This window comes from Mchenga conophoros, linkage group LG20, assembly GCF_057382185.1.
Source record: "Mchenga conophoros isolate Kocher_MC1m ecotype Shallow Benthic linkage group LG20, M_conophoros_male_GT1.1, whole genome shotgun sequence".
Taxonomy (NCBI): Eukaryota; Metazoa; Chordata; class Actinopteri; order Cichliformes; family Cichlidae; genus Mchenga; species Mchenga conophoros.
Window position 1 is genome coordinate 35,845,444 of NC_140545.1, and position 141,932 is coordinate 35,987,375.

Consider the following 141,932-nt stretch of genomic DNA (forward strand, 5'->3'; position numbering starts at 1 on the left):
ACTCCAGAGGAAAAGTAGTTTAATAAAGTTCAAGAGATTAGAGGTGAAAGATATGAAACATGATCTAAAGTTTCATCACATTAAAAAAATCCCTTATTTCTGTTTTTTGTTGTGGCTTTCAGACTCCGGTTCCTATTTTTAGATCGCTTTTCACAGTACTCGAAGGATTGCTCACCACAGCTTCATCTGCCAGGATGAAACAGACTGACACTCATGGCTCTTACATATAACTGAGAACTCAAAACCTGACTCAGCCTAAGGTACATGAGCTGAAGGAGCCAAGGACAGAACCAGGGTCCTTCCTTAGAATTAGATTAGATTCAAATGCAGGAATCATCCCATTGCTTTAAGCTTATATTCAGAAAAGTATATTGTTACAGTTTTGTGTTGAAGCAGATACAGTTGGTTAGCATTAGTATGTGTCTGTACACATCACCAGTACAGACCTGTGTTAGACTTAGTGAGATCTTGGACAGACTCTTTGTTGTTTATTAATAAGTATACCTTAAAATGTGTCATGACTTGCCTGGTTCAGCATGGCTTCCATCACATCAGGGTGGGTCAGATCAGGATTGGAGTTTATCAGATTCACTTTCACCACTTGCTTGTAAACAGGCGCTTTGCAATAACCAAGAAGAAAAATAGTTACATAGTTATTGCTGCGTAAGAAACAGGAACAACTGCTTACAATGAAACAAATCTGAGTGCAATTTCTGCAATGCAGGAAATGTCAAATAACGTATGACCCAAGAGTCTGTGTACAACAATGGTAGATCTTCCCTTTACAGAACGGGGCACAAAGCAAACCATCAGATTATGATTATCTGCTCATTGATTGGGTTAACAGAACTTTTAATTGTGTCAGATTACTAATCGTGTCATACATCTTAAGCTAAAAACGTCTTTGTTTATATGAATGCGTTTTGTAAATTTTGGCTGACAGCAGCAGGATCAGAGGCCAGACTTTCTGAAACATGGCTTACCAATGTAGCAAACAAATTCTTTCATGGAGTCACAGGTCCAGTCCTCCCATTTTGCATTTAGTAAAAAGTTTGCTGCCACACAAGACTCGTGTCCCATCAGATTGTTAGGTTCAATAATTGTCCAATATCCTAATGAGGAGTTACTTCCATTTGTCCACTTCCAGGAATCTCTGAAAAGGCCAATCCACACCTTCACCCCTGCAGGTACCAACTCATCTATCTTCTGGTTCTCTGGCATGTTCCTCACACTGGCCAGGTCTGTGTAATGAAGTCTGCAGTAGGTCTGGGCCTCCGTCCACGTCATGAGATCGTCAATGTAGACAAATGTCATAGTCGACCCTGAAAACAGACCATACTCGAGTGCTGTGTACAACCGTAAATGCATTTTTAAGTGTGAAGAGTCAGGCTGTTGTTGAAACGTCAATAAAAGTTCGTCAACAAAAATTAAAAATATGAGCTGCTTTGTTGAAAATCCTCACCTCTGTTATCAGAGCAGACGAATCTGTAGAAACTCTCACAAGGATAATCAAACCACAGTCCATCAAGCATCAGTACGCAGAATTCTTTACTCATTACGTTGTCTGGTTGCCAAGGTGACCAGTTTCTGAACTCAGCCTCACTGGTTTCTGACATCGACCACCTCCAGCCGTTGATGTCATCATACAGCCCGATCCAGGCTCGCTGAAAGCACCAGCGGGTTTGTTTCATTAGACATAATATCTATGAGTTAAGCTGTCAGATTGTCAGTAAGAAACTCGGTCTCAGGGCAGAACATCTCATTTTGGTATTTCATTACAAAATTGTGTAATTGAGTTTTTAAAAATTACTGAGCTTTTATCAGATTCACTAAAATAATTATTTGCTTGTAAATTTTAAATTCTTTGATGTGTACAAGCAAAAAAGATTTAAGCAGACGGATCCTAACCCTAACCCTGGATGGGATGCTACTGACCTAGCGGTTGTCAGCTATGTCTCCCTGCTTCTCTCCACAGCTGCCTGGTTCCACGTGAGTCTGGTCACCTTTGTCTGACCCACTCTCTCACACGTTCACTTAATATTCTGATTTTATCTGACTACACTTCATGATATATTTATCTTTCAATCACATTTACTGAACTGAATCATTTCTTCAACAGATTTGATTCAGCCATGAGGCAGTCTGCAACATCGGCTGCAGACTCACCCACCCCCACTGCTGCTGTTCCACCTCAGACACTTCACACCTCCTCTATTCACCCTGCTCACTCCTCCCCACCCCCAACAACAGCATCTAATACACACTCAACACAAGGCTCCAGCCTGTCTCTCTCAACCACCCAGGTTAGGAGGGAACTGAGGAGGATTAATGGCAAGAAGGCAGCGGGTCCAGATGGCATCAGCTCGAGGGTCGTCAGGTCCTGCGCGGACCAACTGTGTGGGGTGATGGAGCACCTCTTCAACCTGAGCCTGAGGTTGGGAAGAGTCCCACAGCTCTGGAAAACCTCCTGTGTTGTACCAGTGCCAAAGACTTCACGCCCCAAGGACCTCAACAGCTACAGGCCGGTGGCTCTGACATCCCACCTGATGAAGACCCTGGAGCGGTTGGTCCTGGCTCAGCTTCGGCGCCTAATAAGCTCATCACTGGACCCACTTCAGTTTGCCTACCAGCCCGGCATTGGAGCGGATGATGCCGTCATTCACCTCCTACATCGTTCCCTCGCTCACCTGGAGACCGCTGGAAGCACTGTGAGAATCATGTTCTTTGATTTCTCCAGTGCCTTCAACACTATTCTTCCCTCGGTTCTAAAGGACAAGCTGGTGAACTCTGGAGTGGACCATCACCTCACTACCTGGATTTTGGACTACCTCACCGACCGACCACAGTATGTGAGGACTCAGGGCTGTGTGTCGGACAGGGTCGTCTGCAGTACGGGGGCCCCACAGGGAACGGTTCTGGCTCCGTTCCTCTTCACCATCTACACTGCAGACTTCTCCCACAATTCCACCCAGTGCTTCCTGCAGAAGTTCTCTGATGACTCTGCAATAGTCGGCCTCATCACTGATGGGGACGACAAGGAGTACAGAGGTCTGACCCAAGACTTTGTGGACTGGTGCCAGCTGAACTACCTCCAGATCAACGCCAGTAAAACCAAGGAACTGGTGGTAGACTTCCGCAGGCACAAGCATTCTCCACTGCAACCACTGAACATCCAAGGTATGGACATTGAGGCTGTGGACAGCTACAGGTACCTTGGTGTTCATCTGAACAATAGACTGGACTGGACTCATAACTCAGACGCCCTCTACAGGAAAGGGCAGAGCAGGCTGTACCTGCTGCGGAGACTCAGGTCGTTTGGAGTGGAGGGCCCACTCCTGAAGACCTTCTATGACTCTGTGGTGGCTTCTGCTATCTTTTATGGTGTGGTCTGCTGGGGCGGCAGCATCTCTGCTGGGGACAGGAAGAGACTGAACAGGGTGATCCGAAGGGCCAGCTCTGTTCTAGGATGCCCTCTGGACCCAGTGGAGGTGGTGAGTGACAGGAGAACGGCGGCTAAGCTGTCATCCCTGATGGACAACATCTCCCACCCCATGCAGCAGACTGTGACAGCACTGAGCAGCTCCTTCAGTGGGAGACTGCGGCACCCACGGTGTGGGATGGAGAGATTTCGCAGGTCTTTCCTCCCCACTGCTGTCAGACTCCATAATAAAGACTTTAACTGATCAAGCACACACATGTGCAATAATACTAAGTGCAATAATCCTTTCTGTCATCGTTGTATTTTTACTCAGTTGTATATAGTATTTGTATTTGTATTCTATTTTTATCTTATTGTATATTTATTTTATTTTATTCTACTGTATATAGTATTTTATTTTATTCTATTCTGTACAGCTGTGTACTGTATTTATTCTTATTGTATCCTAATTTTTGCCTCATAACTTTTGCACTGTCCACTTCCTGCTGTGACAAAACAAATTTCCCACGTGTGGGACTAATAAAGGTTATCTTATCTTATCAGGCATTAACATTGATTTTTATGGAGTCAGAATTAAGTCTTCAGCAGTTCTGGGTGTAAGTGGTCACAACCTTTTTTCTTCTTTACACCACACATCCCAAATTCATTAATTGATAAATAAACCTGCATCCGATTGTTCAGACTCCTTCCTACCTCTGGGTGTGTGTGTGTGTGTGTGGTAGATGATTAAATCTTCATACTGTCCAAAAAACAACCATTTCCTGTCAGCACAAACACGCCACCATTGTTCCTACAGTGTTGTGATGGACCGAGCAGTGAAGGAAACTTAGGCACAGGTTAAAGTCCAAAAAATGATTTTTTTATTTAACCCAAAAAACATAATTGGTTAACTCATGCAAAAAGAATCAAAATCTTGGGCCCATAAAAGAGGTCAAACTAACAAAACTCTACTCAAAGTTAACAACACAACTGATAACTCAAACAAACTGACCTAACTTAATGAGACAAAGGGGAAACTTAAATAGTGGCTGATCAGCCCACAAAAACAGGAAAAGGGGTAAAACACACAAAACCTAACTAAACCAAACATAATGAACTCCAATTCCCCCCCATGGTCCTGAGTTATGGCGTGAACCAATTTGTAGCCTTCCTTTAAAGCTCGCTCCGCCCCTTTTCCACCTCTTGGCTCCTTAATCAAGGGACTGGAACAGCTGCAACTAAGGTAACTCAGAAAACAAAAGATTAATCATACATAACAGTGTAAACTAAAATGTGCGCACTTATTTTAGAATGCAGCGTTATGTGGATATGTGAATGAATTCTAAACCAAAACCAGTTATTTATTGTTCTGTAAATAAATTCCTATATTTAAAGAAAGAAATGTGAATGCAATATTACTTATAAGCCTCTACACTAACATGGTGATATTACCACTGTGTGGCTGTAAGTGCAGCCATCACACACTCCCCCTCTTCAGATCTCTCCCTGGGACAGCGAGAGAGACAGTCTGCAGTGCAGTTATCCTTGCCGGGGATGTGGTTGATGGTGAACCGGAATGGCTGGATTGCAAGGTACCATCGCGTGATCCTTCCATTTGTGTCCTTCATTCTCTCTATCCATTGAAGAGCCTTGTGGTCTGTTTCCAATATGAACTCCCGTCCGAGAAGATAATACCTAAAGGAGTCCAGGGCCCATTTGATGGCAAGTCCCTCCTTCTCGATGGTTGAGTATCGCACTTCCCTCGGAAACAGCTTTCGGCTGATGAAGGCCACTGGATGACGCTCTCCAGGCGGTCCCTGTAACAGAACAGCTCCCAATCCTCTCTCTGAGGCATCAGTCTGAAGAATGAAATTTCTCTCAAAATCAGGGCTGTGCAAGACTGGGCTCTTACTCAGAGATTGTCGTAGGTCCTGAAAAGCCATCTTAGCCTCCTCTGTCCAGGTGATCTTATTGGGACTTCGGGCACCAGTCAGATCCGTCAGAAGAGCTGCCCTGGCGGAGAAATGAGGGATAAACCGATGATAGAATCCTGCCATACCTAAAAATGATCTCAGCTGTTTTCTGGTCTCTGGCAAAGGACAGGATTCTATGGCGGTGACCTTATTGACTTGAGGTTTTATTACTCCATTTCCAATCACAAACCCAAGGTACTCAGTTTCAGCCTTGGCAATGGCACACTTAGCTGGATTAACAGTCAACCCTGCAGACTGAAGACGCCCCAATACCTTCTCCAGGTGTTTCAGGTGTTCTTCCCAGGTAGAACTAAAAATCACTATGTCATCAAGGTAGGCTGCAGCAAAATCAGACATGTCAGACAGTATCTGGTCCATCAGTCTCTGGAATGTTGCCGGGGCACCATGCAGTCCAAAGGGCATGACTTTAAACTGGAACAAGCCCCACGGGGTCCGGAAAGCAGTCAGCTCTTTTGAGCGCTTAGTCAGTGGTACCTGCCAATAACCCTTGCAGAGGTCTATTGTTGTCAGGTATCTGGCCTTCCCAAGACGCTCAACCATGTCATCAATGCGGGGAGTTGGATATGAATCAAATTGTGATATTGCATTCAGGTACCTGAAGTCTATGCAGAAACGGATACTGCCATCCTTCTTTGGCACCAGGACCACCGGGTGGCACCACTCGCTCTTCGAGGCTTCAATGATTCCTAGTGAGAACATCAGGTCGATCTCCTCTTTCAACGGGATCAGTAGACGCTCAGGTATCCTGTAACTCATTCTCCTCACAGAAGCTCCATCTTTCAACACAATGTCATGTTCCACAATGTCCGTTCTACCAGGATTTTCACTGAACACATCTAATTTACACAGGTTTCTCACCTGAGCCTGTCTTTCCTCAGGAAGATGGTTTAGATCCAGGTCCTGAGGAGTGGGTTTTGGCAGATACTGATCATCCACTTCCTCCTCCTCCGAAACCTCCCGGATCAGAAAGACATCTGCTTTTGGTCTCTCCACCCATTCCTTAAGCAGGTTAATGTGCAGTACTCTGCTGGAGCGGGGCTGATCTGGAATAGCGACCTTATAGGTTGTTTGTCCAAGTTTCTTTTGGACCTCATATGGCCCTTGCCACTTTGCTAACAGCTTACTGTCATCACTTGGAAGAAGCACCAGCACCTTCTCACCAGGACTGAAGGATCTTTGCCGAGCTGACTGGTCGTACCAGGCCTTCTGGTGCTGCTGTGCTTCCGCTTTGTGGGCTTGGGCCAGCTCCGTCATCTTCTCCAACCGTTCCCGCATCTGGACAACATAAGAGACAACATTGACAGCCTGTGATCTTTCTTGGTCACCCTCCCAAGTCTCCCTTAGAAGAGACAAGGGGCCTCGTACCTCATGGCCATACAATAGTTCGAAAGGTGAAAAACCTGTAGAAGCCTGGGGTACTTCTCTATATGCAAAGAGGAGGTAGGGCAGCCACTGATCCCAGTCTGTACCAGTTTCATTGACAAATTTGCGTAACATTTGTTTCAGAGTCTGATTGAAGCGCTCTGTTAGGCCATCTGTCTGAGGGTGGTATGGCGTTGTCCTCAGGCTCTTAATCCCAAGGAGCTGGTACACCTGCTTCAACAAAGTGGACATAAAGTTAGTGCCACGGTCAGTAAGAATCTCACGAGGAAAACCAACCCTTGAGAAGAACTGTATGAGACAGAGGGCGACTGCTTTGGCTTTTATTGATCTCAAAGGAAAGACCTCTGGATACTTTGTAGCGTAATCTGTCACAACCAGCATGTAACGGTTGCCTGCCTTGCTCCTTTCTAGAGGACCAACAATGTCCATTCCTAGCCGTTCAAATGGAGTGCTGATAATTGGTAGAGACTGGAGAGGAGCTCTGGAGGGGATTTTAAGAGAAGACTTCTGGCACTGAGGGCAGCTTTTACAGAACAGTGTTACATCCGAGCGCACACCAGGCCAATAAAAATATTTTCTAATGCGGGCCATGGTTTTGTGCTTTCCCAAGTGGCCAGCCCATGGAATGGAGTGTCCCAAGGAGAGCACCACCTTCTGGACTGCTCTAGGAACCACCAACTGCAATGCTGAACCCTGCTGACGATACAGAATGCCATCTTTCAGCAGAAACTCCCCCTTGCTGTTCAATTCTTGCTCAGTCCCTTGGCTCCTCTCTGCAGCTTTCTGGAACAGAGATGTTAGAGATGGATCGTCATGTTGCATTTCAATAATATTAACAAGGATTTTGAAACCCAAAGGTAACTCCGGCTCTGTGCTAGGAGCTTCTCGAACAGCAGTATGTAGAAACTTCTCTTGCCTTCTCTGTCCACGTGACTTACGAGACTTCCCGGGTGCAGTCTCTATGTCCGCATCATAGAAGGGCAAGGCACGGAGTGGGTGTAGGGACTCCTCTTTCTTCTTAGCTTGAGCTCTTGTTACTGCAACATTGCATGTATGACTAGGATTCAGCAAGTCAAACAACACAGGCAGATCTCGACCCAGCACTACTGGAAATGGCAGATTCTCTGCAACACCAATATTTAGAATATACGTTTGTCCTTGTACCTTGATGTACAGATCTGCTGTTGGATATGATCTCTCATCTCCATGAATGCAGCGAACAGGGATTGTCTCCACATTAACTTTATTTGCGGGTACAAAGTCTCGGTGCACAAGAGTCTGAGTACTTCCTGAGTCAACAAGGGCCTTTAATGGTTTCCCATCAACCTCAACTAAGGTCATTTTGAAACCATTCTCAAACTCCACTTTAGGCTCCACACTTTGTCGGGGCACAAAACACATCTGAGTTATTTTTGTAGAATCCTTTGGGCACATAGGTTTTGTGTGGCCCTCCATCCCACACAAATAACAAATCACAGTCTTGGGTGGAGGTCTTGACGGCATATTGACAGACTGGCTCTTTGGAGGTTTACTCACCCCTGCTTTCTGGTAGTGAGGGACAGATTTTGAACCACCTGTCATTTTCCATGCTGTGTGGCTCCATGGCTGTCCTTTTCTCCGTGCTGCCACAAACACATCAGCCAGCTCTGCAGCCGCTGCTGCAGAGTTTGGATTGCGTTCTTTAATCCATATCTGTAACTCAGGAGACAGCATTCTCAAGTATTGTTCTAAAATTAATATTTCACTAACCTCATGCACCGTTTTTCCTTTTGGCTTCACCCACTTCTCATATAACTCTTTCAATCTTGCATATAGTTCTTTTGGATTCTCATCAGGTTTTACCTCCAGTGAACGGAATCTCAGTCTATATGTCTCAGGATTAATGTCATATTTTTGAAGGATAGCTGCTTTAACTTTGTCATAGTCTAGAGAGTCATCCATATCCATATGAACATACGCACCTCTTGCTTTGCCAGTGAGTAAAGGAATCAGATGAAAAACCCAGTCCATTTTTTGCCACCGGCAAACTACAGCCATGCGTTCAAATGTTGTTAAAAAATGTTCAATATCATCCTCCTCTGTCAATTTTTCCAGCCTGGGTTCATAAAAGCGAGACTGACCTGACTGAGGATGTATTTGCTCATTACTGGAGCCAGCACAGGGAGGATCCTCCTCTTCAAAGGACTCTACCTCTGGTTGTTCAGGTTCCTCCATTTGAGGCTCAGAGACCTCCATTTGAGGCTCAGGGACCGGGGAGGTACGAGCTTGCACTTCTACCTGCAACAGCTGAAACTGATGTTGCAGTGCTCTAAAGCGCTGTTCCTGGCGGGTAAACTCCTCCCTTCTTCTTGCTTCCTGGGCCTCCTGCTGACCCATATGAGAACGAAGCATGGAAATCAGTTCTGACATTGTCGGCTCCTTACCTTGGCTCTCAGTACTATCCACCCCTCCAGAGGCTCCATTTTCCTCTCCTCCTTCTACTTGCTCTACAACTCCAACTGGCTGGTTTTGACAATCTCCTTTTGCTCCTCTGCCACTCCTTCCCATTCTGTGCATGGCTTGATGAGTGAAGAGGGGAAAAAAAGAGAAAGAAAAAAAATCCTGTGCCTTCAACTGCTGATCCCACTCCTGACACCACTTGTGATGGACCGAGCAGTGAAGGAAACTTAGGCACAGGTTAAAGTCCAAAAAATGATTTTTTTATTTAACCCAAAAAACATAATTGGTTAACTCATGCAAAAAGAATCAAAATCTTGGGCCCATAAAAGAGGTCAAACTAACAAAACTCTACTCAAAGTTAACAACACAACTGATAACTCAAACAAACTGACCTAACTTAATGAGACAAAGGGGAAACTTAAATAGTGGCTGATCAGCCCACAAAAACAGGAAAAGGGGTAAAACACACAAAACCTAACTAAACCAAACATAATGAACTCCAATTCCCCCCCATGGTCCTGAGTTATGGCGTGAACCAATTTGTAGCCTTCCTTTAAAGCTCGCTCCGCCCCTTTTCCACCTCTTGGCTCCTTAATCAAGGGACTGGAACAGCTGCAACTAAGGTAACTCAGAAAACAAAAGATTAATCATACATAACAGTGTAAACTAAAATGTGCGCACTTATTTTAGAATGCAGCGTTATGTGGATATGTGAATGAATTCTAAACCAAAACCAGTTATTTATTGTTCTGTAAATAAATTCCTATATTTAAAGAAAGAAATGTGAATGCAATATTACTTATAAGCCTCTACACTAACATGGTGATATTACCACTGTGTGGCTGTAAGTGCAGCCATCACAAGTGTGATGTAAGTTTGGGTCACTGAACCAGCTTTACGTATTAAAGTATTACTGCAAATATTCACACGTGACTTAATTTAAAATCAGTGTAAAGTCTGATTTCTTATTTTGTGTGTGTGTGTGTTTGACGTTTTCTCCAACAAGATCAAATTCAAAATGAATTTAATCATGAGTATAATCATAATAACATAAATGTATAAATTGTTTTTGTTTGTTTCCGTATACTGGACATGTAGCATTTTGCAACCTAGCACACATTATGCTTGATTTATTTAAATGTTCAGTGATCATAGAGGCAGCATTACCTAAACAACAATATGTATTGACCTGGATCAGGATCAGTTCTATAAGTGGATTTTTATTTTGTGTTTCTTCAGCCTCCACAGCACAACCAACTACACAGAGTGGGTTGCAAAGCAGCTTGTGGGTGTGAAGCATGTGCTGACATGGTAAAGCAACAAACACTGTGCATGCTTTATGAAATTTCCCATCTGGATGCACAGAGGTGAAATGGGATCAGGAAGTATTAACTTTCACAGCTTAAAGTCCACCTGACAGCGACACAGAGTCACAGTTTCACTCCAGGATTCTCCAAACCTGCATCCGATTGTTCAGACTCCTTCTCTGTGTGTGTGTGTGTGTGTGTGTGTGTGTGTGTGTGTGTGTGTGTGTGCATAAGTTCATGACCCCATCACTAAACAGTTTCACTATGAGTTTTTTGTGTCATTCACTAGTTTCGGTTCTTATTCTTATTCTTAGTCCCTGTGTCAGAGTTAAAGAGAGTTTGACCTCAGTCATCCTGCAGTGACACTCTGTAACCCTGCTGCTGAAGCAGAAGTAGTGTTCATTCAGTCAGTGTCCACAATCCAATGAAAACCATAGATCAAGCGATTTCCCCGTTTGCACATATGAATGTACCTGCTTGTATTAGTAGAAACGGTGGTGACAAAAAATGAAACTTGTGTAACTACAAGCCTACTCTGGCCTGTCCACGTTGGAAAAGAAATGCCTTAAACAGGTATAATGCTGTGTAATTCAGTGACATCGTTGCCCTCATGCAAAATATTTTCCTTGAGGGAAGTGGATGGAAGTCAAATAAAAACACGTCATGCATGTTTGACTGATTACTGTTCAACATCTTGAACACAAAATTTGCATCACAGGGGCATCAAAAGTATGTAAAACTGTGTCCTCAGATTCCCAGAACACAGGGTGAAAGCAACTTTAACACTTTGACTGGAAAAACTGAAGAAATGTGTATAAATACTAAATAGATATCCTTAGAATACATTTATTCTGAGTGTATTTTGACTTTATTTTGTTTAGGTTGAAGTTTTTCTTTTATTGTGTTTTTCTTTTTTGCTAGTTTATATTCTTAGATGTCTCGTCACCTTTTGCAAATAACTGAGATGCTCAAAACTACAAAAGTCAACTGGAACAACTGCATTAGGCCAGATCTTAGGGATATTGACACTGATGCTAAAATCCTCAAAGATCTTTTTGAGGAAGTGAATCTCCCTGAAGTCTCACTACAAGCTAAAAGGCCAGAAGAGACAGCTGCTGCAAGTCGTACAATACTAGGAATGGAGGAATGCAAAGCTAACACATTTGTTTGATAAGCTTAAAGAGTTTCCTTCCTGTTTTATGACAAAAATGAAAACTGGTATCAAAGGTCATCTATTGTGAAATAGAAAAGAAAAGACTACTGTGAATGAGCTGCTCTTCGTCCCAAATTCATTAGTTGATAAATAATAATTTTTTAGTAAACATCATGGAGTATGAGATGGTGGGGATTTATTTTAGCAGATTTATGTTACACAATTCTTAAAACAGCAGTGAATCTAGTGTCAATGACTGCAGACGGAGAGGATGTTACATGTAAAACATAACCACACTGAAACAGAAAGCAGTCAAAATCTAGTGAAATAAAAAAAAAATCAATATAGTTCAGTATGTTTAAAGTTAAATAATTAGTTGGCAAGTTTCCAGAAGAAAAAAAATTGAGTTTACATAGGCGTTCTCCATGATGCTCATTTTTCTCACGTCCACCATGTCGTTCAGCGTCTGCACATCCTGCATGTCGTCTACAGCAGCCAGGTCTGTGTATTTGTCCCTGCAGTAACTCAGCGCTTCAGTCCAGTTCTTCAGCTCATAAACAAACTGGTAGTGATGTTTGGAGGTGACGGCACACAGGCCTGTAAAAACAGCATATAAGCAAGTATTTGGATTAAATGTGGTCTTAACATTTTAGCTTCACTGTTACATTACATTTCTCAAGTGGCTTTATTATCATTTCAGCTGTGTGCAGTGGTACAGTACACAGTGAAACGAGACAACGTTCCTCCAAGACAATCACAGTCAACACAGGACCACATAAAGTGCAAAAAACAGTGCAACACCAGACAGAACACAACGATACAGACACAAGACAGTGTAACAATGACAGTGGGTTATGCAAAAAGTAAGTATAATAATAATAATGGAAAAATATTACATTTAATAGAAAATTCGAAGAATCAGACAACTTGCCTGTTGCGGCTATGATGAACAGGACTTTCTCCATCCCTGGATGTTTCGTGCTTTGTCCTTTAGTCTGTTGATATTCAGCAGCTGAAATGACTTTTTTATATTTGTCTCCATGCAAAATGAATATGCAAGGTATTTCCAAGAGCACTATGAATACATGAAAGCTATGAATGTATGAGTGTGTGCAGAGGTCAATTCAAAACAAGTCAAATCATTTTCATTTACATTCATTATTTTGCATGAGGGGGGAAACAAATCCGCCTCTAAACTTTTCAACTAGTTTCACTTTTATGACACTTCATCAAAATATGATGTTCATAGTCACTCTTACATGTACTGACATTTTATTTGACCACTCCACTCCACTACACACACACACATACACACACACACACTAAAAACTAATAACACTAAAAACACATCTTGAGCCTCAAAAATGTCTTCAAACTCGTGGGGACGGTCCCCACAGGTATAGTAGCATAGTAGCATCTTCACATACCTGCACTTTGAAACAGCTTCAGTCTTTCTACTTGTACATGATGTTGATTCATGGATAATATCCAAATCCATGCAGAGCCATAAATCAAGCTGTGTGAAGCACTAGCTAGAGCCAGTGAGTGGAACCAAAGGCAAAACCAGAAATGGGCCACACCCAAAAACATTGGTTTGCTGTAAGGTGAAAAGTAGTCATAGTTACAATAGCAAAACATGGCAGTGGTGAGGTAACATAACAACGAACTGACATCCATCATGACTGATTCAACAATCAGGCAAAGTGTGGCCTGCTGTTCTTTGGATGTTGTCCTGGCTTCTGTTGTGATCTACTTGAAGGTCAGGCCAGTCCTGGGAAGGTTCACCACTACTCCAAGTTTTCTCAATTTCTGGAAAATGTTTCATACTGTGGTTCACATTAAAAATGCAGTCTTTTCCAGACTGATAGATATCAGTGAGTTTGTTTCTCAAGTGTTTGCTTAGTGTCATAAACTGGCTGCACAGCAGGCACAAAAGGACCCACAAGCAGACTCACATGCAGGACTTTAACTCAAAAACACAGCTCTGTTGCTGGCATGCAGGTGATGAAATAAAACTTAAACTAAACTGGAATTCTGGAACCTAAATATACAGAGAAACACACAAGAAAATACACAGCCAAGAATGAGGGAGAACGTGACATTGGACTGAGGGAAACAGGGGCTTATACACAGTACAACGACGAGGGAACAGAAAACCCATGGGAACACAGCTGAGACAAATTATTGTATTTTCCACACTATAAGGCGCACTTACAATCCTTTAATTTTCTCAAAAAATGCGCTTTATGTATGAATTCTGGTTGTGCTCACTGACCTTGAATCGATTTTATGTGGTACACGGCGCGCAGAAATCTGTCAAAAAATCTTTTAGTACGACTTTGATAAGCTACAAAGCCGCACCGCTTGATGAGCACTACGGTCGTGTCCAAATTCATGGGCTGCATCCTCCTGAGGACCCGGGCTTCGTGGTCTACGTGGGCCGGGTCCTCAGAAGGTCGGGTAGGCCGGAAGTAAACAGTTGGGGAAATTGGACGGTCTAGCCTTCTGATTAGCGTCACCGCTGTCTCGGGGAGTTTAATAAACTCAGCCGTCTGCTCCTTGCTATCTAAATATAACAGGACACTGGCGTAAATTCTCGACCGTCTCATACTTCTGTTTAATCAGTTTTCTGTTTGATTAATAAAGTTTTATTTTATCTAATCTAATCTAATAACTTTAATCTCAGCCAAACCGATTTACTCACGAACAAATAAAACACAGAAAAAAGCCCAACAATAACATTTTTAGGTTGTCTAAGTGACTTATATATTACGTTTAACCCAAGTAGCGAAAGTCTGCGGTGATCTGAAAATGATGTGCCGGGAGTTGTGCCGTTCTCGGCAGCTTCAGTGACCCTCAAGCTCCCGGCTAGCTATCAGAGTAATTTTAAAACTTAGTAGCAGCCGCCATTGTTGGAAACTGGAGTATGGCTGGGCCGCGCTATGAATTCTGGGATATGGTGGGCCACGAAGGACACACCCGACCCATCCTTCAAATTCGGGGAAAAGGAGGACGCATTTGTCGGCTGCATTCGGAGGAGTCTACGAATTTGGACAGCCTTCGGCGCGTCGCTGTGACGTAATCGGTCTACAAATGCGGCCTCAGGAGGATGCAGCCCATGAATTTGGACACCACCTACAACTACCGTAGTCAACTACTTTTTTCCACTCTATAAAAGTTAACGTGAGGGTTCCCGATGGTTAGGGACAAATGCAATCACATGGCAGGATGCTGTAAACCAAACTTCAGTCAGGAGAACAACTGAGATAATCCATCCACAATACGAGGTTAGTCATTAATAGGGCTGGGCGATATGACCCAAAATTCATATCTCGATATTTTTTAGCTGGATGCCGATATAAGATATATATCTCGATATTTTTTTTAAGCCATAAAGTAAGAACAAAAAGAGAGTTCTTAGTCAAAGCTGTGTCCCAGATGTCACACAGGCACTTTTATTAACATACAGCGCAGATGTACATGAAAAATTACTCAAAATTAAATTATGAGCATTCATTGAATAATAATGCTCCATAAATAAAAGAAAACAATGTTGTTTTTGTGCTAAACAAAGAGCTCACAATTGTGCAGTCAAAATGTAAACTAAAAGACGCTGAGCGTAATAACAAAGACAGACAGATTTCACAGCTGCTCTGTTCCCAAGTTTTACTGTGTGACTGATAGCCTGGAGTTTGAAATCCGCTTCATAACCACGTCTCTTACAGGTGCCATTTATGGTCCTTATCCACACACAATACGGTAATATTACTTTGAAGCACAGTACGTATCACCCCGCGAAGCTCCTCGGTAGCCGTAATGCGCCGACAATCTATCAAGCGGTGCAGCTCCGTAACATACCAAAGTCGAACTAAAACATTTTTTGACAGATTGCTGAGCGCCGTGTTCCACATAAAATCAGTTCGCGGCCATCAAGCACAACCAGAATTCATACATAAGGCGCGCTATCAACTTTTGAGAGAATGAAAGGATTTTAGGGTTAGCGCAATTAGCTCATTAGCACGGTTAGCTCGTTAGCATGGTTAGCTCGTTAACACGTTGACGCCGTCCAGCCCCACGCACGGGGCGATGCGCAGTAACTCGTTAACGGAGATTTGCCGTGTCCATCTTGTCACTGCCTGCACGTGAAGCGATGGGGGAGGAGGGGGAGTTGTGTTCAGTGAAGGAGAGAGGCGAGGCCGAGTAACGTTGCGTAGAGACAAAAGTGGACGAAAGAGAGGCAAACTTGCGGCTCCACAACTATAATTATAACGTAACATAGACTATATCGATATAAAGGATATTGTCACATCTTATATCTCGTATAAAAATATATCGATATGTTTTAAAAACTCGATATATCGCCCAGCTCTAGTCATTAATATACTGCAACAACACGGGAATAGAGCAGCTGTGATAGAATTCAGCATTAATGAATCAATGGTACAGAAGTGGAGGAAGCAAGAAGAATGAGTTTAATAAAGTTTGACTTATCTGACTGTTTTGTTTGGCTTAATACACTTTATAATCCGGTGCGCTGACACATGAGTTTGACAGAGGAGTGGAGGAAAGGCAAGCGAGAGGGAGCTAGGGAACGAGGGAGAGAGAGGAGACATGACGGGCTGGGGAAACATGAACTGGAACACAAGAAGGGAAATGATGCGAGGGCTCATACAAGCACACAAACACAGACACACACAGAGAAACAGAGGGCAAAGACATAAGGGGAAACCAAATAATCCAAGAAATAAACAGGGACTATAAGAAACTCAAAATAGAATAACTGAGACTATAAATGAACCTGAATATAACTGAGAACCGTCACACTTATATTGCAAGATTATCTTTTGTTTTTGGACATATTCAGCCTACTTTACTTTTACTTTGTCAAACAGACTCTGTTTGAGTTACATTTTTTTCAACTGGCCTTACTTACAGTAATCAGTAAGTGAAGTGCCAGTCAGCAGATGGTTGCTGGTGTATTTTAAATTCGACTTTTGTATATTCAGCACTTGTATATTAACTGTCAGCATCTGAAACCGATTCAAAATTGTGAAACAACAAAAGTGAGCTTATTTTGTCCAGTGAGGTCCCTCCCTACTGTAATGTTAACTGGAAGAGGTTGTGGAAGTTCAATGAACTCCCAGGTAACTTCCTTTATTTTGTTTATGACTTGCAGTTTGTGTGTGTGTGTGTGTGTGTGTGTGTGTGTGTGTGTGTGTGTGTGTGTGTTTGTGCTTACCCCTGCACTCTTTGTTGGCGATTGTTGAAAACCACAAAAGTTTACATCAACGCAGAAAAACAATAAAAATCTTTTAAATACGCTTCAAACTTGTCGCTTGCTTTTATTCCTCTTGAATAAATTACACACAGATCATATGGATTTACTCATATGAGAGAATTGAAATGATTTTGTGTGTGTGTACCTAAAATGTGCAAATGCACACAGAACAGACAGAAAGAGGAAGTAAATGTTAAATTAAAGCAGCATCAGCTCCTGATTGATCAGACACAGGGACAAGCGACTGACAGGTTGAAGTTTGGATCACTTTGACAATGAAGCTCCTGCATGCTGTGATCTTCTTCTTATCAGGTGAGATCTGATGACCTTTGTATTGCTGTAGCTGTGTGTAGTTTTTCAATTAATCTTTTTATAATATTGATGCTAGCTTCTACACAGGGCGCAGAGATGCTTGGTTGTGTTCCGGATTTTTTTTGACTTGGCTGATATACTGTGGGATGCAAAAGTTTGGGCAACCTTGTTAATAGTCATTATTTTCCTGTATAAATCGTTGGTTGTTACAATAAAAAAGTCAGTTAAATATGTGATATAGGAGACACACACAGTGATATCTGAGAGGTGAAATGAAGTTTATTGGATTTACAGAAAGTGTGCAATAATTGTTTAAACAAAATCAGGCAGGTGCATAAATTTAGGCAACACAAATGGAATCAATATTTAGTAGATCCACCTTCTGCAGAAATGGCAGCCTCTAAACGCTTCCTGTAGGTTCCAATGAGAGTCTGGATTGTGGTTGAAGGTATTTTGGACCGTTCCTCTTTACAGAACATCTCTAGTTCATTCAGGTTTGATGGCGTCCGAGGATGGACAGCTCTCTTTAACTCACACCACAGATTTTCAATAATATGTCAGTCTGCCCCAGGGCAGCTGTGGCTACAACTGCAGCTTGCCTCCTCCAGTGTGTGAATGTGTGTGTGAATGGGTGGATGACTGGGTGTGTAAAGCGCTTTGGGGTCTCTAGGGGGGACTAGTAAAAGTGCTATACAAATACAGGCCATTTACCATTAAGGTCTGGGGACTGAGATGAGCGCTTTACTAGTCCCTAAGGACCCCAAAGCGCTTTTTACATTCAGTCATCCACCCATTCACACACACATTCACACACTGGTGATGGCAGCTACATTGTAGCCACAGCCACCCTGGGGCGCACTGACAGAGGCGAGGCTGCCGGACACTGGCGCCACCAGGCCCTCTGACCACCACCAGTAGGCAGTAGGTGAAGTGTCTTGCCCAAGGACACAACGACCGAGACTGTCCAAGCCGGGGCTCGAACCGGCAACCTTCCAATTACAAGGCGACTCTTGAGCCACAATCCAGCCCCGGCGCAGCTTCAGCTTTGTCACTGATTCCTGGACATTGGGCTCCAGAATCTGCTAATACTGAGCGAAATCCATGTGTCCCTCAACTTTGACAGGATTCCCAGTCCCTGCACTGGCCACACAGCCCCACAGCGTGATGGAACCACCACCATATTTCACTGTAGACAGCAGGTGTTTTTCTTGGAAGGCTGTGTTCTTTTTCCTCCGTGCACAACGCCCCTTGTTATGTCCAAATAACTCAGTTTTAGTTTCATCAGTCCACAGCAGCTTATTCCAGAATGAAGCTGGTTTGTCCAAATGTGCTTTAGCAAACCTCAAGCGGCTCTGTTTGTGCTGTGGGCGGAGAAAAGGCTTCCTCTGCATCACTCTCACATGCAGCATCTCCTTGTGTAAAGTGCGCCAAATGTTTGAACGATGCACAGCGACTCCATCTGCTGCAAGACGATGTTGTAGGTCTTTAGTGCTGGTCTGTGGGTCGACTCTGACTGTTCTCACCGTCGCTTCTGTCTATCTGAGATTTTTCTTGGTCTGCCACTTCGAGCCTTAACTTGAACTGAGCCTGTGGTCTTTCATTTTCTCAATATGTTCCTAACTGTGGAAACAGACGGCTTAAATCTCTGAGACAGCTTTCTGTATCCTTCCCCTAAACCATGATGGTCAACAATCTTTGTCTTCAGGTCATTTAAACAATGTCTTTTTATTAAGAGGTTTCCTTTTATACACATAAACATCAACATATATATTATACATATAAACAGAAAGAAAAGAGAAGGGTTACAGATGATCTGTACATTAAGGTTAAGTAGTACATTTAGGCTGTGAAATGAGTTCAGAATTGTATCTTCAGCTGTGAAATAAAAGGAAAAAAAAGAAAAAGGGAAAGAAAGAGAAAAAAGAAAGAAAAATATAAACATATGTATAATATATCCCAAATAACATAATCCCTGCCAAATAATCCCATTCATCCCCACCCAGGTCACTGCCCTAGACCTGCACACTGTATTTCCGCACCTGACTTAAGAGAGTTTGCTGAAAAATTCTTATAGATTTTGAAAGGCATCAAGGATGTTTTGAAATTTCCCAGTGGAGTTGTGAAGTGAGTGTCTTATCTTTTCCAGTTTTAGACAGGCCATGAGGTCATATAACCACTGTTTGTGAGTGGGAGGGGCAGCGTCCCACCACCTCAGTAGGATTGCCCTCCCGGCCAACAGGGAGCAGAATGATAGTGCCTGTTTTTTAGAGGCCGGTAGAAGCACCTCATTCCCACTGATGCCAAACAGAGCAAGAAGGGGGGCAGGGGCCAGCGTCACACTGAGAATCCTGGACAGGGTATGAAAAACCTCTGACCAGAACTGAATGGGCTCTATGCACCACTTTGAACTGGATTAAACAGTGGCGGGCACATAATGATGTTGTGTTGAGTGTTGTGTCTTGAGCTTGGATGAAGTTGTATGTGTCAAATTTAACATTTTATTGTAAAGCAAGGAAATCAGCCCTCTATTGGTTGGATTGAATTGTAGGATAGTTTCTAATAGTGTAGGCTCTGGTGGAGGCTTGAGCTCGAAGTCTGGGAAAAAATAAAGTGCCTGACTTGCAAGTATCTGAAAAAGTGTAATGATGGAAGAATATAACCTTCCAACTTAATCAGGTTTGTCACCGTGCACATAAAATTTGGATTTGTCATGTAAGAGTAAACGTTCAGTCGAGTACGTTGTGAGTAGGTCAAGTATTGTTTTAAGTTCTACACGCTTTTTAAATATTTCATGACTCTGTTTGAGAGCATACTGTTCATCGGTCTCCTTAATTTGTTGCATGAACTTATTTCTTTCATGGGTGGACTGTTTTGTAATTCTTGCTGAATAAGCAATAATCTGGCCTCTGATATACGCCTTAAAGGCATCCCATACGACAAGGCTGGAAGTCTCTGGGGAAGAGTTGGTGGCAAAGTAAATGCGTATCTCATCCTGGATAAACTTTACAAAATTTTCATCCAACAGGAGGGTCGAATTGAAACGCCATTGTGCAGCTTTAACAGGAGGATGTGGAAGAGACAGAAACAGAGTAAGAGAGGCGTGATCTGAAATAACTATGCTATGTTAGGCACAGGAGTGGACCTGCTGCAGACAATAGTGTCAATGATAAAGTAATCAATTCTTGAATATGTATGGTGCACATGTGAAAAATAGGAGTAATCTCTTTTATGAGGATTTAGAGTACGCCAAACATCACACATTCCATATTCTGATAGAAAGGCATGAATGACAGATGCAGATTTGCTTAAATCATTGCTCTTAGTGGATGAGTGATCCAGGGCTGGGTCTAACCAGCAGTTTAAATCACCCCCCAGAAAAAGAGAGTAGATATTTAAGTTGGGTAAAGAGGAGAATAGTTGTTTAAAGAAATTCTCGTCATCTGTATTAGGAGCATACACATTTACTAGAGCAACAAGACTGTTATACAGTTTCCCACTGACTATGACATATCTGCCATATTTGTCTGCTACGACATTGTGGGCCTCAAAGGGAGTGTTTTGCCTGACCAATATAGAGACCCCCCGTGCCCTAGCTTGCCCTCCCCACAACAAAAAATGGCTGCCAAAAAAAAGAACAAGAACAAGCAGCGAGCTCTTCAAACTTAACATACTTAGAGTGTTACTACTCCTGTCTATGATAGCAATAACCTAGGTGTTGAAGCAATCGAACCACTGCTCCAGTGGCCATAGCAAAGTAAGCTGAAACCCCTTATAATACTGTTAAGTTTTGAAACTGTACTGTAAGTCCAAATGTAATTGCTGGAGTGTTTCAAAGCAGAGTCCAAGTATGTAAACAAACAACCAAACACAAAAAAGATGATGTAGTTCAATAAGTACTACTGGTATAACTGAATTATTGAATGAGAACAGACAGAAGGCTACGAATAGATAACAAAACTCCCCGTCTCTGTGCAGCAGGTATTACATCATTAGCCAATGGGTAGAGGTCAATGAGGTTGCCTCCTTATTTATCAAAGAAAAAGAAAATTATTGTCATTTGAGAGTTGTTTTGAGACCCCCATGTTGCTACTCTTCAGAGAAAATTAAAACAGGAGGGAAACTTACAATTGACCCCCTTAAATACTCTTTCTCATTATTGGATTCACCTGTGTATGTAGGTCAGGGGTCACTGAGCTTACCGAGCCAATTTGAGTTCCAATAATTAGTTTTGAAGGTTTTTGAATCAATAAAATGACAACAGTGCCCAAATTTATGCATCGGCCTGATTTTTTTAATCAATTATTGCACACTGTCTGTAAATCCAATAAATTTCATTTCACTTCTCAAATATCACTGTGTGTGTCTCCTGACATTTTTTTATTGGAACAACCAACGATTTATACAGGAAAATAATGACTATTAACAAGGTTGCCCAAACTTTTGCATCCCACTGTAGGTGCTTCAGACCTGCACTAGTTAGCATGCTGTTAGTTTCCCCTGTCAAACCTACGGTCACAGACAGAGGGAGGCAGAGCTGTCTGTTAGGGCTAATTCACCGTTTAGCTGTCACAAGAAACGCACAGCTCGTGACTAGGGATGGGTACCGGTGTCCGGTGCCATGATGGCACCGGTTCTGACATAAACGGTAGTAACCAGACCGAAAAGCAGCGCACATTTCGGTGCTTTATTTCGGTGCTTTTTTTTCCTGAGCTGTGATACACTTCTAGCCAATCGTTTTACGTTTCCGAGAATAGTAGGCGGGGCCAGGTACATACGTTCTGTTAGCGCAGAGCTACAGATTAAAAATGCCCAAGGCGAAGCGGTCAAAGTCCTGCTGTACTTCACAGCAAAATATGCAAACTCAGCAGCAACAAGTGCTTTAAGCTGATACTGTGATACTGTCAAAGGAGGTAACACCTCGAATCCGATGAAACACCTGGCGACGCATAGCGTTTTTTTTAAAAGCCGAGAAATGCGCCGTATTTGATAGCTTGCTGCCAGACCTCACACCGAGCACATCTACTGCGGGTGTGGTGCCTGTTATCGGACCCGGAGTTAGCAACATCCCCCAAGAACCCGAAGAGGAGAGTCCTGGCCCCTAGCCCTGCCAGTGTAGCAGAAATGATGAGGATGATGATGCAGCAGCAGCCGTTCTTCTGTGCGTGAGGAGCTTAATGTTGTTCTTGTGTGATTTACGTTGAGTAGGCTAACCACGTTATTACATTAATGCATGTAAGGTGAACTAGCAAACATCATCATAGCTACATGCTGCTGTCTTCTTGTTTGATGGCAGATACTCCCTTCACCCTGGCCAAAAAGGCTAAAATGACCAAAGAAAAAGAGGAAAACAGTTAAACATGAGAGGTTTTTGGACAAAGTTTGTGTTTTTTCCATTGTTTAAGCACTGCTTCCAGCCAAGAGTGATACCATATATGCCCCATAGCTGCAGAAAAGGCTAACATTGTTATCTTTTTACAAAAACCCAGCTGAACATGAGAGGTTTTTGGACCAATTTTGTGTTCTCCATTCTTTAAGCACCGGTTTGAGCACCGTTTAAGCACCGGCACCGTTTCAAAAGTACCGATTTGGCACCGGTATCGGATAAAACCTAAACGATACCCATCCCTACTCATGACCATGGCGCAGACAAACAGATCACATTTTGTACCTGTTTAACATCTTGTATTGACACTGAGCTGAATCACCTGTTTTCACTGTTTCTCTGTCCAACAGGTACAACTGGGTTTGTCAAAGCCAGCATTTGGGTTGCACCTGAAGGAGGGAATTTAACACTTCATAGTTACCTCACTGTGTCTGGAAACACAAAGTTCTTTTGTAAGGAAAAATGTGAGCGAGCAGAGAACATTCTCATTAAAACAGATGGAACCACAGCTCAGAGCGGCAGATGGAAGGTTGAATACAAAAATGCATCTTCAGGAAGAGGAAAGCTGTCTTTCACCATCACACATATGATCAAGTCTGATTCAGGAATGTACCGGTTTGGTTTGGGTCAATCTTCAGCTCCAGATTCATACTTAGACATTGAGGTCAGAGTTTCCAACGGTGAGTTTCTATCAAACGTCATTGAATTCATAACTGTGGAACGCCAGGACTGCCAAAATGAATTAATTAAATACATCATTAACCTCTGAAGCCCCAAGCCTACCTGATCTCCTGCCTTTTGCCCCCGTACCGGGGGGGGGGGTTGGGGCTTAAGAGGTTAAATAATTAATTAAATGTGTGAATAATTAATTAATTCAATGTGTCGTAAATATTTTTTTAAATTAATTATTTCCAATTTGAATTAATTATTGCCACATTTCATTAATTATTTAATGGTGTATTTAATTAATTCATTATGGGTCTCCTCCATAATCCACCTGCTCTCATACCTGCATAAACTCTCAGGCTAAATACAGACCTATTTTAACTCAGACATTTTAACTAGTTATTATCTAATTCATAGATTACACTGACTTGAATTCACTGAATACACTGTATTAAAATGAGTTCAACTGATTTTAATTACACTCAAAGCAGACTAGATTATAACACACTTTGGGTAATAACACACTGAAGCTCTGCGTTAGACTAGCACAGGAAATGTTGTCACTAGAGTGTAACAGCTGACAGGAAGTACAGACAGTACTTAATGAGTTTTCATCTATTTTATAGAATTTAATAAAAGCTCTGGATTCTTCCGTGCGCAGACTGAGGGAGAAGAAATCTCATTCCCATGTTCCAATGCTGTCCATGGGCAGAGGAAGTTCCTTTGCAAGAATCCGTGTAAAAAAGAAGGAAATATTTTCATTGACACAACTAACGACAAAGCCGAGAATGGCAGGTACAGCATCAAATACACAAAAGGCTCTGCCTTTGGACTGTATGCAGCCATCAGACAGCTGACCAAGTCTGACACGGGACAGTACTGGTGTGGTTACGGCGACCCTTTGTCTCCGGACTCATACTACACTGACAATATTTTTGTCGTAGAGGGTAAGTTTCTTTACCAAATCATGACAAATTTCTTTGTGTATTTATAATTGAATGTGTTTCAGAATCTGTAATTAACCATTTTCACCAAAATCATTATGTTTCTAACACACACACACACACACACACACACACACACACACACACCATCAATCCTTGAAGAAGTTTCCTAGTTGGATGTCTACAAATGATATTCATCAGAACATTTTGTGTTAGATTTTACCAATAGGATTATTTAATGATTATATTTTCTTATTGTCATATTGGGTATTGATTTTGTATCTGATTGACTGTTTTGTTTATTGTTCACAGCTTCAAAACCTTCTGCCTCCACACCTTCATCGGGTCAAACTGAATCTGCGAGCAGCAGCTGGGGTCGAGGTGGGTTGCAAAGCAGTTGCAGCTTCACAGCATCTGTCGGGAGGTTAAATGAAAATTACATCCTATTGATCTTTATGGCCGTTCGGAGCAGACATGCTCCGTTTTGCGTAACTATTTTTTAAAGCCTGGTAGAACTGCAACCACATAAGCTAGCGTATTATTATTTTTGCATATAAACAGGAGAAAGTGTACTTACATCTTATACATTCAGCTTGTGCTAGTTCACGGTTTCCTTCCACATAAAGCTTTGCAAAAATTGCATGAAAAGCATTTGCAGCAACAAAAACATAATATTCCAGAAACACGCTTTGCCGATCTGACCGTCAGCACGATCTAGCTGATGCCCAAAACCGGAAGTGATGTCATTTTCACGGAAAATGTTTTTTCCTATAGGGCATTTACAGAGATATGCTGGTGTTTTTAAAATTCATGTTTGAGTTTAAGCCTTTCTGTGTAGTTTCTGGGATGCTTAGAATTCAGATTACACTGTAGGAAATAGCTGATTTTGATGCACATGCTGTTTATTTTGCAAATTTGCATTATAACTTGGCTCTATCTTAAAGGTTTAAAAGACATTTTCCAGTTGGTGAAGGTATGTGTGCTGGCACTGAGGTCAGCTGCCCTTTCAGGTTGTGACCAACTTTGACTAAAGTAATTAAGATAAACTAATGAGATACTTGGCTTAATTGATTATAGTATTGATTCTGTATTTTGTTTCTATTCAGTACTGTTAGCACAATTAACTTGCTGAATCGTACCAGCATTTTCTTTAATTGATTAACTACTTTGCGTTGATTGTTTGCAGCTTCAAACCCTCCTGACTCGACACAACAGACAACAACACAGAGTCACACTTTCACTGCAGGACTCTCCAAACCGTCATCAGACTGTCCAGGCTTCTTCCTGCCTCTGGTTGTGTGTCTGTCCTTGGTTGGAGCTTTACTGTTGTGTGTTGGTCTCCTGCTCTACTACATTAGTAAATTGAAGAGGAAAGCTGTATTAAACATCAGAAACAATGACTACACGGTCATGAAGGTGAGTTTCCTTAAATCATTTTGCTTTTTTAAAAGATTTATTATGATAATAACCAAAGAAAATAAAAATCTGTTTACTGCTTAAATTTTCTGATTGACACGTTTCACTACGTTTTCACCAACAGTGAGCAGTCTGAACAACATCTGCTTCAAATTCTGATCAGTGTCTGAGAGAATAAACATAATCTGTGTGGAAGCACAAGGACACACGGTCATTTGGATCAAACTGATTCAAGAATTTGAAATATGTTGTCGGCTGAAACTTGTTCTTTTATTTTCAGTTGTCTTCTATCAACGATGATTAGACTCCTTCCTCTGCACATGAAGACTCCAAAATGACCAGGAACAGAACTACCCTGCATTTATAAAGATGAACATGTAAAAGTAATGCTAATGTTGTGTAGCTTAAGAAGTTTAGTCAAAATTTAATTTTCGTGAAAACAAAACAAAAAATCTAATTGAAGTGTGTGCAGCATCTTTGTTTGTCAGTCAGAGCCACCACACTAGTAAAATGTCAACGTGATGTTGGCAAAAATGCCATAAAATCTTAAGGATTCAGTACATTAAATGTCAGCTGTGTTTCCAGAACCACTAAAAACTGCTGTAATCAAACCTATACTGAAAATGGACGATCTTGACAAGACACAAATGAACAACTACAGGCCGATCTCAAATCTCCCGTTTTTAAGTAAGATCATTGAAAAAGCAGTTTCTCAACAGCTCAGTTACTTCTTAAAACAGAATAATTGCTACGATGCCTTCCAGTCAGGTTTTAGACAGAACCACAGCACTGAAACCGCTCTGACCAAAGTGTTCAATGACATATGTCTGAATACAGACAGTGGAAAAATGTCAGTCTTAGTTTTACTGGATCTCAGTGCAGCATTCGATACAGTTGACCACAACATATTACTCAAACGACTGGAGAACTGGGCAGGTCTTTCAGGAACTGTACTAAACTGGTTCAAAACATACGTAGAAAACAGGAAATACTTTGTATCAATAGGTAACTTCACATCTGAGCAGACAAGTATCACATGTGGAGTTCCCCAAGGTTCCATCTTGGGACCCCTTCTGTTTAACATTTACATGCTCCCACTGGCACAGATTATAAAGAACAACAAAATAAACTATCACAGCTATGCAGATGACACACAAATATATATCACAATGTCATCAGGAGATCGAGGCCCTGTACAGGCTTGGAACAAACTCCCAGAAAGCCTCAGATCAGCTGAAACACTCAGTTTATTTAAATCCAGGTTGAAGACTCACCTGTTCTCAGCTGTATTTGAATAAAGCACCAAATCCACACTTTTAAGCTTAAATTTCAAAACTTATATTTTAACTACTGATTTTGGTTCTGATTTTATCTACTGTTCTGATTTTATCTACTTTTTGATCAATTTTAAATCATGCTTTTTATTGTTTTTGTTTTTTAATGTCTTTGTAAAGCACTTTGAATCACCTTGTTGTTAAATTGTGCTATACAAATAAACTTGCCTTGCCTTACATTACAAACCAGTGGCTGTTTACATTGTTGGTATGTTCATCTTTTACAAAGATCTGTGAGCACATCAACATATCATGGTTGAACTGCCTGTTGTGTATTTGTGATATTGACAAAAAAAGAAAATAGTCGGATTTCGAGCATTTAGTTCATAATTCACTCCTCAGCTACGGTCGCCATGAGTGCAGAGCTAAAAGCTAAAAGGTGACCTTGAGGGTCACCTTACATTAGCAGAACAAAAGGTGCCTATAAATAAAATTTATTATTATTATTATTATTATTATGCATTTTGCATTAAACTGTTAAATACAGTGAAACTGTATAAAATACATATTAAAAAGTTCAATATTACGGTAAAATACTGGCAGCTGTGGTTACCAGAATTTCACATGGAAAATATGGTGACAATGCAGAATACATAACGGTATACTTTGTTGAGAAATGTAAAATTCACAGTGAACTTTGGTTTCTGCACAATAATTACATTAAAATAAAAAACCAATATAATGTAAACCTGTTAGAATACAATTTTAAGAAGATAAGATAACCTTTATTAGTCCCACACGTGGGAAATTTGTTGAATTGAAGAAGCTTGATTACCGTCTTCTATTGACAAAGCACAGAAGAGCTGTTGTCAAGAGATGTACTCTAAGACACGTCTTCAGCTGAGAATCAGAGAGGAGAAACACACAGTTTTTACTGGCAGCAAGGGCAGCCACAGAGCACCCGCACGAGAGTGAGCGCTCAGGGACTTGCGCTCTGCCACTGCCCTGGTCTTTATTTATAGACATCAGTGGGTGTTTGTTCCTTACATTGGAATGTGGATGTTTATATGTGTGTGTGCGTGTGTGGGGTCAGAGTGTGACCCCATAAAGACTTCCCTAAACCTGCTGGTCTGGAAGTCCAGCAGTTCATCTAAACAAAAGGCACTTAGCCTAAAAGAGACATAGATACGTTTATCCTGCCACAAAACAGTAAGAGAAGGTACGACCTCTCCCCTGCTCCCAGGATGTGGGTGTGAATGCCAGAGCACTCTGGAATGCACACAAAGTCTTGTAGTGAACAACAGCCTAAGTCAACATGCAGCATTCTACCATATGCAAACTTATATTATTAAAAGATTATACTGACTACTAAGTACAATTTTCCATTGACAGCTGTATAATACAAAACATGTCTTTTTATTCAAAAGTTCAAATTAACAGTAAATTGTTGGCAGCTGTTTTAGCCAGAATGTCGTCTAAAAAATTAAGCTCCAACAAATGAGGCCATAAACATAACAGGGCTGATTGGTGTAAAATTTACATTCTATGACGTTTTGTTCTAATTTGCTAGAAACATTAATGAAAAAACAGTAGAGACAATGATTAAATTAAACAGTTAATATTCATCCATCCATCCATTTGCTTCCACTTATCCTTTCCAGGGTCGCTGGAGCTGTCATAGGACGAGAGGTGGGGTACACCCTGACCAGTCTGTTGCAGGGCTAACACACAGGGACAGACAACCATTCACACTCACATTCACTCACAGAGTCACACCTATGGGCAATTTAGATTAATCAATTAACCTATCCCCACTAACTGCATGTTTTTGGACTGTGGGAGGAAGCCGGAGTACCCGGGGAGAACATGCAAAGTCCACACAGAGAGACTCTGGCTTGATGGTGGAATTGAACTCAGGACCTTCTTGCGGCAACAGTGCTAACCACTGTGCCACCGTGCTGCCCTAAACAGTTAATATTAAATAATCAAATTAATGACTAAAAAGGCACTGATCTAATTAATATCAAACTTAATCCAACCAAAACAAATAAGTACATAATAAACAGTCAAAATTTAAAACACTTGATACTTGCAGACCTGATAGTAGAGGGCTTTCAAAAAAGGCTCTGATGGTGTCTGAGGAACTGGAACAGGTTTTGAAAACTGCAATTGAAATGAAATGCAAGTAGGGCTGGGTACCAAAACACAATATCTTTTTAGTACTGACTGAAAACATTCAGTAGGTATCCATACAGGAAAAAAAAAATTGGTGCAAAATTTCTGTACTTTTCTAATTCAATCTCTGTTATTGAGCCTCACGGGTCCTTTTCTTCTGCTGCCTTAAAAAGTTCCAGTCTGCATCTGCTGACTGTGACACATGTCATAAGTGCTGGTTTTGCTTGTATTGAAACAACACGTGTGTCATTTTTACTGAATATGATTTCAAATTTATTCATTTTAAAAGTGATAAAGTTCATGGAGCTGAATTTCTCTTTAGGGCCAGTGAAGGCTAATATAACGAAGAAAATAAGACAGTACACGAATCAAAACAAAAATAAAACATCATAACTTCCTAAACTAAATGAAAAAGGATAAGCATCCAAATTCCAAGAGACACAGTCAGAACCACAGACAGGAAACTGCACAGACTGAGGATGAATTCACAGCAGATTCATCCAGTCTGTGTACAAACTGTGTCTTTGAGGCACTGAAACAAACCCAGGTGTGAATCCAGAGAGTCTCATGTGTGATGTGTGAGTGTAGAGTAGGTCTGGTCCTGGTCCCTGCCGGCTGGATCGAGGCTCTGGTAGGTCGAGTCTTCACGTGTAGAACCTGGAGTAAAGTTCTCGTAGTGGACGTCCTGAAACAGAGACAAACTGTCTTCTTCACATAAAAAGAAGAGACTCTGACTTGGTTAAATCATTTGTGCTAGAAAGAAAGTCACCTCCATGTTTGTGCCCTCTGAGTTTCCTCTGGTCCTCAAACCTGTGGAACAAACAAAGGATGTTCCTCTGTTAGAGGGAACAATCATTCAAAGTGCACGTGAGGCTGAAGATCACTGCTGCCCCTCCTGTTCTTTCATCCTGCTTAGTTGGACTTTATTAGGCTTCATTTTAGAGTTTGCCTTCAGAATCAAAGACTCACATTTGCTCGAGTCTCCTCCTGTGTACTGAAGAAGTGATCCACAATAATTATACTATTTTACAGTTTTCATGGGTCGTGTAGTCAGAATATTTTTCCTGTTTTTACTTCACACGTCTGAAGCAGAGAACATCTGGATCTGATCCTGCTGACAGTGTCCAGAGTTCATGTGTGACACAGTTTAGGATTCAGTTACTTCCAGTGTTTAACATCATCTCTACAAGTCACTCCACTCTCCTCTTAGAGCCCAAAGTGGACAAGCAGGATGAAAAATTTTGATGTTTGACTGCAGCTGTTTGAACAGACTTCAAGTGAAGTGAAAAAAGAGTTTTTGGTTAGAAACGAGACGTTCTGTGTGTTTCTGTGTCTCTGTTGTCTTACCTCTGCTGCTCTTCCTCTTGATGCAGATTATTAGAACAGTCAGTGATGAGAGGATGATGATGATGAGAGCCAGAGTCAGACCCACAACCAGCAGCACATCTGCAGCTGATTGAGAAGAACAACAAGCTGAAGACATGCGTACAGTATATAGAGCTTTACAGTAAGAACTCATCACCTACAGACTGAAATAATATGAAATAGAGTTAGTGTTACTTTAGCATTTTACAGCTTCTAAAGAACATATTCACCTCAGATTGTTTGCTAATGTCACTTGTCAAACTAAATGAAAAGCATATAACAGGACACATTAAGGAGTAATTATGATAATAATTAAACCAGTTTTCACTCAGGTTATAAAGAATCTGTCAGTGTTTCTACTCTCAGACTCATAGATGGATGTACCTGCAGATGCTGCTCTTTCAGGCTGCTCAGTGCTTCCAGTCAAAGTTAATGAAGGTGTGCAGCTTCCTGTAGTTGTGGCTGATGGTCCAGCTGCTGAACAAGAGCAGAGAGGAAAGTTTGACTTATAAATGTTTGGAGCTGTGAAGAAGAAAAACACAAAGATTCAAAAATCAGCTGAGAAATCAAACGAGCCTTAAATGGATCCACTGACTGAGAAAAAAACAGTTTGGAAAATTTAGTGTTAGATTAAAAAAATGCACTAAAATAGTTTAACAATGAAATAAAATATGAATGTATGTTGAAATATCAGGTTCTTGGAAACAATAAAGACATTTAGGGACATTAATGGTCACCTGTTCATTTCCAGCTCCACACTCTGATTCCTGCTCTCCATCACAGTAACTTTACAAAGTTCACATTCTAAATAATCTTGTTTCTAAATAATTCTGTTTCTATGTTGAGATAAACTGAGTGCTGAGAGCAGCCTGAGCTGTTGGCTCACAGGGATCACTGTACAGACACTGAGCTCATTATTAGAAACTTTGCTCGTGTTCAACATGAACATCCACCACTGGAACAGCAGATATATGACAGGAAATAAGGAACAGCTGAACAGCTCCACTCTGACAACATTTGATTAATGTCAGTAAAAACTCACCGTCTGTGACAGTGACCTCAAAGTCTCTGGATGACCTGCTGGAAGATCCCCTCAGTGAACATCTGTACCGTCCTGAGTCAGACTTGGTCAGCTGTGTGATGCTCACATACAGAACTCCTGAAGCATATTCAATTTTGTATCTGCCGCTCTGAGCTCTGTTATCAAGTGTAAGAACAAGAATGTTTTCTCCTACACACTCTCCTCTGCAGAACAACACTCTGTTTCCAGGTTGTGTAAAGGAACATCCGACTGTGAGAGAGCTTCCAGTTTCTTTATCAAAGTGTTTCAGCTGATCATCGTTTCCATCCAGCAGTGCTGTTAAAGAGACAAACGATCAATAGTTACTATCAGTGCTGAAGATGATGCAGTCTGATCAGAGTAACTCCAGTTTGATCCACAGTTACACTGGGAGCTGCCCAGTTCAACCAGTCTGACAGAGGAACTGTTGGACTAAGTGAGATTTAAACGGCTTCATCATCAGACTGATTGGATTCATGAAAAACCAGCTTTTATGACAAGTATAGACTCTAAACTGTGAACCCTTCATGGTTTTAAGTACATTTAAAGTCTGGATGGACGTTTGTGTTGTGAATGTGATTGTCACACATTCATTGAGGAAGAATCCATTTTGCTGTGAGGGGAACTCTTGGAAAGATCAAACCGACGACACAGAAGCAAAAACTCATCAAAGAAAATCAAAGTTACATCAGGAAATCTTCTTTCATTCATCAGCGTCTGTTTCTGACATCAACATTTCATTCACATCATTATCAGCTGACACACTCACTAATATTCACACACACTCGTGTCCCAGCTGCAGTTCATCGGTTACTTAGAGGAGTCCAAATGTAACCAACAGTTGACAGAAGAACAAACTTCAGCTTCTTTAAACCGTCAGCAGCTGTCAGTGAAACTCAAACTTTGCTTCAGGAACAGAAACTAAACATTTCCACAGCTGAAACAGAAACTCACCTTCAGCAACAACGATCACAAACTGTCTGAGTGAAGCTGATGATGAAGATCCACCCAAACCACAGCTGTACTGTCCAGAGTCAGACTCAGTCAGCTTTGAGATGCTCACATATAAACCATGAGAACCAGTCCATTCATATTCAATGCTGTATCTGCCTGTTTGAGCTCTGACATCAGTTGTGTTAATGAGAATGTTTTCTCCTTCACATTCTTCTCTGCAGAACATCTTCCATGTTCCTGCAGAATTAAAGGAGAATCCAGCTTCCAAATCTCCTCCAATGACTCCATAGCGAAGAATCTGAGCATCGGTGACTTCAGGGTTTCCATCCTGCAGAGCTGTTGGAAACATGAACCATCAACAGTTACTGTTTGTACTTCCTGTAAGAAGCTGCAGTCTGATCACAACATTCACACACAGACACACTGAGACTAAAGTCTGAATAACAACAATGATTCATGTCAAATACATTTTATTGTCTAAAGTGGTGGAAAATCTTCTTCCAGTCGACTCAAAATATATCTGAACATGTTTCCTATGCATGTGTGGCACAATGTTAAAGACAGAGACATGAAAATATTAGCCCCCCCATTTTATTTGATGCTCAGAGACATTTTCTTTTAGTAAGGCCACTGCAATGTAAGTTTTACTGTTGTATAAGTTCCGCCAGCAGAGGGCGCTCGGTCCTGTACGCATCGGTAGCTGACGCTACACTAGAAGAAGTAGTGTCAGTGGTGAAGAGGCAGCGTACGGCCTGCGCGCCAAAGAGAACTGATTGTCTTATTTTTCTGTTTTTACAGGTAAGCTGGGTGGTTGATAATATAAACAGATGTTATAAAAGTGACAGACAGCAGTGGCGATTAATGGTAAATGTCTTGTTTGTGGCGAATGTTAAGCTAAAGAGCTAATTTCCAAGTTGGTCCAGTTGTTAGCCTGTGCCGATCCAAGTGTTAGACTGTACCGAAACTCTGAGCTCGGTGCAGGTATTTTTGGGTTAAAGCCACAAGATGTATATTTTGCACAATAAGAGAAAATGTGAATTGCTTTATGTTTAGTTCATGAAGAGTGAATGCTATAGAAATATGTTAAGAAAAACATTTATTTGAAAGAGATCTAGTTTATTAAATACAGTTAATGTCATGGTGAAATGGGATTAAAGGACTCAGGTGCGAGACTCCTTGCAGAATGACAGTGAATTTATTCACAGTGAAAAGGTGAGTCAATAGTTTGAGTCTGTAATCCAGAAAGAGCAGTGCAGTAATACGATGACCTCTCCCCGCAGTGACCGTGCTGTAATGATCCAAAACCGCTCCTTGTGCCGGCTCCTCCTCCGATCTCTGAATCCTGGGGGCAGATGAGAAAAGCACACGCACTGTAACACAACCGTTCTCTCTTTCACAAGCTGAGTATACTAGCCACGATTACGCTACCCGGTTTAGTTCAACGTTCCAGCGTTGGTTGTGACTCGACTGCACCGTTAAATAGGGCTGCTTCAGATTAGTTGTAGCCGGCGAAGTAATTACGCACAGGTGCGACGCTTCCAGCTCCGGACCCTCCCCTCGGGTCAGCTGCCATGCCGTGCCACGGCTTCCGGAGGTACATGTTTCCGCAGCAAAACACATGCACAAGATGGAGAGGAGAACACGACACAGTACACACAAACACCCCCAAAAAGTGGCAAGGTGATCGGTGGGGACCACCTAACCGTGACAGTGCCCCCCCATCAACGGGAGCCTCCCGGCGACCGACCAAACTTGTCAGGGTGCCGGCGGCGGAACTCTCTCACCATGGCGTCATCGAGAATCGCAGACCGCGGCACCCAGGAACGCTCTTCCGGACCATACCCGTCCCAATCCACCAAAAACTGAAAGCCCCTACCGCGGCGCCGGGCATCCATAATGCGGGTGATGGAATACGCCGGGGCGCCGTCGATAATCCGGGCGGGTGGCAGGGGCCCGGAAGGCGGGCACAAAGGGCTGGTCCGGACCGGTTTCACCTGGGAAACATGAAACACATTATGAATCCTCATGGCACGAGGAAGGGCCAAGCGAACAGTCACTGGGTTCAGAACAGCCTGGATCGAAAAGGGCCCAATGAAACGCGGGGCCAACTTCCTGGATTCAGTCCGCAAAGGAACATACCTGGAAGAGAGCCACACCTGCTGTCCAACACGATAGGCAGGGGCAGGGGTGCGGCGACGATCAGCCAGCCTCTTATTCTGTTCCGCCGTCCTCAACAGAGCCGCCCGGGTGGCGCGCCACGCTCGCTTGCAGCGTCTCATATGATGCTGAACGGAGGGGACGGCCAGCTCGCCTTCAGTGATGGTGAGTAGAGGCGGTTGGTACCCCAGTGACGCCTCAAACTGAGACACACCAGTGGCCGCCGACGTGCTGGAATTGTGAGCGTACTCGACCCAAGCCAATTGGCCACTCCAGGTGGATTGATTCGAGGAAACCACACAGCGCAACATAGACTCCAACTCCTGATTCGCCCGCTCCGCCTGACCGTTCGTCTGAGGATGAAAACCTGAAGACAAACTCACTCCGGCCCCCAGTTCCGAACAAAACGCCCTCCACACCCGAGAAGTAAACTGGGGACCCCGATCAGAAACAATGTCCTGTGGCAGTCCATGTAATCGAAAAACATGATCGGTGAGGAGCCGAGCAGTCTCCAAGGCCGTCGGGAGCTTAGGCAATGCCACAAAGTGCGCAGCCTTGGAAAAACGGTCTATAACAGTGAGTATGGTCGTGTTACCTGACGACGGCGGTAGACCGGTGACAAAATCCAAAGCGATGTGCGACCAGGGGCGCTTGGGGACGGCCAGAGGGTGCAAGAGACCAGCCTGGGGAGCACTGGGGGTCTTATTCCGAGCACAGGTAGGGCAGGCCACCACATAGTCCCGAACATCCCTGAGGAGAGAGGGCCACCAAAACAAACGTCGCAAAAAACTAATGGTGCGGTTCTTACCAGGGTGGCAGGAGAACTTTGCGGTGTGGGCCCAGTGTATAACTCTGCTCCGGACCGTTGTGGGGACGAACAACCGTCCATCAGGGCCCGTCCCTGGGTCTGGCTCCTGTTGCTGGGCCTCTCTGACCGTCCTCTCAATCTCCCATGTGATAGCCCCCACGATGCATGAGGCGGGCAGAACGGGTCTCTGCCTCTCTTCGTCGTCCGTGTGGGGCGCAAATTGGCGTGACAGAGCATCGGGCTTCGTGTTGCGTGATCCCGGTCTGTAGGTTATAGTGATATTGAAACGTGTAAAGAACAGGGCCCACCTGGCTTGACGAGCGTTGAGACGCTTAGCTGCCTGGATATACGCCAAGTTCTTATGGTCTGTCCAAATCACAACGGGGTGTTCTCCTCCCTCCAACCAGTGCCGCCATTCCTCCAGGGCCAGTTTGATGGCGAGGAGCTCCCGATCGCCCACGTCGTAATTTTGTTCCGCTGGAGTCAGCCGTCAAGCGAAAAAGGCACATGGGTGCAGCCTGCCCTCCACCCGCTGGGAGAGAACGGCCCCCACCCCTGAATCCGATGCGTCCACCTCCACCACGAATGGGCGGGTGAGGTCAGCCTGGATCAAAATGGGAGCAGAGGAAAACAGACGTTTCAAATGAGCAAACGCCCGCTGTGCTGAACTAGACCAGAGAAAAGGCTGCTTGGGAGAGGTGAGCCGTGTGAGAGGAGCAACCACCACACTAAAGTTCCTGATGAACTTCCTGTAAAAGTTGGCGAACCCGAGAAACCTTTGTAGTTCCCGACGTGTCCTGGGCTCGGGCCACTCTACCACTGCCCTCACTTTGGCAGGATCGGCCCGCAACTGCCCCTTCTCCACAATAAACCCCAAAAACGGCACAGACTGAACATGAAACTGGCACTTCTCACCCTTGACGAAAAGCCAATTCTCCATGATTACGCTACCCGGTTTAGTTCAACGTTCCAGCGTTGGTTGTGACTCGACTGCACCGTTAAATAGGGCTGCTTCAGATTAGTTGTAGCCGGCGAAGTAATTACGCACAGGTGCGACGCTTCCAGCTCCGGACCCTCCCCTCGGGTCAGCTGCCGTGCCGTGCCACGGCTTCCGGAGGTACATGTTTCCGCAGCAAAACAAATGCACAAGATGGAGAGGAGAACACGACACAGTACACACAAACACCCCCAAAAAGTGGCAAGGTGATCGGTGGGGACCACCTAACCGTGACAGTTAAGAAGACAGGTTCATAAATAGATTAAAACAGTAGTAAAAACAAGATAAAACTGTAATGAGTTCACTATGTTATTCATGTGTATAGTAAAATGTATTTGTGTGATTTAACCAGTTTACAAAGGTGGTGCATGTGAAACTGTATAAGTTACTTGTATAAAGTAATGTCAACTATACTAGAAGAAGTAGTGTCAGTGGTGAAGAGGCAGCGTACGGCCTGCGCGCCAAAGAGAACTGATTTTCTTATTTTTCTGTTTTTACAGAGAGAGAGAGAGAGTTTTCTGTAAAAATAAATATGTTGCACGGGAGATGAGTTGGCCCATCATTTCAGCAGTGTAACATATTTTGGCGAGCCAGCCAGGAGGTGGCGCTAGTGAGTCAACACCATCACCAACCACCTTCTTTCCCAAGAGACGAACCTTCAACCAAAAGAAATGGAATCTCTGCAACCTCTGCGTGACGAAGTGAGTGCAGCCTTGTGGCAGTTGGAGAGAGAGCATCTTGTGGATGTCTGCAGGCGACTGAAATGTTCCGGCCTGGACAGCGCAGAGTCTCACAGCAAGACCAAGAGGACACTCATCAGGTTGGCAGAGGGCATGTTTGATGATGTGGAGAAAAGTGAGGAAGAGGATCAAGTGAAACAGTTTTATAATATATATATGCTGTATACATCCAGAGACTAAGCAAAGGGGAGAGTCAGTCAGAAAGGGAACCCCAAGGCATAGAGTCTATGCAAAAGAAAGATCTTGAGAACACCGCATGTGCTACTCCAGTACATATTGCAGATTGCTCACCCAGAGCCCGACCAGAGGCAATGTGAACTCTTCAAGAGGTAACACTGAAGAGGGAGTTTAAAATCTGTGGGCAGATTGGAGAGCATGGGCAGAAGGACAAGCTATCCTATCTCAGCTTGATTCGCCAGATTGAGAATGGGAGTGAAAAAGGGCACTCGGAGACTGAAATTGTGGAAGCGGTAATTAGGGCCATTAGTCCAGGAACGCCCCTAAGAGACATGTTGGAGATTAAACGTGGGTTAACACTTAGCAAACTGCTCACCATATTAAAGGGACACTATAGGGTAGACAGCCCCACTGAGCTTTACCATCAGCTCCTCAATATCTCCCAAGAGCCCAAAGAAACTGCTTTAAACTTTGTATTTCGTGCCATTGAACTTAAAGAGAAGTTGTTATGGAAAGCGGCAAATGAGGAGACAGATGAACTGTACAGCAGAGCCACCATCCAGCGCAAATTCCTCCGCTCCATTGAAACTGGGCTGCTCAGTGACTCTATCAAGTATCAGCTTCTGCCCCCCCTAAACGACATAACCATAACAGATGAAGAACTGATTGAGAAAGTCAATGAAGCTTCAAAGGTAGAAAATGAAAGATTTGAGAAACGGAAAAGGTCCACTGCAGCCAAGATTCCCAAGGTCCAAGAGCTCCAAACAGAATGCCAAACAGCCCTGACATCTGCTCAGAGCCCCTCCAAACCCAGAGAATCCCCCGCTACAGTGGCCATGGCAACAGTGAAAAATAAAGAGACTAAGTCAGACACGCAGCAGATTATAGAAGAACTACGTAAAGAGATGAAACAAATGTTTATGGCTGCTATGGAAACCAGTCCCCGCCCCATGGCACCAAAGCAACGAGAAAAAGGCTGTAAAAAGTGCAAAGAGGAGGGGAAAGGAGAGAACTGCCTGCATTGTTTCAAATGTGGGCGAGAGGGCCACTACTCCCGTGGATGCCGAGCACCGAGACTGCCATCGGGAAACGGGGAGGGACTACTGAGATGGGACCAACAGTAGTCCAAAGCCCACGGTCCCATAATGAACAGTCAAGCCCACCAACATCCTCCAAAGAAACTGCAGCTGGTGTCCCATCAGCGATAACTGAGGTTCACTATCTACCCCCTCAACGGAAGTCACGGTTAGTAAGCCTGGTGGGAAACAGATGTACTGTGAACTGTTTTATGGACAATCACCCAGCTAAGGTGTTGTGGGATTCAGGGGCACAGTCCAGCATAGTAAATGAAAACTGGCAGCAAAACCACCTCCCTCACACGGTCGTCAGACCTGTTTCAGAACTGTTAGACAATGAGACGCTCACAGTGTTTGCTGCGAATGACACACCCATTCCCTACATTGGTTGGATAGAAGTCAGCTTCAGACTAGGCAGTGATTTGTCTCCAACCAGTGAGCTGCAAGTTCCAATATTGGTATCCAGTGACCTGGCTGTGGCCAGTGATCCCATCATTGGCTACAATGTCATTGAAGCTATCGTGAACCAAGAAGAAGTAAAAACCAAAGGAGGAAGAAAACAGCTAGCACACTATGTGAGTAAAGCATTTGAAGTAACTGTACGCACTGCACATAATGTTGTCAAGCTTGTGCAGAACAGCAGTGAAGGCCCAGAGACAGGTGTGGTAAGGACCGGTGTAAGAAGAGTGCCTTTGTCAGCGAACCAAGTCACTACAGTTTATGTACGGGCACACGTTAGTTCACATGCCCGGGGCCAAGACATGCTCTTTCTACCTGATGGAGCTGACCCACCACCAGAGGGCATAATATTCAGTGATGTACTGGTGAAAATCCCAGACAGAAAAGTACCATATGTGCCCATCCCTGTGACTAACACTACAGACCACACCATTTATCTGGAGAGCCGTAAAGTGATTGGATACCTTGAACCAGTAAAGACTGTATACACAGCTGGCATCCAGACTAAAGTAAACGAGCTGACACAAGAGAACAAAAATGGTACAGAGCTAAAGTCACACAACCCAAGTAACACTCAGACACGAGAGAACCAACAGAGACCAAAGTCATGGGACCCACCAGTGGATCTCCAGCATCTGGATGAAAATCAGCGAGCGGCTGCGAGGAAGATGTTGCAAGAGGAATGTGAGGCATTTGCATATGACAGTGACGATGTTGGCTGCATACCATCTCTGAGGATGCATATAAGCCTCCATGACACAAATCCTGTGAAAAAGACTTACATGTCCATCCCAAAACCCCTGCACAACGAAGTGAAAGAGTATTTGCAAGACCTGCTTAACAAAGGCTGGATCACACCATCACGGTCCCCCTACTCATCACCTGTGGTGTGTGTCCGCAAGAAAGACGGCACTCTCCGCCTTTGTTGTGACTTTAGGGAGCTCAACCGCAAGTCAGTTCCAGACCGCCATCCAATCCCAAGGATCCAAGACATGTTGGATGCTCTGGGCGGGAGCTCCTGGTTTTCTGTGTTAGACCAGGGTAAGGCGTACCACCAGGGTTTCTTGGATGAAGAAAGCCGCCCCTTAACCGCCTTCATCACACCCTGGGGGCTCTATCAGTGGGTACGCATTCCCTTTGGCCTGAGCTCCGCACCCGCTGAGTTCCAGAGAAGCATGGAGCACTGTATGGCAGGCCTCAGAGACACTATCTGCCTCCCATACCTGGACGACAACCTGGTGCACAGCAGCAGCTTTGATGAACACTTGGAACATATCCGCCTTGTCCTCCAGCGTTACAGAGAGCATGGTGTTAAGCTGACCCCAAAGAAATGTGAACTGTTCAGGCGAAGTGTCAAGTTTCTGGGAAAGCTGGTAACAGGTGAAGGCTACACAATGGACCTGGCAGAGTTGGCCCCGGTGATGGCATTAAAGGAAAAGACACCTGCAACCGTCGGAGAGGTACGTCAAATGCTTGGTTTCCTCTCTTATTACAGGCCTTTCATCCCCAACTTCTCCCGTGTAGCCCATCCACTCTACAGCCTGCTCAGCCCTCCATCTTCTGAGAACTCTGCTCCAGTCTCAGTCGACAAGTCCAAAAAGGAAGTGAAGAAAAGTAAAGGCCACTTACCATCACGGGCGCCCATTCAGTGGACGACCTCCCACCAAGAGACATTGAACCAGCTTGTAGATGCACTTACACGACCCCCCATTCTCGGGTACCCCGATTTCACAGAGCCTTTTGTGTTACATTGTGATGCATCACAGGTTGGGCTAGGTGCTGTTTTGTATCAGCGGCAGCAAGGCAAGATGAGAGTCATAGCATATGGCTCCCGCACCCTGAGTCCAGCAGAGAAAAAGTACCACCTGCACTCCGGCAAATTAGAGTTTTTGGCTATGAAGTGGGCGATTTGTGAACGTTTCCGGGATTATCTGTACCATGCCCCATCGTTCGTGGTGTACACTGATAATAACCCACTAACATATGTGCTCACTACTGCAAAGCTTAACGCCACAGGTCACAGATGGGTCGCAGAGCTGGCCAGCTACAACTTCAACATCCGCTACCGTCCAGGCAAGACCAACGCAGATGCTGATGGGTTGTCGCGAATGCCGCTGGACATTGACAGCTACATGAAGAGCTGTACAGCTGAAGTTGGACAGGAAGCCATAAGCGCATCAATGGAGTCTGTAACGGTGGAGGAGAGAGACCCTTGCCAAGGCGTTGGAGTTATCCAGGTGAGTGCTCTGAAATTAATCAACGATTCTGACACTACCCAGTCTTTTACACCAGACCAGATACGCAGAGTCCAGGAAGCAGATGAAGTTCTGGCAAGAGTGCTCTGGTATAAGTCGCTGGGTAGAAGACCAAGTAGAACTGAGGTGAAGTCAGAGCATCCTGCAGTAGCTGCACTACTCAAGCAGTGGTTGAAGCTTCACGTCGACCAGAATGGTGTCCTGCGTCGCCAAACATCACGCCGAGAGCAGCTACTGGTCCCTAAAGCCTATCGTCCCCTGGTTTTTAAAGAACTCCACCAAGACATGGGCCACTTAGGGGTGGAAAGAACGCTCGACCTGATTCGAGACAGGTTCTACTGGCCGCAGATGGCGAAAGAGGTTGAACACTTTGTTACAGAAGAATGTGAGTGTCTTAAGAAGAAGAAACCGAGTAAGCAGACCCGTGCACCTTTGTCCTCAATCCAGTCCACTTACCCATTCCAGCTGGTGTCCATAGACTTCCTTCACCTGGAAAGGTGTAAGCAGGGCTACGAGTATATACTTGTTATCATGGATCACTTCACGAGGTTTGCCCAAGCCTATGCAACGAAGAACAAAGCAGCTAAAACAGTCGCTGACAAGCTCTTCAATGACTTTGCACTCAAGTTTGGCTTCCCGACCAGACTACACCACGACATGGGCAAGGAGTTTGAAAACAAACTCATGGCAAGACTGAAAGAACTCTCTGGTATCCAGGGCTCCCACACGACACCCTATCACCCACAGGGTAATGGACAGGTGGAGAGATTCAACCGCACCCTGCTGTCCATGTTGCGGACCCTGGAGGACAAGGAGAAGGATGATTGGAAAGAGTCGCTAGCTAAAGTCGTCCACGCGTACAACTGTACGAAGAATGAGGCAACAGGCTACGCCCCATATTACCTCATCTTCGGACGTTCCCCACGCCTGCCCATCGACTTGCTCTTCAACCTGAAAAGGGATGAAGCTCATGTGGACTATGATGACTATGTTAGCTGCTGGAAAAAGAGAATGCAGGAGGCGTACACAGTGGCTTCTCAAACTGCTACCAAGGAAGCTGCTCGAGGCAAAGCGTACTACGACAAGAAAGTTAAAGGGAGAGATCTTCAGCCTGGGGATAGAGTGCTCCTCCGAAATCTCACTCCTCGAGGTGGACCCGCAAAGATCCAGTCCTTTTGGGAGAACCAAGTCTACAAAGTGAAGGAGAGGAAAGCAGATGACAGTCCAGTGTATGTGATCAGCCCTGCAAATGGCCAAGGCAGAGATAAAGTGGTGCACAGAAATCTCCTACTGCCCTGTGACTTCCTACCAAGTGAGAAGCCATCAACACAGACTGTTCAGCCCCAAAAAGACTCTCCGACTGTGACAAGGAAGAAGTTCAGACCTCCGCGTAGACAGCAGCAGCCAGGGAATGGCGACACATCGGATGATGACGACAGTGGCACCTTCCAGTGGTACCTCAGGCCGGTTCCAGGGAGACGACAGAGGCAGACTCCGCTTAACCCTTTGGCAGAGTCCTTCCAGCCTCATCTGAGTCTCCACTGTCAAGAAGAGGATTTGCCACTACAGAGCGAAGAGGATTTGCCACTACAGAGCGAAGAGGATTTGCCACTACAAACTGAAGACACTGGGCCTGGGCAGATCCAAGGCCCTGACCCTGACAATGACAGGCCACTGAGTGGTGATGCTATGACTGACATTCTAGCTGCAACTGGTGGTGAGACTGACTCTGTGAGGCAGCGACCTCAAAGACAAAGACAGCAACCAACGGTACTGAGCTATGACACTTTAGGTCAGCCAACTTTGGTTCAGAGGAACTGTACAGTGACTATGGCTCAGGTTATTGACTGTAATGGCTTCTGGAGACCATGGGCTGTGGGAGTGTGTTAAAGCTATGGTTGAATAGATTATGCACACAGAAATGTCAGGTGACATTTAATTTTGTGGGGGAGAGTGTGGCACAATGTTAAAGACAGAGACATGAAAATATTAGCCCCCCCATTTTATTTGATGCTCAGAGACATTTTCTTTTAGTAAGGCCACTGCAATGTAAGTTTTACTGTTGTATAAGTTCCGCCAGCAGAGGGCGCTCGGTCCTGTACGCATCGGTAGCTGACGCTACACTAGAAGAAGTAGTGTCAGTGGTGAAGAGGCAGCGTACGGCCTGCGCGCCAAAGAGAACTGATTGTCTTATTTTTCTGTTTTTACAGGTAAGCTGGGTGGTTGATAATATAAACAGATGTTATAAAAGTGACAGACAGCAGTGGCGATTAATGGTAAATGTCTTGTTTGTGGCGAATGTTAAGCTAAAGAGCTAATTTCCAAGTTGGTCCAGTTGTTAGCCTGTGCCGATCCAAGTGTTAGACTGTACCGAAACTCTGTGAGCTCGGTGCAGGTATTTTTGGGTTAAAGCCACAAGATGTATATTTTGCACAATAAGAGAAAATGTGAATTGCTTTATGTTTAGTTCATGAAGAGTGAATGCTATAGAAATATGTTAAGAAAAACATTTATTTGAAAGAGATCTAGTTTATTAAATACAGTTAAGAAGACAGGTTCATAAATAGATTAAAACAGTAGTAAAAACAAGATAAAACTGTAATGAGTTCACTATGTTATTCATGTGTATAGTAAAATGTATTTGTGTGATTTAACCAGTTTACAAAGGTGGTGCATGTGAAACTGTATAAGTTACTTGTATAAAGTAATGTCAACTATACTAGAAGAAGTAGTGTCAGTGGTGAAGAGGCAGCGTACGGCCTGCGCGCCAAAGAGAACTGATTGTCTTATTTTTCTGTTTTTACAGAGAGAGAGAGAGAGTTTTCTGTAAAAATAAATATGTTGCACGGGAGATGAGTTGGCCCATCATTTCAGCAGTGTAACACATGAATAAAATGACAATAAAAGATGAAGATAAACAAAACATGTAAATGACTCATAACTCCTCTGTGTGGTACTTGTAGTAATTATGTGTTGAGAGATTGAAGCAACAGCTCAACATGCAAGTTTTTCATGTGTTTCATCCACAGGAAGTGATGTCATCATTTAGTTTAAATGTACTGCTGGTGTCAAAGTTCATGAAGCGACAACAAAACCAGTGATGAAGTTTTTATTTGTTGTAACTTTGTTTTACTGAGGGTGATCGTGGCTCAGGAGTTGGGAGTTCACCTTGTAATCTGAAGGTTGCCGGTTCGAGCCCCGGCTTGGACAGTCTCAGTCGTTGTGTCCTTGGGCAAGACACTTCGTTTTTTTTTTTTTTTTTTTTGAGGAAGTAACAAATACTTGCAATGAACGACATGTTATTGAGTAATTTATGACTCTATTTCAAAGCTCTGAAGCCAAACTCAGCAGCTGATGTGAGTCAGTTACTTTATGTGAATGATTTCAGTTCATTCCAGCATTTAAACTCTGTGCAGTCGTATTTCTGTTCAGCTCCAACAGGACAAACAGGAAGAATTAGCAAATAACTTTTCACACAACTCTGGGTTTGAAGATGCTGACAGATTTCACTCACGTCACTCACAGGTTTATATTTGTCTGCAGGAAGTGATGTCATTTTGTCAAATCTATATGCACTGTGGGAGTGAACTGTGAATAGTCACAGTGAAGAAACATGAACATGTAACAGTAAAAGCAACAAAATGTGTTTTTGTCTTTCAAAGAAAAATTCATTGACTTGATCAACAAGTTTGTATTTTCAAATAATAACTGAAAGTATCAGGTGGAGTTTTTACTTTGATATTACAGGTTATTTTGAGGACGTAACAAACACTTGTAAGAAACCATCTTTGAAAGGACGAATCCTAAAGCCAAAGTGAGCAGCAACATGTCCATGAATGTCTCACTGTGATGGTTTCTTCTGTCCATACTGGCCACAAACACATCCATGAAATCATGAATAAAAGCAGTTTGAATGGAAGAAGCGTCCATGAAAGTGACTCATAGCTGACTCTGATCATCATGTTTAACAACAGAAACATGTTGAAGAAGGAGAGTGACAGAAAGAACAAGTGAATGTACTCACAAAGGAAGAAGCAGCAGATCAGAGTGTGACGGACTTTCATGATGAGGCTCTGATGGTTCACTGCTGCCTCTCTTCTTCTTCACTGGAAACCAGGAACTTGTGACGCCTCACTTCTCTGACTGAAGGAGTCCCTCCTCCAAACACCACAGCACCTCTACACTCCTCCCCTCTGCATCCGTCTGTGAGTCTGCTGCAGGGCCTCAGGCTTCCTCCTTATATTTATAGTATTATGTGCAAAGTGGAAATACAATGATGACACTTGACTCTGTTAAATTCAGCACAGTGACCAAAACCTCCAACAATGATCATCATTCATCATGAAATCATTTCTCTTACTGTATCTGAAGACAATGAACTTTAGTTTGGGATCATTTAGAAAAACAGTTTGGGTCAAATGTTAGAAAAGAGTCAGACTTTCTTTCTTCTCACAGTTTGTTTAACATGAGTTTCAAATCTTTGAACATTTAAATACATCTATGAACAGAATATGAAAGAACAACAGTTCTGATATTATATCAAACATTTCAATCACCTTGTGGTTCAAAGTGGTATTACATGGCAGCCTCATGTAATACCACTTTGAACCACAAGGTGACGCACGAGTCAGTGTAGCATCCAGTATGTCCTCAGTCCGACATGAGACATCCCAACATTATTCCAGTTAGCTCAATATTCCAGTTCCAGGAATGCAGGAATGTTATTGTCACACTCAGCCAACTGATCCTCCTGAGACCCAGAAAAAAAATCTTTTGACAGAGTAAAGTTTAATATTAAACAAATTAAATAAATAAATCAGCTGTAATCTGATATTTGTGACCTACCGGAGACTGAGAGAGAGCAACTTATGTGTTTGGAAACATTTGAAGTGTTGCTGAATTCCAGTGTAAGGCTGAGGGTTTATCCTCGTCAGTGTTCGCATTATGTTCCACGGTTGATGTACCTGATGTTTGTTCCAGATCCACGCCCACTGTTACACACTCTGAATGAGGCAATAAAGGGAATCATCTTCCTATTGCTGCCTGGCTTCATTCTGTTAAAGACTTTATTCTTTCCCCCTGAAAGGAGACCTCACTGTGATGGTTACTTTGATGGATTTTCTAATCTTATTGTTTATTCTTGTCTCATTTCCCCTCATGCATTGGTTTGTATTAATCCATCCGCTATAATAAACACTTTCAGTTAATATTAATATGTCTCCATGCTTTTTTGTCTGCATTCGGGTCCTCTATTCTCCACTCCACACAGTCTGCATCTGCTGACTGTGACACATGTCATAAGTGCTGGTTTTGCTTGTATTGAAACAACACGTGTGTCATTTTTACTGAATATGATTTCAAATTTATTCATTTTAAAAGTGATAAAGTTCATGGAGCTGAATTTCTCTTTAGGGTCAGTGAAGGCTAACATAACAAAGAAAATAAGACAGTACACGAATCAAACCAAAAATAAAACATCATAACTTCCTAAACTAAATGAAAAAGGATAAGCATCCAAATTCCAAGAGACACAGTCAGCACCACAGACAGGAAACTGCACAGACTGAGGATGAATTCACAGCAGATTCATCCAGTCTGTGTACAAACTGTGTCTTTGATGCACTGAAACAAACCCAGGTGTGAATCCAGAGAGTCTCATGTGTGGTGTGTGAGTGTAGAGTAGGTCTGGTCCTGGTCCCTGCCGGCTGGATCGAGGCTCTGGTAGATCGAGTCTTCACGTGTAGAACCTGGAGTACAGTTCTCGTAGTGGACGTCCTGAAACAGAGATAAACTGTCTTCTTCACATAAAAAGAAAAGACTCTGACTTGGTTAAATCATTTGTGCTAGAAAGAAAGTCACCTCCATGTTTGTGCCCTCTGAGTTTCCTCTGGTCCTCAAACCTGTGGAACAAACAAAGGATGTTCCTCTGTTAGAGGGAACAATCATTCAGTGCACGTGACAAAGAAATACGAGAGATCATTCATAATTATTATTTTTTTGGTTATGAGCAGTCTGCCATCTGGATTTTTATAAATCTATCAATTTATTTATTGTTCACTCTATCAGCTCAGTAGTAAAAAGCATAGACTGTATGTTAAAGATGGAATAATCTGCTGTAATGTCAGCTGTTGCTTTGTGCACTCCTGTTTTAAAAGGCTCAGTTCAGCATGTTGGCTGCAGCAGGAAAGAGTTTACTGAGGTCACAGTGAGCAGTCAGCTCATAGATACAAGCAGATATAACCAGGTCACTGTTTCAATCGGAGGCTCATTTAGTCGTCTGTGGTGAACGCCTGTGTTTTGTTCAATGAGCCTGAACGTCAGATCCTGTTTGTCTTCCTGTTTTCTCCTGATGTTTCTTTGACCTTGAAGTTTCCCAGATATGTACTGATACTTCTGATCCACTTCTTCACATCTCTGCTTTACTAAGACCTGAGTCAATATCTTATTTTAAACTCATGAAATCTGTGCACAGTCTCCTCTTCTACAGGAAAAGACGAATACCTGATGCATTCTTAAAGGGATTTTTCATTTTTGTATTTTTTGTGCTTACTTCAAGACATACGTAGAAAACAGGAAATACTTTGTATCAATAGGTAACTTCACATCTGAGCAGACATGTGGAGTTCCCCAAGGTTCCATCTTGGGACCCCTTCTGTTTAACATCTACATGCTCCCACTGGCACAGATTATAAAGAACAACAAAATAAACTATCACAGCTATGCAGATGACACACAAATATATATCACAATGTCACCAGGAGACCGAGGCCCTGTACAGGCTCTTGGTAAATGCATCGAGGAAATTAATGACTGGTTGTGCCACAATTTTCTCCAGCTAAACAAAAACAAACTGAAGTAATAGTCTTTGGTGCCAAAGAAAAACGATTACAGGTCACCAGAGAACTTCAATCTATACATCTAAAAACCACAAACCAGGAGAGACATTTGGGTGTAGTGATGGATGCAGACCTAAACTTAGAAAAACACATTAAGACAATAACAAAGTCAGCTTACTATCACCTCAAGAATATTTCAAGGATAAAAGATCTGATGTCTCAACAGGACCTGGAAAAACTAGTCCATGCATTCATCTTTAGCAGGCTTGATTACTGTAACAGCATCTTTACAGGTCTACCTAAAAAATCAGTCAGACAACTACAGCTCATTCAGAACTCTGCTGCTCGAGTCCTCACTAAGACCAAAAAAGTGGACCACATCAGTCCAGCTCTGAGGTCTTTACACTGGCTGCCTGTCCGTCAGAGGATAGACTTTAAAGTTCTGATGCTGGTCTATAAAGCTCTGAATGGTTTAGGACCAAAATACATCAGTGACCTCCTGACCCAGTATGAACCTTCCAGATCCCTCAGGTCATCTGGATCCGGTCTTTTATCAGTTCCCAGAGTCAGAACCAGACACGGAGAAGCTGCATTCAGCTTTTATGCTCCTTATATCTGGAACAAACTCCCAGAAAGCCTCAGATCAGCTGAAACACTCAGTTTATTTAAATCCAGGTTGAAGACTCACCTGTTCTCAGCTGCATTTGAATAAAGCACCAAATCCACACTTTAAGCTTAAATTTCAAAACTTACATTTTAACTACTGATTTTATCTACTTTTTAATCAATTTTAAATCATGCTTTGTGCTGTACATCAGTTCAGCAGATCTGCCTGAGAAATATTCTGCTCTCGTTTTTTCTCTCTCTTCCTCTGTCACCTGGGCGGAGTTCATCCTGGGCTCCCGCCGTTGACTCATATTACTGCTCTTGGCTGTACTGTTGCTTGACTTGTGCCAGTGAAGTCCTGGTGAGGAAACTACTAATCTAGTTGCCTTGGTTTTTGCTTCTTGTGTTAACGTCATTCCCCTGTGTACGGACACTCGGGGCCTGTCCTTGGTCCTTACAGAGATTCTGGTGTGAGTGAGAGTGTTCCCCTGCTTTTCCCTGTGGACTCCCTGGAGCCCTGATCCCCGCACTCTTGTATAGCACTTTGTCACTGTCGCACATTTCACCTGGTGTTGGTGATTCAAGCCTCTGTTCTTCCTTTGAGCAGAGGAGTCCTGCGTTTGAGTCCCTCCAGTTACCGTAACAATAAATATAAAAAAATAACAGAGTCAGTTACGCACTGAGTCAAAAGCCTGTTAATAAAAATGAGTTTTTAGCCTGGATTTAAAGACCAACACTGAAGCACACGGCATAGTAGCAGAGTACAGTTCAAAGCTTCGGGGCCACGATGGAGAACGCTCGGTCTCCTCTGAGAGCAACAGCTGAGCAGCTGACTGGAGCGAACGAGGAGAGAACGAGCAGATCTGACAAATATACAGGCACCAGACCATGTAAGGATTTAAAAACCAGTAAAGGGATTTAAAATTAGATCCTAAATTCAACTGGAAGCCAGTGTAAGGAGGCCAGAACCAGAGTAATATCCAGCTTAACTTTTACCAGATAAAAGCATACCACAGCATTTTGCACCAGTAAATGAAGGGCGGTCCCTTAATATTTCTTTGCATTTAAATCAATAATTTAACGAAGCAGTGAATCGTGTCCTTCCTCCTGAATGCTCCACCTCTCACTAAGCCAATCAGAGTACTGAGCAGTCAGAACGGAAACAGAGAAGGACTCAGTCCTCCTGAAATCGCCCTCAGTGCAGCCGAACGTCCATCAGTCTCTCCACTGTCCTCAAACCAAAGCGTGCAGACGAGTCACAAAGAACAAGTCAGGGAAAATATTTTTATGTTTCCCTGCAGCTTTGACAAGTGACGTAAAATTAGTTTCAGTGTTTGATCGTAAATGGAAAGTTCTGTTGTTGCTGTGTCTTTGTTGTCCTACCTCTGTCGCTCTTCCTCTTAATGCAGATTATTAGAACAGCCAGTGATGAGAGGACGACGACGACGATGATGAATGGAGTGATGATCACATGCAGCAGCACACCTGTGACAGCAGAAAAACGATGTTTCAGTCTGATTTGCTGATTGATGATTGGCTCCCTGTTTGCTTTGTGAATCACTGAATCATCCTAAACTAACAGACGAGTGTCTGCAACGAGCATCCAGCATTTCTCTGCATGTGGAAACATGAGTTCCAACTCGTGTTTACTGAAGGTAGAAAGAGGGGAAGTTGTTCCACTGATGACCATCAAAGGAAAAGCCTAGAATGTCACGAATAACCAGAAAAAAGAGCAGAAAAAAAAGGTTCTGCAGCAACAACAGTTCATAGAAAGTTAATGGAGTGAGTTCATCATATGTAAATATTTGACTACCAGAATAAATACTGTTCACTCTTTCTGGTCGTTACACCAGCTGTAGTTTGAGTTACTAAGTCTTTAGAGTAGATCATGTAAGATATTTTTGTAAAATATTTTGTAACAACATTTATGTTGTAATCTGCCTTTTCTTGTGTTTGTGATGGAGAACATCATGTGCATGTTTGACTGGATGGTGACATTCGTACAACAAACTCATAACTGTGCTCAGGGCTTAAAATATGAACTCTGATTATTCAAAAGTTCCATCTCTTGAACCAGTAGGCAGATGTACCTGCAGATGTTTCCTCAGACTGCTCAGTGGTGAGTGAAGGTGAGGAGGCTGATTGGACGACTGCTGAAGAAGGTCAGAGAGTGAAGTTTGATTTAGATGTGGTTGTGAAATGTTATTGTTTAAAACTTTGCTCATTTTCATACACAAGGTGTAAAATAATCCATAATCCACTGTGGCAAAGTAAGACATGTCTGAGTGGAATTAGAATATTTTGGAAAATTTTGAAAAAACCATCCTTCTGTTTCAAAACTGTATTTTCTTTTTCTTTTTTTCAGTGATCAATATCAAAATAACTATCAGTAGCTAAATATAACACGGCCTTTAGACAAAACATCATTGCTGTCAGTAAGAAATAGAAATCTTCGAGTCCACAAAGACGTAAAAAATGGAGTCATGTCACTAAAAACTCACCATCTGTGACGTTGATCTCAAAGTCTCTGAATGAACCTTGACCAGCAGCTGGATTCAGAGAACATCTGTACCGTCCTGAGTCAGACTCAGTCAGCTGTGTGATCGTCACATACAGAATTCCTCCTCCTCTATATTTCTCCTCTGACGTTCCTCTAAATCCAATTCTGTATCTGTCTTTGAAATCATCTTCACCATCTGTTTGAAGAAGAACCTCATGCTCTCCACATTCTCCTCTGCAGAGGTACTTTTGTCTTCCAGCCTGATTAAAGGAACATCCGACTGTGAGAGAACTTCCAGTTTCTTTATCAAAGTGTTTCAGCTGATCATCGTTTCCATCCAGCAGTGCTGTTAAAGAGACAAACGATCAGTAGTTACTATCTGTGCTGAAGATGATGCAGTCTGATCACAATAACTCCAGTTTGACCCACAGTTACACTGGGAGCTGCCCAGTTCAACCAGTCTGTGGCTGGAACAGTGAGTTCAACAGTGATTTGAAGTGAATTGTTCAGCTTCAGCCCGACCTCCTCGTGCCATCATCACAACATCATCATAAAACAGTGACACATGCAGACACTCTGCTAGTGTCACTCTGGAGGTTTTACTGTGTTTACTGTACAAAGCAGGATTTAATCTTGTCCACGTAACTTCAGGGTTAATCGTGTTTTTTAATATGAAGCTGGTTCACTTATTACCCGTTTACATCACTGTGCTAATATATATGCTAAGCTAATCTGCTCCAGAGCAGGTTATGTTCCAGATCACAGATCACCAGGAAACCACAACCTACTGTCCAATCAGATCGCTGGAACTGAGACCTCTGAGAGCAGATGGTGGTGTTTAATGTCTTTGCTTCTCCCTGTTGATGCCTGAAGGAATATTAATTATTAAATACAAATTTATTCCCTGATTCTTTTTTCTACTGCAGTTTTATTGTTTCATAATCAAAGTATCTGATCCTAAAACAAGCAGCTGTTCGATGACCTCACATCAGATTTGCACACAACTCGAACAAGAGGTGCATTTGAAAGAGTAAAAACTAAACCTTTCTTTTAAACATGACTTTAATGAAATGCTGATTATGATCCATCAGATTCTCTGTGTTTTAATGAGCTGAGACACTGATCACTTCAAAAACCTAAACTTTATTAATCCAGTAGCTCGTTCACAGTCTTACTGATGGCAGCGTTCATTCAGGCCTTTAACACAGTTTACTTTAGTCTGTATTACTGTGTGTGTTTAACCTCTTTATAGTTTTATCTTCCTTCTTAAAATCAGCTGCTCTGATGTCTCCATGTTTCTGATTGGTCAGATGTTGCTCCCGCCTCTTTCATGTGAACACACTGGCAACGAAGGGGTTAACTTAGCGAGCTGGTGAAAAGCTTCATGCTAATGCTGATGTCAGGTTCAGTGAGTCCACACAGGACTGTGGTTTAGGAAACTCAGGCTTTAACCCTGAATGCTTCAGTTCCTGTGCAGGTGATCAGAGGAATCAAAAACCCAACATCATCACTGGAACATGAACCAGGACTCACTGTGCCAACAGAGCAGAGCCTCAAATTTAATCCAGCAACATGAGAATAGTGTGAGGTTAAGAACGCCTCAGTGAATCCTGTGCAATACAAACATGGATCAAACAGATAAATTCTAATTTACACACAAACCTTTGATTTCCATTTTCAGACTCAGAAACTGAACACAGTTTAGTTCATGCTCATGACGTCCAGCTCAACCACAGAAAGCAGATCAGCTGATCACTTAGACGAGACCTCAGATATCATATTAGCCCATCTCATATAGAGCTGTTAGTGTCTCCTGCCCACAACCCTCCACCACAGCGTCTGATGAAATAAATGTGTCTGTCTGCTCTGTTCTGTGCAGCACGATTCACTCACATCATCCTGACATGATGGAGATTATGGCACGAATGTTCTTTTCCATAGTTTATATACATGACTAGAGTTAAAGAAACAGTTTAGTAAAGAGGAGTTTTGTTCAGAGAGTCACTGACTGTGAAAACTGATAAAAAGTTTAAGTAAAAAACTCAGTTTCACAAAACTTTTCTTCAGACTTTCAGAGACAAAGCAGAGAAATCAACATTTCCACAGTTTAGACTGAAACTCACCTTCAGCAACAACAACTTCAAACTGTTTGTATGAAACTGATGATGGAGATTCAGCCACAGCACAGCTGTACTGTCCAGCATCAGACATGATCAGCTGTGTGATGCTCACAGACAAAGCAGGAAAATATTCTACAATTATATATTCAGTGCTGTATCTGTGACGTTGATGCTTCTCATCTGTTGTATTAATAAGAATGTTTTCTCCTTCACATTCTCCTCTGCAGAACATTTTCCATGTTCCAGCAGTAAAGGAGAATTCAGCTGTAAGATTTCCTCCAACGACTCCAAATGAAATGTTTTTGTTGATGTTGACTTCAGGGTTTCCCTCCTGCAGAGCTGTTGGAAACATGAACCATCAACAGTTACTGTTTGTACTTCCTGTAAGAAGCTGCAGTCTGATCACAGCATCCACACACAGACACACTGAGACTAGAGTCTGAATGTGAAACACTGAGAGCTCAGAGTTTAAACATCATCTTCTGTTTCACTTTTCTCTCCTCATTGATCAGAACAAAGATCCACATTCAGTCCTGTTAGAGCTCTGACACTAAACTGTTTGTGATCAAGAGGAAACTAAAAGTTTAACATCACTGAGTTATTCACACTTTGGTTTTAGGCGATGACTCACAGTTTATATTTGGCTGCAGGATGTGAGGCAGTTTATTCTGTTTCACCTGAGTTATCAGGAACAAAGTGTTTGCAGGCAGATTGTCTTAGTTTAGTCAAATTAAAGTTCAGCCAAGTCGATAAACTCTGAAGGCAGCAGGCTGAGTTTGTTCCCTTTATTTGACTGACTGTCCAGTTTATTCTGAGGAAGTAACAAACACTTGTAATGAGCTGTGTTTGAAACGATGGTTTCACATGTTATCAAGTCCTGAAGTGAGCAGCAACATGTCCATGAATGTCTCACTGTGATGGTTTCTTCTGTCCATACTGGCCACAAACACATCCATGGAATCATGAATAAAAGCAGTTTGAATGGAAGAAGCGTCCATGAAAGTGACTCATAGCTGACTCTGATCATCATGTTTAACAACAGAAACATGTTGAAGAAGGAGAGTGACAGAAAGAACAAGTGAATGTACTCACAAAGGAAGAAGAAGCAGATCAGAGTGTGACGGACTTTCATGATGAGGCTCTGATGGTTCACTGCTGCCTCTCTTCTTCTTCTTCACTGGAAACCAGGAACTTGTGACGCCTCACTTCTCTGACTGAAGGAGTCCCTCCTCCAAACACCACAGCACCTCTACACTCCTCCCCTCTGCATCCGTCTGTGAGTCTGCTGCAGGGCTTCCTGCTCATTCATGCACCTTTACATTTACATTTATCCCTGAAACCAGAATTCACATCACTAATTTAAAATGTGATGATGTGTCCAGCTGATTCTTCCACCTCAGCTAAAATTCATTTAGTCTTCTTCTAATATTAAAACTCTTAAATGATCATAAGTGTCATTGTTATTTATACATATTGTTCTTGAGACTTCACAGCATTTCAGTACCTGCTGACTCTGAGGTTGTAAGTCTGTCCGACCTTCATTAAAGATCTTTGGAATCTTGTGTTCATATTTTTATTAGATAATTCCTTATTTAATTAACTTAGTTTCATTTTGACTGGACATAATAATGAGACTTAAATATTACATCATAACTAACATGACAGCCAGCACAAAGACCCAGGATAGAGGATCATTCTGGTCCATTTCAAAAAGTTGCATTGAGGCTGTTTTTTGTCTATAACAGCTGCAACAGCTCGACTTCCTGTTGATGCGTCTGAGGTCAGCTCGTGGCAGAAAAGGAAGCTGAACGTCAACACTGACCAAGTTTGACAAACTTATTGCTCCACAGCACTGAGGGGACAGTTAATATCTGTGCTGTTGTTACATGGAGAATTATTTTATTCTCACAATAACAAAGAGGAAACATCTCCACTGACCATGAACTGCTGAGACTTTGAAGACATTCAATTTTAGATTTTCAGGTTTCTTTGGTAAATATGAAGTTTAGTGTCTCGGGGTTGCTGTGGTTGCTCTCATTAATGCAGCTTTACTGTCCACTAATGTGCACCACAGGAAAAGAATTTGAATTTCTTTTAATACAACTTTGTCCTGTTAAATATTACTTTTAAACGGTGGAGTGACTCGTTTCACAATAAAATGAAGGAAACTTAACTTCGTAAACTGAGTTCTGCTAATTCACCCTGTGCAAAGCTGCGACGTCTGTAATGACGATGCACACTGAAAAGTTCCCCATTTTCTGTGCCTGTGCCACAAACTCTGAAGTTTAGGTAAGGTTTTTGGTAGTGTTTGCATATGTGCATGTCATTCTGTCTGTGAGCACGAGAGCTCACAAAGTTTTCAATGAATTCACATAAAAGTTTGTACAGTGGGGTCATGTTGAAAATCCATTGAAACTTCCACCGAGGTCTTCAAAGCCAACTTAATGATTTATCGGTTGAAAATTGACAAAACTTCTTATAAATGAGAAACCATGATGCTTCAAAGTGTGGTATGTAATGTCAGCATAATGCTCTATATGAAGGTCGCTGGTTTAGCTGAGCATGCGACCACATGCCGCACGGCTGAGGGCGGGGTTGGTTCAAATTGCCGCATGTCTCCTCTCTCTCCTGTGCTTTACTGTCACTTTTCACTGTAGCTTTTAAAATAAAGCTGTAAAGGGGCAAAAAAAAAGCTACATGAAGATTTAAAATATCATGTCACGTCTGACCTCTGACCTCTCCTTCAAGGTCAGGATTGGTATATTAATCTGAACGTCAGAATGACAGGAATGCTGTTTAAAAATAAGGTTCCTTAATGTCATTGGTTGCATTAACATGCAGTCATATAGTGAATGATATTAGGGGATTCTCAATATCACATTAGTTTTGACCTTTGACCTCTTTTTCAAGGTCAGACAAGTTTAAACTTTCATGAGATCAAAGTTTTATGAAACATCTTTTATCTTTAAACTGTTCTTTGAGATTTTCTGCTTTTTGTTTGTGTAAGCGAGTGAATATTGATAATAATGTTTCCCACTTTAGTAAAGCAAGCATCCATTTAAAGTGTGAAGAGAGTTTTTAAAAAGTTAGTTTGTTTGGATGTATGTTAAGACGATGTTATTGAGTCATTTAATTGTATTGTCCGTGCATTTTCTTTTGTTATCTGCATGTTGTGTGCACTTGAAGACGTTCATTTTATTGGTTTGTGTAGTTGCACAATGTGGTCAGCAGGGGGCAGTGTTTAACAGTTAACTGCAGTTTTCCCCTTAAAAGCATTTTGGCTCTTCCTGTTTTTCTTTTTGCTTCGATGAGACTGTCACGAAGACGTGATTGTTTTTTAAGCAGTGTTGGTCAAGTTACTTGAAAAAAGTAATTAGCAATTAATTACTGATTACTTCTTCAAAAAAGTAATCCCATTACTTTACTGAGTACTTATGTTCAAAGGTAATTAGTTACTTTTAAAAAACATGATACAACCTGAATACCTAATGAAGCAATAGACCTTTAGCCCAATTCTATTTTTTATACATAATCCATCATATAAAATGTCATCAATTAAAAAAAGTCTCTTTTAAAAATTGTTTTAATCGTTTAATTTCATTTACACTGCATTAATCAAAAATTAAATTATATACAACAGTCTTTAATTTAAACCTATTTTCTGCACATTCCTGCACATAAAATAAAATAGTTGTTTGTGTTTAAACTCACTCTTTCAAATAGATGCAAGTAAAACAGCAGAAAATGAATAAAATCAAAGACTCAGCGAGTCCTGTTGCTCTTAAATCTACTGTCGCCTGTTTAGCAGGAGTGGGGTGGGTGGAGGTTTGTCCGGGACTCCGGGGTTTCTCTGTGAGTTTCACATTCCTGTGGTAGCGCACTCGGTGCTTGCTCGGACGTTTGGGGGTTTTTTCGCTCTAAAAAGAAGTTTTCTTCCCACGCAGTGAACAGTGGACACTAATGTTTTTGTCACTTCTTATGGAATCAAAGTCAAAGTAAGGTCAGTACTTCCACGCTTTAAACGCTGCACGCTCATACTCTCTCCGCACTCGATATATGATCCACTGTTGATCTGCACACAGCTGTTGTCACTCGCGTACGTGATTGTGATGACACACTCTCGCAAACAAAATCACGGTTTAGTAACGGAGTAACGCAGCGTGCTTACGGGAAAGTAACAGTAATCTAATTATCTTTTTTGCAATAGTAATCCCTTACTTTACTTGAAAAAAGTAATCTGATTACACTGTTGGTAAGAAATCTGTAAATATGCACATAACTTGTTGAAACACGTTGGTGTATTGGAGTGGTAAAAAGTATTTTAACCAGATGATGTAAAGGACCTGCATGTGCAGCACAGAGTGGACATTTTCTGCGTGTAAGCTGCAACATCATCTGTCTGCTCCAATATCCTGAGTGAGATAGTGCTGTGGAAAGTACGTGTTTATAAAATAATACATGTAACACTTGCGCACCTTTTAAACGAGGCTTGTGTAATTTAGCTCTTTGTATTTTGTTCTGTACAGTCAGAGGCCACTGACGTATTTTGTACTTGTATTTTTTTTATTTCTTTACTCCCTCGTATTGCTCTGGTGCTTTTTTCCCCATTATCCTTTATTCTGTTAATTTGCCACATTTCCTCTCATGCTGTTAAAGTTCAGCATAAGTCCGTATGGTTGCTGTTGGGCAAAAGTAAAGAGGAAAAAAAGACATTTTTGTTCAGTCTGTCTTCACCAACAATAAGAGATGCACATTAAGAAGCCCAGTAATTCTGTCCTGTGCGGCTACATTTGATTTGACAACATTTATTAAACGATACTGTTACACATGGATTCCAACTATCACATCATAGTTTTCAAATATCATGTTTGAGCTCTGATCTCACTCAAAATTCATTAAACATGTAAAGCAATGTTGTCAGTTTTTATTTAATGCAAATGAACAGTTGTTATGCTGCCCTTATTTTTGACAAAGAACAAAGAAATGCAAATGAATATATAGAAAAATAAAACACTGTTCCCTGAAAAGGACATGCTTCCCTGAGCGTGAGCAGCCTTCCTGGAAGTTTAATCCAAAAGTTCAATGTTGCAGTGAAACAAGGATAAAAACGGATCAATAACCAAACTGGATACAGGCTGTTGGAAAGACAGGTAACATCATTTTGACTTGCTGTCACTTGGATCTGCAGCTGTGCTGTAAACAAACACTGACGCCCAGTTTCACCAGAATAAAATAATAAAGTACATCAGCTCCTGGGCTGGACGCTCGTGATGTCCCAGCAGACTCGTGGATCAGAAGGTTACAATGTTGTTGACGCTATTTAGAGAACAAATAAAAATAAGCAGACACTTTATAAGTCACATGATGTTCCTGCATCATCAGGACAGTCTGAACTGTATCTGAGTTAAATTGTGTTTTAAATGTGCATCACTGATGCATCTTCTTTCTGCTGCAGCAGTGAAAGTCTTACTGAGACTATTAATGACAAACAGCCTCTGTGTGAGACGCTGTGACATCATCAACACTGGACATAAACCTGTTTTTGTTCTGTCCTGTACTGTTGTCAATAGAAAGTTAGGAAATTGTACCATTTGAAAATTATTTCAGAAAATAACTCTACTAATAATAATATAGTTATTTTTAAGGGTTCTCTTGTGAAATTTGGGGGCGCTTGGTCTTCCCCAAAAAAGAACTCGCCTATAAAGAGACGCCAGAATAACACAAGCCAAACCGAGATTAACTCTAAACAAGAAACAGACACATGACATGAATATGAACGGCTCTGACATGTTTCCCTTCATTTATTTCAATTGATCATTTAATTTTCATTCATATGGCACAAACAACAGCAGTTTTTTATTGTAAGAAAAGCTCTATTGTAACAGGAAGGAGCATCAGGCAGACCCAACCCCTGATGGAATTTACCGGATCAAACATAAAAACTTCTAAACTTTTGATATGATGAGAGTCAGTCGAGGACCTGACATGTTAAACCGTCTTTGAATTAGCATTTAATAAACAATGTTGAAGGCAGCAGTGAGAAGCTCTAAAACTGAGACTCTCTGTGGTCACTGTGGATCTTCAGGTCACTGATGTCTTTAGGAAGAGCTGTTTCTGTGCTGTGATTGGTTTTGATCATTATTGCATTTACATAAAGAAGCAAATTCATTATGATAGAAATTATGTAATTCAGTAATTTTGAAAGGATTCTGTATTTTATCGATTCTCAGTTTTCAGCGTCTGTGAACAAACTTCAGCCTGAGGCTGGAAAATGATCAAATCCAGAGTCTCCTGTGATGTGAGTGCAGAGCAGGTTTGGTCCAAGTCTCTGCTGATTGGATCCATGTCCTGGTGGGTTGAGCCTTTACATTGCACATGTTGGAGTCCAGTTCTCATAGTGGACTTCCTGGAAAAAAGAGAAAAGAGTTCTCCACTGAAGGAGTACATCTTTCAGAAACAACACATCCCTACAATCCTTCCTCACCATCAGCCTTTGCGTCTGCCTCATGTTACCTGCTCAGGTACATAAAGTGTCTATTCATGCTGCTGACTGAAGCTACTTTTTCCCACCAGTTGCCCTTCCTGAAATTGGCGAGTAAGGCCTCAGTCACAAAGGCCTTACAGGAAGGAACGTGTCTGTAACAAAAACAATGGAGCCACTTTGCTGTGTTTTGTTGTCATTTATGGTTCTTTGTGTCTGTGTTCAGCTTCCTGTGTCGTAGAGTCACTCACAGGCCAGAGTGTTCATTAAAGATACACTATAGTACTCTGACTATAATCGGCTCTGACGCTCAGACTTTAATGTTCACCGTCACAACTACAGTCCATCAGATGTAGAGAGGCGGACTTTGCAAAGTGGAGTGAGAGTTAGACTTATTTAGAATCATTTAAAAATCACCCAATGAGATTTTTGTTTCCATCCATCCGGTGAAAATTAACAATAGACTTGACAAACTTAGAAACAGAGTGTTGAGAGCAGTCTGCAGTGTGAGCTGTTGGCTCACAGGGATCACTGTACAGACACTGAGCTCAAACTTTGCTTCAGGAACAGAAACTAAACATTTCCACAGCTGAAACAGAAACTCACCTTCAGCAACAACGATCGCAAACGGTGTGAATGAAGCTGATGATGAAGATCCACCCAAACCACAGCTGTACTGTCCAGAGTCAGACTCAGTCAGCTTTGAGATGCTCACAGATAAAACATGAGAACCAGTCCGTTCCTATTCAATGCTGTATCTGCCTGTTTGAGCTCTGACATCAGTTGTATTAATGAGAATGTTTTCTCCTTCACATTCTTCTCTGCAGAACATCTTCCATGTTCCTGGAGACTCAAAGGAGAATCCAGCTTCCAAATCTCCTCCAATGACTCCATAGTGAAGAAACTGAGCTTTGGTGACTTCAGGGTTTCCCTCCTGCAGAGCTGTTGGAAACATGAACCATCAACAGTTACTGTTTGTGCTTCCTGTAAGAAGCTGCAGTCTGATTGTTTGCAGACGAACCAAAAGTTACGAAAAATGTTTTTGTTTCATTTCAACAATTTACTGAAAATAGAAAACATAGAGGCGACTCTGATGAAGACTTTGCCTCGATACACATTGGCCCGCTTTGCTCGTTTAACTGCTTTAACCTTTGACAGAGTGCCTCAACAGTTTCACTTTTTCTTTAACGTTTTACACACACACACATCTATCTGCTCTCAGTAGAACTGATGTTAGTCAGTGTGTAGTTTCTGTAGCTACTGACTGAATATGAATGAGTTAACTGACCTCCCCACATCTTATGTGCTGCACAACAATGTTTAATATTTAGTATTTACTGTCATATTCCCATATATCATCGTGATGTTGTTTATTCTATTACTCTTGTTCTCTTCTGCTTGTTTTCTTTTTTCTTTCTCAACAGGTGACCCAGGTGATCGATAGATGTATTTGTTTTTTGTTTGTTTTTTGTCTGCTTATTTAGTTGGTTTTTGGTTTTTTTTTTGCCATTTATCCCCGTCCCTCTTCTCCACTGTTTTTTCCCCTCTTCCTTTCTCCCTTTTCTTTTCCTCATTCAAGTCTGTCCCGTATCTAGCAAGTGAAAATAAATAAATAAAATAAACAATAAAAGGTGAATCAAATAGACCATTAAGGCAAGGCTGGGATGGTCAATTTGGTAAAGTAAATCCGTTGGGCATCTTTCTTTGCCTTTAGACAACAATTCTGATGCAAAAGAGCCAAAAAAAAAAAAAAAACTGACCTCCCCACAGACACACACACACACATTCAGCCTCGTCCGTCACTGGTCGAGTGAGCCCTCAACTAGGAAGTTGTGGTTAAACCAGCAGCAGCTTGAATTTTGTTATTCCTCTATTGTTGGTATTATGGGATGGATGCTTAGCTATGAAAAATGCATTGGAAGAAATTTTACTGAAAAAAAATTAGAAGATGAAACCATTACTTTATTTACTCATAACACTTTGTTTTACGTATGACATAAGTAGTAAATCTCCACACTTCTCTACACGTTGTTAGAAAAATCTGACGTAAGGGCGATCAAATTAAAGAGAGAGAAACAGAGGAAGATTATAATGAAAAGTCCTAAATCTTCAAGGCTAAAGGCAATCACAAAACAGGCCAGTTTAAAAGCAGCGGTGCCTCCTGACGAGCACATAGAAACCATCATGTAGCTGATGAATACGACTTTAGTTTTTTCAGTTTTTTTGTCAGGGATCAGTTAAAGTCCCATGAGATGTCGGCATCTGCCCAGCTAAAGTTTCCCACTAAAATATTTTAGCTGTCGACTTAAGAAAGCAGACTAAATTTGGACCTGAACGAAGAAGAAAACAAACTAGAACTGGGAGGCTAAGCTTTAGTCTACAGGTCAATAAAAATCTAAACACAGGCAAGAACTCAAATAATTAAAAAATAACTGAAAACACTCAAAAATACTAGAATGAAGCTCAACCAAAAAAACCATAATAACCAAACAATAATTAAAAACAGTAGAATAACAATAAAAACCTAAATAGAAATCCAAATTCACACATTGAATAAAAATTAAACCTCAAACTTAACAAACTCTGAGGATTGGAGTAAAAGAAAGAAAAACAGTTTCTTTGTTGTTGGCAGCAGGAGGAGGTTTGTGTCCGTGTCACGGCGAGTGAGATGAGCCGTGTGGAAAATAAAGGAGGATCCAAACGCAGGCACTTGTAAAGGTGTGATGGTGGTTTATTAAACAAAATAAAAATGGACAAAAGGCGAACCGAACAAGGACTAAACTAGACTGGGAACAACTGACTACAGAACACGAACCCGAACATGAATGAAAGCGAGCAGAAACACTTGGCGGTTGACAGCAGGGAAACACACAGATGAAGCCGGGTGGAAGACACAGACGGACCAGCAACTACAAACACAGAAGACACGACTTAAATACACTCAGAGAATCACAGGGAGATTACACACAGGTGGGAGACACAGATGGGTGACGAGAGGTAAAACTGAACACACTCACATGAGACGCAGACCTTCACAATAAAACAGGAACAAGAAACCATCACACTAAGACGCAGACTCGACATTGAGAGACAGACAGAAAATGACACATGGAACTAGACATATACTAAGTAGACACAACCGAAGAACAAATCCTAAACACAAACAGAAACATGAAACTCTAATAATAAACATCATAATCATCATCATTAACACAACAAGAGAACAAGAAAACAATCCCTGATGTAAAATTAAACCAAAACATAATAAACTCAAAATACTGGGTGGAAACTGACCCAGAACCGTGACAGTCCGAGCAGTTTGCAACCAGAGTCAGAATGGAAGCGTCCATGAAAGTGACTCATAGCTGACTCTGATCATCATGTTTAACAACAGAAACATGTTGAAGAAGGAGAGTGACAGAAAGAACAAGTGAATGTACTCACAAAGGAAGAAGCAGCAGATCAGAGTGTGACGGACTTTCATGATGAGGCTCTGATGGTTCACTGCTGCCTCTCTTCTTCTTCACTGGAAACCAGGAACTTGTGACGCCTCACTTCTCTGACTGAAGGAGTCCCTCCTCCAAACACCACAGCACCTCTACACTCCTCCCCTCTGCATCACTCTTTTTTCTTTTCTTCCAGAGTACAATGTAACAAAGCACTTTATCAAGCAGCTTCGACTCCTCTCTCCTCATGTGTCTCCCTCACCTTATGGCTGATAGGAGGAAATAAGACCCAAAAGGAGGATGTGATTAAAAGTATCAACCATGTTGAAACTGAGAAATGAGAAAGCGGTTTGAGCAGCAGGACCTGAGGTCTAATGTAAATCCTGGTTTTCACAAAGTATCCTGTGTTTGGTAAAAACTCTGGGGAATTGTTTCTTTTGAGGTTTTTTTTTGTTTGTTTGTTTGTTTTGCAGAATAAGTCATTTTTTCATATGTCATAATGAATTTACCAACAGTGAGTGCGAGTTTAAGGAGGTATGCCATACCTCCTTAAAAGTCGTCGGCAGCTGCTGGTTGCCTTTGAGTGAAATTAGCTTCTTTTTTCTCAGTAAGGTTTTTCTTTGCAGTTTTTTCTGACCTGTAAGATTCACATTGTGTTACTTTGTTACTTTAAAAAAATTCTTACAGCTTTTAAACAGTCAGCAACAACATGCACAACTACACAAAAACCAACTACACACTGACAGTAGAAATGAACAGTAAACACACACACTCAAATTTGTGAGGACCGGCTTGTGTGTCCTCACAAGTGACTGTTGGTTCTCACAAGTATAGCAGAATGCAGATTTCGGTCCTCACAAAGATAGCTAGACAGGAATACACACACAGAAACACACACGCACACACACACACACACACACACACACACACACACAGAGCCCGTGTGTAAAGTATTAGCACACAGTTTCATGCTTTCAGGTGTTTGTTGTGTTCATCAGGGCTGCACAATTAATCAGATTTGATGCTCAGTGATTATCTTTCCACGATTAAATGAGCACGACTGAACGATACTGCAGCCTCCACCAATAAAAAAAAGAGCAAAACAAAATCAAGCGCTCCCCGACGTCATCGTCAACCAATGACATGCCTGCATGAGCCAGCTGTTCCTGGACTAGTCTCCATGAGTGACACTATGTTAAAGATGTAACATACAACAAAGAAGAGCGAGCACTGCTGAACAGCAGACTAAATGGTAAATGGACTGATTCTCATATGCAACATGCAGTGTAAAAAAGAAAATCCTAAAACAACAGTAATATTCCAGCTGGGGCGCCAAAATAATCCCATAAAATAACAGAAAAGAACTTTCTCGTAAAAATACAGTTATTTTCAGTAATGCCAATACAGTTTGTTGCCCTAATTTTACATGGGATTTTGCCTTTTCCAAGAGTTTTTAAACATTAAATTGGGAACATTTTAATGTGATTAAACAATGAAATTACCTGTAAACAAGGTCAATGAATGCGGCAATATGAATAATAATACTTAAATGTACAGAAATATAATATACAGTTAACAGTTGGTTTAAATAATAATGGATTGCATTCATATAGGGCTTTTTGTGACCCTCAAAGCGCTTTACAACTCCACTATTCATCCACTCTCACATTCACACACTGGTGGAGGCAGCTACAGTTGTAGCCACAGCTGCCCCGGGACAGACTGACAGAGGCGAGGCTGCCATATCGCACCATCGGCCCCTCTGGCCATCACCAGTAGGTAGTAGGTGAAGTGTGTTGCCCAAGGACACAACGACCGAGACTGTCCGAGCCGGGGCTCGAACCAGCAACCTTCCGATTACAAGACGAACGCCCAACTCTTGAGCCACGATGGCCCTAAATAACAATAATTATTATTATTATTTGGTGTAAAAAAAGTTTATAAGAATCATTTTATATATTTTTCCATAGCATTACATTTGAATTTAACAGTTCAATCTTTCAAATAACGGACAAATATTTGTGAAATTGTGATACATTTGTGAAAGTATTTGAACAATCTAAATATGCTCATGTACAGACAGATATATTTAAAAAACGAGAAAATTATGTTTTATTACATTTACAGCGAGTTTACATTAATTTACATTTGAAATATAAAATCACAGCCTATTTATGTAAATTTAATAATATTCTAGAAAAACAGTACAAAACTATAAAATACACAGTAAAATACTTTTATATTACAATTTTTTTTACAGTGTGCCACATTCACCTCACAAGCACCGTCTCTAAACTGAGTGCTTTTCTAATGACATTCACACTCTGATGCATCGGGGAGCAACTTGGGGTTTGCATCTTGTTCAAAGAAGAGGAGACGCTGCTCAGCGAGGAACACGGCCTGCGTCTGCCATCAAATTCAAAATGAGCTTAGTTTTCTTAAAATGGTTCATTTTCTCAGCGTGAACATTTTATATGTTTTCTGTTCTATTCTGAATAAAAATACAGAACCAAATAAATAAAATAGAATTATTGGATATAATGAATAAAATATGTGTTTATGACATTTGCAAATCATTAAATTCTGTTTTAATTCAGACTTTATAAATAAGACCGTCACCGCTCAATGGATCAGGATACTTTATTAATGCCTGAGGATTCTGTAAATATAACATGCTTACTATATGAAAGACAAAAGAAAAATGCAGACTCACATGGAAGCTGAAGGCTGGTTTCTCTTGTGTAACTACAATTTACACAACACTGTGGTTAAGAATCCCACCGTATTGAAGCCGAGTGTGGGTTTCAGATGAAATGAAAATAGCAGAACATCAAAGTTCCTTTTATACGATTATGAGGAAAAAACTGTTTCAGAGTTGCCCTCAGAGCAGGGAGCTCAAACACACAGATATTGACCTGATGAAATATAACACAGTTTGTCCCCTGAAGTGACTTTTTTGTTTGTTTTTGAGTGAAATGTTAAAATAAGTTCTATAAAAAGCCAAAAATGATTTAATATGAGCAGAGCACCAACACGCTGAGGCATCAGCTGTGTTAGTTCAGTGAGAGTCACAAACTCATGTGTACACTTTTTTACTTTGTTACATACGAACAAAATGACAGCAGAAGTGCAGCCACGTGTCTGGACAGACAGAGAGGAGCGATGTGTTTGTTTGGTAAGTGAAAGATTTCAGTTAAGAGTGAGAAACAAATGTGAAGTTTGCAGTTTTGTCTTGTTAAACAATATTTGCAATAAAAAAATAAATAAAAAACCAAATTTTCTGAAATATTTACGAGTGTTTTCTTCTTTGTTTGTTTTGTCCTACTTGAACTCTAACGTGGCCCTGCAATGAGAAGGGAGTGCCAGCAGTGACCAACAGCTCGTTTGAGGCCCCTCCCTCAGCAGCATCAGTCCCATCACAGCAACAGGGAAGCTCCACATGAAAATATTAGTGCTCTAGAAACAGGCAGATTAGTAACATAAAGCAGAATACAGATCTACAGACATGATTTCATTGTTGTATCATCATAATTATCATGTTGTGGCTAAACAACCTGGATAACATGATTTCCTTATTTGTCATGGTAAAGTGTCTCATTCAGACTAAAATCTCTTTGGCCAACAAATAAAAAAACAAGTGAAGAAACAAATTCAGCGACAAATGAACACAACGTCCAGATTCTACACAATAACATATCAAGAACGACAGCAAAAGCAGCCATGTTTCATGTTCCTGCTGTTAAACTCCTTCAGAGGAAACTGTTCCCACAGTGTCGGCTCCTTCTGGACATTATTCCAGGAAAGAGGGGGGAGCATATTCACAAGCCTTCATACTTCTGTTCCGACTCTGGAGACGAGTATTTGTAAATGACAGTTTATTGTTTTACAAACATAAGCTGAAAACTGCTTGTTTTGCTGATGTACAGTTGTTGACTTGGATATTTGTGAGTGGTTGAACGTTTGATTCATTTAATCTCGACACTCCTCCCTTCTAGATGTAGAAGGGAGGAGTCTTTTTATTAAGTAACTTAAGTTATTAAGTTCTAAAGTTGTTTCTAATCCTACTTGATGTTTAGTAAAAGGAGTTTTTCTGAAGATCAAACACACATAAAATGTATGATGTATGCACCACAATCTTCTCTGTGCTTTTAAAAAGATTTTGTTTTGACTGCTAATATGACAGATACATGAATTCTTCACAAATATGCAAAAACTAGCTTGGCCAGCTTTATGACTGGACGCTACTCTGACTCACTGCATCATCTTTTTTTGGCTTGGCTTTTAACCCAGACTAGAAATATTAATTTTATTTGATTTTTATTGTCTTTTCGATGTTCATGTTCAGCTCTGAGTCTGGAGAGTCTGGTCAGGGATTTTGAGTGTGGAGTAGATTTGGTCCTGGTCTCTGGTGGCTCCATTAAGGTTCTGGTAGTTTGAGGCTTTACATGTAGAAACTGGACTAAAGTCCTTAAAGTGCACTTTCTAAAAAACAGAAAAATATTCATTATTAATTATACAATCTGAATCTTTTCTAGAACATTTACACAGAGGCTGAAAGCAGCTTCATTTCATCCATTTAGAGAATCGTGGCAGCAACACTGAAGATGATCTGCAGTTAAGGACAGCAGATGATCTCTGGCATCCTACGTACTCGAGACACGGAGGAGACAACTTCATCGGTGTTACTACAGGAGGCGTTGCTGGGAGAGACACGGGCCTTGTTAAGAAAACTCAGTGCACTATGGGTGAGTTTGTTTGAGTCTGTCGCCTGAAAAGAGAGAAAAGAAGCCAATGAACAGAAGTCACTGTAGGAGAAATCTGCTCTCTTTCTAGTCCCTGTCAGGACTCTTGCTGCAGCATTTTGGATTAGCTGAAGGCTTTTCAGGGAGTTTTTAGGACTTCCTGATAATAATGAATTACAGTCGTCCAGCCTGGAAGTAATAAATGCAGAAGCCGAGAACAGCAGTGTGCTGTGTGAGAAACATGGATGAAAGTCTGCACCAGTGTCCAGAGCCTCCCACTACCACCACCAGCAGCTAGCAGCGGCCCAGTTGTAGGTGTTGTAGGTGCACTACAACCAGTCACGCAAGCCGCCCACCCAGGCTCCACACCCCCAGACCCCCATCAACTCTGGAGGTGAGAGACACGCACCCCAAAGCAGACGACCATGCACAGGGATAGGGCAGTGGGCCTGCAGGAAGGACCCCAGGACTGCACTACGCAGGGGGCAGATCAAGTAAAATAGAAGTGAAGAGAGCGAAGCCGGAAAGAGCCGGCAGGATCAGCCCACTCTCGCTCCTCTCCATGTCCAACTGCTCCACATATCCAGGGCCACTTCCACCCCACCCACAGCCAAGAGCCAACACATGACAGAGAAAAAAACAGCCCCCTGCATGACTGCCAAGGTATCCACCCCCAACTTAGCAAACCACCCCTCATACATACACCAAGGGCGACACCCAGGACCAACCCACTCCTCTGACAACCACTGTGGGCCAGACACCCCAAGTATGATACTGAGTGAATATCATCCATAGACCTTTTTCTTTTAACAAAAAAATATTTAATTGGATAAATAATTATACATTATATACAGTGGGGCAAAAAAGTATTTAGTCAGCCACCGATTGTGCAAGTTCCCCCACTTAAAATGATGACAGAGGTCAGTAATTTGCACCAGAGGTACACTTCAACTGTGAGAGACAGAATGTGAAAAAAAATCCATGAATTCACATGGTAGGATTTGTAAAGAATTTATTCGTAAATCAGGGTGGAAAATAAGTATTTGGTCACCTCAAACAAGGAAAATCTCTGGCTCTCACAGACCTGTAACGTCTTCTGTAAGAAGCTTTTCTGTCCCCCACTCGTTACCTGTATGAATGGCACCTGTTTGAACTCATCATCTGTATAAAAGACACCTGTCCACAGCCTCAAACAGTCAGACTCCAAACTCCGCCATGGCCAAGACCAAAGAGCTTTCGAAGGACACCAGGAAAAGTATTGTAGACCTGCACCAGACTGGGAAGAGTGAATCTACAATAGGCAAGCAGCTTGGTGTGAAAAAATCAACTGTGGGAGCAATCATCAGAAAATGGAAGACATACAAGACCACTGATAATCTCCCTCGATCTGGGGCTCCACGCAAGATCTCATCCCGTGGGGTCAAAATGATCATGAGAACGGTGAGCAAAGATCCCAGAACCACACGGGGGGACCTGGTGAATGACCTGCAGAGAGCTGGGACCAAAGTAACAAAGGTCACCATCAGTAACACACTACAACGGCAGGGAATCAAATCCCGCAGTGCCAGACGTGTTCCGCTGCTGAAGCCAGTGCATGTCCAGGCCCGTCTGAAGTTTGCCAGAGAGCACATGGATGATACAGCAGAGGATTGGGAGAATGTCATGTGGTCAGATGAAACCAAAGTAGAACTTTTTGGTATAAACTCAACTCGTCGTGTTTGGAGGAAGAAGAATACTGAGTTGCATCCGAAGAACACCATACCTACTGTGAAGCATGGGGGTGGAAACATCATGCTATGGGGCTGTTTTTCTGCCAAGGGGACAGGACGACTGATCCGTGTTAAGGACAGAATGAATGGGGCCATGTATCGTGAGATTTTGAGCCAAAACCTCCTTCCATCAGTGAGAACTTTGAAGATGAAACGAGGCTGGGTCTTCCAACATGACAATGATCCAAAACACACCGCCCGGGCAACAAAGGAGTGGCTCCGTAAGAAGCATTTGAAAGTCCTGGAGTGGCCTAGCCAGTCTCCAGACCTCAACCCCATAGAAAATCTGTGGCGGGAGTTGAAAGTCCGTGTTGCTCGGCGACAGCCCCAAAACATCACTGCTCTCGAGAAGATCTGCATGGAGGAATGGGCCAAAATACCAGCTACTGTGTGTGCAAACCTGGTAAAGACCTATAGTAAACGTTTGACCTCTGTTATTGCCAACAAAGGTTATGTTACAAAGTATTGAGTTGTATTTTTGTTATTGACCAAATACTTATTTTCCACCCTGATTTACCAATAAATTCTTTACAAATCCTACCATGTGGATTCATGGATTTTTTTTTCACATTCTGTCTCTCACAGTTGAAGTGTACCTCTGGTGCAAATTACTGACCTCTGTCATCATTTTAGGTGGGGGAACTTGCACAATCGGTGGCTGACTAAATACTTTTTTGCCCCACTGTATACAGACACCATGTAGATGTAAAGGAACGTTGGAGATTGGCCTATAATTAGCTAAGACTGCTGGGTCTAGAGATGCTTTTTGAGTAAAGGTTTAACTACAGCCAGCTTGAAGGCCTGTGGTACATAGCCGATCATTAGAGATAGGTTGATCATATTTAAGATTGAAGCATTAATTAATGGCAGGACTTCTTTGAGCAGTTTTGTAGGAATGGGGTCTAAAAGACACGTTGATGGTTTGGAGGAAGTAATTATTGAAGTTAACTCAGAAAGATCAATTGGAGAAAAAGAGTCTAACTTAACATCAATGGTACTAAGAGTAGCTGTAGATAATATTACATCTGTGGGATGATTATTGGTAATTTTTTCTTTAATGATTGAAATTTTATTTGTGAAGAAATTCGTGACGTTTAAACTTTTCTTGTTTTGACTTTTCTTCACTGGACTCTTGAACAGTTTAAAAGATTCAAAGTTCCCCAAACTCACCTCTGTGACATCAGCATACTGTGTTTCCACAGGAACATCTGAAAAAAGCACAAAGGTGAGTTTAAACTATTACAGGTGAAAGGTCAGGTGCAACTGGTCCCTGCAAATAAATCCTGATGTCTTGAAATGTTCATCTGTTCACAAAAACAGTGAGCAGCAGCATTTCGGACAGTCATCAAGAGGACAAACCACATATGTGCCAGAAAAGCTTGAAAATGAAAACACTTCAAGAATCCTGGTTGTTTAAATGCTTGAAGTTGCTGCTGGTGCTGCCAGTGTGGGATTATTCAATTCTATAACTTAACCTGAATTCAGTTTGGACCTTCAACAAGTAACTGTCAGACTCAGGGTCCCTGACAGTTATGAGCAGTTATGGACGTGTATTTCTGGTGTTGCTGTCTCTCGTCTTCCTGGTTTCTGGGTTTGTGTGTGTGTGTGGGGGGTGAGGGGGTGGGGGGGTGGCACTGGCCACACCTTAGGACCTCACACACCTGCTGCTGATCAGGCTCATCGGGGGAGCTACTTGAGAGAATGATGGAGCTCCCACCGGTGCAGGATTGTTGCATGAGACTCCACGTTAGTGTTGTTAGTGTCAAGTGCAGCGAGTGCATGCCTGCAGTATTTTAGTCTCCTGACAGCTGCCTCTAATGCTTCCTGCAGGAAGAGCGTGGAAAGCCAGAGAGCAGCGAGCACGGGGAGTGCAGACACATGGGGGTGGAGAGCACGAGGCACGGACTTATTGAGGAGGAAGACACAACATGGGAGTCAGGGGAATCAACGGGATTATTTATGTGAATATTTACTGCACTGCAAATAAGTCCAGCATTTGGGTCCTCCTTTCCCCACATCCCCACGGTCGGCCAGCGCTAACCGTGACGGAAACACACTGCATTTTCAAATCTTCTATGGGAAAATATTCTGAATACAAAAAATGTGTGTTTCCAAAACTTTATTTAACTGTAAAGAGACGCCAATGACTGAAATGTTCATTACTGTGAGAAATGGAAAGTGTCATCCGTGCTCCTGTTGTCTCACCTTTTCGTTTAGAGGATCTTTTCTTGTAGAATATCAGCACAGACACTGAGACCAGGATGACGCTGACCGTCAGAGTCAGGCCCACATACAGCCCATGCTGGTTCTGTCCAGTTAATGATGGGATGACTGGTGAAAAAGATCAGAGAGCTTTAGCTGTGGTTAGATACGTGATCAAAAATAAATAAAATAAATAAAAATCTAGACAGAAACCCCAGAGGAGAAAATAAAGGAAAAAAATGTGAACAACTTCATTTTCTTAATTTTCTTCACAAAGACTGTGAAAGTGATAAATTAAATAAATGTTATTTATCTTTTATATACAGATGCCTGAAACACTAACAACTGCAATGATCAATAAAAATATTATTTAGCTACCAGAGACGTTAAAGTGGACGTATTCTGCTCATACAGCTTCCATGTATTTTTATTCTTGGTCTGTACTACAGTAACTTTGTGTTTTTACAGTTGAGCCTCGTGTGTTGGAGCAGCCCATCAGATCATTCTCTGTCTGAAACAAGCTGTTTCATCACTTCTCAGCTTTACATCTTCTTTTGAGGCTGATCCTCAAAAACAGGAGATTTGAAAGCAGGTAGACGGGGCTTCTGTGACCACGGCAAAGTCTCCATAAGGCTTCTCCACTTTATTTTACATTGTACAGAGTAGAAAAACTCCAAAAGGTTGATTCTGTTCATCTGCATGTAACTTTTTCAGTGGGAGAAACAGTCTAACACTCAGAGCAGTCTGCAGCCTGAGCTGTTGGCTCACAGGGATCACTGTACAGACACTGAGCTCATTATTAGAAACTTTGCTCGTGTTCAACATGAACATCCACCACTGGAACAGCAGATATATGACAGGAAATAAGGAACAGCTGAACAGCTCCACTCTGACAACATTTGATTAATGTCAGTAAAAACTCACCGTCTGTGACAGTGACCTCAAACTCTCTGGATGAACCACCCAGGTAACATCTGTACCGTCCTGAGTCAGACTTGGTCAGCTGTGTGATGCTCACATACAGAACTCCTGGATCTGTATGTGAAGCATATCCAATGTTGTATCTGCCTCTCTGAGCTTTGACATTATCTGTTTGAACAAGAATGTTTTCTCCTACACACTCTCCCCTGCAGAAGAACCCTCTGTTTCCAGGTTGTTTAAAGGAACATCCGACTGTGAGAGAGCTTCCAGTTTCTTTATCAAAGTGTTTCAGCTGATCATCGTTTCCATCCAGCAGTGCTGTTAAAGAGACAAACAATCAATAGTTACTATCAGTGCTGCAGAAGCCACTGATGCTGCTTCATAATCTGCACATTATTAGATTTTAATAGATTAGATTACAGTCTTATTTATTACTGAATTATCAGCTTTAAGCACAGTGAGAAAAAAAATCCTTATTTGCGACCGATTTATTCCTTCAAAATATTTCAATACCAAAGTTTTCCAGATTTGAGATTTTTATAAAGAACAAACTTCAGCTTCTTTAAACCGTCAGCAGCTGTCAGTGAAAACTCAAACTTTGCTTCAGGAACAGAAACTAAACATTTCCACAGCTGAAACAGAAACTCACCTTCAGCAACAACGATCACGAACCGTTCGTATGAAGCTGATGATGAAGATCCAGCCAAACCACAGCTGTACTGTCCAGAGTCAGACTCAGTCAGCTTTGAGATGCTCACATATAAACCATAAACTGATTGTATTTCATATTCAATGCTGTATCTGCCTGTTTGAGCTCTGACATCAGTTGTATTAATGAGAATGTTTTCTCCTTCACATTCTTCTCTGCAGAACATCTTCCATGTTCCAGATGATTGAAAAACAAGAGGAACTGTAATATTTCCTCCAATGACTCCATAGTGAAGAATCTGAGCATCGGTGACTTCAGGGTTTCCATCCTGCAGAGCTGTTGGAAACATGAACCATCAACAGTTACTGTTTGTACTTCCTGTAAGAAGCTGCAGTCTGATCACAGCATTCACACACAGACACACTGAGAGCAGAGCTGACTCTTGGGCAAAGGCCATGTCAGCAGCCGCTTCAAGCGCCACCTGCTGTAACGGGCTCTGCTGCAAGTTTAAGAACAAAACAAACAAACAAACAAAATGAGAGCATCAGTGAGCAGAGAGAGGTGGAGTTATTTTATCAGCTGTTTCTAAACCATAATCTAAGGTGCCAAACAGCTGGACTGTGAAAAAGTTTTTATTAGAATATTAGTGTCTACAATGGAGGGGAACTTTTGTAAAAAAGATTTAAAATATCATATTTTATAATTAAAGTGACAAAATATTTTAAATGACCAGTCTATTAAGTCCGGAGTTCAATACAATTCAATTTTATTTATATAGCGCCAAGTCACAACAACAGTCGCCTCACAGTGCTTTATGTTGTACGCTTTATCCTAGGTACATAGAAAATCCCCAACAATCATATGACCCCCTATGAGCAGCACTTTGGTGACAGTGGGAAGGAAAAACTCCCTTTTAACAGGAAGAAACCTCCAGCAGAACCAGGCTCAGGGAGGGGCGGGGCCATCTGCTGTGATTGGTTGGGGTGAGAGAAGGAAGACAGGATAAAGACATGCTGTGGAAGAGAGACAGAGGATAATAACAGATATGATTCAATGCAGAGAGGTCTGTTAACACATAGTGAGTGAAGAAGAAACGCCCAATGCATCATGGGAATCCCCGGCAGCCTACATCTATTGCAGCATAACTAAGGGAGGATTCAGGGTCACCTGGTCCAGCCCTAACTATATACTACATATTTAAATACTATATATATGTAAAAAAAACACCCAGCACGCCCCTGCGGGCGGTTTATCCTTCAAGCTCGGGTCCTCTACCAGAGGCCTGGGAGCTTGAGGGTCCTGCGCAGTATCTTAGCTGTTCCCAGGACTGCGCTCTTCTGGACAGAGATCTCTGATGTTGTTCCCGGGATCTGCTGGAGCCACTCGCCTAGCTTGGGAGTCACCGCACCTAGTGCTCCGATTACCACGGGGACCACCGTTACCTTCACCCTCCACATCCTCTCGAGCTCTTCTCTGAGCCCTTGGTATTTCTCCAGCTTCTCGTGTTCCTTCTTCCTGATATTGCTGTCATTTGGAACCTGGAAGTCCCACAGGATCTTAGCTCGGTCATTCTCCACCACCCTTGGGGGCATCTCCCATTTTGACCTCGGGACTTCCAGGTTATACTCGGCACAGATGTTCCTGTACACTATGCCTGGATATCAGCCACCTCCTCTATCTGCCGGTGGTACATACCGTGCAGGGGCCTGTCCTTCCATGATGGTTCCTCGTTTCCCTCCTCTTTCTTGGGTTTCTGCTGCCTGAGGTATTCACTGAGCACTCGGTCAGTTGGGGCCATCTTCCCAATGTATTCTTGGATGTTCGTTGTCTCATCCTGGACTGTGGTGCTGACACTCACCAGTCCCCGGCCCCCTTCCTTCCGCTCAGCGTACAGCCTCAGGGTGCTGAACTTGGGGTGAAACCCTCCATGCATGGTAAGGAGCTTTCTTGTCTTTATGTCAGTGGCTTCTATCTCCTCCTTTGGCCAGCCTATTACCCCAGCAGGGTACCTGATCATGGGCAGGGCGTACGTGTTGATGGCCCGGATCTTGTTCTTACCATTCAGCTGACTCCTCAGGATTTGCCTGACCCTCTGCAGGTACTTGGTGGTTGCAGCTTTTCTAGCGGCCTCTTCATGGTTCCCATTTGCCTGCGGGATCCCCAAGTACCTGTAACTGTCCTCTATGTCTGCAATGTTGCCTTCTGGTAGTTCAATCCCCTCAGTTCTGACTACCTTCCCTCTCTTTGTTACCATCCGGCTACACTTCTCCAGTCCGAACGACATTCCAATGTCATTGCTGTATAGCCTGGTAGTGTGGATCAGTGAATCGATGTCTCGTTCACTCTTGGCATACAGCTTGATGTCATCCATGTACAGGAGGTGGCTGACAACTGCTCCGTTCCGTAGTCGGTATCCGTAGCCAGTCTTGTTAATGATCTCACTGAGGGGGTTCAGGCCTATGCAGAACAGCAGTGGGGACAGAGCATCTCCTTGGTAGATCCCGCACTTGATGGTGACTTGTGCTATGGGCTTGGAGTTGGCCTCTAGTGTTGTACGCCACATCCCCATTGAGTTCCTGATGAAGGCTCTTAGGGTCCCCTTGATGTTGTACAATTCTAGGCATTCCAGTATCCAGCTGTGGGGCATTGAGTCATAGGCCTTCTTGTAATCAATCCAGGCAGTGCACAGGTTGGTCAGTCTGGTCTTGCAGTCTCGGCTGATTGTTCTGTCTACCAGTAGCTGGTGTTTTGCGCCTCTGGTATTCTTGCCAATTCCTTTCTGTGTCCCGCTCATGTATTGACCCATGTGCCTGTTCATCTTAGCCGATATGATGCCTGACAGGAGCTTCCATGTAGTACTGAGGCAGGTTATTGGTCGGTAGTTGAAGGGGACCGGTCCCTTCTTGGGGTCCTTGGGGATCAGGACCGTCCGACCTTCGGTTAGCCATTCCGGGTGTCTCTCGTTAACTAGCAGCTGGTTCATTTGTGCTGCCAGGCACTCGTGGAGTGCAGTCAGCTTCTTCAGCCAGTAGGCGGGAACCATGTCGGGCCCTGGTGCTGTCCAACTCTTCATACTGGAGACCCTTTCTTGGATATCTGCCACTGTGATGGTTACTGGACCCTGTTCAGGGAGGTCGCTGTGGTCAGCCCTCAGATCCTCTAGCCACTGAGCATTGCCGTTATGGGTTGCATCCTTCTCCCATATGCTCTTCCAGTATTGCTCCGTCTCCAGCCTTGGTGGTGCTGTTCTCTTATTGTTCCCTTGCCACTGAGAGTACACCTTTGCTGGTTCTGTGGAGAACAGCTGGTTTATTCTCCTGCCTTCTATCTCTCTGGTGTACCTCCTCAAGCGGCTGGCCAAGGCTGTGAGTCTTTGCTTGGCAGTTTCCAAGGCCTCAGGTATGGACAGCTTGCTATACTTCTTAGGCACCTTATTTGTCGCACCTTTCTGCAACTCCGTTAGTTGGCTAACCTCCCTCCGTGCTACTTTGATCTTGCCCTCTAGCCTCCTTCTCCATGGAGGGTACTGCCCCTTGTCGCTGTTCAACTTGTAGCCAAGCATCTCACTGATCACTGCTGCCGTATTGTAGATCAGCTTGTTAGTGTCGGTAATCGTGGTTGTAGGTATTGCCCGTAGTGCTGCATTAACATCATCTAGCAGACCTTCTGAGGGTACTTCACGTAATCTTGGTAACCGGCTACGGGGGATCCAGGTTTCAAGCTTGGCCATGATCCTATATATATATATATATATATATATATATATATATATATATATATATATATATATATATATATATATATATATATATATATATATATATATATATATATATATATATATACATATATATATATATATACATATATTTATATATATATACATACATATATATATGTTAAGATTAACAATGGCTAACACTGAGCAGTGCTGATTTTCTAACACTGGAATATTTCTAACATTTTGAGTTATTTTCCAGACACTTCCAATTTGTCCATTTACATGCACAAACTGGAGTCTATTAGATAGATATGATACAAACCACTGCAGTGCAGTACCTGTAATACCTACAGCATGTTCTAATCGCTCTAATAGGATATTATGGTCGACAGTATCGAACGCTGCACTGAGGTCTAGCAGGACAAGCACAGAGATGAGTCCACTGTCAGAGGCCATAAGAAGATCATTTATAACCTTCACTAAAGCTGTTTCTGTGCTGCTCTGAAACACGCTCACACCACCTGACATTCACAGGCAGGCTCCCATCCAAGTCCTATCCAAGCCCAACCCTGCTTAGTTTTTGAGATCAGATAAGATCGGACATGCTCAGGGTGGTATGGCCATAAGCTGTTTATCTCCCAGTTCCCTCACTGGGCTGGTTACAGTCATTATGCAAATGTACTGTTTATAAGATTGGGGAGTCCTGCAGTCAGCTGAGACTGAAGAGGTCACCTGGATGAGTGACGAAATGTTTCTCCCACAAAACGCTACGTCCAGATGAACAGAATCAGCTGTTTGGGATTTCCTTACCTGGATGGTTGAGCATACATCAAGATATTTATTCACTAAATTAATTGGTAGGTTAATCACTGATTATGTTTTAATGCTACACCTATTTGCCATCAGTTGCATCCCTAAAATAAAGAAAGCTTTAAAAATCAGTGAAAAAGAAGCAGAACGATAACCACGGTGGCACAGAATGAGCTTTGTATCCCAGCAGTTACCAAGAAGGGAAGAAGCTGCCCATTAAAGCAACTCACAGCTGACTGAGATGACCATGTGTAACAATAAGAAAAGTAAGAAACATAAGTGCCACAAAAATATGCCAATATACTCACAAACGAAGAAGAAGTAGATCAAACTGTGAAGGGTGTTCATAACGAAGCTCTGATGGTTTACTGTTTCATTGGAGCTCTGTTAAAAATCTCTTGCTTTGACTCCTCTCTCTTTCCACTCCTCTGAACACATACGTGGTGGGAGGGACTATGAAGGACCCAAGAAGAGGATGTGAAGAAACAAACTGACGATGTAGAAACAGAAATGAGTCAGAGGTTTATGCATCTGGGCTTGAGGTTCACTGCTCATTCATGTACACTTTGCAATTACACTGTTATTGAAAGTGGATCGAAGGGTGTAAACTTCTGCAGTGACAACTTAAAGAGTGATCATGGGTCCAGCTTGTTCTGCTGTGCAGCACTGGTGTCATGTATAACCAATGCAAAAGCTACTGGAGAAGGTACCAAGGCCAGTATTCATAAAGCTGCCTGTAGTTAAACCAGCTCTCAAGGTTGAAAATCTTACAAAACTCTTAAAATTATCATGTTTTCCATGAATTTCAATTTAAAGTTTAGCCTCAATTCTGTAAAAAGTGGATTCTTGTCGATATTTGCACTTTGCACAATAAAGTTAATCAATCATTTTAGATTTCTAGAATCAATCAGAACTAATTTAATCATCAAGACTAATTGAATTGTTAACGCAGTCATATCAGTATTTATGGTTCTTAATGTTAAGTCTTTTATGTCTTTATGCATCCAGGTAAGTAAGACCCAAAAGGCTGCATTTGATTTGCAGTACCTGGCTCTTACTTATCCATTTAATTCCTGTGGTAATGGTGTAAGGTTTCATACAGCTGTATTTTGACTTTATTTTTCTCAGATAAGTAATGTAATATGTCATATTAACCTAACTTCAGATCAGCTAAAGAAAGTGAGCGTTGTCAGTTTGCAGTCAGGTGTCAGATGACTGATGTTTTCTCATGGACTATTTCATTTAAAATACAGGAGAAAAGGGAGGGTGGGGGTAACACCAGCAGCTGCATATGAATATCAGCATGTGAAACTGATTCATGGTTAGAACAAAGAGGAACGAAGCTTATTTTTCGCAGCAATGTTCTCATTTATGTTGTGGTTGTTCTTCTGAATTGTAACTTCTCTAGCAGAGGTTGCTGGCATTCATTGAATTTCCAGAATGTTACTTCCTTCATTTTTATTAGGTTTGTAACTTTTTATTTTCTTACATCTTTGAAACTGTTGGCTGTTTTTGAAAGCTACCAAACATTATATCAAGTGTGCAGAAAAATACAACTCCACACAAACAACAAAAACAGAAAGTAAATGCACAAATAACGTGTATCAGACCATAAGATTTTAATTTGTTCAGTGCTGCAGCACACACAGTTTTCAGGTGTTTGTTGTGTTGTCTCTGACATCAGGGCTTTGACTTCTACACCTCCTCCACCTCCTCCCTCTTCTGAAGGAGCAGCTGCTAACTCCACTGAGAAGCCCATGAAACTGGGGAGGCTACCCGAAGCCGGCCGGACATCGTCGCCCCTAGTGTCCTCTACATCCCACCCCTCAAACCCCTCTCATTTCCAGGTTGAGGTAACGTTTCACCTGAAACACCAACAGTTCTCCTCTTGAGGCTCTCCGAGACCATAGCCAGCTGAAAACTTCATCGACCAGAACTTAGCTGGTCTACTCCACGTCCAACTAAGCCTACCCCATTCAGTTCCAGACACAGCATGTCCATCAGGGACCACCAGGAGGAGATCCAGTTTCTTTTTTTCTCCACTTCCTCTCCTCTCATTCTGTGCTATCCCTGGCTCTGTTGACATGACTCCCATATCTCCTTGTCATTGTGTCAGATCTTGGGCCGGGGTCTCCAGTGTCTACATTGTTGCCTCTTTCCTAAGACCAGAATGGATTCCACAGAAGCTCCTCTTCCAGAGCCCATTGGCTGGACAAGATCCCTCAGGTCTATCACGATCTCTCCAAAGTCTTCAGTAAGAAGCGACCGTCTACCTTACCCCCGCATCATTCCTACGACATGGATATCAAGCTCCTCCCTGGAGCAGCGTGCGTCAGCTTCCGCTCACCTCAGGTGCTGCAAGTGTTTCTTCACTTTGTTCATTCTCTCATCTGTGATCAGTGCACGGGATGTTACTAAAGTAGCTGCGTTCCTCTTGCAACCCATTGTTAACCTTTGCCGCATGTGGCTCTAGCCAGCACGCTACACGGGCGTGCCAATTTATCAAAAACCATCCATGCGTTTTCCCCAGATCGTGACATTTATGTGCAATGAATAGAACTCGATTTTGTTTACTTAAAAACAATGATTTGTAATGAGTGACTTGATTAAAACTTAAGGAGCATTTTCACTGTTTAACATACAAACATGACAACACAAACCAGACTGGACCTTCCCTGATGGCCTCTGCATTGTGCTGGGATGTCTTCAACTCTCTGAACTCTTTATATTGAAACCCTGTGGAGGTGTCAGGTGGAATTAAAATATATTAAAGTTCCTTTAATAACCAATGAGAGAGAAAAGAAAAAAAAACTTGTTTTCTCTATAATAATAATGGATTGCATTTATATAGTGCTTTTCAGGGCCCTCAAAGCGCTTTACATCTCCACTATTCATTCACACACTGGTGGAGGAAGCTACAGGTGTAGCCACAGCTGCCCTGGGGCAGACTGACAGAGGCGAGGCTGCCATATCGCGCCATCGGCCCCTCTGGCCAACACCAGTAGGCGGGAGGGTGAAGTGTCTTGCCCAAGGACACAACGACTAAGACTGTCCGAGCTGGGGCTCGAACCGGCAACCTTCCGATTACAAGACAAACACCCAACTCTTGAGCCGCGATCGCCCGGTGTTTACAGTTTTTTCTGAATGCTTAAACCCAAACTGTGATTCCTGTAGCACAATCTCTAAAACTATTCAGACTTATAGCAAAACCACTCACTGAGTTTGCAAAACTAAAAGCACAAAAACTGCTTTGCACTCAGTTTGCAATTTTGTAACACACACTTTGCAAAACTGTAGGCACAATTCACTGCACAACACTCAATTACCAAATTTCCAACACACTCCTAGCAAAAGTATACACATGTATGGCTATCATTAACACTAACTTGCCAACTGTCTGGCACACTTTCACATGTGAAAACTTTTTTAGATAATTCGTTCACTTTGCAATCAGCCTAAGCACTATAATACAGGTAAGCTGTGTGTGCGGAGTACAATGGAGGGAGCAGGAAGAGTGAGAAGTAGAGGAGGCCGAGGAAGAGGACGTGGAGGTGAAGAAGTAGGATGAAGAGGACGACAAGGACAAGGAGGAGCAAGAGGAAGACGAGGAGGGGGGAGAGGAAGACGAGGAGGGGGGAGAGGAAGATGAGGAGGGGGGAGAGGAAGGGTAAGAAGAGTAAGAAATAGAAATGCTGATGACATCAGAGCTACAATAGTGGACCATGTAATCAACCGTGGAATGACCCTGAGGCCAAAATGTGAACATTGGCATCCTCGAAAGAGTGTCCTTTATCCTTAAGATGCAGATGGACTGCTGAGTCACAAGCACATGGCACAACACAGAAGAGCCACCTCCACAGGACAAGACTCAGCAGTCCATCTGCATCTTAAGGTCAAAGGTCACTCTTTCGAGGATGCCAATGTTCACATTTTGGACAGAGAGGACAGATGGTTTGAAAGAGGAGTGAAAGAAGCATCTATGTCCACTGTGAGCGACCATCTTTGAACAGAGGCGGGGCTTACGACACCAACTCTCTGCCATCTATAATCCAGTTTTGAGATCCTTCCCAGACGCCTTAACGCCCACTCACATCCTGGGCCATCTGACCTCAGGAATTCGCATGATAAGGTGGGGCCAGGTTTCACAATGAACACACCCGAAACTCTGGCTGATTGTGACCCACGCCCAGTTTCCCACCTTGGCTCAGGCGATTAGAGGATCATCAGGGGTCCTTTTGTCCCTCTGTGGGAGGTCACTCCCACTAGGTTTATATCTGGGACTCTCCACCATTTGACCTTAGAACTGAAGAAGCTTCTCGGATGAGAGGTGAAACGTCTTCAAGCAACTTAAAGAAGTCCAGACGCTTTTCTTTGCAAGCTCCTTTGACTGTCACCCAATAATCAAAACATTGTAGTTCTCTTGCAAAAGCAAACACAGCTAGATTAACTCTACACACCTTCGTAAAAATGGTGTTTCCGTATCAAACAGTACACACAAGCCATCATCTACTAAGCACACAATGCACAAGGTAGGCTATGTCAGTGTGAGCTCATACTTCTGTCATAGATCCATAAGCATAGAGGGATCCAAACTTCAAGTACTGGTGTTTATTCAAACACATCAAAACAAACACAAGTGTTTATTTCCAAGTATAGGATTATTTGCAGTCGCCATAATGACTATATGGGTTACTTGGTCTGCAGTGAACATGCTTCCTCTGCCCCAGCATCTGGTCATCTAGCAATTCTGTAAAGTAACAATTTCAGTATTTTTACATCAATGGTATTGGTGTGTTTCTCATTGGCATATGGCAGTGCTACAAATCTTAGTGCGAAGTGACTGTACTAACCGATTCTCATTTCAAGATGTCCTTATGGTGCTTGCTACAGTGTAGCGGCTCGAGTTAGGCTGGACCCGTTGGCCAGCTACCCTCAGGGTCATTCCACGGTTGATTACATGGTCCACTATTGTAGCTCTGATGTCATCAGCAATTCTATTTCTTACTCTTCCTACCCTTCCTCTCCCCCCTCCTCATCTTCCTCTCCCCCCTCCTCGTCTTCCTCTTGCTCCTCCTTGTCCTTGTCGTCCTCTTCATCCTACTTCTTCCCCTCCACGTCCTCTTCCTCGGCCTCCTCTACTTCTCACTCTTTCTGCTCCCTCCATTGTACTCCGCACACACAGCTTACCTGGATTATAGTGCTTAGGCTGATTGCAAAGTGAACGAATTATCTAAAAAAGTTTTCACATGTGAAAGTGTGCCAGACAGTTGGCAAATTAGTGTTAATGATAGCCATACATGTGTATACTTTTGCTAGGAGTGTGTTGGAAATTTGGTAATTGAGTGTTGTGCAGTGAATTGTGCCTACAGTTTTGCAAAGTGTGTGTTACAAAATTGCAAACTGAGTGCAAAGCAGTTTTTGTGCTTTTAGTTTTGCAAACTCAGTGAGTGGTTTTGCTATAAGTCTGAATAGTTTTAGAGATTGTGCTACAGGAATCACAGTTAGGGTTTAAGCATTCAGAAAAAACTGTAAAGTATTAAAGCACCCATCAGTAAGACTTTAACACCAGATTTAGTCTGAAAAGGTGTTTATTAAGGTGTCCTGATGCATGCTCGATCATCCATGTAAGGATCTTCCAGAAAGTTGATTGTGTTCTTTGGGCTGTTGTGTTCTCAGTGGGGGAAACATGTTGTCACTCAAAGTCTCTTCTTCAGTCTCAGCTGACTTCTCGGAGTGTTTAAAGATAAAATATGTTTCATAAAACTTTGATCTCATGAAAGTTTAAACTTGTCTGACCTTGAAGAAGAGGTCAAAGGTCAAAACTGATGTGATATTGGGAATCCCCTAATATCATTCACTATATGACTGTATGTTAATCAGTGTTGGGAAAGTTACTTTAAGTTAGTAACGTACTTACATTACTAGTTACTTCTATCAAAAGTAAATCAATTACTTCAAGTTACTCATTACTGTCAAAGTAACTAGTTACTAGGGAAAGTAACTTTGGTTTTACTCAGAATTCTCTTGTTAACGTGTTGCTTCTGTAACTGGATACCAGCCAGACTGCCAGTCTTCTAGCTTGCTTACTTGCCACAAGTGCACTGTGCCACCTACCAATAGAAAGGAAAAGATAATGTGCATGTTGTTCATCTGCTGGTCTCCTCTTTCTAGCGCAAATTGGGCGATAAACAAACAAGAGAGCCGATCAGCTGATCATTGATCAGTTTCATGATTGAAGTAGAAACAGGAGAGAGGGTGAGAGGATGAGAGAAGAAGAGGCAGCTGTGCAGCAAAGACAGAAAAAATCCAGCTTTGTGTCTTTTTCATTGTAGCTGAAGTCCGGGACAAACTGCATTTCTTTTCAGCTCAATATAATATTTTCTCTGAATACGAGATGACTCCATTTTTAAGGAGCCATTGGCAACTCTACTAACTAACCTTATGAAAAAAAAGTTCACTATCAGTAACATCATAGCACCCACCCATGCTAGCTAGTACGCAGTACGAGTTATTGTAACTGACTGTAAAAAGTCAGCACAGCTAAAATAAACTCCACCTAAACTTGGTTATATCTGACCCAGATAGACTGCAGGTCATAACTTCTTACCTGAAGTTCAGTTCACCTGACACTCGGACCGGCAGCCTCCTCGGGTCTCTCCTCCTGCCTCCCCTTTCCCTCATCCACCTGCTGGCTTCCACCACTTGCTAATGTTACTGAATCTGTGGAAGCTCCACAATAGCCACCGCGAGAAGTAACGAATAACAACTCTATCTAAATCTCAGTAATGATTAAGGAGTTCCTGATTTTGGCATAATAACTAGTTACCGTGCTCTTTACAACAATAATAACCTAGTTACTGTAACACGTTACTTAATGACGCGTTAGTCACTACACTGCATATGAGATTTCAATCTGAAAAAATGTCCAATAAAAGAATAGCTATCAAATGCTCACTCACTGCTTTGATGCAGCATTCATGTTTGTTTCCCTCTTCAGGCGCATGTTAAACTCAGACTGGTTAAATATGTTTTAACAGGAAGTTGCAACTGTTTCAGACAAATGAGGAGTGTAGAGGTGCTGTGGTGTTTGGAGGAGGGACTCCTTCAGTCAGAGAAGTGAGGCGTCACAAGTTCCTGGTTTCCAGTGAAGAAGAAGAGAGGCAGCAGTGAACCATCAGAGCCTCATCATGAAAGTCCGTCACACTCTGATCTGCTGCTTCTTCCTTTGTGAGTACATTCACTTGTTCTTTCTGTCACTCTCCTTCTTCAACATGTTTCTGTTGTTAAACATGATGATCAGAGTCAGCTATGAGTCACTTTCATGGACGCTTCTTCCATTCAAACTGCTTTTATTCATGATTCCATGGATGTGTTTGTGGCCAGTATGGACAGAAGAAACCATCACAGTGAGACATTCATGGACATGTTGCTGCTCACTTTGGCTTTAGGATTCGTCCTTTCAAAGATGGTTTCTTACAAGTGTTTGTTACGTCCTCAAAATAACCTGTAACATCAAAGTAAAAACTCCACCTGATACTTTCAGTTATTATTTGAAAATACAAACTTGTTGATCAAGTCAATGAATTTTTCTTTGAAAGACAAAAACACATTTTGTTGCTTTTACTGTTACATGTTCATGTTTCTTCACTGTGACTATTCACAGTTCACTCCCACAGTGCATATAGATTTGACAAAATGACATCACTTCCTGCAGACAAATATAAACCTGTGAGTGACGTGAGTGAAATCTGTCAGCATCTTCAAACCCAGAGTTGTGTGAAAAGTTATTTGCTAATTCTTCCTGTTTGTCCTGTTGGAGCTGAACAGAAATACGACTGCACAGAGTTTAAATGCTGGAATGAACTGAAATCATTCACATAAAGTAACTGACTCACATCAGCTGCTGAGTTTGGCTTCAGAGCTTTGAAATAGAGTCATAAATTACTCAATAACATGTCGTTCATTGCAAGTATTTGTTACGTCCTCAAACAAACTGTAGTCAGTGATATAAAGGGGAAAAACTGCTGCTTTCAATCATCAGATTATTTCATTTACTCAGTAAAACTAAATTACAACAAATAAAAACTTCATCACTGGTTTTGTTGTTGCTTCATGAACTTTGACACCAGCAGTACATTTAAACTAAATGATGACATCACTTCCTGTGGATGAAACACGTGAAAAACTTGCATGTTGAGCTGTTGCTTCAATCTCTCAACATATAATTACTACAAGTACCACACAGAGGAGTTATGAGTCATTTACATGTTTTGTTTATCTTCATCTTTTATTGTCATTTTATTCATGCATAGGAAACATGTTCAGATATATTTTGAGTCGTGTCGACTGGAAGAAGATTTTCCACCACTTTAGACAATAAAATGTATTTGACATGAATCATTGTTGTTATTCAGACTTTAGTCTCAGTGTGTCTGTGTGTGAATGTTGTGATCAGACTGCAGCTTCTTACAGGAAGTACAAACAGTAACTATTGATGGTTCATGTTTCCAACAGCTCTGCAGGAGGGAAACCCTGAAGTCACCGATGCTCAGATTCTTCACTATGGAGTCATTGGAGGAGATTTGAAAGCTGGATTCTCCTTTGAGTCTCCAGGAACATGGAAGATGTTCTGCAGAGAAGAATGTGAAGGAGAAAACATTCTCATTACAGTTTTTACCGAATGCCTAAACACTAACTGTGATTCCTGTAGCACAATCTCTAAAACCATTCAGACTTATAGCAAAACCACTCACTGAGTTTGCAAAACTAAAAGCACAAAAACTGCTTTGCACTCAGTTTGCAATTTTGTAACACACACTTTGCTAAACTGTAGGCACAATTCACTGCACAACACTCAATTTCCAAATTTCCAACACACTCCTAGCAAAAGTATACACATGTATGGCTATCATTAACTCTAATTTGCCAACTGTCTGGCACACTTTCACATGTGAAAACTTTCTTAGATAATTAGTTCACTTTGCAATCAGCCTAAGCACTATAATACAGGTAAGCTGTGTGTGCGGAGTACAATGGTGGGAGCAGAAAGAGTGAGAAGTAGAGGAGGCCGAGGAAGAGGACGTGGAGGTGAAGAAGTAGGATGAAGAGGACGACAAGGACAAGGAGGAGCAAGAGGAAGACGAGGAGGGGGCAGAGGAAGCATGTTCACTGCAGACCACGTAACCCATATAGTCATTATGGCGACTGCAAATAATCCTATACTTGGAAATAAACACTTGTGTTTGTTTTGATGTGTTTGAATAAACAGCAGTACTTGAAGTTTGGATCCCTCTATGCTTATGGATCTATGACAGAAGTATGAGCTCAAACTGACATAGCCTACCTTGTGCACAGAGAAAGCAAAAGCCAGATGTGTTTTGTATTCATACCATCAGTGTGCAGTTGGCGCATTGTGTGCTTAGTAGATGATGGCTTGTGTGCACTGTTTGATACGGAAACACCATTTTTACGAAGGTGTGAAGAGTTAATCTAGCTGTGTTTGCTTTTGCAAGAGAACTACAATGTTTTGATGATTGGGTGACAGGTTTTCTTATTTGTGTGAAGAGTTTTGCAAAATTAGCCAATAGTTACAAAAAATGTGCTTAAGCAATCAGAAAAAACTGTAATACAACTGATGTCAGAGCTCAAACAGGCAGATACAGCATTGAATATGAAATAAAATCAGTTTATGTTTTATCTGTGAGCATCTCAAAGCTGACTGAGTCTGACTCTGGACAGTACAGCTGTGGTTTGGCTGGATCTTCATCATCAGCTTCACTCACACAGTTTGTGATCGTTGTTGCTGAAGGTGAGTTTCTGTTTCAGCTGTGGAAATGTTTAGTTTCTGTTCCTGAAGCAAAGTTTGAGTTTCACTGACAGCTGCTGACGGTTTAAAGAAGCTGAAGTTTGTTCTTCTGTAAACTGTTGGTTACATTTGGACTCCTCTAAGTAACCGATGAACTGCAGCTGGGACACGAGTGTGTGTGAATATTAGTGAGTGTGTCAGCTGATAATGATGTGAATGAAATGTTGATGTCAGAAACAGACGCTGATGAATGAAAGAAGATTTTCTGATGTAACTTTGATTTTCTTTGATGAGTTTTTGCTTCTGTGTCGTCGGTTTGATCTTTCCAAGAGTTCCCCTCACAGTAAAATGGATTCTTCCTCAATGAATGTGTGACAATCACATTCACAACACAAACGTCCATCCAGACTTTAAATGTACTTAAAACCATGAAGGGTTCACAGTTTAGAGTCTATACTTGTCATAAAAGCTGGTTTTCATGAATCCAATCAGTCTGATGATGAAGCCGTTTAAATCTCACTTAGTCCAACAGTTCCTCTGTCAGACTGGTTGAACTGGGCAGCTCCCAGTGTAACTGTGGATCAAACTGGAGTTATTGTGATCAGACTGCATCATCTTCAGCACAGATAGTAACTATTGATCGTTTGTCTCTTTAACAGCACTGCTGGATGGAAACGATGATCAGCTGAAACACTTTGATAAAGAAACTGGAAGCTCTCTCACAGTCGGATGTTCCTTTAAACAACCTGGAGACACAAAGTTGTTCTGCAGAGGAGAGTGTGGAGGACACAACACTCTTGTTGACACAAATGATAACAGAGCTCAGAGAGGCAGATACAACATTAGATATGCTTCAGGAGTTCTGTATGTGAGCATCACACAGCTGACCAAGTCTGACTCAGGACGGTACAGATGTTACCTGGGTGGATCTTCCAGCAGTTCATCCACAGACTTTGAGGTCACTGTCACAGACGGTGAGTTTTTACTGACATTAATCAAATGTTGTCAGAGTGGAGCTGTTCAGCTGTTCCTTATTTCCTGTCATATATCTGCTGTTCCAGTGGTGGATGTTCATGTTGAACACGAGCAAAGTTTCTAATAATGAGCTCAGTGTCTGTACAGTGATCCCTGTGAGCCAACAGCTCAGGCTGCTCTCAGCACTCAGTTTATCTCAACATAGAAACAGAATTATTTAGAAACAAGATTATTTAGAATGTGAACTTTGTAAAGTTACTGTGATGGAGAGCAGGAATCAGAGTGTGGAGCTGGAAATGAACAGGTGACCATTAATGTCCCTAAATGTCTTTATTGTTTCCAAGAACCTGATATTTCAACATACATTCATATTTTATTTCATTGTTAAACTATTTTAGTGCATTTTTTTAATCTAAAACTAAATTTTCCAAACTGTTTTTTTTCTCAGTCAGTGGATCCATTTAAGGCTCGTTTGATTTCTCAGCTGATTTTTGAATCTTTGTGTTTTTCTTCTTCACAGCTCCAAACATTTATAAGTCAAACTTTCCTCTCTGCTCTTGTTCAGCAGCTGGACCATCAGCCACAACTACAGGAAGCTGCACACCTTCATTAACTTTGACTGGAAGCACTGAGCAGCCTGAAAGAGCAGCATCTGCAGGTACATCCATCTATGAGAGAAGACAGTATGTTTTTAATCAGCCTGTCCTGTGTGGCAGCTTTTCTAATCAGAAGTATGATGTGAGTGTGACGTTGTGCCAAACTCGTTTTCTTTTTCTAAATTCTCTGTGAGCTCCTCTTGTTCATGTAGAACTTTTATCTGTTTGTTTATTCGTTTCACGTCTGTTATTTCACTACATGTGCAACTCATCAATCAATATGTAAAACAAGCTTGTTCTGCTGTCACAGGTGTGCTGCTGTATGTAATCATCTCTCTGCTCATCATCATCATCCTCTCATCACTGACTGTTCTAATAATCTGCATCAAGAGGAAGAGCAGCAGAGGTAAGACAACAGAGACACAGAAACACACAGAACGTCTCGTTTCTAACCAAAAACTCTTTTTTCACTTCACTTGAAGTCTGTTCAAACAGCTGCAGTCAAACATCAAAATTTTTCATCCTGCTTGTCCACTTTGGGCTCTAAGAGGAGAGTGGAGTGACTTGTAGAGATGATGTTAAACACTGGAAGTAACTGAATCCTAAACTGTGTCACACATGAACTCTGGACACTGTCAGCAGGATCAGATCCAGATGTTCTCTGCTTCAGACGTGTGAAGTAAAAACAGGAAAAATATATGAAAACTGTAAAATAGTATAATTATTGTGGATCACTTCTTCAGTACACAGGAGGAGACTCGAGCAAATGTGAGTCTTTGATTCTGAAGGCAAAGTCTAAAATGAAGCCTAATAAAGTCCAACTAAGCAGGATGAAAGAACGGGAGGGGCAGCAGTGATCTTCAGCCTCACGTGCACTTTGAATGATTGTTCCCTCTAACAGAGGAACATCCTTTGTTTGTTCCACAGGGTTGAGGACCAGAGGAAACTCAGAGGGCACAAACATGGAGGTGACTTTCTTTCTCTTTGGTTCCTCTCACTGTTGACAGACTGCTACTGTAACAAAGAAATAAAGCAGTCACAGTGTGATGGTTCAGTTTGTAGACTGTTCCAGAAATTACAGTCCAAGAAGGTGAATTCAAACAGGTAGGTGACAAAAATGGCCGCCCAGACGGAGACTCCAACAACAAACAGAGACACTGTTGTCTGAGAGGTTCAACGAGGCAACGTGGAAATATTTACCAGCACAAATGATTTAACCAAGTCAGAGTCTCTTCTTTTTATGTGAAGAAGACAGTTTGTCTCTGTTTCAGGACGTCCACTACGAGAACTTTACTCCAGGTTCTACACGTGAAGACTCGACCTACCAGAGCCTCGATCCAGCCGGCAGGGACCAGGACCAGACCTACTCTACACTCACACACCACACATGAGACTCTCTGGATTCACACCTGGGTTTGTTTCAGTGCCTCAGGTTTAAAGTTTGAACACAAACCCTGAAAACTGTAAATATTGACTCACTTCAGAGTCAGCTTCAAGTGGCTGTTAGAGGAACTGCAGCTGCTGGAACTGCAGGAGGAACCAGCCCCACCAGCCCCCATCATCCTACACGAGTGCCCCGTGGACACTGTGAAGTCTTTCTGCTGCAGCGTGTCATCCATTTGTCTGAGAAGGTGTCTGCAGTCTTCCTTCTCTCCAACACCTCGACACCTCCAGGACCCCGAGACTGACACGAAAAATGTCTTCTGACCCCTCCCACCCTGGACAGAAACAGTCGCTCCCCTCAGTATCATGAAACTGCCAATATTATGTACATGTTATTAAAAACAACAAAACACATTACCTTCCCCTGATCAGTCTGTTTTTTGTACACTAAGAAAAATAATTAAATGTTATAGATTTCATATTTTACTCAACCCTAAACAGAGACAACTTTGGATTCTTCTATTTTATTTGAGCGTTTTAAGTGAATCCATTGCATTAAATGTTCATTTGGAATCACTTGATGGATCTGCATCAGACATAACTGAAGTTAATCAGCTGGTTAGCCACACAGAGCTAACAGCAAACCATATAAAACCTTAGCATACGCAGCAGCTACAAGGATGGTGTTCTTATTCTATTATTATTACAGTGGTTGAAACATCATAAGTCTGCCTTCACTTTGTAATCCACATCAGTCCTGCTGCAAATCCCACATTTCCACAGCGTTCCTGTGACTTTTGGTGTTCTTTAGGTCAGCACTATGTTGGTGTTTGTATTGAATCAGATTATTTGTATGGAACAGACTTTGGTGTCACACCAGTTTGTACTACAGGATGGAGTAGGGAGCTGATGTGGGGTCCAGTCTGTGAAAGAACAGCTGTTCCAGTTACCCTAACTTACAACAACAACACAAGCAGTGGATGTGATGAGCACGTTACCTACTGAACTGCAAACGGAGGAATTTCTGTGGATCATTTTTGTTAACTGCTTATTCAGCTGAGGGTCACAGGGGTGGAGTCTGTCCCAGCTGTCACAGGGAGAGAGGCGGGTCCACCTGCACAGGTCGCAAGTCAGAAAGGACAGAAACCACACTCTCTCATATACACACCTATATGTTTTGGGCACAACCTGACAACCGTCTCATTGGACCGTGGGAGAGCACATGAATGTCACAGAAAGACCCCAGCTGACCAAGACTCTTGAACCTGGAGACTTTAATCTGGGCAGCAGTGCCTGACATCACCTCACCGCCCCGACGTCAGGCTCTAATCTTGTGTTTGTGTTTTACTCCAGGGCAGCTGCCGTGACACCGTCACCTGGAGGAGTTTTAGTTTAGAACTCCTGTTATCAGATACATGGATATAAAGTCTTTACTTTTTATGTGTCTTTATGCAATACACGTGGATTCTGTCAACTCAGTATTAATATTCAAGTCAAGCCAGCTTCATTTGAACAGCACATTTTAAAAATAATTACTCCATTACTAAAATAATCAATAGCTGCAGCCCTACAGCTGTCCCCACCTGAGGAACTGGCGCGGGTGCAGGGGCGGGCCCTGGTCGCTCTCACCCCGGGAACAGGGATGGGTGAAGGAGCAGGTTCAGGAGAAGCCCCAGGAACTGGAGGATAGACTGTGCTGGGGTGAAGCTGCAGAACAGGAGGGCCAATCTGAGCCATACTTGGGAGTGATAACTGCTATTAACAGCCATTGGATAGAGTGATAACCATGGTGGGTCTAGTCAGTATAATCAGCAGTAAATGAGTGTGTGGGTGAAGAAATGCTGCACACAGTGCTGTTTGATTCAAGAACCCAAAGCAAAACTCAAAAAGTGTCTCAGGGAGGGGAACCAGCCAGATGTTGTCAGTGTCACTGGTGGAAATCCAGCTGCACTAACCCTCCAGTACATGAGACCTGCCACACAAACAGGCCTACAGAAAGACAGGGTGGAGTGATTCAGCACACAGTACACAGGCGGCTGCTGGCTGCAGACAGGCTCATTACATACAGAGACGTTCCCTTCACACTGATGCAAATAAAAGAAATTATATGACAGATTTTACAGATGTATTTAGCAGTCAGTCAGCACTTTGAGGTTTTTGATTCCATAATAGTTGTTGTGAAATCAGAGTAAGGACAGTGGGCTGGACCTGTCTGGGAACTTTGTCTCACACTGAGAAAGAGCTCCATCGTCATACATTAGTCTGAAGGTAACAATGTTGAGAAATGCGAGAGCTTGTAGAATATTTCGAATGAGTTTGATTTGTTCCTTCATCCTGTTGATTTATAAAATTCATAACATGTGTGCTTAAACAACATTAAACTGTAGGTCTCCTGTCATGATCAGTTCAGTTATAATCATACTGAAATACCATTGAAACGTTTTTTTACCATGAAACATGAACCTGGGACAGTTGCCTACAAACACCAAGCAGGTAGTCCTCTGATTACATCAAACAGAAAACAGGCCGTCTGCTTTTAGGGAAAGAAAATCCGAGCGCACAAACAACAGGAGGCGTTCATTTCTAGAGGCAGTCGTAACTTAAACACTTTTCAGTGTATCTGTATTTTTAGCATGATTCAGATAACCTGGTCACAATTTGCTGGCTCCTAATTATGGCCAGTTCAATAAGTTGAGACAAATTGTTCAAGATTAGACAGTCCATCAACGTAACCATCACAGTGAGGTCTCCTTTCAGGGGGAAAGAATAAAGTCTTTAACAGAATGAAGCCAGGCAGCAATAGGAAGATGATTCCCTTTATTGCCTCATTCAGAGTGTGTAACAGTGGGCGTGGTTCTGGAACAAACATCAGGTACATCAACCGTGGAACATAATGCGAACACTGACGAGGATAAACCCTCAGCCTTACACTGGAATTCAGCAACACTTCAAATGTTTCCAAAAACACAAGTTGCTCTCTCTCAGTCTCCGGTAGGTCACAAATATCAGATTACAGCTGATTTATTTATTTAATTTGTTTAATATTAAACTTTACTCTGTCAAAAGATTTTTTTTCTGGGTCTCAGGAGGATCAGTTGGCTGAGTGTGACAATAACATTCCTGCATTCCTGGAACTGGAATATTGAGCTAACTGGAATAATGTTGGGATGTCTCATGTCGGACTGAGGACGTACTGGATGCTACACTGACTCGTGCGTCACCTTGTGGTTCAAAGTGGTATTACATGAGGCTGCCATGTAATACCACTTTGAACCACAAGGTGATTGAAATGTTTGATATAATATCAGAACTGTTGTTCTTTCATATTCTGTTCATAGATGTATTTAAATGTTCAAAGATTTGAAACTCATGTTAAACAAACTGTGAGAAGAAAGAAAGTCTGACTCTTTTCTAACATTTGACCCAAACTGTTTTTCTAAATGATCCCAAACTAAAGTTCTTCAGATACAGAAAGAGAAATGATTTCATGATGAATGATGATCATTGTTGGAGGTTTTGGTCACTGTGCTGAATTTAACAGAGTCAAGTGTCATCATTGTATTTCCACTTTGCACATAATACTATAAATATAAGGAGGAAGCCTGAGGCCCTGCAGCAGACTCACAGACGGATGCAGAGGGGAGGAGTGTAGAGGTGCTGTGGTGTTTGGAGGAGGGACTCCTTCAGTTAGAGAAGTGAGGCGTCACAAGTTCCTGGTTTCCAGTGAAGAAGAAGAGAGGCAGCAGTGAACCATCAGAGCCTCATCATGAAAGTCCGTCACACTCTGATCTGCTGCTTCTTCCTTTGTGAGTACATTCACTTGTTCTTTCTGTCACTCTCCTTCTTCAACATGTTTCTGTTGTTAAACATGATGATCAGAGTCAGCTATGAGTCACTTTCATGGACGCTTCTTCCATTCAAACTGCTTTTATTCATGATTTCATGGATGTGTTTGTGGCCAGTATGGACAGAAGAAACCATCACAGTGAGACATTCATGGACATGTTGCTGCTCACTTTGGCTTTAGGATTCGTCCTTTCAAAGATGGTTTCTTACAAGTGTTTGTTACGTCCTCAAAATAACCTGTAATATCAAAGTAAAAACTCCACCTGATACTTTCAGTTATTATTTGAAAATACAAACTTGTTGATCAAGTCAATGAATTTTTCTTTGAAAGACAAAAACACATTTTGTTGCTTTTACTGTTACATGTTCATGTTTCTTCACTGTGACTATTCACAGTTCACTCCCACAGTGCATATAGATTTGACAAAATGACATCACTTCCTGCAGACAAATATAAACCTGTGAGAGACGTGAGTGAAATCTGTCAGCATCTTCAAACCCAGAGTTGTGTGAAAAGTTATTTGCTAATTCTTCCTGTTTGTCCTGTTGGAGCTGAACAGAAATACGACTGCACAGAGTTTAAATGCTGGAATGAACTGAAATCATTCACATAAAGTAACTGACTCACATCAGCTGCTGAGTTTGGCTTCAGAGCTTTAAAATAGAGTCATAAATTACTCAATAACATGTCGTTCATTGCAAGTATTTGTTACTTCCTCAAACAAACTGTAGTCAGTGATATAAAGGGGAAAAACTGCTGCTTTCAATCATCAGATTATTTCATTTACTCAGTAAAACAGAGTTACAACAAATAAAAACTTCATCACTGGTTTTGTTGTTGCTTCATGAACTTTGACACCAGCAGTACATTTAAACTAAATGATGACATCACTTCCTGTGGATGAAACACATGAAAAACTTGCATGTTGAGCTGTTGCTTCAATCTCTCAACATATAATTACTACAAGTACCACACAGAGGAGTTATGAGTCATTTACATGTTTTGTTTATCTTCATCTTTTATTGTCATTTTATTCATGCATAGGAAACATGTTCAGATATATTTTGAGTCGTGTCGACTGGAAGAAGATTTTCCACCACTTTAGACAATAAAATGTATTTGACATGAATCATTGTTGTTATTCAGACTTTAGTCTCAGTGTGTCTGTGTGTGAATGTTGTGATCAGACTGCAGCTTCTTACAGGAAGTACAAACAGTAACTGTTGATGGTTCATGTTTCCAACAGCTCTGCAGGATGGAAACCCTGAAGTCACCGATGCTCAGATTCTTCACTATGGAGTCATTGGAGGAGATTTGGAAGCTGGATTCTCCTTTAATTCTCCAGGAACATGGAAGATGTTCTGCAGAGAAGAATGTGAAGGAGAAAACATTCTCATTAATACAACTGATGTCAGAGCTCAAACAGGCAGATACAGCATTGAATATGAAATAAAATCAGTTTATGTTTTATATGTGAGCATCTCAAAGCTGACTGAGTCTGACTCTGGACAGTACAGCTGTGGTTTGGCTGGATCTTCATCATCAGCTTCACTCACACAGTTTGTGATCGTTGTTGCTGAAGGTGAGTTTCTGTTTCAGCTGTGGAAATGTTTAGTTTCTGTTCCTGAAGCAAAGTTTGAGTTTCACTGACAGCTGCTGACGGTTTAAAGAAGCTGAAGTTTGTTCTTCTGTCAACTGTTGGTTACATTTGGACTCCTCTAAGTAACCGATGAACTGCAGCTGGGACACGAGTGTGTGTGAATATTAGTGAGTGTGTCAGCTGATAATGATGTGAATGAAATGTTGATGTCAGAACAGACGCTGATGAATGAAAGAAGATTTTCTGATGTAACTTTGATTTTCTTTGATGAGTTTTTGCTTCTGTGTCGTCGGTTTGATCTTTCCAAGAGTTCCCCTCACAGCAAAATGGATTCTTCCTCAATGAATGTGTGAAAATCACATTCACAACACAAACGTCCATCCAGACTTTAAATGTACTTAAAACCATGAAGGGTTCACAGTTTAGAGTCTATACTTGTCATAAAAGCTGGTTTTCATGAATCCAATCAGTCTGATGATGAAGCCGTTTAAATCTCACTTAGTTCAACAGTTCCTCTGTCAGACTGGTTGAACTGGGCAGCTCCCAGTGTAACTGTGGATCAAACTGGAGTTACTCTGATCAGACTGCATCATCTTCAGCACAGATAGTAACTATTGATCGTTTGTCTCTTTAACAGCACTGCTGGATGGAAACGATGATCAGCTGAAACACTTTGATAAAGAAACTGGAAGCTCTCTCACAGTCGGATGTTCCTTTAAACAACCTGGAAACAGAAAGTTGTTCTGCAGGGAAAAATGTGGACGAGGCGACCTTCTTGTTGACACAAATGATGTCAAAGCTCAGAGAGGCAGATACAACATTGGATTTGATTCACATACAGATCCAGGAGTTCTGTATGTGAGCATCACACAGCTGACCAAGTCTGACTCAGGACGGTACAGATGTTTACTGGGTGGATCTTCCAGCAGTTCATCCAGAGACTTTGAGGTCACTGTCACAGACGGTGAGTTTTTACTGACATTAATCAAATGTTGTCAGAGTGGAGCTGTTCAGCTGTTCCTTATTTCCTGTCATATATCTGCTGTTCCAGTGGTGGATGTTCATGTTGAACACGAGCAAAGTTTCTAATAATGAGCTCAGTGTCTGTACAGTGATCCCTGTGAGCCAACAGCTCAGGCTGCTCTCAGCACTCAGTTTATCTCAACATAGAAACAGAATTATTTAGAAACAAGATTATTTAGAATGTGAATTTTGTAAAGTTACTGTGATGGAGAGCAGGAATCAGAGTGTGGAGCTGGAAATGAACAGGTGACCATTAATGTCCCTAAATGTCTTTATTGTTTCCAAGAACCTGATATTTCAACATACATTCATATTTTATTTCATTGTTAAACTATTTTAGTGCATTTTTTTAATCTAACACTAAATTTTCCAAACTGTTTTTTCTCAGTCAGTGGATCCATTTAAGGCTCGTTTGATTTCTCAGCTGATTTTTGAATCTTTGTGTTTTTCTTCTTCACAGCTCCAAACATTTATAAGTCAAACTTTCCTCTCTGCTCTTGTTCAGCAGCTGGACCATCAGCCACGACTACAGGAAGCTGCACACCTTCATTAACTTTGACTGGAAGCACTGAGCAGCCTGAAAGAGCAGCATCTGCAGGTACATCCATCTATGAGTCTGAGAGTAGAAACACTGACAGATTCTTTATAACCTGAGTGAAAACTGGTTTAATTATTATCATAATTACTCCTTAATGTGTCCTGTTATATGCTTTTCATTTAGTTTGACAAGTGACATTAGCAAACAATCTGAAGTGAATATGTTCTTTAGAAGCTGTAAAATGCTAAAATAACACAACCTCTATTTCATATTATTTCAGTCTGTAGGTGATGAGTTCTTACTGTACAGCTCTATATACTGTACGCATGTCTTCAGCTTGTTGTTCTTCTCAATCTGCTGCAGATGTGCTGCTGGTTGTGGGTCTGACTCTGGCTCTCATCATCATCCTGTTATCAGTGTCTGTGCTGATATTCTGCAAGAAAAGATCCTCTAAACCAAAGGGTGAGACAGCAGGAAGCACACAGACAGACACACTCATCGCTCAGTTTGTATTTAATTCTTTGTGAATTAAAGCTTTGAAAAGACAAACACAACAACACAACCTCGACCCAGAAAAATCACTGAACAAAAACCACCTTAAGATCTGAATTCAGGTTAAGAGAGTGAACTGCTGCTCAGTTTAAACTTCCAGTTACACCTGGAAGTGATGTAATAGTTACTGTTACAGCAGCAGGTGCTAACATTAAACTGACTGTGATTTACAGACAGCAAAGCAAATTAAAAACAAACCAGAAACAATCATTTTATTACACAAATGAAAATGTAAAGTTTCACATTAATCATTGATAAATAGCCCAAAGCAGAGGAGTCACGTGTGGCTAATGTTACAGTTAATTTATACTTAAAATACTATTCTGCCTTGATTAAATCTGCTGTGTGGCTCCTGCTGATGTTTTGGTCGAAAACTACTTAAAAATGACTTTTTAAAAACTGAAGGTTTCTGACCGGCTTCAGCATGTTGGAGGAGATGTGGTGGAAACCATCACGAGCACTGGGAGAAGCATCATCACACAGGAAGGCCACAGATGAACTGGAGGGTCAAACACAGAACAGCTGATGTGATGAAAGTCTTCACTTTATTCACATGTTGTGTTTGAGTTAAAATCCACTGTGGCAGTATACTTTGGCACAAATACGAAAATTCTTTTATTTACCCAACAAATGATGAGTTATGTGACTCAACTGTAAATGAAACTGAAGTCAAATTAATTAGAATTTATATCCACAGCCTGGCAGAAATGTTGTCTGAATCACTCACTGAAAAAAGTCTTCAGTGTCTTTGGTGAAGGTCGTCACAGATGGAGATCTGTCAGCACTAAATCATCAAAAATATTCTCTCTGATGTGTTTTCAGATCCTCCTGTGGAAACCGAGCAGGCTGCTGTCACAGAGGTGAGTTTGATCAACTTTACTCACAGCGTCACAGTTTTGGTGAAATTAGTAAGTAGAATTTTATTAGTTCAGCAGGTTTAAAGATAAATATCACACAGTGCTGATAGCAGCATGCTAGAACATAAAAACATGACCTCAGAGACCTGCTGCAGACGTGTGGATGGAAACGTTCACTGAGTACAGTCATACTGTGACACAATGGGACTTAACTTTGTAATATTTCTTAAGTGATCAAAAAGGGTTTAACAACAGTCACCTTAATGGTTTCTGATAGATTTAGTACATGTGTCAAAGGGACTTTCCGTTACTTTACACACAAATCTGTCAGGAGCACAAACTGGGACTATTTTTTCTTCAGGTTGGAGAAAGTTATCAGTGATCCACCTACTGTACACAGGCTCTGCAGCTCAGAAACATTTTGGGGTTTGAGAGACATGCAGCTGAACATCATGTGTGTTAAAGTGCTCAGAATGTGCTGAAACAGTAAGGACCCCAAACAGAAGCCTGTGGAAGACAACAGGCAGAGGAGAATACTGAAATTAGAAGCCGCCACCTGGCACACAATGCACCCGACCCCTATGGCGCCTCCTGCGGGTGGTGGGCCTGCGGGAGGATGGGCCCATGTCTCCTCTTCGGGCTGTGCCCGGCCGGGCCCCATGAACTAAGGCCCGGCCACCAGACGCTCGCCCTCAGGCACCCTCCCCGGGCCAGGCTCCAGGACAGGGCCCCGGTAACCCTATCCCGGGCAGGGTAAACGGTTCCCTCGATGTTCTTTTCATAACAAAACATAAACAGGAAAATTACACACAAGTGAGGGGTTCATTTCTCATTCTTAAATAAATAACATCAGTCACACAGTGCTCACATTATTTATCACCTGTGATGCCCGGTGACAAACAGATGCCTGAACACACCGGCCCTTTAATGAACTGTTCTATTACAAGAGCGGGGCTCCGGCCCCACTCACTCAGGGCTGACGACGCACCTGCTCGTCTCGTCCTTCGAGTCGGTTTGTGTTAACAATCCTAAACATTATTGAAAATGTGGCAGCTGATCAACAGTTTCATCTCTGCTCGTTCTCTTTTTCAGGAGGAAGACGACTCAAGCAAACTCACCTACTCTGAGGTGAATTTTTCCAAGAGGACTTTTGGCTCTCCTGACGGAGCCTCGAGTGGTAACACTGGTGAAGTTATCTACTCTGTGCCTCAGGTCCATGTGAGCTCTGATGTCAGAGATGATTCGCTGTACTCGAGTGTAGCTTAGCTTCAAGCTGCTGCTGCCACGTTTCTCTGTGAAGGGACCAAAGGAAGCTTTCAGTGTAAATAATCTGATTCACACTAAAATCTGTTTGAATGGGATTTTATTTTAATGTAACAACAGGACGGTGACAGCGTGTGATTGGTCAGATGCTGTGATGTCATAGCTTTGTAAATTATGGTCACTGAGGGATTTTGGTGTTTTGAAGTTGAGCACAGGTCCAATCAGTGATCCTGTGGCAGTAAAGTGACTCAGTGAAGATGCAGGGAAATCTGTCAGACAGCTGATCTGCACAGTTCTTAAGTTTACTGAAAACATTTTCAGGATCAGAGCTTTTCCTCTCCTTCAGTCATTCGAGGAGTTAAAAAACTTTCTTCCTGTCATGTACCATGTACACACACAGTTCTTTGCTAAATCTAAAGTCTTGAAATAATTCTTTAAAAAAAGAAAAACTTCTTGTCTTTCACAACTTCAGAGTCACACGAGTGAAGAAAATGGGGAAGTGTTCAGACTGCATGCTCAGCTTGGTGTCAGTTTAGCAAGATCAGCTTCCTTGATTAGCTTCTGCAAAGTGTCAGGACACTGTTTAAAACTGATGCTTTAATGTTTAACAGGACAATGTTTTACTGAAATAAACTTTCATAATGTAGAAAATCTTTAGCTTATTAAATCAAACAGTGGTGGAAGTGAGTGCAGAGCAAAGCTGCATTCGCTCCAACAAGCAGATCGGTGCTTGTTGGCTGTACCTGGATCAGCTCTGGATCTCTCCAAGTTATTGAACTCACTTCCACTGGACCTACGATCTGTGACACTGTTGGACCTGCCTGTGCATGCTATCTGTTTACCTTGTTTGAATTCTTGTATCTTACTCTGTGCTGTAAAGAGCTTTGTGACTTTTGTTCTTGTAAAGCGCTGTATTAATAAACCTTAATTACATTAATGAGAGCAACCACATCGACTCTACAGACACTGAATGTAATATTTACCACCTCACTTGTTAGCAGAGATATTTTCTCTTTGTTCAGTGTGAGAATAAAAGCTTTTTTCTATTTGATATCAGCACAGAAAATGAGTTTGTTTGTATTCAGTCACTGCTGTTGAGCAACAAGTGTCTTTCACATGTTTGTCTTCCTGTTCAGCTGTTTCTATGGCGACTAAATTTGCATGTTGTTATCAGAAGCTGTTCTGCACAGTTCTTAAGAAGTTAACTGTCAGTATTATCTGTATGATGTGGACCAGGCCTCTTCCTCTCCATCAGTCCTCTCAGCAGTCATGTCTTTCACAACCTCAGAGTCAGTCACGAAAAGAAAAAGAGGATTTTCAGACTGTTACCCATCAAATATAAACCTGCTGAGTGCTGCTAATTGATAGAATAGAAATGTATCAATGAGCACTCAGCAGGTTTTTTTCTGCAAGTTTAAGATCTTCATTTCAGCTCACTGTGTAAAACTGATACCAAATAATGTTTAACAGTGGAAGCAACTCCACTCTGAACACACGCTCACTGCAGACACTGCACCCGTCCACGCCTCCTGCTCCACTCTTCTCTGACTGGGCGGCTGTGGCTCAGGCGGTAGAGCAGGTCACCTACTGATCGGAAGGTTGGTGCTTCGATTCCTGGCTTCAGGACAAGTTGTGTAAAGTGCTTTGAAGGCTCAGAAGAGTAGAAAAGTGCTATATTAGAACCAGTCCATTTCCCATGACTTTTATGAACAGGACCCCAAAATACCTCAACTCCTCCATTCAGAGCAGCAACTTGTTCTTCATCCAGAGTGAGCACACCAGCCTTTTCTGGCTGAGCAGCGGGGACTTGGACTCAGAGGTGCTTAGTCTCATCCCAGCTGCTTCACACTTGGCTACAAACTGCCCTGAAGTGTGAACTTCATGACTGCATGATGAGACCAAGAGACCACATCTTCTGCAAAAAGCAGAGTGATCCTGACGCCAAGAAGGTGGAAACTATCTGCCTACAAATTCTCTTCATTAAAGCTGTGAAAGAGTTGGTGACAAACAGCAGAGCCTGGAAATGCAAACCAAGCTCTCACTATAGTTGTACAGGGACTGAATGGTCCTTCACATAAGCTCCAGGAGATAACAAGATGGTTCAAGGTTACAAGTCCAGAATAAAAAAACACACTTTTCCTCCATAATCTGAGTTTTAGCTTAGAGACGGACTCTTCTTGCCAGCATCCAGGTAAAGATCCACCCAGGGAGGCTGAGGAGTGTTGGAGCACATCCTCCATCCACAAAAAAGACTTCCAGACTGTGCTGCAGAGTCATGTACAACATCCTGAGCCTTGAGCAACTCCTCACTCTCTCCTTCCACAGAAAGTGTTGGTGGGATTGAGGAAATCCTCAAAGTATTCTTTTTACCATCTGATTATGTCCTTATTGTGGTCAGCAGCGCTCAATCACTGCTGCACGCAGCGTGAGCAGAAAGCTTCCCCTGAGGTTTCCTCTCAGGTCTGAGCAGGCACCATGTTCAGGGGCAGCAGGTCCGAGAAGCTCTGACACTGTGGAGTTTTTCAGGAAAATAACAATAATAATAATAATAATTGACAAACAAGATGGCGCCAGTGTGTACGGCAAGCCGTCTCTGGATCCGTCTTCCTGAGTGTTGTTTACTCTTTGCCTTCTTTCCGGATGTTACTGCTCTAATTGCCTATGATCGACAAACTCTTTTAAATCTTCGACCCTTGAATCATCAAAACCCGGATCTATATTGGAACTTAGGGAATTTTTCCCAGTCTCGAACAGATACTCCAACAGACACATACACCACACAAGAAACGACATAGGAAACGGGGTAAACGGAGTGGTTTTCGCGCTCGTATTAAAGCCTATTTAAAAGCACATGGAGTGATTAATTACCGCTCCATCATAGACATCTTGCGGCCCTCCCAGTATACTTTCAGACTGTGTCGCCATCGATGGATTCGCTATGCTGGCCAGCAAGCCCACTCGGTCCTACCAGTTGAGTGCCCACCTGTATGGAGCTGGAAGCGGGTCTCTGGAGGAGGTGTGGATCACAGCAATCTTCGCCAGCTAGTACGTGCTCTGCTAAACACTAGGTCACTGGTGAACAAGTCCTTCGTTGTAAACGACTTTTTTCTTGCATCAAGGCTGGACGTCCTGTTTCTAACGGAGACCCGGATTCGCCCCGGTGAGTCCTCTTCCTTTTCGGAACTTCTTCCACTGGATTGTGCTTTCTTTAACTTTCCTAGGACCGCGGGCAGGGGTGGAGGGCTACCCTCAGTTTTTAGAAGTAAATTCTGAGTGCGACAACTGCCTCCTGCCTCGTATTCCAGCTTCGAAGTACAACTACTGGAGCTGTCCGTTTCCCCCGGACCCTCTGTGCGGTGGTGTATCGACCTCCGAAACGCAGCAAGGATTTTATCCGTGAATTTGCTAATCTTTTAGGATTTATCTTTTTAAATTATGATCGTGTCCTTATTTGTGGTGATTTTAACATTCATATATGCTGCGAGGAGGACCTATTGGCTAAGGACTTCCTTGCCCTTATTGACTCTTTTAATCTCACTCAGTGGGTGAGAAAATCAACCCGCACTAAAGGGCATATGCTGGACTTGGTATTGTCGTATGGACTGGATATTTGCATCACGGACATTAATGATGCTGGGATTTCGGACCATTTCCCAGTTATGTTTGATGTTCAGTTATGCAATATGGAACTGAACTCTGAGGGTCCACTGTGCCTATCGCGTCTGATTAATTCTCAGGCTGTTGCACTTTTCTCTGCGGCCTTTGCTAACTCTGTCTGTTACGATGACATCCGTAATGCACCTCTCTCGGTTGATGGCGTAGTCAACTCTTTTATTTCTACATGTTCTTCTATTTTGGACACTGTGGCTCCAGTAAAGACTAAACGCCGTAAAACCTCTCGCCAACTAAATGAATCCACCCTCACTCTTAGACGTGAATGTCGTCGAGCTGAGAGGAGATGGAAATAAGATCAACTTCAGGGGTCCCTTGACATCCTGCATATGAGCCGGTCTAAATTTCAGAAGGCTGCCAAAATGGCAAAAACGTCTTTTTTGTCGAACATTATTGCAACTAATAGTCACAATCCTCGAGTTCTGTTCAAAATCTTTAACTCAGTGGTTAATGTCACGACTGAACATGGAGGGAGGACAGCAGGGAGAACACGCAGGGGATTCACGGAGAAATGCAGAGTACGCAGGGTGACACAGAGGATGAACACAGACGACGCGACGAGGAACAGAGGCAGACACACACTATAAATACACAGAGACACACTGGGAAATCACACACAGGTGGGAGACACAGCTGGGCCTGATCAACCTGACGAGACAGGGGAACACTAACACCAGGGACCAACAGGGGGAGCACAAACCCAGGAACCCAGCATCCAAAACCCCAAAACACAAACCATCCCAAAACAGCCCACACATAATAATGAAAATAATAACAATAAATACACCAAACACAAAATCCCTGAGTCACGGACTCAGGATCATGACATTATGCTTACAATTACAGAAGGTAACAAAAGCAAGTCGTGTGCACACACACAATTTTCTTTTCTTGCTAGGTCAACTAACTTTAACCTCAGGCATATTTCACAGTCGAGCTTAAAATATCAATACATTTGATAGAAATGCTTTTACTCACATAAATACTCTGGCATAAATTCACCACATTTCACTCTGTCAGTAATGAGTTACCTCACCCAAGACCGTGGAAACACAAATTTACTCTGACACCATGATAAAAATGCAGGCAGCTGCTGACTGGTTAATGATAGGTTTGTAGCTTAAACCTATTCGCTGGAACGTTCAAGACAATTCAACTACACAGCAAAAGTATTGAACACCAAGTAGGCAAAGTTCTTTGTGTTACTCATGCATGAGGAAGAGAACCACGACAAGTGCCGTTCCTTCGCTTGACCCCAGTCGCTCTCGACCGCTCCCCCGTAACACTGCTCTTTTATTGAGGTTACATGAATATACATGGGTCCATTAACATATGACAGATGTCTACATACAAACAAAGAGTACCTTGCCTGTGCGTTGTGTAAGTATGTATGTATGTGTGTGTGTGTGAGTGTTGATCCGTGGCACAAGGACTGTTACAGATGAACCTGCATACTGGGTTTTGCTGGGTAATATGACCAAGATACAGCCAGAGGTTGGCCATAAGATAGACTTCTCCTTATCAGCTGCCCAAAAAAAAGGCTCTCAATCAAAACATAAACAGACCATCTGTAGTGACGGGGAAAAGGAGCCGTCCCCAAAACAGAAAAACCCCACCTGCTACTGTGGAGGAGTCGTCACTGCTATAATGCCATCATGTTTTATCTAGGGGTCTAGATTTATGCCTGTAGTGCACTGCCGTGTAAATAATTTGCATTTACTGAAGCTGAAGAATTACAGGGTGATTTAAAGTAATCCCCTGTCATGTACTGACTGAGTCCCGCTGTTCAAAAGTTGAATAAAGAAACAAACTAATTTTGCCTCTTTTTTTAAAATTAAAACCACTTTATAGAACATCACATCAGTTACAATGATGATGTCATTTATAGTTTACAAATGACAAAATGTTCACATAAAATCATGACAGTGTTTACATGATATCACCCACTACTAACATTACTTTATTTACTGTATCTTTTGAAAAAATACAGCTATTTATACAGCAAAAACTTAAGAATATTTAACAGGAGCAGGTTTCATTTTTCCTGGTTTTATTATCACACTGTTCACCAAACGCAGCAAACCTTCACCATCTTATCCAGGAGGGTCACCTCTTCACCCTCACATGGAAGAAGTAATCTGATTGGCATGGTGGTATGTTTGAAGCAGGTCCCTTGTGTAGCGCTGGAACTCAGTCACGATGTTTCATCCATTTCATCGGCTGGTTTGCTGCAATAATGCCAAATAATTAGCAACTCTAGAAACAGAAGGTAGTTCTGCAAAATCACTCAGTAGGATGTTTGTTCTAATTTGCTATGACCTCAGAGCGCATCGAAAATAAAACTAATAGGCTATAAAGATATGAACATATTTAGAACTTACCGGAATGAAAATGTCTGGAGCACCAACAGATATTTGGAGATGGAAGAGAACTGATATCAGCTCGTCTCACAGCTGCTATCCAGGCTAGACGCCTTCGTTTGGTAACACACGAGCTGCCTCATGTTGCTTCCAGGTTGGGGAAGAATGAAAAGATAAACCCTTTTAAACCCAGAACGAACCATGGCTGTTGTGTGTGCCTTCGCTCCTTTTTCGCTTGCGCTTTGTTTAGACCCCCAAAATGGCGGATTGGGCCAAAATCCTTTCCACGCCCACCCCCGTGACATCACGCTCCAAAGCCCTATTAAAAAATGTAGCTAATTGCCTCCCCCACCATTCAACAGGCCGTGGAGGGGGACAGAAACATAAGAATGTCTTTGATCATGCAGTTTGAAACCAAGGCTTACAAATTTAAGTACAATAATGGCAACATTTAACAATTTCAACCTAACACCACCTATGAGCAGCACTTTGGCGACAGTGGGAAGGAAAAACTCCCTTTAAACAGGAAGAAACCTCCGGCAGAACCAGGCTCAGGGAGGAGTGACTGGGGATGGAAATGTTGATTGTTTACATTATTTTAATATTTATTGTAATGTAAATGATATTTCACCACATTATGATTACCACTGACTTCAACATTAGTTAGATCCCCCCTAAACCCACCCGCATACACATAGACACACACACATGTGAACTTAAAAAATATAATAGTAATAGTAAGTATGGGGTCTTCAAAACAGGAGTGCACAAAGCCAAAGGTGATGTTACAGGAAACATAAGTATGTTCTGTCCTCCAGCCTCACGTGCACTTTGAATGATTGTTCCCTCTAACAGAGGAACATCCTTTGTTTGTTCCACAGGGTTGAGGACCAGAGGAAACTCAGAGGGCACAAACATGGAGGTGACTTTCTTTCTCTTTGGTTCCTCTCACTGTTGACAGACTGCTACTGTAACAAAGAAATAAAGCAGTCACAGTGTGATGGTTCAGTTTGTAGACTGTTCCAGAAATTACAGTCCAAGAAGGTGAATTCAAACAGGTAGGTGACAAAAATGGCCGCCCAGACGGAGACTCCAACAACAAACAGAGACACTGTTGTCTGAGAGGTTCAACGAGGCAACGTGGAAATATTTACCAGCACAAATGATTTAACCAAGTCAGAGTCTCTTCTTTTTATGTGAAGAAGACAGTTTGTCTCTGTTTCAGGACGTCCACTACGAGAACTGTACTCCAGGTTCTACACGTGAAGACTCGACCTACCAGAGCCTCGATCCAGCCGGCAGGGACCAGGACCAGACCTACTCTACACTCACACATCACACATGAGACTCTCTGGATTCACACCTGGGTTTGTTTTCTGATTCCAGGGTTTCACTCAACATTTTCAGTGTTTAAAAAAAAAAAGAAAATCATAAATTAAACAAAAATAAAAGAAGAAAACTGAAGCTTTCTAAATCTGTATAACAATGACAGTGATGGCTTTACTGGAAAAAAGCTTCCTTTCAGTGAAAACCATGAATCAGTTTCAACACAGACACAAAAGCTGTTTTACAAGAAACATCCGTCCTCTGACACCTCACTGCAAACATGTGCTTCCCACTTCACCTATAAGTACATGTTTTGTTTTGTAACCATTAACAGAATCCTTGAGGATTTAGGTCTATACTGAACAGCATGTGGAGACAAAAGGGTTTTTCCTTCCCACTGTCACCATGTGCTTGCTGATTGTTGGGGTTTACTCGTCTCATAAAACGAGCAGCAACTGCAAAGCTGAGAGAAGAATTTATAAAATTAACAGATAAAGAGATTCCCATTTTTATTTTCAGCCAGTTTCCATTTTGGAGGGAAAAGGTTTCAAACTCGTCCAGGCCTCAAAGCTCACCTGTGTTCTCCCTGGTAGAAATAAATGCATGAAAATAAGGCTTTAATGAAGACAAGGAATGAACACTTCACTATTGAATATTACATCAAATAAATATGGTCAATGGAAATAATGAATTATGCATTTGCTTCACATGGCGAACAGATTTAGGCATTTACATACAAATCTCTCCAAATATGCATAAAAGCAATAAAATATACACCACTCACTACTCATCAAGATGAAACACAATTCAAACTTACAAACAAAGCTTCTTCATGGCATAACAAGGTGGATGACGAAGGATTAAACAGGGAGACGTCTGGTATGCCTCATTGTGCAAATCCCAATACAAAAATGGCTTCCTGCATTACCCCACTCTAAACATCCAATAGGAAGGAACAAGCCAAGCCACAGAAAAATTCACTTGGTCGCAGTTTCCAAGCTAACCACTAGGAGATGCTAAAATTTTCAACGTGCACATAACATTACAGAGCCATATATATAAGAAATGATTAGACAGGAAGACGTGGCTTGTCGTTCTTGAATACTCCTGAATGCTAAAAAAAATGAATCTCAAATGTTCCAAAACAATAGTGTAATCAGCTCCATCTTGATATGTGCACTGAATTTAAGTAAACACTTTATAGCAGAAAATAAGTGACAAAAACAACACACTACAAAGGTGGAGCAGGTCAGTAATATTACAGTGTTGGGGTTGTGAGATCCAACATGCTACCTGTAGCATGCTGCTAAAGCCATAAACAAGTATTTACAAAAATCTAATATCCCAGACTAGGTACCAGGTCTCTACCTAAAACTAGTTAATTTAGAGCATTTTCAAATAGAAACATCTCTTACATTTAAAGTACAATAACTTAAATATAAATCAATGACATCAATGTGATCACACATTAGTGGGTATCACTTCAATTTGATTTTATGTACACAAATCACAACAGTAACCTTAAGGTACTTTATTGTAACCCTACAATAATACACATGTCACATGTGGTATCCACTGAAATGTCAGAATCTCAGCTAAAAGCTCACAAAACCATTTCAATAACCACCAAACTCTCTCTCATCTTTTCTTTATGCTTCAGGTGTGTGTTCTTTTCAGAGACAATACTTGGTTTATGGCTATGTCTGCATTCTGGGCACCTCAGCTGTCATCTACTGTGGGGCGATCATGGCTCAAGAGTTGGCAGTTCATCTTGTAATCAGAAGGTTGTCGGTTCGAGCCCCGGCTCCGACAGTCTTGGTCATTCTGTCCTTGGGCAAGACACTTCACCCGTTGCCTACTGGTGGTGGTCAGAGGGCCCGGTGGCGCCAGTGTCCGACAGTCTCACCTCTGTCAGTGCGCCCCAGGGTGTCTGTGGCTACAATGTAGCTGCCATCACCAATGTGTGTGTGAATGGGTGAATGACTGAATGTAGTGTGAAGCGCTTTGGGGTCCTATGGACTAGAAAAAGTGCTATACAAATGCAGGCCATTTACCATTTAGGTTTTATCCAGTACCAAACTGGTACTTTTGAAACGGTGCCAGTGCTTAAACGATGCTCGAACCGGTGCTTAAAGAATGGAGAACACACACTTTGTCCAAAAACCTCTCATGTTTAGCTGTTTTTTGTAAAAAAGATAACAATGTTAGCCTTTTCTGCAGCTATAGGTGTCACAGACCCGGCTCTGGAGCACTCAGGGGTCCGTGAGCAGTCGTTATTAGTATTACTACTATTATTTGGGGTCTGTGTTGTCTACTGTTCTGTCCACGTTTGTATGTAGAGTGCATGTGTCTGCTTCTCTCTCTCTCCCCCCGTCCTCGGGGCTGTTGACAGAAGCGCGCGTCGTGGGAGAGGCGTGTCCGGGTGACTGTCGCCATCGGGAGTCCCTCTTTGCTGTTGCAGCTGATTACCTGACCAGCTGGTGGTAATCATCCCTCCCGGCTAGGGAGAGGTATTTAACCTGGACTCGCGGCAACAGTCGACGTGGGATTATTACTCTTGACCGGTATAGTCTGCGCTAGGCATGTGGTCTTGGTAGTCGACTAGCGCGTGTGGCTAATTGTTGTTTTCCCTTCTTCCTCCAGGAAAGTCGAGCGAAGAAGCGAGTTGGGGAGCACACCAACTAAGGGGGCTACAGCACGGGACGCACCGGGAGCAAGGGATGAGCACCATTGGCAAATTACATCTCTGAGTTAATTGTTGGACTTACCTGTCTATTCACTGTAAATAAAGTGCACTGTGGCATCGCAGAGTCCTGCGTTTTAGGTCCTACTTTCCTCATCCCCACGGTCTGCCAGCCAGACCGTGACAATAGGGAATATATGGCATCACTCTTGGCTGGAAGCAGTGCTTAAACAATGGAAAAAACACAAACTTTGTCCAAAAACCTCTCATGTTTAACGGTTTTCCACTTTTTCTTTGGTCATTTTAGCCTTTTTGGCCAGGGTGAAGGGAGTATCTGCCATCAAACAAGAAGACAGCCGCATGTAGCTATGATGATGTTTGCTAGTTCACCTTACATGCATTAATGTAATAACGTGGTTAGCCTACTCAACGTAAATTACACACGAACAACATTAAGCTACTCACGCAGAGAAGAACGGCTGCTGCTGCATCATCATCCTCATCATTTCTGCTACACTGGCAGGGCTAGGGGCCAGGACTCTCGTCTTCGGGTTTTTGGGGGATGTTGCTAACTCCGGGTCCGATAACAGGCACCACACCCGCAGTAGATGTGCTCGGTGTGAGGTCTGGCAGCAAGCTATTAAATACGGTGCATTTCTCGGCTTTTAAAAAAACGCTATGCGTCGCCAGGTGTTTCATTGGATTCGAGGTGTTACCTCCTTTGACAGTATCACAATATTACCATAAAGCACTTGTTGCTGCTGAGTTTGCATCTTTTGCTGTGAAGTACAGCCAGACTTTGACCGCTTGGCCTTGGGCATTTTTAATCTGTAGCTCTGCTCTAAAAGAACCTACGTACCTGGGCCCGCCTACTACGCTTGCAAAGGTAAAATGATTGGCTAGAATCTAAAGTGTGTGACATCTCAGGGGGAAAAAAGCACCGAAATAAAGCACCGAAATGTGCGCTGCTTTTCGGTCTGGTTACTAACGTTTATGTCAGAACCGGTGCCATTATACCGGTACCCATCCCTAGTTGACAGTAGCACTCTCCTCACATTTTGGATGTGTTGTTTGAAGCTTGAGCTAAAGACGAGTAGGGGAGACCGGGGATAGTTGTAACATTTTTGAAATTTCTGTCTGTAAATTGGAGCTTTTTTAAGGTAGTGGATTCAAAATGTAATCCAAAGTATTTACATGTCTCGGCTATTAAATAGTGCAGCTATTTTCTCTGCAGCACAATTACCCATTGCATGGTATGGTCTCAAACACAAAGAGTGAAATGTTACAATTAACCCCATAGTCTGGGTTAGTTGTAACATATCCTGGGGTGAAATGTAACACAATGAAATAAGGGTACTAACAAAACATTAACATGTAATCTTTGTTTATTCAACACATGAATGCACTTAGAGCCATTTATGTAGCTCTGTGTGTGTGTGTGTGTGTGTGTGTGTGTGTGTGTGTGTGTGTGTGTGACAGAATGCAGAAATCTAGCTTTTGAACATATTCCAACCCCCCAAAAAAGACAAATTATGGAATTTTCTGCAACTGAATATTTCATTAATTTTGGTTGGTCTTCCTTGAGTTTGGCCTCATTGGCTCAGTGGGCATTATAACCTACAACTCTTGCACCAATTTTGAACATAGCAATGAAGCTGAAAAAATGTAGTTGTTCACCAGCATCGCAATTCCATTACTTTTTATCATGGCTTACCTTGGTGAGGTTTGCAGAGTGCTTCAGAAAGATGAGGAAATCTGTTTCTTGCACCCATCCTGATTTATTTCCACGACCAGTACTTCCTACTGGTCCATCTCTGACACAGTGGTCTGCATAATGTATGTGTGGGAACACAAACAGTGGAGGAATTGTGTTGCCAATGGCATTAACCACATATACAAAAGCGACCAGTGAACCTCTCTCTGCTGATGTCGTTGCCCCAACTTGTTTAATATAAGTTAAAGTAATAGTGTGGTAAGTTGTAACATCTGCATTATTGTTACAACTAACCCAGACTGTTGCTGTTACAACTGACCCAGACTCCTATAGCCATGAACTAGCTAACATTACAGCCAACGGCTAAAACATTAGCACTAAAGACCTACACAGAATATATCCCCATAGACATACAAATAACATAATTTAAGTTTGATGAGTTTAACTGAAAAGCAGATAATGCTATTAGAAATTGAAATAAAGTAGAAAAACTTACTTTTTGGCATACAAATTACTTTTTTTCATGTTAAATTGTCTGTGTTTGACAAAATGTGCTGATTTTTCACATGTGATAGCAGAACTGAGTTGGGCATGCACAGGATGAGTCACATCATTTGAAACTTAGCCCTGATTGGAGAAATTGGAAGTGTTACAACTGACCCACGTTACAACTATCCCCGGTCTCCCCTACATCTTACAAATATGGGACACACACTTGTTCCCTGAGGTCTCCCAGGCATCCCTCCATGTAGCGCTGGAATGCTGCTGGGGCATAAGTAAGGCTGAATGGGACCCTCACCCACTCATAGAGTCCCCATGTTGTTATAAATGCAGTACAGGGTCTGCTGTTCTCACTCATGAAACCCTGGTGATAAGCCTTTCCCTGGTCCAATACTGTGAACAAGGAGTTGCCCCCGAGGTTTTCCAGGATCTCTTGTATTCTCGGGATGGGATGTCTGTCGGGCAGTGTCATTGCATTCAAGAGCCTACAGTCTACGCACATGCGAAGGCCACCATCTTTCTTCCTGACACATACCACAGGTGAAGAATATGAAGAACAAGATTTTTGGATCCAGCCCTGATTGAGTAAGTCCTGTGTGTGTGCTTTAACTTCCTGATAAAGGTGTCTGGGGATTGCATATATGTCTTTTGCACAGGCCCATTGTCTTTTAGCTTTTAGCTAGTATCTCCAGGTACAGATCTTTAATGCATCCCATGTCTCAGTCATCTTTCGCAAAAACATTGCATTCCTCCCTCAGCATCTGTTTTACCTGCTGCTGTTTGTCACTTGTCAGATGGCGCAAATCCACTGGTGGGTCCCAGGGCTCAGTTTGTGTTGTCTGACTGGACTGCACTGTGGGTGTGGAAGCACTACTGTCTGATGTCTTAGAAAGCTCACCCTCCATACATTTTACCTGCGGCATGTAGATGGCATCAGCATTGTGCAGCCATCCCAGTGTAGTGCGACCACAGAGGGTGATATCATGGTCAGTCATATTTTCCACAGTCACTGCAACTTTAGCATTATCTTCTGAGGGGAGCTGAATTAGCCGTTCTCTAACAACTAGGCCGTCTGCTCATGGTGTGTCACGATTCGGCTCCAGCAGTGCATGGGACCCACTTAACACATTCTTATTTAACCAACCACAATGCACTGTCATCATGTTACGCTTCGAAACAAAAATAAAACACTGTTAAATAAGTGTAGTCTTTAGTAAGTATTTCAGTATTTACTTTAGTAAGTTTTATAACTACTTTTAGATCGCAACACAAACTCACCTACTCTGAGGTGAATTTGTCCAAGAGGACTTTTGGCTCATGGTGGCTCATCCTCGAGCCCTGGACCCAGCTCAGGAGTGGCACCACAGTAACCCTGACCCACTGAGCAGGAAACCTGACCATTTTTTGTCCTCATAGAGACTTCCCCTTGGCTAAATTCTAAGTATTGAAATGATTGCAAAAAAATCTTCCTCTGTGTCACAACTTCAGAGTCAGTCATGAAAACAAAATGGGGATTTTCTTTCGGACTGCACGTCCATCATAGACTTCATACCCTTACATGGTGTGACGTACGAGCATTCAGCGCCGCTTATTTTTAACCTTAGCAATATGAACTTCCTCTATTTGCTTCTGCATTGAGTATCAGCCCACTGTTTAGAACTAATGCTGTAAAAAGATTTTTATTCAAAGAAATTCATTAACAAGAACAACCACAGCAACTCTGCACACACTAAAGTTCATATTTACCAAAGAAACTCAGATTCTGAATGTTAAGTCAGTTCATGGTCAGTGGAGATGTTTCCTCTTTGTTATTGTGAGAATAAAATAATTCTCCATGTAACAACAGCACAGATATTAGCTGTTCCCTCAGTGCTGTTGAGCAATAAGTTTGTCAAACTTGGTCAGTGTTGACGTTCAGCTTCCTTTTCTGCCACGAGCTGACCTCAGACTCAGTGAGATCGCATCAACAGGAAGTCGAGCTGTTGCAGCTGTTATAGACAAAAAACAGCCTCAATGCAACTTTTTGAAATGGACCAGAATGATCCTCTATCCTGGGTCTTTGTGCTGGCTGTCATGTTAGTTATGATGTAATATTTAAGTCTCATTATTATGTCCAGTCAAAATGAAACTAAGTTAATTAAATAAGGAATTATCTAATAAAAATATGAACACAAGATTCCAAAGATCTCATGGAAAAACTTACATCTTTAATGAAGGTCGGACAGATTTACAACCTCAGAGTCAGCAGGTACTGAAATGCTGTGAAGTCTCAAGAACAATATGCACAAATAACAATGACACTTATGATCATTTAAGAGTTTTAATATTAGAAGAAGACTAAATGAATTTTAGCTGAGGTGGAAGAATCAGCTGGACACATCATCACATTTTAAATTAGTGATGTGAATTCTGGTTTCAGGGATAAATGTAAATGTAAAGAGGTGCATGAATGAGCAGGAAGCCCTGCAGCAGACTCACAGACGGATGCAGAGGGGAGGAGTGTAGAGGTGCTGTGGTGTTTGGAGGAGGGACTCCTTCAGTCAGAGAAGTGAGGCGTCACAAGTTCCTGGTTTCCAGTGAAGAAGAAGAGAGGCAGCAGTAAACCATCAGAGCCTCATCATGAAAGTCCGTCACACTCTGATCTGCTGCTTCTTCCTTTGTGAGTACATTCACTTGTTCTTTCTGTCACTCTCCTTCTTCAACATGTTTCTGTTGTTAAACATGATGATCAGAGTCAGCTATGAGTCACTTTCATGGACGCTTCTTCCATTCAAACTGCTTTTATTCATGATTCCATGGATGTGTTTGTGGCCAGTATGGACAGAAGAAACCATCACAGTGAGACATTCATGGACATGTTGCTGCTCACTTCAGGACTTGATAACATGTGAAACCATCGTTTCAAACACAGCTCATTACAAGTGTTTGTTACTTCCTCAGTAAAATAAAGGGAACAAACTCAGCCTGCTGCCTTCAGAGTTTATCGACTTGGCTGAACTTTAATTTGACTAAACTAAGACAATCTGCCTGCAAACACTTTGTTCCTGATAACTCAGATGAAACAGAATAAACTGCCTCACATCCTGCAGCCAAATATAAACTGTGAGTCATCGCCTAAAACCAAAGTGTGAATAACTCAGTGATGTTAAACTTTTAGTTTCCTCTTGATCACAAACAGTTTAGTGTCAGAGCTCTAACAGGACTGAATGTGGATCTTTGTTCTGATCAATGAGGAGAGAAAAGTGAAACAGAAGATGATGTTTAAACTCTGAGCTCTCAGTGTTTCACATTCAGACTCTAGTCTCAGTGTGTCTGTGTGTGGATGCTGTGATCAGACTGCAGCTTCTTACAGGAAGTACAAACAGTAACTGTTGATGGTTCATGTTTCCAACAGCTCTGCAGGAGGGAAACCCTGAAGTCAACAACAACAAAAACATTTCATTTGGAGTCGTTGGAGGAAATCTTACAGCTGAATTCAGGTTTACTGCTGGAACATGGAAAATGTTCTGCAGAGGAGAATGTGAAGGAGAAAACATTCTTATTAATACAACAGATGAGAAGCATCAACGTCACAGATACAGCACTGAATATATAGCTGTAGAATATACTCCTGCTTTGTCTGTGAACATCACACAGCTGATCATGTCTGATGCTGGACAGTACAGCTGTGCTGTGGCTGAATCTCCATCATCAGTTTCATACAAACAGTTTGAAGTTGTTGTTGCTGAAGGTGAGTTTCAGTCTAAACTGTGCAAATGTTGATTTCTCTGTTTTGTCTCTGAAAGTCTGAAGAAAAGTTTTGTGAAACTGAGTTTTTTACTTAAACTTTTTATCAGTTTTCACAGGCAGTGACTCTCTGAACAAACTTCTCTTTACTAAACTGTTTCTTTAACTCTAGTCATGTATATAAACTATGGAAAAGAACATTCGTGCCATAATCTCCATCATGTCAGGATGATGTGAGTGAATCGTGCTGCACAGAACAGAGCAGACAGACACATTTATTTCATCAGACGCTGTGGTGGAGGGTTGTGGGCAGGAGACACTAACAGCTCTATATGAGATCGGCTAATATGATATCTGAGGTCTCGTCTAAGTGATCAGCTGATCTGCTTTCTGTGGTTGAGCTGGACGTCATGAGCATGAACTAAACTGTGTTCAGTTTCTGAGTCTGAAAATGGAAATCAAAGGTTTGTGTGTAAATTAGAATTTATCTGTTTGATCCATGTTTGTATTGCACAGGATTCACTGAGGCGTTCTTAACCTCACACTATTCTCATGTTGCTGGATTAAATTTGAGGCTCTGCTCTATTGGCACAGTGAGTCCTGGTTCATGTTCCAGTGATGATGTTGGGTTTTTGATTCCTCTGATCACCTGCACAGGAACTGAAGCATTCAGGGTTAAAGCCTGAGTTTCCTAAACCACAGTCCTGTGTGGACTCACTGAACCTGACATCAGCATTAGCATGAAGCTTTTCACCAGCTCGCTAAGTTAACCCCTTCGTTGCCCGTGTGTTCACATGAAAGAGGCGGGAGCAACATCTGACCAATCAGAAACATGGAAACATCAGAGCAGCTGATTTTAAGAAGGAAGATAAAACTATAAAGAGGTTAAACACACACAGTAATACAGACTAAAGTAAACTGTGTTAAAGGCCTGAATGAACGCTGCCATCAGTAAGACTGTGAACGAGCTACTGGACTAATAAAGTTTAGGTTTTTGAAGTGATCAGTGTCTCAGCTCATTAAAACACAGAGAATCTGATGGATCATAATCAGCATTTCATTAAATTCATGTTTAAAAGAAAGGTTTAGTTTTTACTCTTTCAAATGCACCTCTTGTTAGAGTTGTGTGCAAATCTGATGTGAGGTCATCGAACAGCTGCTTGTTTTAGGATCAGATACTTTGATTATGAAACAATAAAACTGCAGTAGAAAAAAGAATCAGGGAATAAATTTGTATTTAATAATTAATATTCCTTCAGGCATCAACAAGGAGAAGCAAAGACATTGAACACCACCATCTGCTCTCAGAGGTCTCGGTTCCAGAGATCTGATTGGACAGTAGGTTGTGGTTTCCTGGTGATCTGTGATCTGGAACATTACCTGCTCTGGAGCAGATTAGCTTAGCATATATATTAGCACAGTGATGTAAACGGGTAATAAGTGAACCAGCTTCATATTAAAAAACACGATTAACCCTGAAGTTACGTGGACAAGATTAAATCCCGCTTTGTACAGTAAACACAGTAAAACCTCCAGAGTGACACTAGCAGAGTGTCTGCATGTGTCACTGTTTTATGATGATGTTGTGATGATGGCACGAGGAGGTCGGGCTGAAGCTGAAGAATTCACTTCAAATCAATGTTGAATTCACTGTTCCAGCCACAGACTGGTTGAACTGGGCAGCTCCCAGTGTAACTGTGGGTCAAACTGGAGTTATTGTGATCAGACTGCATCATCTTCAGCACTGATAGTAACTACTGATCGTTTGTCTCTTTAACAGCACTGCTGGATGGAAACGATGATCAGCTGAAACACTTTGATAAAGAAACTGGAAGCTCTCTCACAGTCGGATGTTCCTTTAATCAGGCTGGAGGACAAAAGTACCTCTGCAGAGGAGAATGTGGAGAGCATGAGGTTCTTCTTCAAACAGATGGTGAAGATGATTTCAAAGACAGATACAGAATTGGATTTAGAGGAACGTCAGAGGAGAAATATAAAGGAGGAGGAATTCTGTATGTGACGATCACACAGCTGACTGAGTCTGACTCAGGACAGTACAGATGTTCTCTGAATACAGCTGCTGGTCAAGGTTCATTCAGAGACTTTGAGATCAACGTCACAGATGGTGAGTTTTCCCTAAATATGTTTTTAATGTTGCTAATTCAGTCATTGATAGCTGCTGCCGTTTCAGATAACCAGACATGTTATCTTACTGTAGCTAATGATTTGCACTTTTTCTGGAACTAAAATCTAATTTGACAGTTTTTCTGCAGCAGTATCAAAACTTGGTGCTATTTTAAAATCTGAATTTCAGAATCTTTCTTTACACTTTTGTCCCAGATGTCAGATACTGCAGATCTATGAGACGCTGCTGGTGTCTCACCTTTAAGAATGAGGTGTTCTTTGACTTTTCATTTCCAAACTGGCTGCAGGAGGACTGATGTGTCCTTTTTGTTAAAGTGCTACAACATCAGGAGATGGGAAAGGTCACAAAGTTTGAAGACAGCAGTTTGTGTCCACTCTGAGGGACTTTTGTGTTTGTTTCTTGGTTTCATGCACTGGTTTGGACGCATATTAATGGTTGGCTATAGTACAGAAGAATATTAGGGTGGTTAAAATACACCCAGCATGTTGAGCTATGATACCTGCCTACTGTGACGTCAAAGATGTGATGTGACAAACATCCTTACTCGCAGTGAGAGACACACTTTGACACACAGTGATGTGTGACTCTGAGTGTGTGAGCGGGCTGCTTTTTCTCTGCTTTTAAATAAGAACCACATCTAAACCAAACTTCACTCTCTGACCTGTTTCAGCAGTCGTCCAATCAGCCTTCCCACCTTCACTCACCACTGAGCAGCCCGAGAAAACATCTGACGGTACCATTGTGTCCACAGGTTTTTAAAGATCCACATCTGCACACGACCACTGTGGAATTTATATCAAAGAATTTCGTTAATTTAAAATATTTAATAAAAACTTTCCTCAAATGTTGATGGTTTGGTTTAAAATCCACTGCTGTGGTCTACAGAGATAAACTTAAAGATGTGCTGTTGTCCAAACACTGAGACTGTTTAACACAGTAATGCAAAAGCAACTCTCCAACTTACCCTGAGTCTGAATGTAAAGGTTCATACTGGTAAACACTCACCTCACAGGCCTCATATTACTAACATGACAGAGAAAATACTGATTATCTATTGTATCAGGAGGTGTGAGTGTAAACTAACGTCTTCTGAATCTGCTGCAGATGGTTTGCCGTCTGTGGGTCTGACTGTGGCTGTCATCATCATCATCATCATCATCATCCTTTTATCAGTGTCTGTGCTGATATTCTGCAAGAAAAGATCTGCAAAGAGTGAGGCAACAGGAAACACACACACATGCACAGACAGACACACACTCACACACACACATGCACAGACACACACACACACACAGAGACAAACACACACGCAGGCAGTGTGTGTCTAAGACGTCTTGAGTTGTGTGTAACAGCCACTGCAGCCGCTGTAACAGGCCGCCATGTTTAACTGCATCACCTGACTTCCTGTTGTTTTCAGGACACACACACCTGTCCTCTCTCCTCACCTGCACTGGTTCAAACTCACTGATGTGTTTTTCAGGTCATCCTGTGGAAACAGAGTACGCTGCTGTCACAGAGGTGAGCTCCACGAACTCTGACATCATCAGAGTTTGACGTTACAGGATTTGAAGTTTTTTCTTCTCCTGCAGACCAACAACGCCGTGTATGAGGAAATCAGAGACGAGGGCGGACAGAAAGGAGCCGCTCCTGTGGAAATCAGTTCAGTTTATGCTTTGGCCAAATACAACAACACGCCTGAAACCACCGATGATTACAGCGTGATCACTGCAGCCACGCCTGAGCACAGCGTAAGGAAAACGCTGGACAGAACAAAGCAAAACTGTAATCTGGGAAAGGTTTTGTGTCTGGGACATTTTTCCTTTGTGTCGTTCATATTGTTGACTTCTACTGTCTGTTGTGATGTGTCACATTTAGCTGCATCAACTCGTGCTGATCTCGCCTCCTGAGCCAAAACCAACTCACAGTTTGCCAAACTGCAGAACCCCTGGCTTTGTCTTCACTAAACTCTCTGTAACTTTGCTCTGTTTCACTGCAGCATCGGTCTTTGCACAGATCATGTTCATGTTGATTCCTGGTTTAATGTGTACGCCAGAAGATTTTGAAAGTTGTTATAAAAGTAAAAGAAAATTGGGCGAGGAAAAAAAATCGTCTTATTTTTCCAGACACAATAACATCTGCTGTAATATTTACAGCTCTGATGAAGCCTCACAAGTGTTTATTTTAATACTACACACAGTTTGTAATTGCAGAGAAATACTCTTCATTCTGGGCGTGTTGTTTCCAAGCAGGAACCTGAGAAAGACCCCTGGGGTTTAACAGGCTAGCTTCAGGAAACAACATGAACATATTAATAAAAAAATATTCCAGTAAAAACAATAAAATCTCTGTTTTTTGTTTTTGTTTTTCAGGCTGAAGACAACTCGAGCAAACTCACCAAATCTGAGCTGAATAGTTCAAAAGCAGACGTGGACTCTCCCAGCAGCACCTCGCCTGAGCCTCAGGGAGACGCAGGCTCTGACCCGAGCGCCTCTCTGGAAAATCCACTGTATTCTACTGCAGACTAGCTTCTGTTCTGCTGATGGCATATTTTCTCCTGCAGGGTTCAAAATGAAGTCGTTCTCTCACAAAATGTGAGATTCTTTTAATTCAACGATGTGACAGTTTGAGGGAAACAGTTGAATACAGGGAGAGTTTTGACTTTCTGACACACGAGCTTTAACCATGGGAAGAAATTCTGCTGCTGGCTGAAGTAACCAAACTGAAAACTCGGTTAAAGTTTCATATTTTACACGTTCATGCTTTACAGTCTCATCCCTACATGAGTTTGTTTTTCTTTACACTTAGCCAGAAGTAAACCGTTAAGAGTACAGACTGCACATTTTACTGAGCTAAAGCTAATAACTGTTTATTAATTTTATGAATAAATGCTGATTGTTTTTTAAGTGAAGTGGGGAGTGTTATTGGCAGAAGTGTCCTTCTGCACATTCACATGAGGTCATAATAAGGATTTGTTGTGTGAGCATCTTTGCTTACCAACCATGTTCACTATTACATGTTTCATGCTAATGTTCTTTAAAGCTAATGTATTTATTTATTTTAAATTGTTCTGCAGAGTAGCTGTCAAATAAATGTTGAACTCATGGTATGTTTCTTTTTGCATTTATAAAATCTTCCTATTTTATAAATAGTGTGAGATTGTAAACATCTGTTTCAGGCAGCAGCAAACACAGGAAGTCAGTAAGTTTGCATAAGATCTGTTCTTCATGCCTCAGTATGACCTGTGCTGTTGACTGAAATTACCCTGGGAAACATTTACATACGTGATGATTAATGCCACCACTGTCATGTTTTCAGTCTGATTAGTAGAGAAGGACAGTAGGACAGATAAGGACAGCAGAGCGCTGTATGAGCATCTCAGCAAAGACCTTCATCCTGTTGGTAACAGAGGCTTCACAGGTATTTCAGGGGTTGTTCTGTCAGTTTGCTAATGTAAGGTAACTGTGAGAGGCTTTGAGAGCTGGAAGCTGGATGAATCTGCTTTGATTCAGCTATTGATCATTTTAATTTCATTTTATTAGTTTCTCGCTGTTTAAATTAATTCATACTCATTAATTTTAGGGCAGTTTGCAACCCCAGTTCCAAGAAAGGTTCAAAGTTGTGTAAAAATTGAACCAAAAATGAATTTAACAATCTGCAAATATTTCATTCACAATAGAGCACAGAAAATATATCAAACATTTAAACTAAGAACAGGTAATTTCAAGAAAAAAGAGAAAGAACAAAGAATAAAAAAGGAAAATAAACCCAGGCCTGCTTTAGTAAGTTCCTTATTTTGCTTCTGCATTGCAGTGTTTAAAACTAATACCGTATAATGTTTTATTACAGTTTTATTACAGTTTCTAGTTAAATAAATCAAACACTGGTGATTGGTCAGAAAAGCTCATTCAACAACTCACCGGACTCCAGCAGCTGTTTGCAGAGCCAGCTGTTCTGGAAATGAGGAAAAGAGGAGGAGCAGGTGAGGAAGAGGAGGAGCTGATGCTCACTCTCAGATTTGGTGGATCAGCGGCTCTCCGTGCTTCCAAAATGTGTATCGCCCTCTGACACACTGAGGCACATAATCACACACTTTCTCACGGAGCTAAAAACAAATTCATTGTTATGACAAAGTGACTCAGACCGTGTGTGTTTCTACAGGCCGTACACTTAAAGTCATGCATGCTTTGGGTTTGATGTCAGGTATAAACACGCTCTCTGTGCACGTGCACGGACATGAGAGTAAGTAACTGTAACCATGGTTACAGGGCGCCGTCCTTTGTCCATCATGATTCCTAATAAACGATTTCAGGTCATTATTCCTATTCTGTGCTTGGAAACAGTTTCCGTCGTGAAAGTGAGGTAACAACGTCCATAATCCAAGCAGAACAAGCTCGTCACACCACGTGCTCTGTCATGCCCAACTGTAACTGAGTGCATTTTCTCAATGCCAGGAGGGGGCGCCGTGGCTCACAAAACCCCCAGAAGTTGACACAATGCATGTTGACATTTGGAATAAAGTACTGTACATAAAAGAATCATTCCTACTGCCCTTCTTATACAGTACAGACATCTCTGCAGTGGGTCAGAAACACTGTTCCAGTTCTGTCCTGATGATTTTACTTCAGCTTTGCCGGCCTCGTCGTCACTGCCACAAAATGTCTCTCCAACGCGTCTGATTGGCCCGTCGTCTCTACGTGTTCAAGCTTTAAGTAAAACAGCAAACGCAACACTGATGTTTGGTTGTCATCTATTTTCTTTCACTCTCTCTCTATAATGCATGGTGTGTATTATTAGTGTATCCATAATATTACTGGCATTGTTACTTTTTCCATCACACAGGAAAAACATGAAAACTAATCCTGCATTTTAGTGCATTTTTGTGTCATTTCCATTTTGTTCCCACAGTTTGAAAATCCTGTAGCAGCATTTGGTGACTTTTTACCTCTTATGCCATGAAATGGTTCATTAATGTTTAGTTTTTCTGCAATCTGTTATTTATTAAATATGTAATAATCACCTTAAAACTTTGGTTTTAGGTAGTTTCTCGGCACATGGTGACTGCATTATTTTATTATCATAACAGAAGGAGATGATGAGGCACCAAAAAAGGGGGACGGAGTTAATCCCAGTTGAAACAGAACCATTATGGCCCAGTAGATGCTGAAACTATGAGAGTGGGGATGGATACATGTCAGGTGAACATAATGTTGCACCTGACTCAAATTTGTTTTAACAGGAAGTTGAGCTGTTGCAACTGTTTCAGACAAATGAGGAGTGTAGAGGTGCTGTGGTGTTTGGAGGAGGGACTCCTTCAGTCAGAGAAGTGAGGCGTCACAAGTTCCTGGTTTCCAGTGAAGAAGAAGAGAGGCAGCAGTGAACCATCAGAGCCTCATCATGAAAGTCCGTCACACTCTGATCTGCTTCTTCTTCCTTTGTGAGTACATTCACTTGTTCTTTCTGTCACTCTCCTTCTTCAACATGTTTCTGTTGTTAAACATGATGATCAGAGTCAGCTATGAGTCACTTTCATGGACGCTTCTTCCATTCAAACTGCTTTTATTCATGATTTCATGGATGTGTTTGTGGCCAGTATGGACAGAAGAAACCATCACAGTGAGACATTCATGGACATGTTGCTGCTCACTTCAGGACTTGATAACATGTGAAACCATCGTTTCAAACACAGCTCATTACAAGTGTTTGTTACTTCCTCAGAATAAACTGGACAGTCAGTAAAATGTGGATGTGATACAGCACAATGGTGCAAACCTCTTCCTGTTCAGCCTCTTGGAGCAGAAAATAAAGAAAAATTGCAGAAGTTAAAAAGTGTGTGCAAATTCTAGTAGATTAAAGGACAGTAAAATGTTTTTATCTCTGTGCAGTTTGAAGAGTTGAATGAAAGAGCCGTAACAGAACTCAATGTAGATCTGGAAAAGAAATAAATAAAAAGTAAATAGTGAAATAGAAACGTCACCCTGCATCCTCAGCTCTTAATATTTGTGATCATGAAGCTGGGTTAAGCAGAGAGGTGATGATCAGTGACAGCTGTGTGGCTTCATGCTGAGAAAGAGCTCCACAGATGTGATGCTTGCTTTGAGTGTTGATGGAGAAGTTCAGAGAAGGTCAGAAGAAGCTTCACTGAGTCTTTATGGATCAGAGAAAGCAGATGATTGGCTGCTGAGAGAGGAGCTGTGGTGCTGCATGAGGAAGTATGTGAGGCTGGTGCAGGACATGTATGAGGACAGAGAGACGGTGGTGAGGTATACGACAGGAGTGACAGATGGGTCGGAAAAACATCAGGGATCTGCTCTGGTACATTTCCAGGCATTCCAGAGCACCTTTCAACAAAGTGCGTTGAATGCCAAGCAGGCGTGACAAATCTGCGACCTTTGACCCCTTTGATCATAAGTTTCTTTTTGACAAATTATGGAATTGGGCTGGTATCTCTGACACGGCTCTCAGAAGGTTTTCATCGTACTTACAGAATGATGAAAGGAGAAACTTCTGAAGACAGCCTCTCCTGCATCAGTGAATGATATATATATATATAATATTATATCAATTATATCAACTATTATATTCATTTATCTGCTAAGAACTTCAGATTTTTGACCAATATTTGATATTTGAACATCATTTAGGAGTTTTAAGAAAATCGAACCTCTTTCATTTGGAATTTTTCACACTTTATTTTCTCCTGCCTTGATTTTTGAAACTCACTGACTCACATCTCTCCACAGCTCGTCTTCAGTTAGTCGAGACTGCAGCGGCAGCTCAACACACATCACCTCTATTCCTGCTTTCCCTGAACGGCTTCCAGTTATATTCAGAACTCACTTCATATTTTTATTAATAAGACACAAAGCCATACATGGTTAGCCATGTAACCAAGACAAAAGAGTCAAAAACTGTTAGCATTAATCCCACTAGCTTAATGCTAACATACAATGGAAATTCCCATAGACAGGCTAAGTCAGTTTGTGCGCTGCTACTAATCTAATCAGATGCCACTGACCAGTTTTTTGATACTGTTTTTGCCACAGAAGCAGGAGCAGGCCCACCTCCTCTTAGTGGAGCTGCTGCACTACAGCACCAGAAATCTGTCCTGAGAAGCCACAGCATGCATGACAACATAACAAGTCATCACTGAGAATGACCTGCAACAACAAAAAAATTATATTTGATTATGAGTAAAATAAAAAGCGATTTATTGGAAAGGAGTGCCATTACTGACACTAAAGTCTCAGTGTGACTCTGTGTCTGTGTGTAAATGTTAAAATGCAGCTTAGTACAAATAATCAGTATTAATGGTTCATGTTTCCAGCAGCTCTGCAGGACGGACACACAAAGGTCACCAGTGCACAGATGCATTTTTATAGACTCGCTGGACAAAGCATCACGATTGAGTGCTACTTTTCTTCTTCTAAGAAGTGGAAGATCTTCTGCAAAGAAAAATGTGAAGAAGGAAATATTTTAATTAAAACACAGCTAAACAGTAATCAACATGGCAGATACAGCACTGAATATAGATATGAACATAAATATATTTTGTCTGTAAGCATCAGAAAGCTCATCAATTCTGACTCTGGACGGTACACCTGTGGTCTGGGACGATATCCATCTTCATACCAGTTCATACATTTTGGAATTGTTGTTGCTGAAGGTGAGTTTCAACTTTTTTTTGGAGTTTTGAATAAAATTTTCAGTATTTCTGCCTTTTGAGCAGATTTTTTTGGTATATGAATTATTTATTGACTTAATGAAATATTATTAGGTCCCACATACTCTTTTTTTTCTTCCAAAATCTAGAAACTGCAGAACTGCAAATCTCAATATAGGAAGTATCTGATAAGGCAAACAAAATAAGACAGGAGACGATTTCAGGCACAAAGGAAAACTAACATACAAAATACCACAGGAACATTTAACACACAGCTGAAACACACAGCTACATTTAGACACGGGTACATTCAGAGTGTCCACACGTTCACTGACCCACACACAGCGCAACATCAGCGTTCACTACAGAGCAAAGTCGGAGAGCGGTTCCTGGGATGATGTGGAGTGTGAGAAATGAGGATCTAACACACAGAACACACAAAAGGTTTTTGAGTAATTTGACCGAAGTTGGGGCCATCTTCCCAATGTATTCTTGGATGTTCGTTGTCTCATCCTGGACTGTGGTGCTGACACTCACCAGTCCCCGGCCCCCTTCCTTCCGCTTAGCGTACAGCCTCAGGGTGCTGGACTTGGGGTGAAACCCTCCATGCATGGTAAGGAGCTTTCTTGTCTTTATGTCAGTGGCTTCTATCTCCTCCTTTGGCCAGCCTATTACCCCAGCAGGGTACCTGATCACGGGCAGGGCGTACGTGTTGATGGCCCGGATCTTGTTCTTACCATTCAGCTGACTCCTCAGGACTTGCCTGACCCTCTGCAGGTACTTGGTGGTTGCAGCCTTTCTAGCGGCCTCTTCATGGTTCCCATTCGCCTGCGGGATCCCCAAGTACTTGTAACTGTCCTCTATGTCTGCAATGTTGCCTTCTGGTAGTTCAATCCCCTCAGTTCTGACTACCTTCCCTCTCTTTGTTACCATCCGACTACACTTCTCCAGTCCGAACGACATTCCAATGTCATTGCTGTATAGCCTGGTAGTGTGGATCAGTGAATCGATGTCTCGTTCACTCTTGGCATACAGCTTGATGTCATCCATGTACAGGAGGTGGCTGACAACTGCTCCGTTCCGTAGTCGGTATCCGTAGCCAGTCTTGTTAATGATCTCACTGAGGGGGTTCAGGCCTATGCAGAACAGCAGTGGGGACAGAGCATCTCCTTGGTAGATCCCGCACTTGATGGTAACTTGTGCTATGGGCTTGGAGTTGGCCTCTAGTGTTGTACGCCACATCCCCATTGAGTTCCTGATGAAGGCTCTTAGGGTCCCCTTGATGTTGTACAATTCTAGGCATTCCAGTATCCAGCTGTGGGGCATTGAGTCATAGGCCTTCTTGTAATCAATCCAGGCAGTGCACAGGTTGGTCAGTCTGGTCTTGCAGTCTCGGCTGATTGTTCTGTCTACCAGTAGCTGGTGTTTTGCGCCTCTGGTATTCTTGCCAATTCCTTTCTGTGTCCCGCTCATGTATTGACCCATGTGCCTGTTCATCTTAGCCGATATGATGCCTGACAGGAGCTTCCATGTAGTACTGAGGCAGGTTATTGGTCGGTAGTTGGAGGGGACCGGTCCCTTCTTGGGGTCCTTGGGGATCAGGACCGTCCGGCCTTCGGTTAGCCATTCCGGGTGTCTCTCGTTAACTAGCAGCTGGTTCATTTGTGCTGCCAGACGCTCTTGGAGTGCAGTCAGCTTCTTTAGCCAGTAGGCGTGAACCATGTCGGGCCCTGGTGCTGTCCAACTCTTCATACTGGAGACCCTTTCTTGGATATCTGCCACTGTGATGGTTACTGGACCCTGTTCAGGGAGGTCGCTGTGGTCTGCCCTCAGATCCACTAGCCACTGAGCATTGCCGTTATGGGTTGCGTCCTTCTCCCATATGCTCTTCCAGTATTGCTCCGTCTCCAGCCTTGGTGGTGCTGTTCTCTTATTGTTCCCTTGCCACTGAGAGTACACCTTTGCTGGTTCTGTGGAGAACAGCTGGTTGATTCTTCTGCCTTCTATCTCTCTGGTGTACCTCCTTATGCACCTTCTTTGTCGCACCTTTCTGCAACTCCGTTAGTTGGCTAACCTCCCTCCGTGCTACTTTGATCTTGCCCTCTAGCCTCCTTCTCCATGGAGGGTACTGCCCCTTGTGGCTGTTCAACTTGTAGCCAAGCATCTCACTGATCACTGCTGCCGTATTGTAGATCAGCTTGTTAGTTTCGGTAATCGTGGTTGTAGTTATTGTCCGTAGTGCTGCATTAACATCATCTAGCAGACCTTCTGAGGGTACTTCACGTAATCTTGGTAACCGGCTACGGGGGATCCAGGTTTCAAGCTTGGCCATGATCCTATATAACGAGAGGATGTGGAGGGTGAAGCTAACGGTGGTCCCCGTGGTAATCGGAGCACTAGGTGCGGTGACTCCCAAGCTAGGCGAGTGGCTCTAGCAGATCCCGGGAATAACATCGGAGATCTCTGTCCAGAAGAGCGCAGTCCTGGGAACAGCTAAGATACTGCAGGACCCTCAAGCTCCCAGGCCTCTGGTAGATAGATAGATAGATAGATAGATAGATAGATAGATAGATAGATAGATAGATAGATAGATAGATAGATAGATAGATAGATAGATAGATAGATAGATAGATAGATAGATAGATAGATAGATAGATAGATAGATAGATAGATAGATAGATAGATAGAGGAGTGGTGACCAGACCAACCAGCTTACAGAAGTTTTACTCCCAACATTTTAAATAAATTCCATTCCTGAATTCACCAGATGCACTCCACTGAAACAGCTCTCCTTAGAGTTTCAAATGATATTTTAACATATATATGAGTTATATAAGTTACTATTTAAGTACTTTTGGATCTGTGTGCTGCCTCAGGCACAGCTGATCATATAATACTGACTGAGAGACGTAGAGCATGCATGGGCATTTCTGGGTCAGCTCTTGACTGGTTATCTTCCTGTATCTGTCACAGGAGGTTTTTGGTTGCGGTTGCTCATTTTGTGTCCTCCTCTGCTACCTTACCTTGTGGTCTGCTGCAGAGCTTGGTCATTAGAGCACTGAGGGCTCACTTGTGGTTCTTTGAGTATTTAAAAGTAAAATGGGAGGCAGAGGTGCCTGTTAGACAAACCTTTAGAGAAAGAATTATTCAGTTGGAGGTTACATTTTTGCTTTTATAAAAACTCGATTTAATTCACCGACTTTGTTGTAAAATAAATGTAATTAAAACAAAAACTGAAGCGCATGAAAAATTCAGCTAAAGAAAATGTTTATGTTTGAAATGTTAATGAAACCCTGCTGGATGTTAACTCCTCTATGGTTCATGATGGTTGGTGGTGCAATTATGCCAGTCTGCATATCACATACCTTTTGGCAAGGCACTAACCACAAGATGCTCCATCAGAGTATGAACGTGTGTAAATGTTGGATAGAAAGCATCATAGAAAAAAGAGCTGGTGTGAATGTGAAAAGTTGTATAAAGTAAAAAAGTGCCACATAAGAGCCTGTCCATTTACAAAAGTGCCCCTCCTGTTATAGAAACAGAAGAATCTTCTTACCAAGCTCAAACACTAAATCATATAAGAGCAGGATGTCAATGAGTTTTCACAGCAGCACAAATAAATCGCTGTGTCATGAACCATCTGTGATGCTGAGGCACAGTCTGCTGTAGCTAATATTCTAGCTCACCACACGGCACGCTCAGAAACACTCGCAGCTCTCATTTCCTCAGCTCTGGTTAATCAGACCTCCAGCAGTACTCACACTCACATACTGATGGTTTAGGATGGAGGTCGTTGACTGTTCCAGTCACAGACTGGTTGAACTGCGCAGCTCCCAGTGTAACTGTGGGTCAAACTGGAGTTACTCTGATCAGACTGCATCATCTTCAGCACAGATAGTAACTATAGATCGTTTGTCTCTTTAACAGCACTGCTGGATGGAAACAATCCTGCTCAGCTGAAACACTTCGATAAAGAAACTGGAAGCTCTCTCACAGTCGGATGTTCCTTTGAACACTCTACAAGGAGGAAGTACTTCTGCAGGGGAGAATGTGAAAGAGATGGGATTTTAATTGAGACTCGGGGTGCCAGAGCTCAGAGAGACAGATACAGTGCTGAATATGAAGAAGAATCTGGTACAAGTGGTATTCTGTATGTGACCATTAAACAGCTGAGGGAGTCTGACTCAGGACGGTACAGATGTTACCTGGACACATCCTTTAGTACTGATCCATACAGAGAGTTTGAGATTACTGTCACAGAAGGTGAGTTTCTATACAAATTCATTCATGAATCTGGAGAATTAAAGGAAATTTGTATTTGTCTCTGACAGCTGCTAACGTTTGGTTTCCTTTTGTCTTTTCATGATGTTTATGTGTCAAATTGTTGTTATGTGTTGTTTTCTGTTGTTCACCTCAAACACCTGAAAAAAAACATATGGCTGAACTTCTTTAGCAGTCCTCCCATCAGCCTCCACAACTTTCACTGGAACCACTGAGCAGTCTGAGAGGACAGCATCTACAGGTGCGTCCATCCGCTGGGTTTGAGAGACGGAAGTCTCACTTAAAGCTTTCTGATGTTTCCTGTCTTTAAGTACAAATTTATATGCTTTAGTTGAAAAATACCACTGCAGTGTGTACAGAAAGTAAATCATGCCACAATATCTCCACCTTAAAGACATTATGTGATTTTTTTTAACCAGTCCTCCCATCAGCCTCTGCGCCTCCATCAACTTTCACTGGAACCACTGAGCAGTCTGAGAGGACAGCATCTACAGGTGCGTCCATCCACTGGGTTTGAGAGACGGAAGATTTTATAGAAGTCCATACTTTAAGTGATCATTTGTATAATTTTGCTGTTATCTGCCACTAGGAACCAATCAGAAGTGAGTATGTCATGTAGACATGGTTTTATGCTCATACAGCATGAGAGTCTGACCAAATTCTCCATGGAAGAAACTTGCATATAACTATACTGTACATGTGCACTCAGCTACCTTTACAGCCCACGTGAAGGGCTGGTGCTCACACTCATCAGGAGGTGTTTGTCTAAAATAACGTGTTGTTCTCATCAAACTGCTGCAGATGTGGTGCCGTTTGTGGGTCTGACTCTGGCTCTCATCATCATCCTGTTATCAGTGTCAGTGCTGATATTCTGCAAGAACAGATCCTCTAAACCAAAGGGTGAGACAGCCGGAAGCACTGACAGGCACACTCATCAAACTTCCTGTTTTCACAGAAAAGTGAACATTTTGTCAGACATCTCTTTGCATGTTGTAAGCTGTGTTCGAATCCTCCATCTGGCCTTCCTGTGCAGAGTTTGCAAGTTATCCCTCCAACAGGCTGACGACCTGTGCAAGGTGCACCACGCCTCCACCCTGTGGTAGCAGGGATACACTCTGGGCCCTCTGCAAACCTGAATTGGACAAACTGATGGATGGAGTTTGAATATTCGGTTGAATTACAGTCTCTGATCATTCGTGTGAGCATGAATGTGGGCATGAGTGGTTTTCTGTCTCTCTGTGTGACGGACTGAGTACCTAACTGCAGTATAAACACTGTACTGATGTGTTTTTCAGATCCTCCTGTGGGAACTGAACACGCTGCTGTCACAGAGGTGAGGCTGAAGGACTTGTAGACTCAGCACCGATGTTTGTGAAACCAGCTGATATTAGATTTCCTCTTCTTCTCCTGTAGACCAACACAGTGTATGAGAATATCCGAGCAGAGGGCAGACACAGCAGATCTCCTCCTGACTCTCATGCCAAATACACCAAACCAACCAATGATGACCACAGCTTGGTCACAGCAGCCACTTCTCAGCACAAAGTAAGAAAACACTTTCTGTATTCACGGAACAAACAGTTGTATCTGAGAAAAGATTCACATTTGTGATAAATATGAAGACGATATCATCAGTGTCACGTTGAAAAGCACAAAGTAAGTTTAAAGAATCCAGATCGTTATTTCAGATCAATAACCTGATGGGGGGATGCTGGATGCTGTAACCAGGTCTTGGATCAAAGGTCCGATCCTGTGACCTCTAACAACACAGCACACAGAGGAGCTGATATTCTGATATTTGTGGCGCCTGCTTCCAGTGAACACAAAGTCTTGGACTACTTTGTGAAAATGGTCTCAGATCAATTTAAAACATTACCTGTAATAAACAATTTTATGTTTTATTTTTTTCAGACTGGAGACGACTCGAGCAAACTCACCTACTCCGTGGTGACTTTTTCCAAGAAGAGCAGTGACTCTGCCAACAGCACGTCCCGCAGTAACACCAGTGACGTTATCTACTCCGAGCCTCGGGTTAACGCGAGCCACTCCGGAGGTGATCCGTTGTACTCTACTATAGCCTAGCTTTAGCTCCTGGGACAGGACAGGTAATGTTTGTCATGCTGTTGCACACACAGCACGCTCCTTTGTTTCAGTTCGTCAGTTGCCACAAGACAACTGACCATCATGTGCATCATAACCTGAGACTGCTGGGTGCTATAGAGTACACGCTGTACATCATACTTCATCGTTTTGCTGCATCAGTCTGCCGCTCTGAGTTAATTTGTGTTTAAGGGTTAGGGTTATGATAACATGCATGAACTGTATCTTCTTCGACCTCGTGTCTCTATTGTTGTTTAAGACGTGTTTTTGGGGTTTAAATGATTAAACAATTTCTAAACAATGATATCTTTTGTAGTTTGGAGGCTAAACAGTCTTTGTGAGGTTGTTTTAACCTTTTCATTTGTATCATGAGTAACCTTTGCAGCATTTTTATTTGCATTTGGTCGAACTCCATTTTTATTTATCCACTGTCTGCCTGATGATGCTTGTTTGAGTTGTTTCTGCTCTAATCTGAGTCCCTTAAGAATATTTTCAAAAACAAAACATGAAGAAGAAACTGCACAGGTGCAGAAGTTCCCGTTGCAATACGAGGAAGTCAAAATCGTATGCAGGTTTATGTTTTTACAGCACTTTGAATAGAATAGAATAGAATAGAATAGAATAATCCTTTAATTGTCCCACAAGGGGAAATTTGGTTGTAACAGCAGCCAGAAAGACACATATACAACAAACAGGACACAGGACAGAAACATGCACAATTTTTCTTACATATTTACATTAAGGACAGTGGTTACTATAAACAGAGTACTGTACAGTTATTCAATTAAATAAAAATAACTACAGATAAGAAGCAAACCAGGTTGTAGTGCGACGTGGTTGATTAAAACAGTTTAAAACAGATTTGAACAGTTAAGTGTAATTCAGTTTGCAAACAGAATATTTTAGTTTAAGTGTTTTTTACAAAGTTATTAATAATTAAGAAGAACAGATTTAATGACAGTGCCATACAGGAACTAATGTACCATGGAAGTACACCTAATATATAATATACTTAGCAAACAGGCACTTGGATTATATTTTATAACAGTTCCCAGATATGTACCCATGTTTCGCTGCTCGACCCGCAGCGCTGAAGTTCCTTGGATCTGACCATCACCTCTCTGCCTGCTGATGTCATCACTGGAAACCTGTGATGTGAGATGTGAACTGGGTTGGTAGTTTGAGTCTCTTCTGGCCTGAGCTTATTTGATGTTCTGCTTCTCTCAGCTGAAAACAGTTTGCATCCACACTTGTGTTTTTTTTTTTTTATTTGAACACATCATAAATTTCATGGAAGTCTGTAGTTTACAAAAAATAACCTCATCCTAATCCAAATATAACCAGCTGCTTCAATTAAAAATATTTGTGGTATTGAAGGGGGAAGAGGAGACTTTAAACACATCCAAGATGAGACTGACGTGACCTTGTTGGTTCTGCAAAATGATTCAGGTCTTAGTGGTTGTGTTCCTGACTAGGATAGAAGAAGAGCAGCAGACAGCGGACAGAATTCCAGAGGGAAAGTGAGCACTTCAGGTGAGTCGCAGGTAAGTTCTGCAACCTACCTGAGTCAAACAGCCACAGTCAGTAAGTTAAACTCCTTGTAGAGATGCAGGTTAGAGAAGTTGGGAATATCTGACAGGCTTCAGCCAACGAACTGAGCAAACAAGAACAGAGAGACACGAACAAAATACGCAGTTAGAAAGGAGGCGTGTTTACCACCATCACAGAGACAGCAGCAGAACCAGCCGGTCCTTGAATACCAAGAAATCATTCAACAATGCACAGCAGGCATAGAAGACCCGAGAAAAGACTCCACCTACAGGTCGACCTGCAAGGACACACCAGCCACATCTCCACCCGAGAGCAACAGCAACAGGAAAAAACCCACAGGCTGTGGGCACCATAATAAATTATTATCCACAACCTGAATCTGGACGTTCAGCTTCCTGTTTTTGATATTCCCACACAGGAGGCTCATGACAGAAAACCACAAAGTTTAATATGAGAATGTGAAGATATCGTCTTCTAGTTTCTTCTTTTTTAAGATGTGGCCAAAGAAAAACCTAATCAGGTCACTGGCGAACCACTGAGGGTTACTCAGTGGTTCGCCAGTGACCTGATGGATGTCAAAGATTAACTGCGTGCTGCCAGACAAAAGTAAAAAAAGAAGTATTTATTTCTCCTCTTTCAAGAAAAAATAAAAGAGGAACCAGACAATGTGCCGTTTCAGTTGCATCACAAACCACAAGTTTCTGTGTGACTTTACCGAAGACCATGAGAGGAAGAAACGGGGAAGTGAGACAAAGAAAGGCTTTAAAAAGTTTCAGTGTTAATTTAAATGTTGAATATCAGCATTTTTGAAAGGCTGCTTTGATAAAGTTAGGATATATATGTATAAATATCCTAGTTCAGTCTATTCTTCTGTATATAAGATTACAGAGATTATTATAATCCTCATCATCATCACCATCATCTCCGTAAGCTGTAATAATATTAATAAGATGCAGTTCCTGTAATGTCCACTAGAGGCTCCAGCAGCGGAAATAAACCTGTTTCCCTCCATTACAAAGGGCTTCGTGTGAGCATCAGTACAGGGTGAGCAGGCTGACACAATCTCACATCCACACATGCAGCCAGTTTAGAATAACCAGTTATAAAAACAAAGACATGCTGAGATGTTCTGAACATCTCTACTCGGGGGTAGTGGAGATATTGAACAAAGGATGATGAAGATGGAAAAGAGGAAGACCACAGAGGAGGAGGATGGATAGTGAGCAGGGTGATGTGACAGGGGAGGATGCTGGATGGAGGCTGATGATTCTCTGTGCCTACATCAGTGTGACACTTTAGAAAGTTGATGAGATTTTTACAACAGAAGATGTTTTTACTGTATTTCTAAGAAAGGAAGAAATCTAATTCTGGATTTTATCATTTAAGACGCCCTCTCTCACTCCGAGGTGCACTATAATGACGATCTGTCAAGTCCCTCAGTGTTCGTGAGGAACACGCAAGGTGATCGTCTGCGTTCTTACGCTACGCGCTGGGTTATGGATGAAATCCAGTAGAATGACACTCCCGCGGTAATCCACGTTCCAGCCATGTATTCTGTGTGCAGTGCTTTAACTTACCACCAGATGGCACTGTTCACTGTGACATCTAAAGGACGAGGCCCAGCAAAGAGTAGATGACCTTTGCTCACGTGGAAACAGGCAGCAGCAGTGGTACAATCTGCTCACAGTCTCCAGTAAAATAATCATTTCAAAAACAGATGGCTCTTGTTATTTATCAGAATGTTTTTATGGCATCAGTGCTTCTCATAGGCCAGGTTCAGGGTTTATTGTTTATGGTTCATCACGCGCTTGTGCTCTTCCCTCAGGTGTAGCTGATCTATCCTGATGAACTGGGAACCAAAGAAAGTGAGCAGGAAGTTGTGCTGCCTCTTTTCACACTCACTTGTTTTCAGTGTGCATGGTTGTCCTGTTTATGGAAACATCACCGTGGTAACTTGTGCTGCAGATGTATCCTGCTCTGTCGCAGAATAGATTTGAGATTACGACATCAGCACATAAGAACGTCTTCCATTGGTTCTCTGGAATCTCAAGAATGGCATCAGCAGAGCTCAGAGGTACAAAGAGGGTCCACAGTTTGTAGAGACTGTCTAAAGTCACAAAAAACCACTGACTCAAAATAATTAATGAACAAGTCACATGCTTTTTTGATTTTGAGCATGTTAGCTTAGACATGCCACTCTTCTGCAAATAGACATGTTCATGTCTGTGACTGGTCATATGCTGTAGACTCCACCTCTAATCATAGGCGGTGATATTAACAAACACACGACAGACACATGAATTCACTGACCGTCAGTAATGAAACGAAACGACTGCTGCATATTCAGTCTGTCTCGTTAATGTGATTGCTGAAGGTGTGAGAGTGCACTGATGCTTCATCGGTGCATCATGAGGAAGACGTTGTTTAAAAGATCAAGGTCAAAGGTAAATGGCTGCAAATAACTTTGTTGTTTACAAAACTTGTGCATATGATTTTAAAATTGACAATTTATATTTACATTTAAGGTTATGACATATGATTCAATAAACATGTTTGTGGTTGTTACAGTAAAAAAAATCACTTTTTCTACTCTGATTTTATGTTTTTTGTCTGATTTTAGATCAGTTGTGTTACTACAGTAGTCAAAATGAAAGCATGACTGCAGATTCAGACACGTGAGGTTGTGCTGATGAGACCAAACAAGACAAAGTAAATCGTTTTTAAAGGTGAAATGTGGAGGAAACATCAGAAGTAGTTAAAAATGGCGATTACACCCTGGACCCCAGAGGGTTAAAATGTTTTTTTCTGCTTCAGCAGACGCAGAATTCATAATCCTGATGGTCTGATTGCTTTACAGGATTTATTGTAATAGAATAAAACTTTAACCTTTATTCATCTTTTCACTTTTTCCTTTGATCACATCTACATCAGTGCTGCTCCTCAGCTTCTGCTGTCTTTTAAAATTCTGACATTATTCTCTCTGTTGCACTTCAGCCTCACACTTCGGATGACAGGACGTCTTTAATCCCAGTGTGTGTGTGTGTCTGTGTGTGTGTGTGTGTGTGTGTGTGTGTGTGTGTGTGTGTGTGCACACGTGCTGCAGGTTGTTGGTGTTCTGTATTGAGAGGTTGAGTCGCAATTACAGTAAACAGTATCCACACAGAAAGCGTGTGTGTGTGTGTGTGTGTGTGTGCGTGTGTGTGTGTGTGTGCGTGCGTGCGTGCGTGCGTGTGTGTGTGTGTGTGTGTGTGTGTGTGTGTGTGTGTGTTTTAATGACATGTCCCAGACAATGCCAGACATGAGACAAGGACATGAGAGGGAATGATCCTCGTCTGTTGTATTGATCTTTGACTCTTAACCATCAGCTCTCAGACGCACACACACACACACACACACACACACACACACACACACACACACACACACGCACACACACACACATGCACTTGCAGGTTAAGCGAATTAAGCAATAGAGGACATGAAAATGGAGGAAGGCTATGGAAGTCGGGGGGAGGAGGGGACAAGCTGAAGCTGCAGGAGGTGGAGGAGATAATGGGCCCGCTGTCTGCTTGAGAGGAAACTCAATTTTCTGAGCAGAAGGAGATCAGAAGATGAAAATGAAAGAGGGGGAATCTGGAAATACCCTGGTTTTTGTCTAAAGAGCAGTTTGGATGGTGCTCACACTTTCACTGCGGTTCAGCCGTGTAGCAGCACTGCTCTATACAGCACTGTGTCAGCCTGTGAACAAACAGACATCGAAAACTCTGAGAATAAATATTCATAACTTTGGTCGTTCTCTCGCTTAAGCTCCTTTAAATCCGGTCAGTTTGTGATTTACTGTAACTGTGTGCACAAAGGGATGCATAACGAAGGCTCAGCCTGCTCAGGTCCAGTCTCATCACTATTAAGTTAAACTTTTATTAAACATTAGCTCAGATAAAACATATTTAAAACATATATAAGTATTAATACAATATTGTATTGCTGTAGAATCTTTACCTTACAAAATAAAGCGCCTTCAGGTGACTGTTGTTGTGATTTTGGTGCCATATAAATAAAACTGAATTGTAATTGATTTAAATTAAGCAGTGAGGCATCTTCCTGCAGCTCAGCTGGACCTGCTGTTGGCTCATGTAGCACAATATGTACTTTATTATTATTATTTAGTCTGAATAGTGAGTGTAAGCACCTTCACACTATAACGAGCACGAGGACGGTGCTCATTTACGTTTGCCTCGTAATGGAATATGAAATGCTCTGTCACTCGTTTCATCAGTAAGCTGACTGTACTTCATTATTATTTCAGCATTAACAGAGCAGGCTGAGAGGAAGAAAGGCCTTTTCAGTATTAAAATGAATATATTAAACTTCTGGAAATCACCTTTTATTTTTATCATGTCTGCATGTTTGCATCTGAGAATTTAAACCTGGAAACTTGAAGTTTGTTTTCTGAAACTTGCTGTGATACAAAAACTGTCCAGTTCCCTTTTCTTAGAAAGAGACATGCTTCTTGTGTTTTTCTTCTTTAACACACAGTTAAGGAATGAAAAGGTTAAATCTAATCATCAGCTGCTGGACAGTAAATTACAATAGAAATTATTCTGAAATACCCCAAATTTGCTAAAGCAGTTTCTGTGACATCTGTTTGTACCCGAGGCTGTGACACACATGCAGGTCCAAACACTGTTCAAACAGGTGTTCCCTGACAAAACTTTGTGTGTATGTTTTAGATGGTATTGAAAAGGCCAGCTAGCTTTGTGCAGTCTTTGCTGTGTCTCAGCTTTTTTTACCTCCCTTCTTAGATTTGCTGTTTTGACTGCATACACATATTCCCAGTTAAATACAGCTACATGAAGTGATTTACGAGTATGGTGTAACCATATAGAACAAAAGGTTGTGCGTTGGAGGTCGTCGTCCTGGCTGCGCAGCACAGAGGGAGGGACCACCAAACACTTTATCCTGACAGCTAACTGAAGCCTGGTTCCTGATGTGCTCAGTTTCAGTTTTTCTCAACACTTCTCTGTGCAGATTCTACAGGAAATGCTACACAAGTACGTGTGTGCAATGAGTGCTACCAAAGAATGTAACAGAAGAATAATCCAAACTTTAACATGTCTCGCACTTTACCTTCAACAGTCCTGTAGGACATAATGACTTCCTCTCTTTCCTTGCATCACTCAGTTTGCTGACTTCATGTGAGGAGTCTCTGCTTACCTTGCTTTCTGTCCTTGATACACTTTGTGACTGTCATGATTCGAGTTTTGAGGAGAAGACAAACGACTGCATGGTCTCAGTAGATGCCAGAATAGTGATCTTTATTACACACTTCTAAGACAGAAGCATGGGAAGACAAGCGTACAGCCACAGATCTCCGCCGGGCGGCGGCTCTCCATATCTTTTATATTATTCATGATGACGTCACACAGACCTTACTGGAAATGATATCAAGTCCCCACAATCCCAAAAGTCTTCCTTATATAGACATCAGATGGTACTTTTAGAGAAAAACAAGTGTGTGATCTGTTATGCATTTTGTGAAACTGTGAGTCCACTAGAGAGGATGTCCTGAGACGACCTCCCTTTGTTAATAAGTGTTTATGTGAGGGAACGTGCGTGTCTTTCATAAGTCTGTATATATGTGCACGTTAGTGAGGCCTGACTACGTGCATAACTGAATGTAACAGTCCAGCTCGAGTGGAGTGGTGATGTTGCAACAGTTTAAGCAGAGAGAAAGTAAGCTGGTGGAAAATTACCTTGTAGCCGATTTACTAAGAAACTAAGAAACTGATAAACTGATGCAGACTAATGAAGTAATAATGAACCTACAACAGTGCATGTAAATGATATCAGTGAGATTAAAATAACATCCATTATCCTAACAACTCCTTTGAAACAATGTAAGACATTCAACATAATACAGGTCAATCCAACAGATCTAATGATTTTCACACTCTTCTAAGTCAGAGGTCTAATGCAAACTAAAACTACATACCATATTATAATGCAACTACTTTGATCTCATATATAAGGTAACATATGATAACAAATTAATCTCCACATGACCAATGGGGGCTCGTCCGGGATTGGTAAGGTTACAATTTGCCTCACAACGTGACATTTTCACAGGACCATACATGTAGCCTGAGTAAAAAGCAGACCTGCACCGTACTCAACCTCACTGAGTGCATGAATCACGTAGAAATCAGAAATGCGTTGCTTATGTGTGCTTTTGTGTGTGCTTGTGTAGCTTTTATGCTATTTAATGTCAGTTATTTTAGCTTTTTATTACATTTCTGCGTTTTAGTCTGGTTGTTAAAGAGGAGGATCTCATGCTGCAGGCTTAATAATGCTCAGGCCTCTTCAAAGCAGGTTTTTCTTTTCTTTTAAATGTTTTTGTGGGTTTTGCAGATTGTTTGACTGATGATTTGTGTTTTATATTAAGCTGTCGGAGAGCTATGGAGAAGAGCACAACAACGATGAGACACAAAGAAACACTAACCGATCACTGTTTCATCATATCCATCTTCCTGCTAAAGAAAACCACTTAAAAAACTGACGCCTGGTCCCGTCCATCTGTCCTCTCACATCCTTCTTTCTGTATTTAACACACACAGAGAAAGTGTGGGCGTGTTTTGGATGCCTGCTCTGTTTGGCAGTTAACAAAATGTCACATGGATGTCACTGGGTTTTATAATCTGGATACCAGAGAACATAATCTCCATTCTAATTATGAGAGGAGGAAAAGAAGGAGGAGCAGAGCGGGAAGGCATCTGGACAGACTGGAAGGAGATGGAAGAAGCACAATGTGAGCTGCTGTTGGTGGTGAGTTCAGGGGCGGTACTGCTCTGTTATGTCACACATTTTTCAGGGTTTTAAAGGGAGTGGGCCTTTTAACTATGACATAGCCAATTTACCCAAAGACATAATAAACTAAAACAAGATAAATTATTTAAAGAGCTGAAGATTAACAACAAGTTTTAACTTTAAAACCTGCATTAAGCAGAAGAAATAACATTTAAACACTTAAACTACAGATTCTAGTGTAATCACAGTCAAGCAGAGTTAATCCTGCTTCCAGAGACAATAACCACCAGCAGCCAGAATAAAAAATAAAACTAATAAAACAGCAACAGTAGATTCACTTTGTTGTGTTTTCATGAGATAAGATTGGTTGCCCTAACAGGACGCCACTGACATGCGTAACACAATTTCACCCACCAATTTGTTGACTTGATGTCTGCAGTCACATTTATCTACAGTTATCAGTAAACAATACAAACCTTTGTTAGAGGCTTGTGACATAAGTCCCAACGATGCCACCGGACTAACCCACGGTCATATGGTCACACTGGCTCAGGTCGAAAATGCTTCAGTCTTTAAACCTGCTGAGTTCATGCAAAGCAAGAACCAGCTGCTATTTCACCGAGGGCACTGCTCGTATTCAAGCTTTAGCAAGAAACTCACTTTCAGGACCCTGAAGATGGAAATTACTAATTAATCAGTTCAGTTCAGTTTCTATTCATTAGTGTAGCTGAACTTAAAGGGTCATATTCTCCCTCTTCTGTCCTGCAATTCTGAATAGTGCTCCAAAAAAAGAAAGGGAAGAAGAAGAATATAATAACTCTAATTTCATGGATCCATCCATTATCTTAAATTTTTCCATTTCAGGGTTTAGGGGCTTTGATCGATCTGGTCTAAAATATCATAATTCAAAAAAAAATTTTAATAATTTTTAAAAAATCTAAAATATTTACCCAAACTGTAAGGCTTCCCTCTCTAA

At 42.0% G+C, this 141,932-nt stretch overlaps 10 protein-coding genes across 24 annotated transcripts in view; 6 read left to right on the top strand and 4 right to left on the bottom strand.

The window, feature by feature from the left end:
• The window catches only part of LOC146551324 (putative C-type lectin domain family 20 member A), a 13,527-nt gene extending 868 nt beyond the window's left edge, over window positions 1-12,659 (bottom strand). Inside the window, exons 1-5 of the mRNA XM_085261025.1 lie at window positions 12,626-12,659; window positions 12,107-12,291; window positions 1,463-1,664; window positions 984-1,322; window positions 527-618 (exon numbers count right to left, since the gene is read on the bottom strand). Of these exons, the coding sequence (XP_085117151.1) occupies window positions 527-618; window positions 984-1,322; window positions 1,463-1,664; window positions 12,107-12,291; window positions 12,626-12,659 (852 nt within the window). The remainder of the gene's footprint in view (window positions 1-526; window positions 619-983; window positions 1,323-1,462; window positions 1,665-12,106; window positions 12,292-12,625) is intronic.
• Window positions 12,660-17,203: 4,544 nt separating this feature from the next.
• On the top strand, window positions 17,204-27,216 carry LOC146551325 (polymeric immunoglobulin receptor-like). Its single transcript, XM_085258787.1, has 6 exons — window positions 17,204-17,284; window positions 23,018-23,347; window positions 23,960-24,280; window positions 24,590-24,658; window positions 25,464-25,693; window positions 25,974-27,216. The coding sequence occupies exons 1-6, from the start codon at window positions 17,248-17,250 to the stop codon at window positions 25,995-25,997; spliced, it is 1,011 nt and encodes a 336-aa protein (XP_085114913.1). The 5' UTR covers window positions 17,204-17,247; the 3' UTR covers window positions 25,998-27,216.
• A 691-nt stretch (window positions 27,217-27,907) lies between these two features.
• LOC146551326 (uncharacterized) lies at window positions 27,908-45,454 on the bottom strand. Of its 4 annotated transcripts, none has more exons than XM_085258778.1 (7): window positions 45,215-45,454; window positions 32,522-32,857; window positions 31,550-31,864; window positions 30,892-30,981; window positions 30,490-30,588; window positions 29,912-29,952; window positions 27,908-29,827 (listed from the first exon to the last, which is right to left on the bottom strand). In XM_085258778.1, exons 1-7 carry the CDS (start codon window positions 45,252-45,254, stop codon window positions 29,708-29,710), a joined length of 1,041 nt encoding a protein of 346 aa, XP_085114904.1. In that variant the 5' UTR covers window positions 45,255-45,454; the 3' UTR covers window positions 27,908-29,707. The 4 variants fall into 4 exon arrangements, with proteins under 4 accessions (XP_085114904.1, XP_085114902.1, XP_085114903.1 ...); XM_085258776.1 differs by having other exon boundaries at window positions 30,490-30,594; XM_085258777.1 differs by having other exon boundaries at window positions 30,892-30,984.
• A 261-nt stretch (window positions 45,455-45,715) lies between these two features.
• LOC146551327 (polymeric immunoglobulin receptor-like) lies at window positions 45,716-63,326 on the bottom strand. 5 transcript variants are annotated; one of them, XM_085258781.1, is made up of 7 exons: window positions 63,178-63,326; window positions 53,256-53,591; window positions 51,134-51,478; window positions 50,723-50,782; window positions 50,016-50,117; window positions 47,050-47,090; window positions 45,716-46,965 (listed from the first exon to the last, which is right to left on the bottom strand). In XM_085258781.1, exons 1-7 carry the CDS (start codon window positions 63,215-63,217, stop codon window positions 46,846-46,848), a joined length of 1,044 nt encoding a protein of 347 aa, XP_085114907.1. In that variant the 5' UTR covers window positions 63,218-63,326; the 3' UTR covers window positions 45,716-46,845. The 5 variants fall into 5 exon arrangements, with proteins under 5 accessions (XP_085114907.1, XP_085114905.1, XP_085114908.1 ...); XM_085258779.1 differs by having other exon boundaries at window positions 50,723-50,785; XM_085258782.1 differs by lacking the exon at window positions 63,178-63,326 and adding an exon at window positions 54,345-54,417.
• A 4,194-nt stretch (window positions 63,327-67,520) lies between these two features.
• Window positions 67,521-78,341, bottom strand: LOC146551328 (uncharacterized). The gene is made up of 7 exons (XM_085261026.1): window positions 78,302-78,341; window positions 73,463-73,798; window positions 72,817-73,131; window positions 71,896-72,021; window positions 70,861-70,898; window positions 67,831-67,947; window positions 67,521-67,661 (listed from the first exon to the last, which is right to left on the bottom strand). The coding sequence occupies exons 1-7, from the start codon at window positions 78,339-78,341 to the stop codon at window positions 67,521-67,523; spliced, it is 1,113 nt and encodes a 370-aa protein (XP_085117152.1).
• An 8,269-nt stretch (window positions 78,342-86,610) lies between these two features.
• Window positions 86,611-91,157, top strand: LOC146551329 (uncharacterized). The gene is made up of 7 exons (XM_085261027.1): window positions 86,611-86,636; window positions 87,635-87,801; window positions 88,458-88,772; window positions 89,339-89,431; window positions 89,680-89,775; window positions 90,297-90,337; window positions 90,641-91,157. The coding sequence occupies exons 1-7, from the start codon at window positions 86,611-86,613 to the stop codon at window positions 90,758-90,760; spliced, it is 858 nt and encodes a 285-aa protein (XP_085117153.1). The 3' UTR covers window positions 90,761-91,157.
• A 3,284-nt stretch (window positions 91,158-94,441) lies between these two features.
• On the top strand, window positions 94,442-101,483 carry LOC146551330 (polymeric immunoglobulin receptor-like). Of its 2 annotated transcripts, none has more exons than XM_085258770.1 (7): window positions 94,442-94,558; window positions 95,846-96,181; window positions 96,837-97,163; window positions 97,728-97,820; window positions 98,124-98,222; window positions 99,135-99,172; window positions 100,262-101,483. In XM_085258770.1, exons 1-7 carry the CDS (start codon window positions 94,519-94,521, stop codon window positions 100,433-100,435), a joined length of 1,107 nt encoding a protein of 368 aa, XP_085114896.1. In that variant the 5' UTR covers window positions 94,442-94,518; the 3' UTR covers window positions 100,436-101,483. The 2 variants fall into 2 exon arrangements, with proteins under 2 accessions (XP_085114896.1, XP_085114897.1); XM_085258771.1 differs by having other exon boundaries at window positions 97,731-97,820.
• A 13,786-nt stretch (window positions 101,484-115,269) lies between these two features.
• LOC146551331 (uncharacterized) lies at window positions 115,270-121,662 on the top strand. 5 transcript variants are annotated; one of them, XM_085258760.1, is made up of 8 exons: window positions 115,270-115,347; window positions 116,083-116,418; window positions 118,195-118,539; window positions 119,231-119,311; window positions 119,665-119,772; window positions 120,041-120,078; window positions 120,150-120,308; window positions 120,930-121,662. In XM_085258760.1, exons 1-8 carry the CDS (start codon window positions 115,308-115,310, stop codon window positions 121,083-121,085), a joined length of 1,263 nt encoding a protein of 420 aa, XP_085114886.1. In that variant the 5' UTR covers window positions 115,270-115,307; the 3' UTR covers window positions 121,086-121,662. The 5 variants fall into 5 exon arrangements, with proteins under 5 accessions (XP_085114886.1, XP_085114887.1, XP_085114889.1 ...); XM_085258761.1 differs by having other exon boundaries at window positions 119,234-119,311; XM_085258763.1 differs by having other exon boundaries at window positions 119,234-119,293.
• Window positions 121,663-123,938: 2,276 nt separating this feature from the next.
• LOC146551332 (uncharacterized) lies at window positions 123,939-132,871 on the top strand. 3 transcript variants are annotated; one of them, XM_085260721.1, is made up of 9 exons: window positions 123,939-123,994; window positions 125,885-126,223; window positions 130,148-130,483; window positions 130,674-130,742; window positions 130,921-130,995; window positions 131,303-131,401; window positions 131,797-131,834; window positions 131,915-132,046; window positions 132,413-132,871. In XM_085260721.1, the coding sequence occupies exons 1-9, from the start codon at window positions 123,955-123,957 to the stop codon at window positions 132,581-132,583; spliced, it is 1,299 nt and encodes a 432-aa protein (XP_085116847.1). In that variant the 5' UTR covers window positions 123,939-123,954; the 3' UTR covers window positions 132,584-132,871. The 3 variants fall into 3 exon arrangements, with proteins under 3 accessions (XP_085116847.1, XP_085116849.1, XP_085116848.1); XM_085260723.1 differs by having other exon boundaries at window positions 130,677-130,742; XM_085260722.1 differs by having other exon boundaries at window positions 123,940-123,994; window positions 125,888-126,223.
• Window positions 132,872-140,955: 8,084 nt separating this feature from the next.
• LOC146551333 (neural cell adhesion molecule L1.1-like) overlaps window positions 140,956-141,932 on the top strand; it is a 47,633-nt gene continuing 46,656 nt past the window's right edge. Inside the window, exon 1 of the mRNA XM_085258848.1 lies at window positions 140,956-140,974. The gene's annotated coding sequence lies outside the window, so the exon portion shown is untranslated. The remainder of the gene's footprint in view (window positions 140,975-141,932) is intronic.

What these genes read in the sequence shown, in the direction of transcription:
- LOC146551325 (XM_085258787.1), top strand. Translation starts at nt 17,248, where the DNA reads ATGAAGCTCCTGCATGCTGTGATCTTCTTCTTATCAG. An exon ending in TGTGATCTTCTTCTTATCAG is followed by an intron (nt 17,285 to 23,017) that starts GTGAGATCTGAT and finishes TCTGTCCAACAG; the next exon opens with GTACAACTGGGTTTGTCAAA. An exon ending in CAATATTTTTGTCGTAGAGG is followed by an intron (nt 24,281 to 24,589) that starts GTAAGTTTCTTT and finishes TATTGTTCACAG; the next exon opens with CTTCAAAACCTTCTGCCTCC.
- LOC146551326 (XM_085258775.1), bottom strand. Translation starts at nt 45,254, where the DNA reads ATGAAAGTCCGTCACACTCTGATCTGCTGCTTCTTCCTTT. An exon ending in CAAGAGGAAGAGCAGCAGAG is followed by an intron (nt 29,953 to 30,489) that starts GTAAGACAACAG and finishes TTTGTTCCACAG; the next exon opens with GTTTGAGGACCAGAGGAAAC. An exon ending in CAGAGGGCACAAACATGGAG is followed by an intron (nt 29,828 to 29,911) that starts GTGACTTTCTTT and finishes TCTCTGTTTCAG; the next exon opens with GACGTCCACTACGAGAACTT.
- LOC146551327 (XM_085258779.1), bottom strand. Translation starts at nt 63,217, where the DNA reads ATGAAAGTCCGTCACACTCTGATCTGCTGCTTCTTCCTTT. An exon ending in GATCTGCTGCTTCTTCCTTT is followed by an intron (nt 53,592 to 63,177) that starts GTGAGTACATTC and finishes TGTTTCCAACAG; the next exon opens with CTCTGCAGGAGGGAAACCCT. An exon ending in GTCTGAGGAAACATCTGCAG is followed by an intron (nt 50,118 to 50,722) that starts GTACATCTGCCT and finishes CTGCTGTCACAG; the next exon opens with GTGTGCTGCTGCATGTGATC.
- LOC146551328 (XM_085261026.1), bottom strand. Translation starts at nt 78,341, where the DNA reads ATGAACACCCTTCACAGTTTGATCTACTTCTTCTTCGTTT. An exon ending in TGAGGTCACTGTCACAGACG is followed by an intron (nt 72,022 to 72,816) that starts GTGAGTTTTTAC and finishes CTTTTTCACCAG; the next exon opens with TCATCCCATCATTAACTGGA. An exon ending in TTGTCTCCTCCGTGTCTCGA is followed by an intron (nt 67,662 to 67,830) that starts GTACGTAGGATG and finishes TCTGTTTTTTAG; the next exon opens with AAAGTGCACTTTAAGGACTT.
- LOC146551329 (XM_085261027.1), top strand. Translation starts at nt 86,611, where the DNA reads ATGGAAGATGTTCTGCAGAGAAGAAT. An exon ending in TGAGGTCACTGTCACAGACG is followed by an intron (nt 88,773 to 89,338) that starts GTGAGTTTTTAC and finishes GCTCTTGTTCAG; the next exon opens with CAGCTGGACCATCAGCCACA. An exon ending in CAGAGGGCACAAACATGGAG is followed by an intron (nt 90,338 to 90,640) that starts GTGACTTTCTTT and finishes TCTCTGTTTCAG; the next exon opens with GACGTCCACTACGAGAACTT.
- LOC146551330 (XM_085258770.1), top strand. Translation starts at nt 94,519, where the DNA reads ATGAAAGTCCGTCACACTCTGATCTGCTGCTTCTTCCTTT. An exon ending in GATCTGCTGCTTCTTCCTTT is followed by an intron (nt 94,559 to 95,845) that starts GTGAGTACATTC and finishes TGTTTCCAACAG; the next exon opens with CTCTGCAGGATGGAAACCCT. An exon ending in TGAGGTCACTGTCACAGACG is followed by an intron (nt 97,164 to 97,727) that starts GTGAGTTTTTAC and finishes GCTCTTGTTCAG; the next exon opens with CAGCTGGACCATCAGCCACG.
- LOC146551331 (XM_085258760.1), top strand. Translation starts at nt 115,308, where the DNA reads ATGAAAGTCCGTCACACTCTGATCTGCTGCTTCTTCCTTT. An exon ending in TGAGATCAACGTCACAGATG is followed by an intron (nt 118,540 to 119,230) that starts GTGAGTTTTCCC and finishes GACCTGTTTCAG; the next exon opens with CAGTCGTCCAATCAGCCTTC. An exon ending in AGTACGCTGCTGTCACAGAG is followed by an intron (nt 120,079 to 120,149) that starts GTGAGCTCCACG and finishes CTTCTCCTGCAG; the next exon opens with ACCAACAACGCCGTGTATGA.
- LOC146551332 (XM_085260721.1), top strand. Translation starts at nt 123,955, where the DNA reads ATGAAAGTCCGTCACACTCTGATCTGCTTCTTCTTCCTTT. An exon ending in GATCTGCTTCTTCTTCCTTT is followed by an intron (nt 123,995 to 125,884) that starts GTGAGTACATTC and finishes TCATGTTTCCAG; the next exon opens with CAGCTCTGCAGGACGGACAC. An exon ending in CAGCCACTTCTCAGCACAAA is followed by an intron (nt 132,047 to 132,412) that starts GTAAGAAAACAC and finishes TATTTTTTTCAG; the next exon opens with ACTGGAGACGACTCGAGCAA.